The sequence below is a fragment of the Rattus norvegicus genome, chromosome X, assembly GCF_036323735.1.
Source record: "Rattus norvegicus strain BN/NHsdMcwi chromosome X, GRCr8, whole genome shotgun sequence".
NCBI classification, from domain to species: domain Eukaryota; kingdom Metazoa; phylum Chordata; class Mammalia; order Rodentia; family Muridae; genus Rattus; species Rattus norvegicus.
The window spans coordinates 15,308,677-15,452,855 of NC_086039.1; the positions used below are offsets into that span (position 1 = coordinate 15,308,677).

At 40.4% G+C, this 144,179-nt stretch overlaps 1 protein-coding gene and 1 non-coding gene across 3 annotated transcripts; one reads left to right on the forward strand and one right to left on the reverse strand.

Annotated features, from left to right (window-relative positions):
- Positions 1–34,466: 34,466 nt before the first annotated feature.
- Trnaa-cgc4 (transfer RNA alanine (anticodon CGC) 4) lies at positions 34,467–34,544 on the reverse strand. The gene has a single exon. It is a non-coding gene; the product is annotated as a tRNA-Ala (tRNA).
- A 6,277-nt stretch (positions 34,545–40,821) lies between these two features.
- Positions 40,822–111,713, forward strand: Srpx (sushi-repeat-containing protein, X-linked). 2 transcript variants are annotated; one of them, NM_022524.2, is made up of 10 exons: positions 40,928–41,088; positions 83,531–83,590; positions 88,047–88,238; positions 90,215–90,391; positions 99,145–99,271; positions 102,582–102,703; positions 103,334–103,513; positions 105,183–105,316; positions 107,330–107,451; positions 111,161–111,710. In NM_022524.2, exons 1-10 carry the CDS (start codon positions 40,992–40,994, stop codon positions 111,342–111,344), a joined length of 1,395 nt encoding a protein of 464 aa, NP_071969.1. In that variant the 5' UTR covers positions 40,928–40,991; the 3' UTR covers positions 111,345–111,710. The 2 variants fall into 2 exon arrangements, with proteins under 2 accessions (XP_006256745.1, NP_071969.1); XM_006256683.5 differs by lacking the exon at positions 83,531–83,590 and having other exon boundaries at positions 40,822–41,088; positions 111,161–111,713.
- The last annotated feature ends 32,466 nt before the right edge of the window (positions 111,714–144,179 follow it).

Consider the following 144,179-nt stretch of genomic DNA (forward strand, 5'->3'; position numbering starts at 1 on the left):
GATGTGTGGACGTCTTTACTGCAAAAACATTCCTTGTCATTTCTTGATTCCTCTGAAAGAAGAAAAAGAAATTATCTGGCCTTCCTCTCCATCCCATACTTAGCATGATGGTGGCGGTAAACATTGTCCCTACTCAGAAAGGAAAAGGGCATGAAATAGTCACTAGATAAAGCACTTCCAAAATCCCACCCTGCAGAGAAGTGGAAGTACTTTTTTTGTAAGTGAAGAAAATTCTGAACCAGGCCCTAACATCAAGACAAATTCTATTATTCGCTGACCTTTATGGTCCTTAGATCTTCCTTTTGGCAGTTCTTTCTTTTCTACTTTGTTCTTTGTCATGCCTAGGTAAGGTATTGAAGGACATATATGTCCTCCTTCCATATGTGTTAACTTTTCTGCTTTATTTTTGACAATTGGGTAATCAAAGGTAGTGTTAAATGTATATTATATATATAATATATTATATATATTTGAAAGAAAAAACATACAGTTTCAAGATGGTTATTAAGTCTTAAGTAGTCAAAGAATTCTGTTTAATGTTTCATTTGTTTTACTCAGAATCGTGACTACTCTCATGGTGTGCAACTCTTAACTGGCTAGGAGTCGGGTGGGACAAATGGTTCAGCAGTTATGAGCACTAGATGCTCTTCATGAGGACCAGTGTTTGGTCCCCAGTACTTGTATAGCAGCTTATAGCTGTCTGTGACTCCAGTTCCAGGGAATCTGGCACCCTCCTCTTCTGATCTCTGTGAGCACAAGAAATGTACACAGTACACACATATACATATAAACAAAACTCTCATGCACACAAAGTTAAAATAACATTTATGAAGCATATTAGTGAAGAGATGAATAAATAAAAGCCACTGTATCCTTGTAATGGAAGATTATTTGTCCAAAATAGAATGAAATTGTAACACCTGCTACAGAGTGGATGATGCTGAGAAACATTTTGTTAAGTGACAGAAGTCAAATGCCAGTGTTCTAAGATTGTATAGTTCTATTTGTATCAGAATACACAAGCACAGAGAAAATGTACAGTAATGTTTATTTTTTATTATGTCAAATGTGTGTGTGCATGCATGTACACACACACACACACACACACACACACACACACACAAACACACATGAATGCAGGTGCCTTCAAATGCCAGAAATGTCAGATTACTTGGAAGTGCAGGTACATTTTTGTTGTTGTGTTTTTTGTTTGTTTGTTTTTAGATGTCTGATGTCCATGCTAGAAATCAAACCTAGAAAGGTCCTTTGATAAACCAGTATGTGTTCTTAACCATGAGCCATCTCAAGCACCATATATTCTCAAGTACCATATATTGGGTTTGGGGAGGTATGCCAAAGAGAAAATGAGAAATGGCTGCTAATTATTATAGTATTTCCTTTGGGGATGATGAAAGTGTATTGGTTTTACAATTTTTAACATAACTGCTATTTTGTACATGTCAAAATATAAGCATATTAGGGTTGTTGATATAGTTCATTCTGTATTATGCACATACAGTCCTAGCACTGGTGAAGTGAAGACAGGAAGATCCACGAGACTTCCTGGCCAGTCACCCCAGACTAGTAGGTGAGCTCCAAGCAAACCTGTGTTTAAAAAAAAAAGGTGGAGGTTCCTGAGGATGGACATGTGAGCTTGACCTCTGTCCTTCACACACAAATACAAATACACATACACATACACATACACACACACACATACACATACACACACACACACGCGCATGCACGCACACATACACATTCACACCAGAACACATGAACACGAATGCATACATGTTCAAAATTGTGGTAAAATGCAATTACACTTGACTATATTGAATGGCCATGTCTGTGGTTATTTTGGTTATAGTGTGTAGATTTGGCACATGTTTTGTCGGTTTCATTTCTCTCTTTCTTCATATATAATGAGTGGATATAATCCCTCTCATCATAAATATGGATGCACAGCATCCCTCTTTTTATATATGCAATGCTGAAGAAATCCAGAGAGGATAAAGAAGGCCATAATCACATTTATGTTTTTCCCTATCCTGAACTTTACTATATTTAGGAGGGATGATTTATTGGATTGCAATTTGAATAAATATATCAGAAATACTTGAAATACACATTTTACTTACGTTTTTGCATATGTTTATACCTTGTCCATAATTTATCCATCACTCCTCAAAATTTACCTACACCTCTTCACCCCCTCCCCCTAGCAATCACTATAATGGTTTCTGAGTATAGATTCATTTGCAGATTCTAGAATACATGTGTCTTAGGGTTTTACTGCTGTGAACAGACACCATGACCAAGGCAAATCTTAGATAGAACATTTAATTGGGGGTCACTTACACATCCAGAGGTTCAGTCCATTATCATCATGGTGGGAAGCATGGCAATGTGTAGGCAGATGTGCTGGAGGAGCCAAGAGTTCTACATCTTGATCTGAACGCAACGAGGAAGAGACTGACTTCAGCAGGCAGCCATGAAGGTCTGATTCCACACTATGAAGAGCTTGAGCACTAGGATAGCATAAGGCCCACCCAACAGTGATGCACTTCTTCCAACAAGGTCACACCTACACTAACGAGGCCACACCTTCTGATAGTGCCACTTCCCATTTGCCAAGCACATTCAAGCCACCACAACATGTAAATGGGCTCAGACAGTATGTGCACCTTCTGTGCAACTTCATTCACTCAAAATTACAGTGAGTAGAATGACTGGATCCCATGATTAACACAGATGTATTAACTTCTTAGGAAACTGCCTAGCTCTTTTAGCTATGTCGTCCTTAACAGTGTATGAGGATTTCATTTGAGCCATATTTTTTCCAACAGTTAGTACTCCTGATCACTATTTTACATTTTAGTCATTGTAAATAGGAAGAGTCACAGCTTATTGTTCCTCAAAAAGAGAATTCAGATCAGGAACCTGGAGCTAGAAGCTGAGGCAGAGAACATGGGGGAATGCTGCTTACTGACTTGCTCTTCATGGCTTGGTCAGCCTGCTTTCTTATGCATCTGAGGACCAACTGCCTAGGGATAGCATTGCCCACAGTGGCAGTTACATTAATGATTAACCAAGAAAATAACCCACAAACATGCTTATAGACCAATCTGATGGTGACAAATTTCAATGTTTTTTTTCTTCCCAAGTGACTCTAATATGTGTTGAAGTGACAAAAATCTCACCAGTACAAAGGACAATGATTTTTTCTTCAAGTATGGTATTAACTGTCAACCCCTTGAAGGGTCTTTTATCTTTGCTGAATTGATGTTTCATTCTTGGCTTAGCTTGCTGAACTATCTTATCAGAAATATAATAGTCTGCATCTGCTGAGAGCATCGATTTCTTTATTGATCTGTTAATATGGAGAATTATCTTGTTAAGTAATGGATGATAAAATTTATTTCGGTTCCTAGGATAAACCCCAACTAGTTATGATGATTCAATTTTATATTAAATCATTTTATTTAATTTCCAAAAATATAAGAAATTTTATATTTATTTTATGAGGGAAATTGGTCATCGTTTTCTCTTTAGTAATGTCTTTTGCTGTCAAAGTTATTCTGGCCTCATAGAATGAACAGAGACTTACTCTTCCCCTGCTCAATTTTCTCTGAAAGTCGGTGAGAATACAATCTCTTCCTTGAGATGGGTCTGGATTTTTCTTTGTGGAAAGTCCTTTACCATTAGAACTATCTGTGTGATTCCATTTAAATAGAAGAAGGTCCAGGAATATATAGAACACACAGGTTCATAAGTATCTGAGTCAGCAGGTAAGAGTACTTAACGATGCAAGCATGAAGACCTGAATTCAAATCTACATCATCAATGTCAAAAGTCATGCATGTATGGCTGCACATGCCTATAATTCAAACACTGTAGAAGACAGAGACAAGAGTATCATCACTAGGGCTTACTGACCACTAGCCTCACTCCAGAATCAATGAGAGAAATATTGTCTTAAACTATCAAGCCTTGGAGTGATGGAGTTTGATCCCCAATGTCCCCTTCTGTCTTCTTCAGGAGTGTAGATTCAGACAAACCTGTATACATATGTGTGAGTGCACCACACTCATGCATACATGAACAATTTAAGGAATTTTGTAAAGGAACACAAGGTCTTTCTGAAAATGTATAGAAAGTTGTGCATACATTAGAAATTGCTGAAACCTTGCTTTAAGCTCTGGTGGCTTAGCAGTTACATTATTATGATCATCTGTTCCCTTCAGGGCACTGCTTTTATCATGCAAGTCTGAAAATATCTCATTGCCAGGGAGCTATGACTCTGTTCTCTGCTCAATAGAAACTTAATTTTCTTTCTTTCTTTTTTTTTTTTTTTTTGGTTCTTTTTTTCGGAGCTGGGGATCGAACCCAGGGCCTTGCGCTTCCTAGGCAAGCGCTCTACCACTGAGCTAAATCCCCAACCCCCTTAATTTTCTACTCCTATGGCTTCTGCTTGACATTTGTAAAGGACTTCATCCAAGTTTGGCTTGGGCAGGGAAAGTGCTCTAGGGTGGATCCAAGATGAAACTGGCTTCTTCATCTTATGGAAACGCAAACACCATGATTCTTCCTGTCTTCTACTATAAATATTCCAGTGTCTGTGGCAGCTTCTCTTGGCTACAGAACTGTTTAAATGTTTCCTAACCATCAATATTTGACCTCCAAACAGGCCCAAGATGTTTAAATTTTATTAACATTTTATGTTATTCACATTAATTTATCACTCATGCCAGATAACCTTATTTGATCATGACTGAGATTTTTAGTGGAAACTGTCTTCTCGGTTTCCGATACTCAGTTCATGTACTCAGGTATATGGCATGTGCAGCAAACTGGATCCACTGTGTCTTGATTAGGTCTCTGTTGCTGTGATAAACACCATGACAAAAAGCAACTTGGGGGCAGTAGAAATAATGTAAATGGGGAAGTCCCACACCCGCGGATCCCGGCCCGCAGCAGCTCTCTGTTCCCAGACCCCGTGGGAGAGAGACCCGACCGCCTGGTCAGGTGGGCACTCCTGAGGCTGCAGAGCGGAAGAGACCACCAACACTGCTCACCCCTGCCCACATCCCTGGCCCAAGAGGAAACTGTATAAGGCCTCTGGGCTCCCGTGTGGGAGGGCCCAGGAGCGGCAGGACCCCTGCCTGAGACACCGCCGGAACCTGAAAGAAACAGACCGGATAAACAGTTCTCTGCACCCAAATCCCGTGTGAGGGAGAGCTAAACCTTCAGAGAGGCAGACAAGCCTGGGAAACCAGAAGAGACTGCTCTCTATACATAGATCTCGGACGCCAGAGGAAAACACCAAAGGCCATCTGGAACCCTGGTGCACTGAAGCTCCCGGAAGGGGCGGCACAGGTCTTCCTGGTTGCTGCCGCTGCAGAGAGCCCCTGGGCAGCACCCCGCGAGCGAACTTGAGCCTCGGGACCACAGGTAAGACCAACTTGTCTGTTGCAAGAAGGCTGCCTGGTGAAATCGGGACACACAGAGGCAGAATTCCTCTAGGACTGGGCACGTCCTGTGTTTACCGGAAGTCCCACACCCGCGGATCCCGGCCCGCAGCAGCTCTCTGCCCCCAGACCCCGTGGGAAAGAGACCTCTCCGCCTGGTCAGGTGGGCACACCTGAGGCTGCATAAGCTCCCGGAAGGGGCGGCACAGGTCTTCCTGGTTGCTGCCGCCGCAAAGAGCCCGTGGGCAGCACCCCGCGAGCGACCTTGAGCCCCGGGACCACAGGTAACACCAACTTTTCTGCTGCAAGAAAGCTGCCTGGTGAACTCAAGACACAGACCCACAGGAACAGCTGAAGACCTGTAGAGAGGAAAAACTACACGCCCGAAAGCAGAACACACTGTCCCCATAACTGACTGAAAGAGAGGAAAACAGGTCTACAGCACTCCTGACACACAGGCTTATAGGACAATCTAGCCACTGTCAGAAATAGCAGAACAAAGTAACACTAGAGATAATCTGATGGCGAGAGGCAAGCACAGGAACACAAGCAACAGAAACCAAGACTACATGGCATCATCGGAGCCCAATTCTCCCACCAAAACACCCATGGAAGATCCAAACACACCAGAAAAGCAAGATCTAGTTTCAAAATCATATTTGATCATGATGCTGGAGGACTTCAAAAAAGACGTGAAGAACTCCCTTAGGGAAACACAGGAAAACATTAATAAACAAGTAGAAGCCTACAGAGAGGAATTGCAAAAATCCCTGAAAGAATCGCAGAAATCCCTGAAAGAATTCCAGGAAAACACAATCAAACAGTTGAAGGAATTAAAAATGGAAATAGAAGCAATCAAGAAAGAACATATGGAAACAACCCTGGATATAGAAAACCAAAAGAAGAGACAAGGAGCTGTAGATACAAGCTTCACCAACAGAATACAAGAGATGGAAGAGAGAATCTCAGGAGCAGAAGATTCCATAGAAATCATTGACTCAACTGTCAAAGATAATGTAAAGCGGAAAAAGCTACTGGTCCAAAACATACAGGAAATCCAGGACTCAATGAGAAGATCAAACCTAAGGATAATAGGTATAGAAGAGAGTGAAGACTCCCAGCTCAAAGGACCAGTAAATATCTTCAACAAACTCATAGAAGAAAACTTCCCTAACCTAAAAAAAGAGATACCCATAGACATACAAGAAGCCTACAGAACTCCAAATAGATTGGACCAGAAAAGAAACACCTCCCGTCACATAATTGTCAAAACACCAAACGCACAAAACAAAGAAAGAATATTAAAAGCAGTAAGGGAAAAAGGTCAAGTAACATATAAAGGCAGACCTATCAGAATCGCACCAGACTTCTCGCCAGAAACTATGAAGGCCAGAAGATCCTGGACTTATGTCATACAGACCCTAAGAGAACACAAATGCCAGCCCAGGTCACTGTATCCTGCAAAACTCTCAATTAACATAGATGGAGAAACCAAGATATTCCATGACAAAACCAAATTTACACAATATCTTTCTACAAATCCAGCACTACAAAGGATAATAAATGGTAAAGCCCAACATAAGGAGGCAAGCTATACCCTAGAAGAAGCAAGAAACTAATCGTCTTGGCAACAAAACAAAGAGAGTGAAAGCACACAAACATAACCTCACATCCAAATATGAATATAACGGGAAGCAATAATCACTATTCCTTAATATCTCTCAACATCAATGGCCTCAACTCCCCAATAAAAAGAAATAGATTAACAAACTGGATACGCAACGAGGACCCTGCATTCTGCTGCCTACAGGAAACACACCTCAGAGACAAAGACAGACACTACCTCAGAGTGAAAGGCTGGAAAACAACTTTCCAAGCAAATGGTCAGAAGAAGCAAGCTGGAGTAGCCATTCTAATATCAAATAAAATCAATTTCCAACTAAAAGTCATCAAAAGAGATAAGGAAGGACACTTCATATTCATCAAAGGAAAAATCCACCAAGATGAACTCTCAATCCTAAATATCTATGCCCCAAATACAAGAGCACCTACATATGTAAAAGAAACCTTACTAAAGCTCAAAACACACATTGCACCTCACACAATAATAGTGGGAGATTTCAACACCCCACTCTCATCAATGGACAGATCATGGAAACAGAAATTAAACAGTGATGTTGACAGACTAAGAGAAGTCATGAGCCAAATGGACTTAACGGATATTTATAGAACATTCTATCCTAAAGCAAAAGGATATACCTTCTTCTCAGCTCCTCATGGTACTTTCTCCAAAATTGACCATATAATTGGTCAAAAAACGGGCCTCAACAGGTACAGAAAGATAGAAATAATCCCATGCGTGCTATCGGACCACCACGGCCTAAAACTGGTCTTCAATAACAATAAGGGAAGAATGCCCACATATACGTGGAAATTGAACAATGCTCTACTCAATGATAACCTGGTCAAGGAAGAAATAAAGAAAGAAATTAAAGACGTTTTAGAATTTAATGAAAATGAAGGTACGACATACCCAAACTTATGGGACACAATGAAAGCTGTGCTAAGAGGAAAACTCATAGCGCTGAGTGCCTGCAGAAAGAAACAGGAAAGAGCATATGTCAGGAGCTTGACAGCACACCTAAAAGCTCTAGAACAAAAAGAAGCAAATACACCCAGGAGGAGTAGAAGGCAGAAAATAATCAAACTCAGAGCTGAAATCAACCAAGTAGAAACAAAAAGGACCATAGAAAGAATCAACAGAACCAAAAGTTGGTTCTTTGAGAAAATCAACAAGATAGATAAACCCTTAGCCAGACTAACGAGAGGACACAGAGAGTGCGTCCAAATTAACAAAATCAGAAACGAAAAGGGCGACATAACTACAGAATCAGAGGAAATTCAAAAAATCATCAGATCTTACTATAAAAACCTATATTCAACAAAACTTGAAAATCTTCAGGAAATGGACAATTTCCTAGACAGATACCAGGTATCGAAGTTAAATCAGGAACAGATAAACCAGTTAAACAACCCCATAACTCCTAAGGAAATAGAAGCAGTCATTAAAGGTCTCCCAACCAAAAAGAGCCCAGGTCCAGATGGGTTTAGTGCAGAATTCTATCAAACCTTCATAGAAGACCTCATACCAATACTATTCAAACTATTCCACAAAATTGAAACAGATGGATCACTACCGAATACCTTCTACGAAGCCACAATTACTCTTATACCTAAACCACACAAAGACACAACAAAGAAAGAGAACTTCAGACCAATTTCCCTTATGAATATCGACGCAAAAATACTCAACAAAATTCTGGCAAACCGAATTCAAGAGCACATCAAAACAATCATCCACCATGATCAAGTAGGCTTCATCCCAGGCATGCAGGGATGGTTTAATATACGGAAAACCATCAACGTGATCCATTATATAAACAAACTAAAAGAACAGAACCACATGATCATTTCATTAGATGCTGAGAAAGCATTTGACAAAATTCAACACCCCTTCATGATAAAAGTCCTGGAAAGAATAGGAATTCAAGGCCCATACCTAAACATAGTAAAAGCCATATACAGCAAACCAGTTGCTAACATTAAACTAAATGGAGAGAAACTTGAAGCAATCCCACTAAAATCAGGGACTAGACAAGGCTGCCCACTCTCTCCCTACTTATTCAATATAGTTCTTGAAGTTCTAGCCAGAGCAATCAGACAACAAAAGGAGATCAAGGGGATACAGATCGGAAAAGAAGAGGTCAAAATATCACTATTTGCAGATGATATGATAGTATATTTAAGTGATCCCAAAAGTTCCACCAGAGAACTACTAAAGCTGACAAACAACTTCAGCAAAGTGGCTGGGTATAAAATTAACTCAAATAAATCAGTTGCCTTCCTCTATATAAAAGAGAAACAAGCCGAGAAAGAAATTAGGGAAACGACACCCTTCATAATAGACCCAAATAATATAAAGTACCTCGGTGTGACTTTAACCAAGCAAGTAAAAGATCTGTACAATAAGAACTTCAAGGGGCTGGAGAGATGGCTCAGTGGTTAAGAGCACCCGACTACTCTTCCAGAGGTCCTGAGTTCAATTCCAGAAACCACATGGTGGCTCACAACCATCTATAATGAGATCTGCTGCCCTCTTCTGGTGTATCTGAAGACAGCTACAGTGTACTTATATATAATAAATGAATAAATCTTTAAAAAAAAAAAGAACTTCAAGACACTGAGGAAAGAAATTGAAGAAGACCTCAGAAGATGGAAAGATCTCCCATGCTCATGGATTGGCAGGATTAATATAGTAAAAATGGCCATTTTACCAAAAGCAATCTACAGATTCAATGCAATCCCCATCAAAATACCAATCCAATTCTTCAAAGAGTTAGACAGAACAATTTGCAAATTCATCTGGAATAACAAAAAACCAAGGATAGCTAAAGCTATCCTCAACAATAAAAGGACTTCAGGGGGAATCACTACCCCTGAACGCAAGCAGTATTACAGAGCAATAGTGATAAAAACTGTATGGTATTGGTACAGAGACAGACAGATAGACCAATGGAATAGAATTGAAGACCCAAAAATGAACGCACACACCTATGGTCACTTGATTTTTGACAAAGGAGCCAAAACCATCCAATGGAAAAAAGATAGCATTTTCAGCAAATGGTGCTGGTTCAACTGGAGGTCAACATGTAGAAGAATGCAGATCGATCCATGCTTATCACCCTGTACAAAGCTTAAGTCCAAGTGGATCAAGGACCTCCACATCAAACCAGACACACTCAAACTAATAGAAGAAAAACTAGGGAAGCATCTGGAACACATGGGCACTGGAAAAAATTTCCTGAACAAAACACCAATGGCTTACGCTCTAAGATCCAGAATCGACAAATGGGATCTCATAAAACTGCAAAGCTTCTGTAAGGCAAAGGACACGGTGGTTAGGACAAAATGGCAACCAACAGATTGGGAAAAGATCTTTACCAATCCTACAACAGATAGAGGCCTTATATCCAAAATATACAAAGAACTCAAGAAGTTAGACCGCAGGGAAACAAATAACCCTATTAAAAAATGGGGTTCAGAGCTAAACAAAGAATTCACAGCTGAGGAATGCCGAATGGCTGAGAAACACCTAAAGAAATGTTCAACATCTTTAGTCATAAGGGAAATGCAAATCAAAACAACCCTGAGATTTCACCTCACACCAGTGAGAATGGCTAAGATCAAAAACTCAGGTGACAGCAGATGCTGGCGAGGATGTGGAGAAAGAGGAACACTCCTCCATTGTTGGTGGCATTGCAGACTGGTAAAACCATTCTGGAAATCAGTCTGGAGGTTCCTCAGAAAATTGGACATTGAACTGCCTGAGGATCCAGCTATACCTCTCTTGGGCATATACCCAAAAGATGCCTCAACATATAAAAGAAACACGTGCTCCACTATGTTCATTGCAGCCTTATTTATAATAGCCAGAAACTGGAAAGAACCCAGATGCCCTTCAACAGAGGAATGGATACAGAAAATGTGGTACATCTACACAATGGAATATTACTCAGCTATCAAAAACAACGAGTTTATGAAATTCGTAGGCAAATGGTTGGAACTGGAAAATATCATCCTGAGTGAGCTAACCCAATCACAGAAAGACATACATGGTATGCACTCATTGATAAGTGGCTATTAGCCCAAATGCTTGAATTACCCTAGATCCCTAGAACAAACGAAACTCAAGACGGATGATCAAAATGTGAATGCTTCACTCCTTCTTTAAATGAGGAAAAAGAATACCCTTGGCAGGGAAGGGAGAGGCAAAGATTAAAACAGAGACTGAAGGAACACACATTCAGAGCCTGCCCCACATGTGGCCCATACATATACAGCCACCCAATTAGACAAGATGGATGAAGCAAAGAAGTGCAGACTGACAGGAGCCGGATGTAGATCGCTCCTGAGAGTCACAGCCAGAATACAGCAAATACAGAGGCGAATGCCAGCAGCAAAGCACTGAACTGAGAATAGGTCCCCCATTGAAGGAATCAGAGAAAGAACTGGAAGAGCTTGAAGGGGCTCGAGACCCCATATGTACAACAATGTCAAGCAACCAGAGCTTCCAGGGACTAAGCCACTACCTAAAGACTATACATGGACTGACCCTGGACTCTGACCTCATAGGTAGCAATGAATATCCTAGTAAGAGCACCAGTGGAAGGGGAAGCCCTGGGTCCTGCTAAGACTGAACCCCCAGTGAACTAGACTATGGGGGGGAGGGCGGCAATGGGGGGAGGGTTGGGAGGGGAACACCCATAAGGAAGGGGAGGGGGGAGGGGGATGTTTGCCCGGAAACCGGGAAAGGGAATAACACTCGAAATGTATATAAGAAATACTCAAGTTAATAAAAAAAAAGAAAAAGAAAAAAGAAAAGAAAAAAAAAGCAACTTGGGGAGGAAAGCGTTTATTTCATCTTACAACTCCTAGTTCATACTCCATTACTCAGGGAACTCACAACAGGAATTCAAGGCAAGAATCTGGGGGCAGGCACTGGTGCAAAGTTTGTGTAGGAATACTGCTTGCTGGCTTGCTCCCCTTCACTTGATATACACCTCAGGAGCAAGTGCCCAGAGGTCGCACCACCCACAATGAACTGGACTCTTCCACTTCAATCATGAATCAAGAAAATGCCCTACAGGCCTGCCTAAAGCCCAATATTATGGAGGCATTTTTCTCAATTGAAGTTACCTCATCCCAAGTGACTAACTTATGTCAAGTTGACAAAAACTAATCACACACTCTGTTTAGTTGCTTATTGAAGATGCTCTTTTTTCTGTATTAAATCATGCATAAATGTATAAGACTAGTCAACCTACTCTGAGATCCTCAAAGTAGGGCATCTCTTTCTGTTTCCAAAACAACTCTCTATTACCATTGTACTCCAGCCTAGAATAAAGGGAAACTCTCAGAAACACACATGAACTTCCTCTGTGGAGTGATACCTTGGAAGCAGCATATTTTTGCTTACCTGCGTGAGTGAGCAAAGTTTAGTCTCATGAGCACATTAAATTTCAAAGGATTATAAAATATCATCCCGAGTTGAGAAACCTAGTACCTGGCTAAAACAAGGGAGCTAGATATATTACTAAAGAAAGGGAGACTGGATAGTAGTGAAGGGGGTTAGGGTTTCAGAAGAGTACTGTGTTGGCAGGAAAGCAGGGGTGTTGGTATAAGCAAGAAATGGACACTGTGGTGGAAGGGGTATAGGACTGCTATGTAAGCTCTATGAGGATAATTGGGGTGCTGTTGTAAGAGTTAAAGGCATAACCATATGTCATTTCTTGCTTTTGAGTGTAGCGTCTATGTCCTATATCCAAGAAAATGTAGCTGTCTTCCATTGTGTAGAAGAAACGAGGAAAAATCAGATGGGTGCCACCTTTCTGCAAATCCTTGGGGCTACAATTTGGAAAGAAAGAAATTTGAGCTCTCATATTATCCAATACTTTTTTTAATTTGAACAGTTTTCTAAAAAGAGCTGGGACGTGTTTAGAAAAGGCACACAACTAAGACCGAATACATGTCTATCACAGCTGTCACTTAAAATAGTTTTCAGAAGAATGAGTCTATTGTTCGCTTTCTTTGGCAGTTCCAAATACAAGTAAGGTTGGTGCAAAGGCACCACCATTGTCCCCCATATCCTGCCACTAACTAGATTTGGCTGAGGTCACTGCATTCATGTTTGCATTTTCCCTTTCTCCTCCTCCTCAATGTTTGTATGTTTATTTCCTAAGCCAGGTCATATTTGGCTGATGCCCTGGCTAGGCTTTCAAAAGGCAACTAAGAGAATGAAGTCTAACTCAACAGATCTATACAGAAACACAGCTACCTCTGTGAAGGTGCCAGGGCCTTAGTGAGGCTTTCGGGTACAATGTGCATGGCCTCTGCTTCTGTTTGCCTTGCAGCTATTTTTATTCTCCTCTTCATGTGTCTCCTCTCCGTGCTCTAATCTGAGCATGCAGAGAAAAAGCTATAACATTTCAGGTGCCACACTCATACAGATCATCATAGGAGAAAAGCAGTTTTCCTCGACTATATGAGTTATAGGATTATAGTGAGAATACACTATGCAGCATGTAACTATCTTTATGACTGAAGGAGTTATTATCCCTATATGCTGGGAGTATTTTCAATAGAATAGCTGCCGATGTTGATGCTTTATGGAAATTCCCTTTGTGGAAGATACCTGCCCTGTCCAAGATGCTCTTCCCTTCTTGGTAGCAGTGAATGGCTAATAATTCTTTGCCCCCAGTTGTGTCAGTTCAAGTCTCCTCATTGCAACTCGAAACAAATGACTAACTTTACCTTCAGAGTTCCTTACCATGGGGTGTTCACTGAAACCACATCACGGCCTTTACTCTCATCCCACAACTGTCCAAGTGCACTCCTTTGTGAACTTCCTGCATGCTCGTTGCTGCATCAGAGAACCTTATGTGCAATAAGTGAAGAAACCTTTCCCAGATCTTCTCTCCTACTTTGGTGTCCTTCATAACAAATACATACCTGTAACACATCGATTCCTGTTAGGGGGAACAACACTGTCAAAAATGGATTACAAGTGGATTTTCCCTCTAAGCCGGATTGGAATCAATGTATCTTACCTAAGTCTTATAATGAAGACATTAGAACTGACCCAAACTGGGGTTCTGGCAGCAGTGGATGGTATGCAAGGGATGCCATGTTGGCAGCCAACAGTATCTGAAGCATCAGCTTCCTGCTTCTAGGTTTTTCTTATTCATTGTACTCTCTGACATAGCTAAGCCATCAGGCATGGTTTTATTCATGTAATGGATAACAATACGTACACATACTGTTTATATATGTATTATAAATGATATAAACCTTCTAAAAAGCCTTCAGTGGATATTCATAGTTCATGTTATAGATTATTTTAATTTTCTCATTATAGTGCTTAGTATTCTCTAAATGGTGAGTGAACATAAGACCATCACACATTGTGTTTTAAGTCATTAATATTTTTGTGAGAAATGTTGTCTCGAATATGTATTAAAACTTTCATAAGTAGCTATGTTGGAACTGTTATTTCAAGCTTCCTCATGGAAGATTTTCCAAAACTTATATAAACAAAAGAATTAATAAGTAAGTAAGTAAAATAGGTTGAGTACTTGGCATGTTCTCCTTACTGAGTCTGAGTCCAAGGACCATGATGAGTAAATGGAACACTATCTCCATTTGCACCTAAACACTTTCAGCCCGTTGGGAAATGCAATGAGACAAATTATAGCCTGGGTCCAAGTACTTCATACAAATAGATTGATGCTATTAAGCAGGGATTTTCGTTATCTAATGTTGTGTAATGACTCAAGTCAAAATTGAAACAACACTCATCATTTCTTGCCTGTGAGTCACTTTGTCTTACTTGGACAGTTTTCATACATGACCTTTCATGACTCTGCAGTGGACCAGTGATTGGAATTATGGTAATCTTGAGTGTTTCCGTTTCCTTATTTCTATGTCTTAAGACTGAGGAAAAGACTGTAGAAACCCTATATGGTAAGAATGGCAATGTCACATAGTAAGAATAGCATAAGTAACGTTAGAGATGGCTATAGCCATTTTGAAAAATTCATAGCATATGGCATATAAGAATGACTTGCTAGGACCAGGGGTAGTTTTCTGAAGAAGATTAATATAAGGTCTGAAAACAACGACATGTTCTGTCAAAAAAAAAGGAATAGGAAAAATAAGAAGAAAAAATATGAAATAGAACAGAACAGCTCTTGGGACAGAAAAGATGGATGAGGTGAGTTGATGTTGTGTAGTTGGGACACAGGGTTCAGATTAAACAGAACTTTCTTGTCTATATTCAGAGTTTCTTTCTTTAATCCATAAACATGCCAGGGTCTTAAGTAGTCAAGTGGCAGTTGATTCAATTATACTAAATGAAGAGAATAATGAGGTTGCAGAAGGAACAGGAATAGATGCAGAGAATTACTTAGGTGGCCATGGATAGCACTTCAGGTGAGACATGATTGGAGGTAGCACTGGCTAAAAAGAGCTGCAAGGAAGATGGAGAGACATAGCTAGACTCATGCACTCTAAGGAAGAAAAATCAATGAGACTTACAGATTGGTTGGTGAATGGGATGTAGTGGACGTCATGAATCAAGAGTAGATTTTGGTGCCAACCACAGAGATGCAGAAAAAGAAAGATAAATTTGAAAAGTTGAGGTCCAGTATATGTGGAGTTGGAGGTAAACTTAAACAATCAAAATTAATATAATTAGTAGTACACATTAGTTTACTGACACCTTATAGCTGGTCATATTACTAGAAGTAGTAAGTTGTTACCAGTAAATCAGTAGTGAATATTCTCTAGGTGAATATAAGAGTAATAATAAAAATATGTCTACTGGGGTCAACAGTATGCAAGTCATGTCATTACAACAGGAGTTGTTTTTCCTTGGAAGTATGATTCTGGAAGTTATTGTGCTACTTTTCCTCAAGAAATAAACAGATGTATATTCATTTCAGATCAGGCACTAATTTCAAAACAAAGAAATAATTACACTCAAGTCCCGCTTAGTGAACAAATGAATTTAATTGAGATTATTTAAAGAGCATGGATAAGAAGTTATTTGCAAGAGTCTGGTAAATTTGGGAGTGGCTATACCACTTAAAAATTCTGTTCTTTCCCTTTCAACTTGTTAGCTGCTTGAAGACCCTTAGAGAGGGACAAGGCCTTGTATGTCCCTTTCCCCTCCATGAATGCATGTTAATTAATGCAGTTTTATGCAGATATTCAAAGCTGCTGAGAATTCAAGAAAGTAATGGCCATATCATATCTTAGAGACAGCCTTTCACAACTGAAGCAGAAGTTTAGAGAGCTTTTGGGGGAGTTGAAGATAAACTAAGCAATGAGGTCGTGTAATATAACCTACTGAGAATAAGATATATTGAACACTAAATTTCACAGTACTAGATCATATGCCCTAAAGACATCACAGTGTTTCTTTTTAAAAGAAGGGAGTGTGAGGCAAATGGAGAACTTCATATATCTTATGTGATATAGACAAACACAATTTGAAATTACTATTCTGCCCTGGGCAGATGTTGGATGCAGAGCAAATCAGGGAAGCTTTAGACAGCTATATGAAAAATATTCTATAGTTCAAAATCTTTATTTGGCTTGAATAGTGCTCCGCTCTTGTGCAAACCATGCAACACTCCCATGGGTCAATTTTGCTTGGCTATTTGCTAGGGTCAGAGAAAGACTGATCCTTGGAAAACGCTTGGAACAAAAAGTCCTGTCCGATTTGGCTAAATGAAGGATTTGATTAGTTATCATTAACAAGATGATGCAAGCCAGGAAGGACTCATTGTTTTTAAACTTGGCTTTGGTTCTGAGCTTGGCTTCAGCCCTCAGAGCTCTGGCCAAACAGCAGGGTTTCTGTGTGTCCTCTGTTCTCCCTGAGGACCTCCCAATGAGTCAGAAGTATTTCAAATCCAAGCAAAATCTTTAAGAAAAGGGGGAGAAAGGCCATGGGCATAACCAGGAGTGGCAGCCTATAAGCATACGTACAGAGGAAGAAGGAAGGGTGAAGTAAAATGGTAATGTGTGTTGCCTGCTGTTGCAGCTGGAAGCACTTTTCTATATTCTAGAACTAATTTTCCAGCACAAGGCTCAGTAGTGATGCTGACTTTTGGATGGATTACACAAGGGTACATCAGATCTTTCCACCTACTCGCAAACATCTTCCTTTGACTTGAACTATGTCATAAGGCTGTCATTTCCAGCAAATCCTTTCTGGATGAAGCCACGTTCAAAAATGCTACGCCTCCAGGGAGGTACCAAAGCATCACCAGAATTAACAAAGATTAGGAAGAGCAGGGAGAGAGTTGAAAGGATATAACCATCTGCAGGAAGTCAGCTCCACCATTCAGTTGGCAGCCTGGTAGCCTTGTGGTAAATAAAGAATGGCAGGGCCAGAGCTGTAGAAACATAAGCCAATTCTATTAGACCTAGACTCGGGGTGCAGGAGCACCTGTGGTGTGTGTGTGTGTGTGTGTGTGTGTGTGTGTGTGTGTGTGTAGGGCACTGCACACATCAATATATTTGTGTTGAGATATACATCTGATAATATGCCAAAAAAGTCATTTTCACTTGATCTTAGCCAAAAGGCTGAGAAGCGATAAAAAAAGTCATTTTCAAATTCATAGCCAAATTCAAATTCAAATTCACAGTATACAAATTATTTTCTCAACCATATTAAGCTATTATTATTATTATTATTATTATTATTATTATTATTTTGCCTCTGAAGTGTTCTGACCTCCTGTTTCACTACTTGCCTGATAGGAAAGAGTAGTAACTATGCCGTCTTAGAGTTTTACTGCTGTGAACAGTTACCATGACCAAGGTACCCCTTATCAGAACATTTAATTGGGGCTGGCTTTCAGGTTCAGAGGTTCAGTCCAGTATCATTAAGGTGGGAACATGGCAGTACCCAGGCAGGCATAGTGCAGGAGGAGCTGAGAGTGTTACATCTTTATCTGAAGGCTGCTAGCAGAATACTGGCTCCCAGTCAGCTAAGAATAGGGTCTTAAAGCCCACACCCACACTGATATACCTCCTCCAACAAGCCACACCTCCTGATGGTGCCACTCCCTTGGCCAAGCACATTAAAACCACCACATTCCACCCCCTGGCCCCCATAGACTTGTTCAAACATGAGTGTATGGAGGTTATACATAAACACAACATAAGGCAAAATACATTTAGTCCAACTTCAAAAACCCCCATAGTCTATAGCAGTCTCAACAATGTTAAAAGTCCAAAGTTCAAAGTCTTTTCTGAGATTCATCCAATCACTTAACTGTAATCCCAAAAGCAAGACAGTAAACCAGCTGGGCAAACTCCATAATCTGCATCTCCATGGCTGATATCAAAGAAATCTTCAGATTTTTAGCTCCTTTTTCATCTTTGTTGACTGAAACAAACTCCGTTCTCCTGGGCTGGTTCTACTCCCTATTAGCAGCTTTCCTCAGCAGAGAGCCTACAGCTCTGGAATCTCAAATATCTCGGAGTCTCCAAGGCAAGTTTAATGTTACAGCTTCTGTTCCAATGTGTGGGATCCACCCATAATCTTCTGGGCTCCTCCAAAGGGCTCACTTCTACTGCTCTGCCCTCTGTGTCAACGTGGGCTCTGGTTGATTCCACTCCACTGCTGCTGCTGTTCTTGGTGATCATCCCATGCTACTGGCAACTGCAATACACTGGGGTCTTTGCTGCAACTAGGCTTCACTAATACACCCTTATAGGCTCTCTTCATGGTGCCAAACCTCAAAACCTTTGCATGACCCCCTTCGTTGATGGATCATCAACTGCAACTGAGACAGCATTTTCCCCAATGGTCTTCCATGGTCTCTCACAGTGCCAAGCCTTATCTGCTCTTCATGACACCTTCATGCCTTTAAAACCAATACCACCTGGGTGACTCTTGCACATTACCAAGTCCAGCTGCAGCACACGGTGCAACCTTGGCTATGTATTTCTGTAGCACAGCTTCTTTGTGCTCTCAAAAAACACTTCCCAGATTTCACCTCCGTGATGTTGGTCTCTTCTTATCACCATGAATTCTTAGCTCCAGCTTACCAACCCCAGTTGTCCTAGGAGTCCCTTCTATTCTGGACTCTAAAGCCAGAGTTATTGCCTAAAGCTGCTGAGTTCTGCCGCTTGCTGTGACTGGAATGTGACACTTTTATTCTGTCACCAGCTTCCTCTTCTCCAGCTCCCTCACTGCCTAAGCTTGGCTGTCCTGGAACTCGCTCTGTAGATTGACTTTTAACACAAAGATATTCATGGCTCTGTCTCCTATAATGCTGGGATTAAAGGTGTGTATCACTATGTCTAGACTTAAGCTTTGCTTCATCTATAACTTGCTCTTTCCCAGGCTGGCCTTGAACTCAGAGATCTGCTTGCCTTTGCCTCCTGGGATTAAAGGCTTGTACGACCATGCTTGGACTTAAATTTAGCTGGGTGGGATCTTGCCCCAAGGTCACCACTCCCTTAATTCAATTTAATGTCCTTGAACACAGGATTCACCTCCATTTCACTTCCTGGTATCCTTGTATTACTTGAACCATACATTTTATATTTTTCCCTTTTCAGCTTCTTCCTTTTCATTAAAAGGCAGGTCTATCTGGGGAAGGCGGGTATATCTGGGGAAGGCAGGTCTATCTGGGGAAGGCAGGTCTTTCTGAGGAAGGTGGTTCTGCCTGGGGAAGGCAGGTCAGTCTGGGGAAGGTGGGTCTATCTGGGGAAGGCAGGTCTATCTGGGGAAGGCGGGTCTATCTGGGGAAGGCAGGTCTTTCTGAGGAAGGTGGTTCTGCCTGGGGAAGGCAGGTCTATCTGGGGAAGGCAGGTCTATCTGGGGAAGGCAGGTCTTTCTGAGGAAGGTGGTTCTGCCTGGGGAAGGCAGGTCAGTCTGGGGAAGGTGGGTCTATCTGGGGAAGGCAGGTCTTTCTGGGGAAGGCGGGTCTATCTGGGGAAGGCAGGTCTTTCTGAGGAAGGTGGTTCTGCCTGGGGAAGGCAGGTCAGTCTGGGGAAGGTGGGTCTATCTGGGGAAGGCAGGTCTTTCTGGGGAAGGCGGGTCTATCTGGCAAAGGCAGGTCATTGCAAACCCTGTTGTTTCACATCAGTGAGGTGGCTCAGCAAAGCAGCAACATGTGTGTTTAAGAATGTCCATTGCTTCTCTTCCAGTCTCAAAAATCCCCCAAAATCTCCCCCGTGGCTGATCCTAACTGGAAAAAACAAGAGAGTGAATTCTGGGAAATGTGCTTCAGCCTAGGCAAGTTGGTAGGTTAGAAAACCATTAAAGTCCACCCCCATCCAATCTGGAGTCCATAAACATCTCCTAAACATGTACTTAGTCTCTGAATGAAGACATATTAAGGCCATCTGCTGCCAGGTACAATGTTCTTTCCCTAAAAGCAATTACAAAGTTCATTTTTCTTTTTGAGTCATGTTCATTTTCCACCAAGCTGATTCATACTCTTCCTTTGATATCTTGTCCCTTGCATATTTAAATTGTGAGGTCTATTTTTTTGTTTTTCAAGACAAAGTTTCTCTGTGTAACAGAACCCTGGCTGTCTTGGAACTCTCTTTGTAGACTAGTCTGGCTTCAAACTCACAGAGATCTATTTATCTCTGCCTCTTGAGTGCTGTGATTAAAGGCATGCTCCACCACACTTGGCCCAAGTTGTGATGTCTTAAGTAAATGTGCTGATATTTTATTTTGTGCTAGATAATAAGGTGATGAAAAATGAAAAAAAAAGTATCTAGCTAGTGTATAAGTAAATGTTTGCATTAAAATAAGGAAGAAACATAGCATAATGCTCCTCATTTCTACAATGCTGGTATGGTCATAGACGATATCAGTAAGCGCTTTCCCCCAATACTTCCCTTGCTGCTATTCCCTTTTACTTCACCAAGTACCTCAGTTGTTCATTGTTCTTTCTTTGATAGATCAGCACAAAACATCAATCCTAAAAGCTCTGGGCATAGTAAGAGTCTTGTTTGAGTTGAATTATAATTTTCTATTGATTTTATTATATGACATGTGTCTGTTAGGAGACATACTTGAGAATTTCCTATACTCCAGGCATGCTATGTTAGATAACTATTATGTTATAATTGCAATATAATATATTTCTGGTAGCCTTAAACATCCCATCCAGACGGCAACCTTTTCTGCATGTTAATTCAATGATTTGCTGTACCTAAGAGTGTCCAGGCAACAATCTCACTAAATGGAATCTATGTTGGGTCCCTTTGGTACTTTAACCTCTTGATCCATTTTGCTAATGGATCACTAAAGATGTTAGTAAATATTGTTGCTCAACTTCTTTTTCTTTTCCCTCTCCTCCCCTCCCCTTCCCTTCCATTTCCTTCCTTTATCTTCCCTTACATTCCTTCCCGCTTCCCTCCCATCTACTCCCTTCCCTTCCTTTTCTTCTCTTTTCTTGAGAATGTTCCTCTCTGTACCTCAGTCGGGCTTGCAGCTAAAAAGTCTTCTAGCTTCTATCTCTCAAACTCATGGAATGTACCATGAACTGCCATACATAGTATCCTTTCTACTTTCAGCCCTGGACTTCTGGATTTATGAATTTTGGCTGAGGGAGAGACAGCATAGAGTTCTGACTCAAAACATCTAAGAGGACATTGTCCAGGCCTGTAAGTTGATGGCTCCTATCTGATGCCAAAACTGTGTCTGTAGAAGACAAGTCAACATCTATAAATTGAGGATAATGAAGAACAGGATAAAAACCCTTATATGAATAAGGGCACACTGCTGAACCTCATTTGTTGTACTTTGAGTTCAGTATGAAAGTTCTGTTCCGTAGAGGGGGAGGACAGTGGACAAAGACTAAATGGTTGTTTTGGCAGAAGTACTATGGGGAGAGAAGGTTAATCCATATCCAGTTTAAGTGTCCTTTCAAGTGACCAAGCAAGCAGGTACTCGAAACCATGCTTTCTTCTTCTTCCTCTTCCTCTTCCTCTTCCTCTTCTTCTTCTTCTTCATCGTTGTTGTCCTCCTACTCTTCCTCCTCCTCCTCCTCCTCCTCCTCCTCCTCCTTTTTCTTTCTTTGTTGGTCATGTTCAGCTAATTTTGGATTTTTTTAAAAGATTTATTTATTTATTTTGTATATGAGTACATTGTAGCTGTCTTCAGACACACCAGAAGAGGGCATCAGATCCCATTACAGATGGTTGTGAGCCACCATGTGGTTGCTAGGATTTGAACTCAGGATATCTGGAAGAGCAGTCGGTGCTCTTAACCACTGAGCCATCTCTCCAGCCCAATTTTGGATATTTTAAAATTACATTTCAAATGTTATTTCCTTTCTTCAACACAAAATACCAACCCCCTTCCCTCCTCCCTGTGTGTGTGTGGGGAGGGGTGTCCAACCTTGGCAGGACAAAGGGCTTCTCGCTCTAGTCGCCAACAAGGTCACCCTCTGCTGCTTATGCAGCTGGAGCCATAAGTCTCTCCATGTGTACACTTTGGATGGTGGTTTAGTCCCTTGGAGCTCCGGTTGGTTGGTTTTGTTGTTCTTATGGGGTTGCAAAACCCTTCAGCTTCTTCAAATCTTACTCTAACTCTTCCAACGAGAACCCCATTCTCAGTCCAATGGTTGGCTGTGAGCATTCACCTCAGTATTTGTCATGCCGTGGCAGAGCCTCTCAGGAGACAGCTATATCATGCTCCTGTCAGCATGCACTTCTTGGCATCAGCAATATTGTCTGGGTTTGGTGGCTGTATATATATATGGGCTGGATCCACAGGAGGGACAGGCTCTGAATGGCCGTTCCTTCAGTCTCTGCTCCAAACTCTGTCTCCATATCTTCTCCTATGAATATTTTCTTCCCCTTCTAAGAAGGACTTCATGAAGAATCCACACTTTGGTCATCCTTCTTCTTCAACTTTATGTGGTCTGTGGATTTTATCTTGGGTAATTTGAGCTTTTGGGCTAATATCCACTTATCAGTGAATGCATACCATGTGTGTTTATTGTGATTGTGTTACCTCACTCAGGATGATATTTTCTAGTTCCATCCATTTGCCTATGAATTTCATGAAGTCATTGTTTTTAATAGCTGAGTAGTACTCAGTTGTGTAGATGTACCACATTTTCTGTATCCATTCCTCTATTGAAGGACATCTGGGTTCTTTCTAGCTTTTGGCTATCACAAATATGGCCATTATGAACATAGTAGAATATTTGCTGATTCTTGATCTTACAGCCACTGGTGTTCTGTTCAGGAAAATTCCCCCTGTGGCATGGTGGCACATATTTTGGGCATATGCTTAGGAGTGGTATAGTTGGGTCCTCAGGTAGTAATATGTCCAATATTCTAAGGAACCTCTAGACTGATTTCCAGAGTGGTTTTACCAGCTTGCAATCTCACCAACAATGGAGGAGTGTTCTGCTTTCTCCACATCCTCACCAGCATCTGTTGTTGCCTAAGTTTTTGATCTTAGCCATCTGACTGGTGTGCGTTACAATCTCTGCATTGTTTTGATTTGCATTTCCCTGATGGCTAAGGATGTTGAGCATTTCTTTAGGTACTTCTCACCCATTAAATATTTCTCAGTTGAGAATTCTTTGTTCAGCTCTGTACCCCATTTGTAATAGGGTTATTTGATTCTCTGGAGTCTAACTTCTGAGTACTTTGTATATTTTGTATATTAGCCCTCTATCAGTTGTAGGATTGGTAAAGACCTTTTCCCAATCTGTTGGTTGCCATTTTGTCTTAATGACGGTGTTCTTTGCCTTATAGAAACTTTGCAATTTTATGAGGTCCCATTTGTTGATTCTTGATCTTAGAGCATAAACCATTGGAGTTCTGTTCAGGAAAATTTCCCCAGTGTTCATGTGTTCAAGGTTCTTCCCCACCTTTTCTTTTATTAGTTTGAGTGTATCTGGTTTTATCTGCAGGTGCTTGATCCACTTGGACTTGAGCTTTGCACAGGACGAAAAGAATGGATCGATCGATTTGCATTCTTCTACATGATGATCTCCAGTTGAACCAGCAAACTTTGTTGAAAATGCTATCTTTTTTCCATTGGACAGTTTTAGACCTTTGTCAAAGGTCAAGTGACCATAGGTGTGTGGGTTAATTTCTGGGTCTTCAATTCTATTCCACAGTTCTACCTGCCTGTCCCTGTATCAATACCATACAGTTTTTTTATCACTATTGCTTTGTAATAAGATGGACGTTAGGGAAGGTGTTTCCCTCAAAAGTTCTTTCATTGTTGAAGATAGTTTTCGTTATCCTGGGGTTTTTTGTTGTTTCAAATGAATTTGCAAATTGCTCTATCTAACTCTATGGAATTTGGATGGGGATTGCATTGAATCTGCAGATTGATTTTGGCAAGAATGTCATATCTACAATATAAATCCTGCCAGTCCATGAACAAGGGAGATCTTTCCATTTTCTGAGATCTTCAATATCTTTCTTCAGAGACTTGAATTTCTTGTTATACAGATATTTCACTTACTTAGAGTTATACCAAAGTATTTTATATTATTTGTGACTATTGTAAAGGGTGTCACTTCCCTACTTTCTTTCTCAACCTGTTTATCCTGTGGTTAGAGGAAGGCTACTGACTTGTTTGAGTTAATTTATACCCAGCCACGTTGACGAAGTTGTTTATCAGGCTTAGTAGTTCTCTGGAGGAACTTTTGGGGCCACTTAAGTAAACTATCATATCATCTGCAAATAGTGATATTTTGATTTCTTCCTTACCAATTAGTATCCATTTAACATCCTTTCATTGCTCTGGCTAGGATTTTGAGTACTATATTGAATAAGTAGACTGGGCAGCCTTGTCCCTGATTTTAGTGGGATTACTTCAAGTTTCTCTCCATTTAGTTTGATGTTGGCTACTGGTTTGCTGTATATTGCTTTCATTATGATTAGGTATGGGCATTGAATTTCTGATTTTTGCAAGAATTTTAACATGAATGGGTGTGGAATTTTGTCAAATGTTTTCTCAGCATCTAATGAGATGATCATGTGTCTTTTTTCCCTTTGAGTTTGTTTATATAGTGGATTACGTTGACGGATTTCCATATATTGAATCAAACTTGCATCCCTGTGATGAAACCTACTTGATCATGATGGATGATCATTTTGATGTATTCTTGGATTCAGTTTGTGAGAATTTTATTGAGTATTTTTGCGTGAGTAGATTCTTAAGGGAAATTGGTCTGAAGTTCTCTTTCTTTGTTGGGTCTTTGTGTAGTTTAGGTATAAGAATCATTGTGGAAAGGAGACTACTTTCTGCCCACATTTCTGATGCTAGAGGAAAACGCCAAACACCTAGCACCATCTGGGCATCCTGTGCACAGGGTCCCAAGTGAAGGTGGGGCAGGCCCTTCTGGTTGCTGCCCTCACTGAGAGCTGAAACCCGGATCTGAGAAGCGACTCCAGGCCCGAGACCAGAGGCAAGACCAACTTTTCTGGTCCAAGTGACCTTCCTGGTGGACTCAGTACACATGCCCACAGGAACACCTGAAGACCAGTAGACATGAACGACTACACGCCTGAAAGCAGAACACTCTGTTCCCATAACTGCCTGAAAGAGAACAGGAAAACAGGTCTATAGCACTCCTGACACACAGGCCTATAGGACGGTCTAACCACTGTCAGAAATAACAGAAAAAGGTAAAACCAGAGACAACATGATAGCAAGAGGCAAGAACAGGAACCCAAGCAACAGAAACCAAGACTACATGGCATCAGTGGAGCCAAATTCTCTCACCAAAGCAAACACTGATTATCCAAACACACCAGAAAAGCAAGATCTAGATATAAATCACATTTGATCATGATGATGGAGGACTTTGAGAAAGACATAAAGAATTCCCTTAGAGAAATGCAGGAAAACACACATAAACAAGCAGAAGCCTATAGAGAAGAAATGCAAAAATCCCTGATAGAATTACAGGAAAACACAATCAAACAGGTAAAGGAATTAAAAATGGAAATAGAAGCAATCAAGAAAGAACACATGGAAACAACCCTGGATATAGAAAACCAAAGGAAGAGACAAGGAGCCATAGATACAAGCATCGCCAACAGAATACAAGAGATAGAAGAGAGAATCTCAGGAGCAGAAGATTCCATAGAAATCATTGACTCAACTGTCAAAGACAATGTAAAACGGAAAAAGCTACTGGCCCAAAACATACAGGAAATCCAGGACTCAATGAGAAGATCAAACCTAAGGATAATAGGTATAGAAGAGAGTGAAGACTCCCAACTCAAAGGACCAGTAAATATCTTCAACAAAATCATAGAAGAAAACTTCCCTAACCTAAAGAAAGAGATGACCATAAACATACAAGAAGCCTACAGAACTCCAAATAGATTGGACCAGAAAAGAAACTCCTCCCGTCACATGAGAGTCAAAACACCAAATCCACAAAACAAAGAAAGAATATTAAAAGCAGTAAGGGAAAAAGGTCAAGTAACATATAAAGGCAGACCTATCAGAATCGCACCAGACTTCTCGCCAGAAACTATGAAGGCCAGAAGATCCTGGACAGATGTCATACAGACCCTAAGAGAACACAAATTCCAGCCCAGGTTACTGTACCAGCAAAGCTCTCAATTAACATAGATGGAGAAACCAAGATATTCCATGACAAACCAAATTTACACAATATCTTTCTACAAATCCAGCCCTACAAAGGATAATAAATGGTAAAGCCCAACACAAGGAAGCCAGCTACACCCTAGACAAAGCAAGAAACTAATCGTTTTGCAACAAACCAAAGAGAAGACAAGCACACAAACATAATCTCACATCCAAACACGAATATAACAGGAAGCAACACTCACTATTCCTTAATATCTCTCAACATCAATGAACTCAATTCCCCAATAAAAAGACACAGATTAACAAACTCGATATGACGCAGTGAGGACCCAACATTTTGCTACATACAGGAAACACAACTCAGAGACAAAGACAGACACTACCTCAGAGTAAAAGGCTGGAAAACAACTTTCCAAGCAAATGGTCTCATGAAGCAAGCTGGAGTAGCCATTCTAATATCGAATAAAATTGATTTTCAACCAAAAGTCATCAAAAAAGATAAGGAAGGACACTTCATATCTATCAAAGGAAAAATCCACCAAGATGAATTCTCAATCCTAAATATCTATGCTCCAAATACAAGGGCACGTACATATATAAAAGAAACCTTACTAAAGCTCAAAGCACTCATTGCACCTCACACGATAATAGTAGGAGATTTCAACACTCATCAGTGGACAGATCATGGAAACAGAAATTAAACAGAGACATAGACAGACTAAGAGAAGCCATGAACCAAATGGACTTAACAGATATTTATAGAAAATTCTATCCTAAAAGGATATACCTTCTTCTCATCACATCATGATACTTTCTCCAAAATTGACCATATAATTGGTAATAAAACAGGCCTCAACAGATACAGAAAGATAGAAATAATCCCATGCATCCTATTAGACAACCACAGGCTAAAGCTGGTCTTCAATAACAGTAAGGAAAGAATGCCCCCATATACATGGGAGTTGAACAATGCTCTACTCAATGATAACCTGGTCAAGGAAGAAATAAAGAAAGAAATTAAAGACGTTTTAGAATTTAATGAAAATGAAGGTACAACATACCCAAACTTATGGGAAACAACGAAAGCTGTGCTAAGAGGAAAACTCATAGCTCTGAGTGCCTGCAGAAAGAAACAGGAAAGAGCATATGTCAGCAGCTTGACAGCACACCTAAAAGCTCTAGAACAAAAAGAAGCAAATACACCCAGGAGGAGTATAAGGCAGGAAATAATCAAACTCAGAGCTGAAATCAACGGAGTAGAAATAAAATGGAGTATACAAAGAATCAACAAAACCAAAAGCTGGTTCTTTGAGAAAATCAACAAGATTGGTACAGAGAGAGGAAGGTAGATCAGTGGAATAGAATATAACCAGAGGGCAAAGAGTGATTATCCAAATTAACAAAATCAGAAATGAGAAGGGAGACATAACAACAGAATCTGAGGAAATTCAAAAAAATCATCAGATCCTACTACAAAGCCTATATTCAACAAAACTGGAAAATTTGGAGGAAGTGGACAATATTCTAGACAAATACCAGGTACCAAAGTTAAATCAGGAACAAATAAACCATCTAAATCAATATAAGCAGTTATTATAAGTCTCCCAACCAACAAGAGCCCAGGGCCAGATGGGTTTAGTGCAGAATTCTATCAAAGCTTCTTAGAAGACCTCATACCAATAATATCCAAACTATTTCACAAAATAGACGCAGATCGAGCACTACCCAACTCCTTCCATGAAGCCACAATTATGCTTATACCTAAACCACACAAAGACCCAACAATGAATGAGAACTTCAGACCAATTTCCCTTATGGATTCGATGCAAAAATACTCCATAAAATTCTTGCACTCCGAATCCAAGAACACATCAAAATGATCATCTGTCATGATCAAGTAGGCTTCATCCTAGGAATGCAGGGATGGTTTAATATACAGAAATCCATCAGCATAATCCTCTATATAAACAAACTCAAAGAAAAAAACCACATGTACCTTTCATTAGATGCTGAGAAAGCATTTGACAAAATTCAACACCCCTTCATGATAAAAGTCCTGAAGAGATCAGAAATTCAAGGCCTATTTCTAAGCATAGTAAAAGCCATATACAGCAAACCAGTGGCTAACATTAAACTAAATGGAACTTGAAGCAATCCCACTAAAATCAGGGACTAGACAAGGCTGCTCACTCTCTCAATATTGTACTCGAAGTCCTAGCCAGAGCAATCAGACAATGAAAGGAAGTAAAACAGATACAAATTGGAAAGGAAGAAATCAAACTATCACTATTTGCAGATGTTATAATATTTTTCTTAAGTGACCACAAAAGTTCCACCAAAGAACTACTAAGCCTGATAAACAACCTCAGCAAAGCATTGGGGTATAAAATTAACTCAAACAAATCAGTGGCCTTCCTCTACAGGATAAACAGGCTGAGAAAGAAATTAGGGAATTGACACCCTTCACAATAGTCACAAATAACACAAAATACCTTGGTGTGACTATTACCAAGTAAGTGGAAGATCTGTATGGCAAAAACTTCAAGTCTCTGAAGAAAGAAATTGAAGAACATCTCAGAAGATGGAAAGATCTCCCATCCTCATGGATTGGCAGGATTGATAGATTAAAAATGTCCGTTTTGCCAAAAGCAATCTACAGATTCAGTGCAATCCCCAACAAAATTCCAATTCAGTTCTTCATAGATTGGAAAGAGCAATTTCCAAATTCATTTGGAATAACAAAAAACCCAAAATAGCAAAAAATATCCTCAACTATAAAAGAACTTCTAGGGGAATCACCATCCCTGACATCAAGCAGTATTACAGAGCAATAGTCATAAAAACTGCATGGTATTGATACAGAGACAGGCAGGTAGATCAGTGGAATAGAATTGAAGACCCAGAAATGAACCCTCACACCTATGGTCACTTGATCTTTGACAAAGGAGCCAAAACCATCCAATGGAAAAAAATAGCATTTTCAACAAATGGTGCTGGTTCAACTGGAGGTCAGCATGTAGATGAGTGCAAATCAATCCATTCTTATTGCCCTGCGCAAAGCTTAAGGCTGAGTGGACAAAGGACCTCTACATAAAACAAGACCAATAGAAGAAAAATTGGGAAAGAATCTCGATCACATGGGCAAGGGGAAAATTTCCTGAACAGCAAGGCAAAGAGCACTGTCATTCAGACTAAATGGCAATCAAAATAGTGGGAAAAGATCTTTATCAGGTATACATCTGATAGAGGGCTAATATCCAAAATATACAAAGAACTCAAGAAGTTAGACTCCAGAGAGCCAAATAACCCTATTAAAATGGGGTTCAGAGCTAAACAAAGAATTCACAGCTGAGGAATGCCGAATGGCTGAGAAACACCTAAAGAAATGTTCAACATCTTTAGTCATAAGGGAAATGCAAATCAAAACAACCCTGAGATTCCACCTCACACCAGTGAGAATGGCTAAGATCAAAATCTCAGGTGACAACAGATGCTGGCGAGGATGTGGAGAAAGAGGAACACTCCTCCATTATTGGTGGGATTGCAGACTGGTACAACCATTCTGGAAATCAGTCTAGAGGTTCCTCAGAAAATTGGACATTGAACTGCCTGAGGATCCAGCTATACCTCTCTTGGGCATATACCCAAAAGATGCCCCAACATATAAAAAAGACACGTGCTCCACTATGTTCATCGCAGCCTTATTTATAATAGCCAGAAGCTGGAAAGAACCCAGATGCCCTTCAACAGAGGAATGGATACAGAAAATGTGGTACATCTACACAATGGAATATTACTCAGCTATCAAAAACAATGACTTTATGAAATTCGTAGGCAAATGGATGGAACTGGAAAATATCATCCTGAGTGAGGAAATCCAATCACAGAAAAACACATATGGAGTGCACTCACTGATAAGTGAATATTAGTCCAAAATCTCGGATTACCCAAGATATAATCAGATCACATGAAGCTCAAGAAGATAGACGACTGGGGTTGGGGATTTAGCTCAGTGGTAGAACGCTTGCCTAGGAAGCGCAAGGCCCTGGGTTCGGTCCCCAGCTCCGAAAAAAAAAAAGAACCAAAAAAAAAAAAAAAAGAAGACAGACGACCAAAGTGTGGATGCTTCATCCTTCTTAAAAGGGACAACAAAAATATTCATAGGAGGGGATATGGAGGCAGAGTTTAAAGCAGAAACATGTGGCATATATATATACATATATATGTATATATATATATATATATATATATATATATAATCTCTACCAAAACTAGATAAGATTTATGAAGCTAAGTAGTGCATGCTGACAGGAGCCAGATATAGATGTCTCCTGAGAGGCATAGCCAGAACATGTCAAATACAGAGGCGAATGCTAGCAGCAAACCATTCAACTGAGAACAGGACCCCTGTTGGAGGAGTTAGAGAAAGGATTGAAGGAGCTGAAGGGGTTTGCAACCCCATATGAACAACAACGCCAACCAAACAGAGATTCCAGGGACTAAACCACTACCCAAAGACTATACATGGGCAGAACCATGGCTCCAGCTGCATATGTAGCAGGGAATGGCCTTGTTAGGCACCAATGGAAGGAGAAGCCCTTGGTCCTGCCAATGTTGAACCCCCAAGTGCAGTGTAATATGGGGGAAGGGGCAGGAGCGGGAGTGGATTCAGAGGGGAACACCCTTATATATGAAGGGGAGTGGGATGAGAAAGGGGGCTTATGTCCGGGAAACCCAGAAAGGGAAATGTAATTTTACATTTGAAATGTAAAATAAAAAAATCCAATAAAAGAAAAAAGAGAGTCAATAAAGAAGACCCTAAAGCAATAAAATGTATCTAAATGTATCTATTTTGCACATATCAAAAAAAGTGGATATTAACCAAAAAAGTATAGAATACCCAAGATACAGTACACAGAACTCAAAATGATCAACAAGCTGAAGGGCTCAAGTGAGGAAGCCTCAGTCTCGCTTGGGAGGGAGAAGAAAGCAACCACATGGGGGAAGGGAGGGAGATACATAGGAGAGAAAGAGGATGGGGTTGAGGGGAGAGGAGAACATGATCTGGTATTGGGTAGGGGAAAAGGATTGAAGCCCTGAGGGACAGCAGAAAGAATAGAAACAGGTGACTTCAGGAAGAAGGAAATTGGGAAGACCCTCTAGAATGTACCAGAGACCTGGGGAGTGAGAGACTCTCAGGACTCAAGGGGGGGGGATCCTAGATGAAATGCCCTACAGTGGGGAGAGGGAACTTATTGAATCCACCTCCAGTAGAAAGACAGGGCATCAAGTGAGGAACGGGGTTGCTATCCCACAGCCAAAACTCTGACCCGTAATTCTTCCTGTCTGAAAGAAATGCAGAGTTGGAAATGGAGAAGAGTCTAAGGAAAAGAAGGCCCAGCGACAGGCCCAAAGTGGGTTCTAATTCAAGGGGAGGTTCCGAAGACCTGAAACCATTACTGAGGCTATGGGGCACTCACAAAAAGGGACCTATCATGACTGCCCTCCAAAAGATCCAACAAGCAGCTGAAAGAATCAGATGCAGCTATGTGCACCCAACCAATAAACAGAAGCTGCTGATCCCTCTGGTTGAACTAGGGAAAAACTGGAGTAAGTTATGGAGGAGGACAACCCTGTAGGAGGACCAGCGGTCTCAACTAACCTGGACCCCCGAGATCTCTCAGACATTGGACCACCAACCAGGCAGCATACATCAGCTGATATGAGGCTTCCAACACATATACAGCGGAGGACTCCTAGGAGAGGGTTAAGTCAGAGAAGATGCACCTAACCCTCAAGAGACTGGAGGCCCCATGGAGTTTAGAGGTCTGGTGGGGTGGGTGAGGTGAGGACATCCTTGTGGAGACATGGAGGGGGGAGTATGGAGGGGTGGGGAGCAGGTATGGGATGTGGAACTCTCGGGGGATGGACCAGGAGGGGAATAAAATCTGGAGTGTAAAACTAAATAAATGTATAACATTTTAAAACGTCCTCTCCATTGAACTACCTGAGGACCCAGCTATACCTCTATTGGGCATATACCCAAAAGATGCCCCAACATATAACAAACACACGTGCTCCACTAGGTTCATAGAAGCCTTATTTATAATAACCAGAAGCTGGAAAGAATCCAGATGCCCTTCAACAGAGGAATGGATACAGAAAATGTGGTACATCTACACAATGGAGTACTACTCAGCTATCAAAAACAATGACTTTATGAAATTAATAGGCAATTGGAGGGAACTGGAAAATATCATCCTGAGTGAGATAACACAATCACAGAAAAACACACATGGTATGCACTCATTGATAAGTGGCTATTAGCCCAAATGCTTGAATTGCCCTAGATGCACAGAACACACGAAACTCAAGAAGGATGACCAAAATGTGAATGCTTCACTCCTTCTTTAAAAGGGGAACAAGAATACCCTTGGGAGGGAATAGGGAGGCAAAGATTAAAACAGACACAGAAGGAACACCCATTCAGAGCCTGCCCCACATGTGGCCCATACATATACAGCCACCCAATTAGACAAGATGGATGAAGCAAAGAAGTGCAGACCGACAGGAGCCGGATGTAGATCGCTCCTGAGAGACACAGCCAGAATACAGCAAATACAGAGGTGAATGCCAGCAGCAAACCACTGAACTGAGAACAGGACCCCCGTTGAGGGAATCAGAGAAAGGACTGGAAGAACTTGAAGGGGCTCGATACCCCATATGAACAACAATGCCAACCAACCAGAGCTTCCAGGGACTAAGCCACTACCCAAAGACTATACATGGACTGACCCCGGAGTCTAACCTCATAGGTAGCAATGAATATCCTAGTAAGAGCACCAGTGGAAGGGGAAGCCCTTGGTCCTGCCAAAACTGAACCCCCAGTGAACGTGATTGTTGTGGGGAGGGCGGTAATGGGGGGAGGATGGGGAGGAGAACACCCATATAGAAGGGGAGGGGGAGGGGTTAGGGGGATGTTGGCCCAGAAACCGGGAAAGGGAATAACAATCAAAATATAAATAATAAATACTCAAGTTAATAAAGAGAAAAAAATAAAACGTCCTCTCATAGGTAATATAAGATGTGGTTAAGAGACCTGAAAGCAGGTCTATCTAAGGAATAAATCTGTAATTGATTGATTGAGTCTTTCCCCTTTTATATAAAGTTATCTCTGAATATTTCAAACGATCAATCTTCTTTCCCCACCCCTGCCAGAGCTGAAAGGATCTTTCTTAGACCTTCATCATGAAACTTTGGTAGGACTCCTGAAGGTAAAGCCCACTGCAGTGTGAGGGTCAATTGGTATGACTCTGCTAGGAGCCCTTTATTTTCACATTATTCCACACTAAAATTCCAGCAAGTTTCTAATGTGTTATTTAAATTGTAGCCACAGCATGTCTTGTGTTTCAGATCTCAGCTAGGATTCACTGACTTGTCTGTCTTTGCAGATGTTGACAGATGGCAATTTGCCCTGAAAACTCAGTTCTCTTTGGGGTAGAAAGAACGGTGTTCTTTTTCAGGGTATTCAGCCCCCTTTGGTTGTAAGGATAACTACAAAGGCTGCTAAGCAAAAGAGAGAGATCACCACAAGTTATTTTCTTTCTTTAAAGTTCACCTTCTGGCATTTCTGCTTTCTCCTCATGCTTTCCTCTTCAGCCTTTATAAAAAACATTTTTTTTTCCTGAATCTTCACTGCATACATCAAATCAACTGTAGCTGAAATTGTCCTTGCGTTTTTTTTGTTTTTTTGGGTTTTTTTTTTGTTTTTGTTTTTTTTTTTGTTTTTTTTTTGGGGGGGGGGGAGCTGGGGATTGAACCCAGGGCCTTGTGCTTGCGAGGCAAACGCTCTACCACTGAGCTAAATCCCCAACCCCTGTCCTTGCGTTTTGATAGTATAATTTTTATATTACAGATCTGTTTTCCTTTACATATTCACAGTACATGCATTCTCTATTTCTTGTGTTGAATCATTCTAAGTAGCATAGGAAGAGAAGTCTGTAACCCGAAAGGTTGTAAGCACATCTTACTCTTAAACTGTCCTTAGTTACCATGGTCTTAACGTTGGACTTCTCAGAGTTACCTTTTTAAGTAGAAATCAATAAGAAACCTATAACCAACCCCCCCTAATATTGTATTCTTTCATCACCTGTCCAATAAATGCGTACCACATTGCCTTACACTTGATTGTTCGTTCTTGGAATGTCTAATACAGTTTGTAGCTTGTATAATGTTACTCTGAACTGTTTGGTACTAACTCTAATAAGTACAGATACATAGAATAAGACTTTAGAAACTGACAGAGCAGTTTGATAGTCACCTATTATCTGAGAAATCTAATTTAAAAATATTCATTTTAAATTGTATATCAGATCATTTATATATACAACCACTAATATATACCATATATATACATACATATATATTTATACATACATGTATATATACATATATATATATAATAAAACATATTAAAATTAAAAGTTAAAGCCTTCTATTAGTTAACAGGAAACTTCTATGACCTGTGCAGTAAACACTGTCTTAGCCAGAAAGAAATTGGATCTACTATACCCAGCAACATTATTTCTCAGTTAATCATGCTCAATAAATTTCATCAAATATTACTCTAACACATCATGCCAAACTCTGCTTATGGCCTTGTACTTGGTTTTCCATTTCTTTCAATAGGAGTCAATACTTTGAATATATGTATACAAAGAGATGATACAAAAGCAAACCTGGCATCACTTCAGTATAGCCGAATGTGGTGGAAAGCAAGGAGAGGTTCCTGGCTTTTACCATCATGACGACGGATTTTCTAAGGAATGATGGATAAGTCATTTAAAGCTCCCTTCCATCCATGTATCATGAGAAGATGTGGAAAGGGATGAACCAAAGATCTAGTTTAAGAGGATGGGAGAATAAAGAGGTGTGAATGACTGGATAGATTAGAGAGGAGCCCTGAGTCGACAAATTCAAGAAAGAGTGAGCAAGTAAAACTTGGGAATCCATTCCCTTGTTTTTTTCATTGTGGCCCAATCTGCTTTGCTCCAGGGTCAAGACCATTGTTGAATTCTGCATCTGGTATTGCAGATGATTGTCATGTCTGTCAGACTGATGTCTATGATCTTTTCTCACTACCACTTTGCCCAGGGTCAAGGAATTATTCAGAGCACTGGACAGGTGTCTGTATAACCCTGAGGGATCTTGAAATTTTCTTTTGAGCCACTCTGCTCTAGTGGTGCAGGTATGCTGTGAAGTTTCTTTTTCCCTTTCTTCCATGGGGTCCGTATGTAGCCCAGGCTGGCATTATACTCAGAATCCTCTTGCCCCAGCCTCCTGAGTGCCGAGATTTCAAGTGCACACCGTCAGTTAGCTGTGTGTTTTCGAAAACATTTTCAAAGATTTATTTTTGTGATAATAAAAAGAAAATACCACATGCCTAAACATTTCAACAATACAAAGGATTTTCCCATATCAACTCTTTCTACCCTGCCTTCCCCATACTGTAACATTACCCTGCTTTCTCCAAGCACAAAGGGCATTAGGATGCATTGTTTTGCTCCTTGTTATTTCATTGTGTAGGATAACTTGAGTGCATTTTGCATAAGCACATTGGCATCTTGTTCATTCATTTTAAAGGCCACATAGTATTTAATCAGGTATATACAAATATATAATTAATAAAATGATTCTCCTATTAAGGGATATTGATATGTACAGGAACCACTCACCTTTTACTACTATGCATATTGCAAAATACAAACTTTGTGTGACACATCTTTATATGCTTGATGGAGGGAGAAAAACTGTTGGTTTCTAAGGATCCTTGGATTTTTCAAGTATGGTTAATTTCTGAAATCTCAAACTGGGCATCATATTTATCCTTTTATGTTTTGGTGTTTCAAGTCAGTCCAGCATCCCTGCTGTGCAGATATTTGGAAATTATTTGTTGCTTTTCTGGCTTCAGGTTGAAAAACAGAATCCTTGCCCTCATTCACTAATAGTAACACGGGCGAGCAATACAGGGTTAAGATCAGGGTCCGCGTGGCACTCTCTGGGTGACTCCATTTCACTTAACTCATTAAAACTTACTTAACAGATTTATGTACCAACTTAAATATTGTATCGTCTATCAAGATAGAGTAGTATAGGTTTTTAACTTCATTTTCTCACCTTCCTTCTGCTCTGATACCTTCAAAGGTATCAGAGGAATAATCACAGTCATCATTGTCATCACCACCACCACCACCACCACCATCATCATCATCAACAACAACAACAACAGTAAACGAGAATCCAATTACAATGTATAACAATGTGAGAGAGAGAGGGTCTCCCTATGTAGTCTATGCTGGCCTCAAACTTGAAATCTTGCTGCAATTGGAGGTCCGCATTACTACATCTGGATAAACTGAGTGATTTTTTTTTTTAAATTTTGGAGACAAGGTTTCTCTGTAAAGCCCTGGCTATCATGGAGCTCACTCTGTAGACCAGGTTGTCCTCAAACTCATAGAGATCTGCCTGCCTCTGCCTCCTGAGTGCTGGGATTAAATGGGTCCTTGCTTATGGACCAAGAATAATTGTTCTTAACTGGGAGCAACTTTTGATATGTAGGACATTCAGTAATGTCTCAAGACAATTGTTATTTGTCAATACTAGGCATTGGGGTTGCTCCTAGTATCTGGTGTATACGTGCTGATTCTGCTAACTAAACATACTTCATGGTCAATGAAGCCCTTGCCCAGGGAGGACGCCTTCAGCCCCCAAAGTCACCCAGCTTGAGAAAGTCTGGTCATGAACTTGGTATAGAATCTAAAACCAGTACCACTGAGCAGTGAAGAGTAAAAGGTTATTATCAACTCAAGCATTACAGCCATCCCTAAGGATTTTGATTTCATTGGTCCAGGCCTGTATCTTCCTTTAAAAAAATGCAGTTATTCTAAATAATGCCCTATTGCTTTGCATAGCTGTTTTAGTTTTTACTCTTTTAATTTTTTATTAAATCCTTTTGATTAATTAATTAATTAATTTTTACATCCCAACCTCTGTTTCCTTCCCCAGTCACTCTTTCATGTCTCTTCAGATAGGAGCAGGCTTCCCATGAATATCAACCAGTCATGGCACAATAAGGTTATAGTAAGACTAGGCACCTCCTCTTTTATTAATAAAAGAGAATAACCTCGTAGGAGGAAAGGGTCCCAAAGGTAGGTAATAGAGTCAGAGACAGCCCCTCCTCCCACTGTCAGGTATCCCAAGGGAAGATCATGCTATACAACTGTAACAAATGTGCAGAGCGCTTAGGTCAGTCTCATTCAGGCTCCCTGCTTGAAGGTTCAGGCTCTGTGAGCCCCTATGAGCCCAGATTAGTTGATTTCTTTGGGCTTTCTTGTGGTATCCTTGATCCCTCTGGCCCCTTCGAGCTTCCCCATCACCTCCCTCCCCAAACTCCTCATAATGTTTGGCTGTGTGTCTCTGCATCTATTTCTCTCACTTGCTGGGGGAGGCCTCTCTGAAGGCGGTTGTGCTAGGCACCGATCTATGAGTGTGGCTGAATTCCATTAGGAATCATTTCGTTGGCTTTTATTGCCAGTCATGTTTGGTTCTATCCTATGTCTCCAGGCTCTCTAGCCTCTGGATCCTGGCCCTCCAGGAAGTGACAGGAGTTGGCTCTGTTTCATGGCATGGGTCTCAAGCTGGACCAGTCATTGGCCATCCGCACATGTTCTGGGCCACGTTTACCCCAGCCCATCTTATAGGCAGGACAAATTGTAAGCTAAAGGTTTGGTGGCTGGGTAGGTTTCCCAATCCCTCCATTGGAAGTTTTGCCTGGTTAGAGTTGCCCGATTGGTTCAGGCTCCATATCCCCCTTTGCTAGGAGTCTTCAATAGAGTCACCCTCATAAATTCCAGTATGACCCCTTGCCGCCCCGATTCCAGTTGTCTCTCCTAGTACTCTCTCCCTCTGTCTGCCCTACACCTGATCCATCTGTTTCCACTCCCCCCATTGAGACCCCCCCTGTGATGTCTATTCTATTTCCCCTTCACTGTGCGATTCATTCATCCCCCGCTGAGCCCTCCTTATTACTTAGCTTCTCTGAGTCTGCTGATTGTAATATGGATATTTGTGGTTAATATGACTTATAAGTGAGTGCCTACCGTGCTCGTCTTTTCAAGTCTTTTCAAGTGTCTTTACCTCACCCAGGATGATCTTTCCTAGTTCTTTTTCATGAAGTTCCTTTGAAGTCCTGGCCAGTCTGTGACAAAATAGACAATTATTCTCTGAAGAGTCTGATCTGAGGGAGGCCACAGAAGGGCCCAGCCTTCCCCATATTTCACAAGTGGAGGAGTTGGAAAGAATTGGAATGATCTAGAAAATACCATCCTGAGTGAGGTAACAATATCACAGAAAAACACACTTGGCATGCACTCACTGATAAGTGGATATTAGCCCAAAAGCTCAAATTACCCAAGATGCAATCCACAGACCACAGGAAACTCAAGAAGGATGACCAAAATATGGATGTTCCCACTTCCTCTTGAAAGGGGATAAATATCCATAGGAGGAGATATGAAAGCAAAGTTTAGAGCAGTGACTGAAGGAACGGCCATTCAGAGTCTGCCCCACATGTGGCCCATATATATATACAGCTACCAAAACTAGATAAGATTGATGAAGCTTAAAAGTGCATGGTGAAAGGGACTGGATATAGATCTCTCCTGAGAGATGCATCCAGAGCATGTCCAATACAGAGATCAATGCTAGCAGCAAGCCACTGAACTGAGAACAGGACCCCCTTGGGGGGAATTAGAGGAAGTATTGAAAGAGTTGAAGGAGCTTGCAACCCCATAAAAACAACAATGCCAACCAACCAGAGCTTCCAGGGACTAAACCACTACCTAAAGACATGGACTGACCCAGGGCTCCAACTGCATATGTAGCAGAGAATAGCCTTGTTGGGGCACCAGGGGAAGGGGAAGCCCTTGATCCTGCCACGGTTGGACCCCTAGTGCAGGAGAATGTATGGGGGGGCAGTAAGGGAGGTGGAGGGGGGAACACCCATATAGGGGAGGGGTTGGGGATGCGGGCTTATGGAAAGGAAACCGGGTAAAGAAACATATCTAAAAACAATTTAAAAAACAAAAGAATGAAGTTTTCTCAAATGCTGAAAAGGGTCATATGGAAGCCCAAGTTGGGGGTTTAGTTAGAAATTGGAAAGGTCTGTTTGAATGAATGACTTAAAATCTCTGGGTCATTAATATCAAAAACCTTGGCCTATAAGGGACTGCTGTGGCAAAGAGAAAGATGTAGTTCTGCAATGGGCACGATCCTTGTCTAGTCACAGGGTAACTGGCTGGGTTTTGTCTTCCACAAATGCCTCCAAGAAACCAGATCCATCCTGAGGACAGCCTAGAAACCTTCTCCTGGTACTAGAATGTAGCCATGTCAGCCCATAGGGTGGAGACTCTGGGCTGGTCCTGCTGTTCTCAGGGTGGGTGAGAACAACCCAGGAGATGGCTAGATCTGGCTGCAGGAAACTACCACTGAATCTGTGAGTTTGTGGGTAGGCACAGGACCTCCTGTCTTTTGTGTCCCCCATCAGCTGGCCCTTAAGTCTCATTCTAAACCACAGCACAGCAGGTATGCACCAGGCCTAGCCTTTGCAAAAGAGAAACAAACACACAAACACTTGTAGAATGAGTCTTGGTGCTGGTGTAATCTTATATCTCGCTTCCAACCCTAGGTTTGTTCAAATCAAGTTCCTGGCTGTCTTCTTTCCTAGTACAATGAACTAGGAAGTTCATCATAGTAACCAGCTTCGGGCCATGGTACCCAGCTTCAGAGGGAAACTCTGAACTCCTAGGTTGTCTCTGTTTCTATGTGACATGCAAGCTTCTGCCTTGAGCATACACAGATTCCTTCCAAGGGTCCAGGATCCCTGAAGTCCCGGAGTTTGTGGCTTGGGGCTGAGGGGGGTGCAAATGCAGCAAAGCATGCTTTTGGATGTAAAGGGTTTCTAGGCCCTCTAGCTGGAGACCTCCGACGGGGGAACATCCAGGTTTCCAGAAAAAAAGGGGTGGCACAAAAAAGAGGGGGTGGGCAAATGGTGGGGCGGGGAGCCCTGAACTGCTCTGCCTTCCAGGGAGGAGGAAGAAGGAGGGCAGGCCCCTGACTGGAGGGAGGGAAAGAAGGAAGCCGCCAAGGAGGAGTTTTCCAGCCTGGCTTTAGAGGCTCTGGCTCACTACACAACCCCTCGGTCTCTTGGCCTCCTCCAGCCCCTTAGTGCTGCGCAGCCTGCCCGGCGGGGGAAGCGCCGGCTCGCCATGGGGAGCCCGGGACTCCGGCCCACGCTGCTGCTGCCTCAAGTACTGTTGCTGTTGCTGGCGCTGCTGCACGTCCCGCCGAGCCAGGGCTTCCCAGGTAGGATTTAGGGATTGGGGGTGTTTCCCCAGTGAGGCATCTACGAACCGCGGAACCATCTGCTGAAACCCTTCTCTTGGAACAGCAGGAGATGTGGGGGTTTCCCTTTGTTTACTCTGAACTCGGCTTTCACAGTCCCAGGAAGCGGGGTCTGAAGGAGGAGTGTTGCTCCTGATTATGTACAAGGAACTGAGTTCTGCCGTGCAGCGCCTGGAGCCCGAGCCTGAGCACCTTCTGCTCCCAGGGCTCCAAAGTTTAAATCAAACCCTCTTGGCATAGAAGGCTATGAAGAGAAAGTTTGGCCACGGGCTCTTTTGATTCTTTCTCACCACACTGCATAGCTTCTTTTGCTCCCTCCCAGTCACTCACAGGGTTTTGATGGCTGTCAGCGCTCTGGGCCAGGCAGCTTACTTTTGAAAAAAGCCCCAAATCTTGCCCTTGGAGCCGAGCAGCTCCAAAACTCTTGTAGACTTTACTAGCCTAGCGGAAGAGCCTTCACGCACCTCTTGTCCAGTCCGCTCCTCCCGCTCCCCCTCCTGTCCCCGGCCAAACTCTGGGATTCCGAGAAAGTTTGCTTCTCTAAGGGAGAAGTGCCAGCTGAGAGTGGTGACATGTGGCATGCACTTGGTTAGCACCAGGGAAAGCAGGAAAGGCACAGGATTGTACTGGAGGGCGTGGTCTCGAACATCTAAGGGGACCCTGGTATTTACTGGGTTTTCACAGTACAGGGAAAATTCTCTTTGGCAATGCCTCTTTTAAAAATATCTCGTTAACATCCTCACAATGAAATTTTAGGCTAACAGAGAGTGTCAGAGGGGCAGGGCTACATGCTATGTGCCCCCTGTGGCCTTGGAATGAAAAGCCAATCTATGTAGTGTTTTTAGCTTTCTGTTGATAGAAAAGTGGTGGCATGAATTATAACGTATGAAAATAATTGCCTTAGTGTTAGACACCGCTATGGACAGTTTAAATCTGGGGCCTGAGAAGAAATCTCCAGGAAGTACGCTGGGTAGATGTAGGGGTGGCTTTTGGTCTTTGAGTGTTCCAAGTGAGTGGATGGATAGATGGATGGATAGCATGTGAGTGAAAAGGAACATTTGTGTTTTGTGCTGATGCTTACAGGTTTGAAGTTTTGTATGAACTGACTGGGCCGAAGTGCTAGAGAACTGTCATTTTATGATGTTGATGTCCCCACTCACCCTTGGCAATAATTGTGTTAAAGGGAGCTTAGAAGGGAAGGAGAGGTAATCTAAGCTGAAGAATCTCAAGCTCTGGTGGAGCCTGTCCCAGGGAGGCTCCCTTTTCATTTGCTCTCCTCCCCTCTCTCCTCTCTGCTCCTTTCTCTCTGTTTCTACCCTTATATAGTATAGCTTGCTGCCAAGCCTCAGACACCCACAGAATCCTTGATTTGCCAGCTCAGTCACTTACTACTGCTTGTGTTTTGGGACTTGCCCTTGGGGTTCTTGGCTCAGTCTACTAGCCTGTAGGTCCCTCCTCCCGTCAGCCAGACAGCCACCAGGTTCCTCTCTGCCACTTTTCCACTTGATTCCTTGTCTGCCATCTGACGCCACTCTGATAAACTGAAGTTTTGCAGAAGCACTTCCAGTCCCATTTTTCTAATCTATTTCTAGCCTATTTCTTAAAGAAATATTTATTTTACTTTTTGATATTATAATTATACCATTTCCCCTTCCCTTTCTGCCCTCCAAGTCCTCCGTTCTACCCCAACCCCTTGCTCTCTAAACTACAGAATACTCCTCCAGTTGGAGTCCTCTCTTGGCACATATCAATGATGTATCTTGGGAAGTGAGCTCTGCTGCAGCTGCTGAATCCAACAGAGGAAATTTTAGTCTGAGCCAGAGATTGTAAAAGTCTGGGAAGGGAAAATGCTCTAGACTTGTACATCTGGAGGCATATGGCATCAGCTGAGTTCACTGTTAGTTGTGGCGTGACATGTTTTAAAGGTTGTCTCAGAGGCACTCCTTCTAGTATGTGGACATCATGTCTCCAGAGCCCATGAAAGAAGATTTGGATCTGGAAGTTCACAAAGAGAGAGCTAGGGATTTAGGACCCCATCAGTATCTTAATTATGTAAGCTTCCGAGTTCTTAGAGCAACTCTGTCAGTAAAATGTCAAATCTTTCCTAGTCCCACCTGGAGAAGCTCTCTAGAGTTCTAAACCTGAATTTGATGCAGTTTTTCTGGGCTCCTGGTTTATTATTCCCAGCCTGTCAAAGACTGTGTGTCTATAGAAGCCCTCATATGGAGTGCTCCTAGCAAAGTTGCCTGTGTTTATGTTTTGCTCCTTTTAAGAAACGGCCCTGTTTGTTAATTCTGTCCTTAAATGAATTCTTGCAAGCTTCTGTATGTCTGAGACTTTGGAAGTTCACTCTACCCCGTGCAAACAAAGCCGAAGGTGGAGGATGAATGCTGTAGCCATGGACAAAGTCCTTGCATCCTCCTAGTACTGGAGAAAACAGGTAAAGTGATGTGGTTTTGTTTGTTAGGGAAAACGTAAAGCGAAATCAGACCAGAGCTGTCGAGCAGGCTTTGGAACCGCCACAATTGGATTTAAGTATTCGGAGCAGAGCACCTGGCTCAGGCTCTACAATTAAGGTCTCAGCAGAACCTGGCTAGAAATTTCTATTTGTGTTTAAGACATATAATCAGCTGACAAAATTACTCTGCAATATAAAAGAGGATCTGCTAGAGAGAGGAGAGCATTTTTGTCTGGCATTGTCTTTGTTGAGAACACTTCCAGTCAGTAAATTGGTCCCACTTCTCATTTCACAGATTGGTGAGTTGAATACAGTGCTAGAAACCATCAGTAAGGCACCAATTTCAGACCCGCCTGCCTCCTCAGTCCTAGCACCATAATCAAAGTACATTCCTTCCCTTCTAGATGATGACTGTAGCATTAATGTCTCTGAGGCTAGTTCATTGTCTCTCTTTAAAGCCAAATACAAGTCTTTTAAGTAGATGCATGCACACATGTCTGTGTCTCTGTGCATGTGCAGGTATGTACATATGTGTGATCATGCATGTGTGTGTGTGTGTGTGTGTGTGTGTGTGTGTGTGCATGAGCATCCATATGATGTGTTTATGTAGAAGCTGGAAGCCAGTGTAAGGTGTCTTCTTTTGTTTCTTTTTACCTTCATTTCTGAGGCAGGATCTCTCGCTAAATTGGAGGCTCCTTGATTGAGCAACACTAGCTGACTGGAGCATCCCAGAACTCCTCCTGTCTCCTCTTGTTCAGTTCTGGGATTACAAGTGTATGCCACCATACCTGGATCTTCATGTGGATGCTGGAGATCTGAGCTCAAATTCTTATGTGAATGTGGCAAGCACTTTACTGATTGAGCACTCTTCCTATCCTATAAAGTGGACTAATTTGTATTTCTCTATTCAAAAACTTAGAGCAGTCCCCAAATCCACTCTCATGTGGAAGGCTCTCCATTATATTCGGGGACTAGATTGTTCCAGCATAGTTGTTCTCAAGTGCTTCGCTCGTGGCTTCCTCAAACCTAGTCCATGTGCACTCCATGGCTCTTTAGCAATTTAGTTACGTTTTCCTTCTTGGTAGATTTCATTACCTGCACCTTGGAGTGTCCCACTGAGCCATCTGGCTGTTCAAATTTCTCCCCATTATCTAACAATATCCGCACTTTGATAAAATCAACTGACTGATCCTCCCTCCCTTCCTGAACCCCTCCCTTTCTTCCTTCCCAGTTATGGGAATGGGACACATGGCCTTGTGCATGCCCTAGTGGCTGAGCTACACTCTGGCTCTTGAAATTATTTCTGGATCACTGAAAGGGCAACTTCATGTCTTTCTTTAAACAAGCACAGCTCTCTGTGGCTGTTTTGTGGTCTTTATCACACATTTCACACACTCTAAGTTATATACCCCTCTTAGATTCTGAGTCCTTAAAATCTATGGCTGTACCATGTTTTACTCTTATGTGTATTTCTGAGGATGCTCAGCAGAATACCTGGTGCTTATGGAATTTAGTTTACCCTGAAACTCTGATGAACTGTAAGAAAGGTGCATGAGTAAATGGGATCTTGTGCCACCATGAATCTACATGCATAGAAACTATGGCTTGCTGGCCACAGAGGTTCATTTTAAATCCACGAGTACCCCCTGTTTAAGCAATAACTGTCTTTGCTGGGGGCCGTAAGATGAGAGACTGAGTGTAGCCACAAGCTGGAGCTTGCATTTATTTTTGTTGGCCACTTCATTCCATGTCCTTCCAAAGCAGTTGAATGGTTTCCTTAGTGAACATATATATGCACTGTAACAATTCCCCTTTCAGTGAACACGTCTAAAAGTAGCAATTGAAAGTGAAGAGTTTCAATATAGGTTTGCCGTTGCCAAGTTATGACACAGTATGGAGTTTGTGGCAGTCAAGTTATGATTAACATTCAGGTTGAAGATTCTCATACAAAATAACGGTAGTAATAACTGTCTCTCAAGATCTAGTTTGTAGGGAGATCGTGGAGCCAGTTTTTCCGTCTTTAACTGTAAGATTTTGGAACTCACGCCTTTAGTGGACCTTTTGCTTTAAGAGGGGCTGCTCTTTTCCTGGTCTATTTACAGTCTGCTCCAAAATAAATTTGGTTTCTGCCTTCTCTAATGAAATCTGAGCTTTGCCCAGAGACTTACTTTATCAAGTGGCTGTGAATGGTGAAGAGGCTCTGTGCTTAGAAAAGGGGAGCGAGCAAGGTATGCAGTTCCTTCTTTGCAGTAGTTTCCTGTTTCCTGAGGAACTAGGCACAGTCACGTCCAGTGGCCAATACTGGAATGGAAATGTGTGACGGACTCTGTAGACTCTGAGGGAGTCATGCAGGAACTTGACCTGCATGTTGAAGGTTGATGCATGGAGATGCTGCTGTCAAGATGGCGATGCTGAAGATGCAATGTTGCCTTAGAATGTCTTTGCGTTTCCCTAAGGATGTTTAGAACTTGGAACCAGAATTCTGGGCAGCTATTTCCTCCCATGGGGAAAAAAGTCCCTATCACAATCCAAATGTACTATTCACTAGATGGTTTTCCTGTCTTCCTGAACTGTGTGAGAAAAAATGTGGACTTAACAAGCTAAATAAATGAATAAATAAATAAATAAATAAATAAAAGAGAGAAATACACAAAAGACAAAATTGTGAGACTAGAACTTTGATTCAACCAATGAGTAGGTGGAGGTGGCCTCTCTAGTTAACACCAGCTATAGAATTTTCAATTCTCATTTTAAAAGCAACCGTGGGCTCAGTGAAGCTCAGAAAGGTAGACCACATCTTATGCCTTAAGTTCTGCATTCAGTACCCCTCCCATCAAGGTAAAAGTTAGTGATATATAAAGAAAAAATCAAACAAAGTAGATATAAACAGAGATGGAAATTGTTCCTGCTCTTGATTAGCACAAAGGCTGAGATCTGGGGGAGGATATTGAGTCAATCGTCAGGCTAGTCATTGTCTGAAGTAGTTGTGAATAAGACCCAAACTATTCAATTCAAATATCTTTGTAACATGTAACAGAATTTCCAAGATTACTTCCCAGAGACAAAGGAGTGGAAGATAAAATGTCAGTGAATATTTACGATTCTCTGAATAAAAGAGCCAATTGGGCAGAAAACAAGTCTGGGCATACTTAGCTGATGAGACCTTTGGCTATCAAGTTGCCATAGGACATTATTGTAAGTGATTTAGAGACTCTGGGAAGTTCACAGATTCTGAGGGTAAGGTTTGCAGCTAAAGATTTAAAAGGAAGGCTTGCACCAAATGTTCTTAGCAGTACTGCTACGCTGCCAAGTTCCCAAGGTAATAATTGGTTACACCTGAATCTTAGCAGCACATGGAACGATCTGGCTTCAGAAAGCTCCTGAGTGTGCATTCCTTAAAGAATCGATGCACTCACCCATAATTCTTAGCTCATAGTGGATATTTCTCTCTGTGCATTGTTCTTCAGGAAGAACAAATGGATCTAAATGGGTTTAGATCCACTGACTCAGATTATCCCAGAAACTTGAAGTTATACATTGCATATATTTGTTTAAAACCTTTTCAATGAGTTAGATTGGCAGAGTTTTGCTTGGCTTTCAAATATTTTTTGCAATAGTTTTTCTGTCATGCTCTTATAGAGACCTGTAGTGTTATTAGTCCTCACAATGTTCCTCCAGTTGTGTTTGATGAGCACATCTTTAATGCAGTTGCACCCTAGCATTCTCTAATGATTTGTCCTGGTCTGTGCCTTGTGTGGGCTGCTGGGCTAAATAACACCGCCTAGTGCAGGCCTCCAAGAATATTCAAGCACATTAGTTAAATTGGAGCCACGGGGCAAGAATTAAGCCAACAGTTTTTGGGCCCACAGTGGAATGTTGCAGAAGCAGTGGTGGTGTTCATGGCCCCTATTTTCTGGAACTCAGCTCCCACATGGCCATTCCTTATAGGAACTCTCCAGACACATTGTCTCTGACTCATTTGCTGACACAGGTTCCTCTTAATGGTCAGTGGTAAAATGCTGTTTCTAGTTACATTTTCTCTCAGCTTTTTAGCTAGTAGAATCATACTCTTTCAGTCTTAGCTATGCATAGATGTAATTTTCTCACTCATGTGAACCACTTACAGGTATTTTCAATTTATCTATTCCCATAACTTAACAGGGAACCTGACTCCAAGAGGATAATGATATACCAGGAGGGGATGCTTGTAGCCAGCTTCAACCCATCTACCTGGATGGGTGTCTCAGGCTTGCTCTAGATTGCTGTGAGAGTTTCTTTCTTTCATGCTCAGGTTCCCCTGAGCAGGCAGCCTAATTCTGCAGGGGGAATCTCAGACCGTGGGGATGTCTCAGACATGAACTCTTCATGCATTTTAGGATGGAGCCTCTCGTGCCTTGCGGGTTGGGATGTCTGGAGTCACATGTGGAATTAGAAGTTGAGCTACGGCTATACCTTAGCTCCTATAGGCCTGTGTTGGAGTTAAGTTCTTTCCTGGGTTCAAGAGCTAGACAAAGTGGGATAAACTGTTCTACAGCATCACTATCTATATGAATCCTTGGGTGGACTGTCAGTCATCTTAGGTCTAGAATACTTGGGGCATTTTTCAGTGTTTTTGAGAAGCTCCTGACCCAAGGCCAGCTCTTGATCTCTTTTAAGGATGTTAGGGTCCACAAGCTTTGTCTCTGCACTGCTCATTGGGATTTGCACAGCTGATTTGTAGTGACAGTTTACCAGCTTTATGGAGACACCATTCACCCAATCCAGCATTTGCCCATTGAAACTGCATGCTTTAGTGGCTGGAGTATATTCATAGAGTGCTGTATCCATCATTGTAATCAATTTTAGGACATTTTTATTATCCCCCAATGATGCCCTTTGGCTGTCACTGCCCAGTCCCTTTTCACTCTAACTGCTAGGCAACCACTGGCTTATTCTCTGCCTCTATAGATTTGCCTCTTCTTTCCAGTCTCTGTAAGTTAAGTGGTACGAAACTTGTCTTTTTGTGATTCATGCCTCTCATTTAACCCAAGGCTTTCAAGGGTTATCCTTGCTGTCAATTCCATCCTGTAATTATTCCATTCTATAGATGTGTTCCATTATATTTACCTGTTGGTCGGTTATTACACATATGGGTTGCTTCCACTTTAAGTCTCTTAGGAATGAGGCTGCAGTGAACATTCATGCCCAAGGTTTTGTCGGGATATATACTTTTAGTTCTCTTGGCCAGATAACTAAGAATGGAACTTCCAGGTCATTTGCTCGCTCTCGGATGAAATATCTAGGAAACTACCAAACTCTTTTCCCAGAAAGACTACATCTTTTTACATTCCCACAAGTAATATGTCCTAAGATCTGCACAGCTCCAGCATTGCCAACCCTTATACTGATTGTCTTTTCTATTAAGCATCATCACATGCTCCCCACTTACTCATAGTTTACCCTCAAGTACTGAGTGACCGAACTCTGTCTTTTCTGCAAATAATGAGGGCATATGCCAGAGAAACTCAGCGGTATCTGCTCTTTCGTTGTAGGATGGAGGAGTACTGCTACTCCATAATGCACTTCTCAATGAATAAGAGAAAAAAATGCCCAGTCTCCACATGTAGTTACATGGACATAGAACTCTCTCTGGAGACATATTTAGGGCTAATTCAGAAATAATAATAATAATAATAATAATAATCCTGCCTGAGATTCAAGATTAGGAAAGGAAGGGCTGGTTACTGTGGTGAGCCTCGTTGCTCTTTTGGTGGGTGTTCTGGTGTGGGAAACTCCCTGGACAGGCATGTAAGCAATGCTGATTGTGTCTTGATTGTGGCTTAGCCTCAAACAAGACAAAGCTGTGGATCTGGTATTCTTTTAAAGCCTGTGAGTATTTAAAGGGGGGGGGGAAGCTGTGCTTGCATTTCTACATGATCCTTGCACTCTTGGGTCATCTGGAACCAAGTCAAAAATTCAGATGCATAGGCTCCGCCCAAGACTTGCTGAATCAGCATATACATTTTACCAAGATCCTGCTGAGGAATTGTAGATACGGATATTTGTGTAATGGTCTGATGAATGAGTGCAGCCCTTTGCCAAAACAGAGTGGCTTGCCTGTTTAGAATTGCCACATAATGGCTTACTTCCCTTCCCCTCCCTTTTGTGATTAGTTTGGACTTCATCCCTGAATGAATCTTCCGAGTTTTCATTTGTATGTCCCTTAAATTACTGAGATAAACATTTAGGTTCCTAGTCCCTTCTCTAACTCAAAACACAAACACAAACCTTCAGGCCCTCAACTCTTTCTCCTTTTCTTTCTTTCTCCCTTTCTTTCTTTCTCCCTGTCTTTCTTCCTTTCTTTCTTTCTCCCTTTCTCTCTCTCTCTCTCTCTCTCTCTCCCTCCCTCCCTCCCTCCCTCCCTCCCTCCCTCCCTCCCTCCCTCCCTCCCTCAACTATATTTTAAAAATCTGCTGAGCAATAGTACAGTCCGTGTCTGACCTAACTCAGGATAACAGCAAAACATATCTTTAGATTGACTAATAACAAGGGCTTTGAGTAGTTTTTCCTTGCAGTAATAATTTTGGTTGAATAATTTTAGCTAGTTAAAAGAAGGAGGAGGAAAAAGAGGAGAGGTAGAGGAGGAGGAGGAGGAGGAGAAGATCAAGCTGAGTCTAATGGAACAGCCCCGTATCTCCATCTATCTGGGAAGCTAAGGAAAGGGCACTACCTAGTTTAAAACCTGTCTGGGATACACAGTGAATCCAAGAATAGCTTAGTGAGATCCTGGTTCAAACAACAACAACAAAAAATGTTGGAGATATGGCTCAGGGAACGGGTGCTTTCCCATCACATGTGAAGTCCTACGTTTAACTCCTAGGATTGAAAAGGACAAAGACTACCTGGGTTGTGGTAGTGCTTACCTTTGATCCCAGCAGTTGGGAGGCAGAGTCAGGCAGATCTCTGTGAGTTCAAGGCCAGTCTCTCTACAGAGTGAGTTCTAGGACAGTTAGGGTTACATAGAGAAAAAAAAACCCATCTCAAAAAGAAAAAGGAAAAAAAAAGAAAAAAGAAAAGGAATTTTTTAAAAAGGACAAAGAGGAAGAGGAGGAAGAAGAAGGGAGATTATCTGTCTTCATGCTAGAAACCAATATCAAAGAGGTTAGAGAGGAGGTGGGATCTTGGAAAATGGTGAAAATAAGCCAATGGGGAGGTCAGGAAAACAAATCAGTGTCTCACATTAGGCCCTGAAACTTCTACAAATTGGGAAGACTAGGTTGATTGAGTCTTTTAATGGCATCTAAAAGAGATATTTGTGGGTAATGTTGGGGTGGGCATGTGGTTATAAACCAAGAAATGGTCTTTAGGAAGACAGAATTGGCATCATTTGATGAATCTGAGGAATTTTAATTTGATAGATCTGGAGTAGGGAATAGTTAATTTGATTACAGTCAGCAAATTAATCCAGGCATGCTATATTTGGCCCCTTCCTGTTTTCATATTATCAGTCGATCAAACGGTTTAAAGTTTTAAGTGGTAAGAATATTCCAGAGGAGATTAATAATTACTTTCTTATCATTGGAACATGGCTATGTTAATCTATTTAAGTACAATATGTGCCTATGTGGTGATATAAAGATAATATTGATTCGTTTCAATGGAGATCATAGGGCTTAAGAAACTAAAAACAGTTTGCCTAAAATGTCTGCCAATCCCTAATGTAAGGTCTTGCTTCTGAAAGTGTAACTTGAGGCTCTGCTTTTCCTGGTAGCTTTAGAGAAATTTTAGATTTTGACAGCACTTCAGATCTATGAAGTTGCAGCCTGCCTTTTAACAAGAGATGCCCAGGTGTTTGGAATTGCTTCTTCCACATCAGTAAATCCAACTCAGGACTCATCCTGGAGGACTAGGTCAGCATACTGTAACTGATGCTATACTCTCTCCTCTGAATTTATAAGCCACATCGTTGGATATCTAGTTTTCTAGGTTTAGGGACTATAATACCCAGACATCTCAAACTCTCTAGAAACTAGGTTCTCATTTTAGTCTTTCCAGTCCTTAGCTTAAGCTCAGAGTTCTAACCCAAGCTGGACATGGTCTGCCCTTTGCTACTTGCTGACAGATTTTCTTGATATTGCCAGGGCTTGGAGGCTGAAGACTCTGGTTTTTCTAGCTCTGTTGCCCTGCCAGGATCTCACTATTTGATATGGCTCAAAGCCCTCTAATGTCTTCTACACATTTCTTTGAAGCACTGCTTCCCAGAGATGCCCAGATGTCTCCCATTCATATAGGTTGCGTTGTCATTAAGTTGAGACACGCTGGGTACTAAGATCTGAATACAGTTTGCTCCCCGCCACAACAAAACTCAGCATAAAATGTGCTTACCGTTGTGCTGGTGTCAGGAACTAAAACTTGGAAGGAATTACTGGAACCCCAGGAAGGCTTAGTGCTTTTCATAGGATGGTATTAGGTATGGCGATTGTAAAGCAAGGCCACCTCTCTTGTTTGTCATCTATAGACACATACTTGTCCTTCTCTTTTTCACTAGGAGTAATAAGAGGGTGTCGCCATATGTAACTTTTCTACTGTGAACTTCCCAGCCTCCAGAACTGCTAACCAAAATAAGTCTGGTTTCAATCTTGCAGTCATGGGTGTTTGGTTGTAACAACAGAAGGTGGCCCCAAACAGAAGATTGGTTTTTAGTGCAGGGGCTGCTTAGGATGATCAGTATGTAACCCTCTGCTAGAGGACTTCGAAGAATAATCTCAACTCATGATCCCTAGACCAGTACCAATAACAGGATCATGCAAAAATATGCAAGGTCAATAAATTCTCAGAACCCACCCTAGGACTAATGAACCAGAAACGGGGTCCTGACAAAGTCAATCCCAGCAATCTGTGTTATAACAGATACTCCAAGTTCTCACACAGTCATGTATGAGGATCATTCCTGTGGACAATTTCAAATTGAATTTTCAGGACATCTAAGCGAAAGAAACTAGTGTTTCGCATGTTGGTTTTAATAAGAACCATTTACTTGTTTTAAATTTTAGGCCAGGACCTTGGGAAACACCACACCGAACTTACTGAGTAGAAATGAGCACAGCAGACTTCAGGAATAACCTGAGGCGAAATCATCTCTTGGAAACTTGTCTCCTAAAGAAGCAGTTTGTATGCACACTTGGTTTGAGAAGAGTTTCTCCAGGTCAAAAGGCAGCAGCAGCTGGCTGATGCAAAACCCACATTCTTTACAGTGTGTTTCTGTATATTAAAATGTGAGGAAGGCTCAGGAACAGCCCTTGGGCTATTTCTTCTCTTATACATGAGTCATCCTTTCAGAATACTGATGTGTGGGAGACTGCTAGCCTGCAGGCAGTGACTCTCAGTACAGATGCTTGTCCCTGCATTTTTAAAGCTCATGCCATTTCTTCTCATTCCAAAACTTCTCCCTCGGGGTCTTTATGAGGAACAGAAATATTACAGCCTTAGACCTTCATGTAAACCTTCCTTCTTCTTTGCCCCCAGTAGCTTTGTGTCTGCTACATTGTCACTTAGTCTCAGAATTCCAGTGACACTGAGTCATTTGTGAGACAGGGTGAAGTTGAAGGAGCCACTTTAGGTTACTGTTCTTCCTCAGAGCTAACTGCTAGGGGCAAGCAATCAAAAGGAATTCAGGACGAGGAACCTACTTTGACCTTATTTTTAGCAAGAATGAGTGAGACAATTGAGAACTTTGATTTCTATACTTCTCGTGGGAGCGAAAATAAAAAATCCTATGCAGTAGCTTACCTGTGCCCTGCAGTCTGAAAAACTGTGCTCATCTTTAAAATGGGTCACCTGATGCAGATATACACTTAACTCTGCTGACCACACTTTCACGATGCTTTTAAATATGATAAAAAGAAGTCGGGTATAACTAGAGCACTCAGCAGTTGCACGGCCCAGAGTCTAAGCTGCCAGCACAAAACCCCAAAGTCTAAAAGTAAAGCACATTTATTGTGAACGTGCTTAGAGACCTGGAAAGATGGCAGCAGGTTTGCCTCGCATTTTCCTCTACTCTCTGTTGTCGCCCTAAAATCACGGCACTGAACCGTTTGGTATAAACACCTAGCAATTTTCCTCTCTGTGTGAATTTTTATAAAGACACAAGTTGTTGTTAAAAAAATAATGCATTGCCACATGGAGGAACAATAATGGTAAATACATGGAATTATCTCCTTTGTCAGGAAAGAAAGGCCCCTGAGATAGATGGCCTTAGTAGTGAGTGTGGTCCAAGAAATTTCTCTGTGGCTCTCTCCCATGCTCTCTAGTGCCAGCTACCATGCGTCCTCAGACAGTGCCTCAGTCTGTGGCCTTGCTCATAACCTGGCTGTAGCCTCCCTTCCTTTCTTCAATTTTCACTGTGTCCCAGGCAATCTATGTGGACAGTTAACCTTTTTTGGAGGACCATATGATACGCCACAAATTGCTTTTGTTCCATCATCTGGTTTCACTTTAAAGGGTGGCCTTCCTCCCTCTGTCTGTGTTGAGTGGAGACAGATAGGTTTCAGAGCATTGGAAATGGCCCTCAGTGGAAACAGGAGTTGGCATTAGTTAAGGGCCTCTTGCTTTGTGCCGATGCCCTTGATTTTAGGTACCTGTATTTTTCCTGTTCTTCCTGTCTTTAAGATTTAAACAATGTGCTTGATTCTTTGAACTATTAAGCAATAGGAGGCTATCCTGGAAAAAAAAGTATTCTTTTCCTTTGGACCAGAGTGATGCTTTCAGCTTTCTTTTTGTTTAAGCCCTAAAATATGACCATAATTAAAATTTCACAAGCCACATACTGTCTTCATTGTCTTCGCTAATTAAAAGCAGAGTGCTCGGAGACTAAGGGTGCCATGTACTGTGCCTAGAACTTTCCTCTGGGGATTTTTTGCAGAAGGGTTTGAACTGAGGGTGGGATGTTGTCTTAGATGAAGCAGCTAATCCTAAGAGTTCATGCTTTACAAGGTTTACTTTGTCCCTCTCCAGCCACTATTCTGCTATTTACAATGGGCATATAGGAGCGTCCTCGACAGAAAAGAATTAACATAAGGACTGTAGTTGGGTACCAGAGGTAAAATTCCTCAGTAAGACGGAACTCCAGTCACCCACAGTGGTGACCCCTTGCAGTTGCCCAGTAAGCAGGATCATTTCGGCCTCCCCCTTCCTTCTTTGCCTCTCTTTGTCTGCCCATCATTATACTTTTTGGGTTGCCTCCCCCAAATAAACGACTGCACCCTTTCTTAAGACCTTCTTTGGGAGATGACAAACGTTGGCTCTGATGGAATTTAACTCCGAGTTTTAGGTTCCCTCCTGAAGTTATTTATTTTAACTGATAAACTGATACCTGCGAGATAGAGACGTGGAATGAGGGGTTCTGGGATAGGACCTTAGGGGTTGTTTAGGTAGCCATGAAACTACGTAAAATTTGGTGGTTCGAATCAAGAACAACCAATTACTTGCTCGTGATTTTAAAGTTTGCCCAAAGCTCAGTGTAGAAGGCTAATTTCTCATCCTCATGCTGTTGGCTGTGTGCCTTTGTCCAGGGCTGCTGGATCCAAGATGGCTCTACTCACGTATTTGGGTACTTCATCTGCAATGGCTGTACCCCCCACCCCTCTGTCTTTCAGTCCCTTGTTGATCAAACCAGTATCTCTGTCCAGCAGGCTAAATGAACATGTTTATATTTGAGTATCTTCCTGATAGAGTAAAAGCAAAGCCTGCCAGAATGCTGATCAAAAGCCTAGGTCTGGAACTGACACAGCAGCACTTTTGTTGATCTTTATTAGTTAAAGAAAATGATGAGGCAGGCTGAGTTTTAGGCTAGTAGTAATAGCTAATGTCAATAGATTCTAACACTTAAAAGGTTGGAGTAATAGTACAAGTGGAAGGGATTGATGGAAAGAACTCCACTCCAGGACTGGTTTGGGAATGGAAGTTACAGATATGAATTTAATTTTGGGGGTTGTTTTCTGGGTGTGTTCTGATTCAGTGATGGGCCCTAAGTTAGTTATCCAACTGCTGTGGCTTGGGTATGAAATGTCCCTCGAGGGTTGGGGATTTAGCTCAGCGGTAGAGTGCTTGCCTAGCAAGCACAAGGCCCTGGGTTCGGGCCCCAGCTCCGAAAAAAAGAAAAAGAAAAAAAAAAAAAAAAGAAATGTCCCTCGTAGGTCATGAGTTGAGGCTTGATTCTCAGAGCAATGTTCAGAGGTAGGAATTTTGGGAAGTGATTGAACCATGAAGCCTCTGATACAGTCAATGGAATAATTCATTCAAAGTTTATGTGTGATGGCACTATTGAGGGGTGATCTAATCTAGGTGGGGCCTCATTGGAGTAAGTGGACCAATGAAAACACCCTTTTCAATGATACATCTCATTTCTGTATCCTTCCTCATTGGGTCACTCTGTATCCTGACCACCATGAAGTGAGCTCTTTCTGCCAGGATGCTGTGCCTTACCACTGGCATACACTGTGTGGCCAAATAGCCATGGATTGAAACTTCTGGGACCATGAGCCAAAATAAATCTTTATGTTTTTCATCTAACACATTTTGTCACAATGGTATTAGACGTCAACATGGAAAGTGCAAGTAATTGAATCAACTTGCATCTCTGGAAATGTGCAAAACTCATTTCCCATTGGTTACTAGTACCTTCCCTTCAGGTTTTCTCTTTTCTTCTGTCAATGCCAAAACATTATTATGTGGACACTAGCTAAAAATAGACCATAGACCTAAATATGAAGCCTGTAAGAATTCTTGATAACAACATCAGAGAAAGCATTTGTAAGCTTGAATAAAGTAAAAGATATTTTAGATATAACACCTAAAGCATGCTCTACAAAAGGTACAGGGAATGACTTATGCTTAATCCAAATTAAAATTGTTTACCCCTTAGAACATACTGTTAAGGGAATGAAAAGAAAAATCAGAATGGAGAAAATATTTTTAAATGGCATGTCTGATTAAAGGGCTATTATTCTGAATATATAAAGAATACTCTGACCTCAATAACAAGTAAATAAGCACACCCATTATAAAGAAGTTGAAATGTTTGCACACACATAAAAATATGAAAAGATGCTTAACATCCTCATTCACCTACTAACAACTGGATGAACATGGCTGATATAACTGTTGCTTTCATCTGACAAAAAAAATGGGATTAGTCACCTTCTCTTTTTGGAAACTGACTTTCACTGTACAGTGCAAATATAACGTGTCAGTATTCCTATCAAGAAGGGATTTGCACACATTTATGATCCCTGTAGAGAGCTGACTGGCTATTTTATGTTTCTCTTACTAGAATTTATGTGACACACATCCACAAATTGCTAGCCAGGAACTTTAAGAAACCACCGGCCACCAGCAATTTGAAGCAGATCATTTACTGTAAGCTCACAAGGACGTGGGTGTCTTCCATCATTCTTCTCCAAACCCATGGAGGTTGTTAGGGCTCCCTAAATCCTCCCTTCATCTACTTCTGTTCTCAAGTATATAATGTCCTCTAATTGCAAGAACTTGGCATCATTTTGGCCTTGTGACACAGGGCTTTAGTGTCTTTAATACTACTAGTACATAAGAGATGTAAACCACCTTGACTTTTTCCTTTGAATTCATTTTCCTCAGTGTTAAAGTCTAAAATATATTATTTTACTTCTTTCCCTACAAACAAATGCTAAGTTAAATACCCAGTGTTCAGTAAAAACACCGATTTTATGACAAGTAAGAAACAACATTTTTCATCTAGTTTCTAAATTAGGACTAAGAGTCTTGGATGAACAGCTGCAATGTCCCAAACATTTTTTTTCCCCATTTCTGTGAATCCCAAAGGCTCCTCTTCACACACTTAACATTCCAGAAATTCCTAGAATAAAAAAAAGGAGACCATGCAGAGGTTTCTTTCGTTTCAATATGTGTGTTTGTGTGTGTGTGTGTGTGTGTGTGGTGTGCGCGCGCATGCATGTATGTGTGCATATTGTTTCTTTTTAATAAGCATACAGAGTAATAGGTTTCATTTAACTAGGACATTTTTGTCCATTCTTTGTTTTGGTCGATCTTTATCCCTTACTTCTTTTCCAGATCCACCTCTGCCTACCAGTCTCCTGCACCCATTATTCCCCTTGCCACTTCAATGTCATTTTATCACCCTCTTTTACCCCTCTGTTTTAAGCCCTCTACCTCTCCTCTCATGTTCCAGGTTCTGGTTTTTATGACCCATGACCATTCCCCCCATACACATATTCACATAAAAACTTTCAATTAAGGTTTACATATGAGAGATAACATGTAACCTTTATCTGCCTGAGTCTAGGTGACCCCACTAGACAAAGTATTTTCCAGATTTATCCATATGCCTATGAATTTCATGACTGTTTTATCTATTATCTCAGTAACTTTTTCAAAGGATAACTTACAGTTCAGCGCAGCTCTGTGTTCTTTCTCCTGATGTGTTGGTCTGCATGCCTATCCCTGAAGTGATGTCTGTAACATCTTCATTACTGTAGCTTTGCGGGGCAATTCCTCTAAATTGACTCTGATTTCATGAAATCACGTTAGACATACATTCCAACAAAAATCTTGCTGAGATTATTATTGGTATTATTTTAATTCTATTGATGAACTTGGGGAGCAAATTAATGAATGTCTTTATTTTTTTTTTCTACTTGAAATTTCCAACCCACAAGCACAGTTCAACTCTACTTATTTTGGTCTTATTTGACTTTGTTTACTGTTGTTGTTTTGAGTAAGGAGAAAAAAACACATGTTATTGGGTTTGTAAGTATTTCATATTAAATTTGTGTTTTTTCATTTTTCTTTCGTGAATGTCATTTGCTTATTTACTGACAATTTCACATATATCCATCATTTGTCTTTGATCAGATCCACCCCCACTCTCCCCTCTCACTCCTCCTGAGATCTCTGACCAATCTCCCTGCCTCATTCCATGACCTCACTCTCTCTCTCTTTTTACTCCAATTGAGTCCATTTAGTGTTGACTGTTAGGGTACTGACTTATCTTTCTGGCTTGATCCTGTTCAGGTCGGGTGCTGTGCAGGTACTGCAGTTATAGCATGTTAAATAGTGCACCAAGCATTTCGTGTTCAGAAGACAGTATCTCATAGTGCTCCTTCTCACCTCAGACTCTAAGCCTTGGAAGTGTTGCTTTAGACATCTTGTTTAGGGCTCAGCACTCAACTGTCTCTTAGTATCAGCACTTTCAACCAGCTGTGAATCTCTGCATTAACTGCTGCCCACTGCAGAAGAAGCTTCTCTGGTCAGGGTTGAGAGCAGCATTAATCCAAGGGTCTAAGTATAACCTCTAGAAGGAAGTATTTGACAGCATTTCCGCTTAGCAAAACAACAGTAGTAGGTTCCTTACCAGGACTAGTGACCTTCCTAGCAATGGACTTTAGACCAGGTGTCCACTGCCATTCTCGAATCACTGCCTAGGAAAGAGGATTAGCCTTTGGTAAATGACTTCTGTCTTATGTTTCAGATGGCAGAGTCTTTATCTTGAAGTTTAATACATTTTATAATGTACAGAGACGGCTGGAATGCTCATCGTCAGAAAACTCTGCTGTTTAAAGAGATATTAGGGTGAAAGGTGGGAAAAAAAGTTCAAAAAGGGAGAAATAATGGTTTTCTGGAATCACAGTTCCAGAGGATAACATATCTGTCCCTAATATAGATACAAATTATATTTGGTCCTGAAAATAAATATATTTGGGGGGGGCTGGAGAGGGCACTCAGTAGTGAAGAGTCCTTTTACTGCTCTTACAGGGGACACAGATTCAGTAACCAGCACTCACATAAGGCAGGTTCCAGCTTCAGGAGACTCTGTTTCACTTCTGACCTTCCTGGTCACTTTATGGTCATGATGCTCACAATGAAAACACACACACACACACACACACACACACACACACACACACACACACTCATTAAATTAAATGAATGTCTTTGAAAAGTAAACTTAGTTCCAACCAAAACATTTTTTCTCAAAAGACAATGTAATATATCTGAATAATGAAAGAAATACAAAATGATTAATGACTGTTTCGAGAATATACAGCTTCTAATCCATTAGATAGCTCATCTGAGTAGTGGGCAAGCAATCCTACTTGTAGCCTGTGGAAAGGGAAATTAGGGAATTGGGAAAATTCAGTAAGAATTTTTGTAAAACCTTTCATGCCAGTGAGTTTTTTTAAATTAAACTATTCAATTAATTGTTTTGGGGACCCTGTATTGGTATTGTCACATATTAGACAGCTTCTCAAAGCAACCAGAATGCTCTACTTGTTTATGAAAGGGTCATCTGTGAAGAACAAGGCAGCTTCCTTTTGCAGTGCAGCCAAGTAATGGCACTGTGTGCCCTAGCCCATGCAGGTCATGTGCTAAGGGGTGTTGCTTCAAGTGTTTAACTGAACTTCTTATTCAATCTAAGCCACTTTTAATCAGGAATGAATCAGTCTTTTTTTTCTTTAAAATCTATCTATCTGTCTGTCTGTCTGTCTGTCCGTCCGTCCGTCCATCCATCCATCCATCCATCCATCCATCCATCCATCCATCCATCTATCTATCTATCTATCTATCTATCTATCTATCTATCTATCTATCTATCTATCTATGTAGTATGTGTCTAAGTGTTTTGATTCCATATATGTAAGTACACCCCGTGGATGACATAGGCATGGGATCCAGAAAGGAGCCTCTAATACCATGGTCCTGGAATTGCAATGGTTCTATGACACCAAGTGGATGTTGAGCACCAAACCCGCGTCTTTTGCAATAGCAGTAGGAGCTACAAAACCACCTCTCCAGGCCCAGCCTCAGATCTTTTTTGTTAAACTGACAACTATTTGGAAATGGCTTCAGCTGACTTCCAATGATAGTTGTGTTTTAGAAAACAAATTCACATTAATATCCAGGTTTTATTCAAAACATTGGTAAAAGTCATAGCCTCCAATTTCATGGCTCCTTTACAGTCTTTTTCTTTAAACCAATTATGCTGCCATGTGCTCTATCGTTTGCTTGTAAAAACAATTCTTGTGTATAAATTACCTTTGAAGCTTAAAACTGAGTTATGATGCTTCAAGTAGAGTGTCTGTGGTTGTTTGAGTGAGAACAATCCTCATAGGTGAACATCTTTAAGTGCTTGATTTCCAGTTGGTGAACTATTTAGGGAGGATTAGGAGTGGGCTTATTGGAGAAAGTGTGTCATTGGAGGGTGGCCTTTGAGGTTTCCAAAGACCATGCCATTCCCAGTGGGGTCTCTCTCTCTGTCTCTCTGTCTCTCTCTCTGTCTCTCTCTGTCTCTCTGTCTCTCTCTCTGTCTCTCTCTGTCTCTCTGTCTCTCAGTCTCTCTCTGTCTCTTTCTGTCTCCGTCTCTGTCTGTCTCTGTCTCTCTGTCTCTCTGTCTCTCTGTCTCTCTGTCTCTCTGTCTCTCTCTCTCTCTCTCTCTGTCTCTCTCTCTCTCTCTCTCTCTCTCTCTCTGCCTCCTGCCTATGTAAGTAAGGATGTGCCTGCCACCACACTCTTCTCCCCGATAGTGCTTTCTTTTAAATGTTGCCTTGGTCGTAGTGTCTTTCCACAGGAATAGAACTGGAACTAAGACAGCATCTACCCTCATATCTAAGACTTTTTCTCATCTCTCTCCTCATTTGTTTCCTACTTATATTTTACTCCATCGCAATGTCTTTGTCTTAATTGTAAAGATAGTCAATATGATAGATGAAGCCTATATGCTAATCAGTAGAAACTAAGCTTTCTAAAAGCTAGTGGGGTTGGCCAAAGTCATATAGCCAAGTGTTAGGGTAGATTTGTAACATTTCACTCTCCTGATTTTTATAGAAAATATGTGGAATTTTCAGAATCTTACTAAGAGGCTAACACAATGAAGTATTTTTTTCATTACCGTGTGTGTGCATGTGTGTTGTATATGAGTGTGTGTGTTTGTGTGTATGTTGTATATGAGTGTGTGTGTGTTTGTGTGTGTGTGTGTTGTATATGAATGTGAGTGTGTGTGTGTTGTATATGAGTGTGTGTGCATGTGCATATTTTCTACTTTATCATTGATGCCACCTATCGGCTGAGCCCAGAGCTTTCTGATTAGCCTAGTATGGCTAACCAGCCCTCTCCAGAGACAACCCTGTCTCTGCCTCTTGGAATTGCAGGAAGGGTCATCACATCGACCTGAGTTCTGGGGATCTAAACTTTATGCTTCCTGCTCACACAGCAAGTTCTTTAATCACTGAGCCATTTCAGAACTGCTTAACAAACTTTTGTTTCATTCCTAACTTTCTTTCCATACTTTACAAGTGTGTGCAAGAAAACCAATTTGTTATGCTAAAAATCAGGATGGTCATTGGATATGGCCATGTTCTATTTATTGATTTCAGTGATGGTACATGGGTATGTTCAATTTATAGACATTTATTTATAGATTTGTATGCCTGTAAAAAATAGAATATTTAGAACTGTGGGTGTGTTTCAGTTGTAGAGTTCTTGCATAGTGTTATGATACCTTATTTATTGATGCAGCCTATCAATTAGGATCTTATGAGGAACTCTTGCTCCTCAGCTGATAGTATGTTTTTAGGTCAAGGGACCTTTAAGAGCGAGATGGGAGTGGAATGAAATTGTTAGACATTTAGAAATTATACCCCAGCCCTGGTTCCATTTTTATCTCTGCTTCCTAATCAGCTATAATCTGAGAAGCAGCACTAATATGCTTCCAGCACAGTGGAGCCACTGCCACCAAAGATACATTACCTTTACTGCCATAACGGATCGATCCTTGTGGAATTGTGAGTCAAAATATACCTCCCCTTTCTTAAGTTGTCTATCAAGTGTTCTATCACAAGGAGAAAAGTAATGAAAACACACGAATTTTGCAAAGCCCTGGATTCCCTCTCCAACACACCACCAAAAGGTGTTTAAAACTGTATCAAGTGGGCATGGTGGGTCACATCTATAACACCAGCACTCTGGAGGCTGAGGCAGGGGGATTGTAGGTTTGGAGCCAGCCCTTACATAGAAACTTCCATGCTATATTGAAAGACCCTGTGGAGGATGAAGGAGAAAGGAAAAGCATACATAAAATGGGTCATTTCAGCACTGGATGTGTTGGGGAAACTGGGAGATCAGGGCTTTATGATCCTGACCCCTGATTTTTACTCGGACTTCATTAAAGTATTTACTAATGCCCTGTACAGTGCAACATGCAATCTTTCTCCTCCATTATAAAGACTCACTTTCCTCTTGAAGCCATTTATTCTGCTCACCACAACACTATTCCCTCCTGGTGCCTACATGATATTTATGCCATGAGTAGTACATGGTCTTAAGAGGAGGCGTCTGTCTAAGAGCAAAGACACAGCCCTAATCATGTGGTGATTTTGGATACCACCTTAGGATGCTTGCTTTAGCTTGTTTAAGTCACTATTTGTGATTCCACAAGTCAGGGCACATCTGTATCTGTATCATTCCTACATGTCTGTACTCCAGGCTCCCAAATAACATGTACAATGAAGAGCTTGAAGCTAATTTTCCAGATGATATGATAGCTCCCATAACTCTTAGTTCTCTCTCTGTCTCTCTGTCTCTGTCTGTCTGTCTGTCTCTCTCTCTCTCACACACACACACACACGTGTGCACACACACACACACACACACACACACACACAAATTCCATGATACATAGAATTAGCATCCTCTGATGCTTTCTACTCTCTTCTCTCCCTGTCTTCGCAGCACGGAAGGGGCAGGAACCTGTTTATAACCACAAGCAGATTGAAAGCCATGCATTTTCCTCTCTTCCCTCTTCAAGCTGTTCAAAATTAACTTCATTTTGCTTCTATTTTATTCATGGTATGGCCAGCTAGTGGCCAGAACACACTGATTATATTTATCTTTAGTTTGACTTTCTACAAGGTATAAGTTTAAAGTTTCCTCAATATTTAGTAAGGTGACTATTTTCTTACTTATTACAAAATCCAGTCCATAGATTTTTGTTTTGTTTTGTTTTTTTCCAATAATTGTTTCCGTTTACTTGTTGATTTTTGGACAAACTCTTGGTATCCTCGTCTAGGCTATCCCAACCTCCTGGTCATTTTTTTTTTTTACCTCAGCCTTCCAAGTAACTGGGGAGATAAGAGCCTGCTGTGATGCCCGGTACCTTTGCTCTTTGTCATTGTTTGTTCTTGCTTTCTTTACAGCATCTTTCATGGTGTCTCTGTCCTTCTTAAGGCATAGCTCCGAGGACTTGCCTGCATAGTGTCATACTTGGTGTAGTTGATTCTGCTCAGGGACAGTCAGATTTCTGTAGTTTAGCCTCTGTCCTCTTGCAGATCACTGTTTTCTCTGCCCCACCCCCACCCCGAACTGGGAGCTGCTGTAACTTCATGATGTGGTTAGCTTGCCGGTTACTCTTGCCAAGTCTATGAAGGTAACGCTCTCTGTATTAAGCTGTGTGTACAACCATGAGAAGACACAAGGCTTCAGGCTTGTATTTCTATTCACCTCCTTCCTGCATATTTGAAAGGAAGGATATGCATTGATTATTTGTTTGTATGTCACTCTGAGCATCTGTAGCCGGCGCTGAAGATGCCCCCCATGCACTATCTTCCCTCAGCTGAGATGGTCAGTTCCCGCACATGTGCATGGCTCCCCTTCACATGTCTGCAAGTTTGGTCTCTGAGGCTTTATTTCCAGGCTCTACTCAATACCGCAAGACCCCGCACCAAGTTCTGGAATACTAGGTGGTTAATACACCTAAGCCAAGAATGGGAGGGAGTCAGCGGACAGGTCCTTCAACTCCCATGGCTCTGCATGGATTGTCTCCTGCATTTTCTCAGTGGAGAGGAGTCCAGGTTATCTCTGGGAGTATTGTGCTCCCAAGACTACTTTCATGAGCTTCCTCCTTTACTTTTATCCCATCCCATACTATATTATTATGCTTCCAAGAATCATCTCCCAAGGGACTACCAGCATTCTATTTCTTGTCTCATGTAGGGTCTACTTTTGGAGAAATCAAAACCACGGAATTATCCAGTCCAGTTTACTTAACTTGATTTTCCTTTTCTAGTTCTTATTCTTCCATTCATAAAACTACACAAAGATCTACAGAATATCTCCTGAGAGGATAGTTCATGGGTTGTGGGTTTTGTTTAGTCAGTGTTTATCTGTATTTTTCCAAAACAAAGTAGACTAAAATTGACAATATAAAAGTGCATGATAATTCATGTATTGTTCTTTATAACTTAAATCTCAGTTGTATAAACCTATATGTATTTGGGAGTCACACGATAAAACATATTTCTCACTGTGATTTACAATAAAAGCTAAAAATAAATCATTGTTCTTTGCTAATACAATTCAGCAATCGGTCCTTCTTTAAAAGACCAGTCTATGTTTATACACATTGCATATACTGTATCAAGCAATGAAAATACTTTGGTGACATGCGCTCTTTTCTGTTTTTATTTCTTATTTTGAGATTATAATATAATTACATCACCCCTCTAAACCCTCCAATATAGTTTCCTTACCCTCTTTCAAATTCATGGTTTCTTTTTTTATTATTTGTTATACTCATGTATGTTTGTGTATGTATATATTCCTAAATACATAAATGCAGCCTGCTAAGTCTGTGAAATGTTACTTATATGTATATATGTATGTATATCATTCATGTTCTTTTCAAACCAATACAAATTCAAAATCATCGCCATTCTAAAAACATCTTTCACTTTGGGGGCTAGTATATTCTCAGGTTATGTCCAAGGGTACAACTGACACTTTTACGTCTATAGTTTTCATACTCCATGGTTTAACAGTTGTGGGTAGTACCCACTCGAGTCCTTGATGCTTCCTTGAATACCCTTAATTTTTCTGTGATTGTGAGGAGGTATTTTATGGTTCACTCTCCATATGTTAAGGCCTACAGACATAGTTTCCCTGGAACTAGAACTCTGAGCCCATGTAAAGTAAGCATCTGTGGTCTCAGGGCTATTGACTTCCTTATTGGTTCATCTTTCTAGAACATATATTAAAACAAGAAAATTTTGGGATGCATTCTGAGAAAGAACTTTTGATTGCCCCAGAGGAAAACTGCTGATAACAGCTTGTGCATTGTCAGTATTGGCTGTGTTTCCAAACCTTGAGTTTGCATCAGGACACTCTCCATCCTTCATGTTGGTGCCTGTATCAGATGATCCCCCAAAGCATTTCCAGAGCTAAGACTCTAAGTTTATTTGGCAAGCATGACTGCTGGTTGGAAGCCCAACTGTTTCTTCTTAAGAACTTCTGGAAGAAACAAATTCTGTTAATTGCAAACAAATGATAAACAAACGTAATGAACAAGCTCTTTGAAGCAAAGGGATTTTAATGGCTATGGTTTAAGTTTTTAAATTAAATGTGAGGAGAACAGGAGAATATTTATATGATATGGATTTTCTTATTTTGTTTGTGGCACCACAGATTAGAACAAGGACCTCACGCCTGCTAGGCAAGTATACACATTTGACCTATGTTCTTAGATATAGATTATTTATCTAATATGAATAATATGTAAAATACAGCGAACATTGCTAGGTCTATTTGCTAATTTAATAAGAACATAGTCTCCCAAAGAACATAAAGCATGACTTTGTAGTGCTTGCTAGTCCTTGCCAGAAACTATGCTTTTCACCACCTCCTCACATATAAACATCCTAAATTCTACACATATTGTTCTTTCTATTTTCTTTATATTATTACAGAATATATTAGTATTTCTAATGATATGATTAAAACATATTTTTGACCTTAGTATAATGACTCATACTGAGTATATGTTTTTTACAATTTACTTTTATTTTCATTTAATATCATATTCTTGGAATTTGCTCATCTTATTGCATGAGGTTGTTTTGTGACTTAGACCAAAAACTACAGTATTCACTTTACTTGGAGAGATCTCATGGTGTAAATATGTCATAATTCATCTGTGTTACTCCTTCTGTGCATTTGGGTTGTTGTTGGTTTTACAAACTTATAAACCGTGCTAGTGGTAGACTAAAAATCTATAAACCGTGCTAGTGGTAGACTAAAAATCTATAAACCGTGCTAGTGGTAGACTAAAAATCTATTTCTAGAATTAATACCCAGGAGTGATTTCCTGGACCATAGTACATGCCCATCTTTGATTCGTTTCTAGTAATACCAAGTTGTCTACAGAAGAGATTATTATATTAACTTGAACTTGTGCTACTAGTATGCGATTCCTGTGCTTGACACCCTTTGTCAACACTTGGCAAGATTTTAGCATTTTCTGAGTCATTAAGTGTGAAATACTATGGGAATCTGGGGGAGGCCACAGAAGGAGGAATGTCTTCTCTAATATGCTGACTTGAGCGGTCTCTTGAGTTTGTCGTCTATAATCCGTAGCTTACCAGTGCATGAGAACCAAGACCCTGTTTTGGCAGTTGTCATTGTCCTCATAATGAAAGGGAGCCTCAATACTGGCTATCTTGGCCAAATGCCTGCTGCGTTAGAAGCTTTGTGTCTTGTGTGTCTTCTGCATTATTGCAAGCATCTTTTCTCACCCAGGATGCTTAGTGGCTTTCCTGTGAGGATAGGCCAAATGCTTCATTATACTACCTGAAATAGACTTCGAAAGTCTTGATTTTCTTTTTAGCTTACAGTTTTTTTACGTTGTATTTCATAGAATTGGGTGAAAGCACTCTAGTAGTTTGATGTGCATTACCTCCTGTAACTGACTTCCTCTTAGAAATTTATCAGTGGAGCTGGCTAACCCACCATTTCATCAAGAATTTATAATAAAATGCTTCATCTTTGTCCCTGCATTTCTTTTAGACTGAAGCCTCCCCACCTTCCCGGCACATACATAGGAGAGGGCTGTCTCGTCCTGCAGAGACTTGATGTGCCAGGGTGGTAGATACCTAGAGCAGAGCCACCCTCTCAGAGGTGAAGAGGATGGGAAATGGGTGTGGAGACTCTGTGAGCGGGAAACCAGCAGGCAACATCATTTTGGATGCAAACACATAAATTAATTAATTAAAAAATAAATCACAAGTTGCTATTTTATTAATAGTTGAGAATTTTTTGTATTTATGCTCCTCAGTAGAGAAAAGTTGTGCTTTTGATGGTTACCATTCACTGCCTGCTTTAATTTCTGACTCGGAATTCCTCGCTTAGGATTTCACTGAAGTGAGAGTGGGTCTAGGAAACATTGATACTATGAAAATGCCCTGCCAGGGCATTAAAACTTTTCTTAATAACAAAAAGCTCAGATATCCCATTTGACTATGTAAAATTTAAATATGGTTTGACCATTATATACTCTACACTAGAAAATAATTTTACAAGTCATACCTACAAAGCAATCGTTGACAACTTTTGTGAGGAATGAAAACATTCCATGTGCATCTCTTGTCCTTAACAGTCATTGACTACACTGATTAAATTAAATGACTTTGTGAATGGCCTATGTGATCTACCATTGTCATTGCTGTGTTAACATGTTGGAAAGAACAATTTAAAAGGAGGGTGGAATTTCACTAGCTCATAGCTTCAGATGGTTCAGACCATGGTTACTTGGCTACATGTGTTTGGCTGGGCCTGTAGTGAGGCCAACTGTCATGATCATAGGACCCTATGACAGAGGATGTGCACTTTACAGTAGGCAGGAAATAAACAAAAAAAGGAGAAGACTGCAGGCCATGTGTAGCCTTTAAGGCTATGACTCCAGGAATCTCTTTCGTCCAGCAGACCATCCATTCTTTTTTTTTTCTTTTCTTTTCTTTTTTTCGGAGCTGGGGACCGAACCCAGGGCCTTGCGCTTGCTAGGCAAGCGCTCTACCACTGAGCTAAATCCCCAACCCCAGACCATCATTCTTAAGTTTTCACCATTTTCTGAAAGAATATCAGCTGGAGACAATTTGGACTTATTTGTGTGCATTTGTGTTTGTGTGTGCGCACGTTTGCTCGGGTTTAGCAGAACATGGTACTACTATGCAGGTCATGTTGTCCTTCTGTTTTCTGAATGCTGAGGCCATAGATGTAGACCACCATGCCTGTCCAACAAATATGAATCAGGTGGTTCTGCACAAAGCAGCCACTTCTCGGTGAAAGGCTGGAGGAACACCTTCCATTTCACTCCACTTCTTGCTTCTCTCTTACCCTGGCATTGTATCCGCTCACTAGGATATTGGAGCATTATCTCAGAAAGACTCAGTTTTGGAAAAGTCACCTTAAATGTGAATGCTTCCTTTTTCACCGGCTCATGTTTTCTGACAACAGACCACATTCCTGCAAATGAACCCTTCACCAGCCCCAACAGGCTCTTCCGTACATGGAGTCCGATCTTGATTTTGGTGCTCACTGATCATCTAAGGTGCTGGACAAAGGACAAGGTACTTGGCACTGTAGGCCCTTCTCAAGCAAGGGGCTGAGAAAAGGCCAACTGGGCCATGGGGTTTGTGTATTGACAAGTTGCCTTGGGAGCGGTTAAAAACAAAAGTGGTAATTTATGTTTACATCTGGAATTTCTAAACTTTGAACACTTTGCTCATGGGATTCTCAGTAAGGAAAACCAGGACACACATAGAAGCATCCATCTCCTGAGTCAGGTTTTTGCTGAAATCTTTGGAGAATGAAATTGGTAACTGGTGGGATGACATTACTAGAAACAAAATGAGTTTGAATGTTGTGTCCCAAGCCAGGGGCTTACACATGTGGGAGTTAGGAGAGTGTCCTCCATGTTTAAGGGTCACAGAACCACCCAAGGTACATTTGGAGTTCAACTAACTGCATTATGGCTAAAAGTAGCTCTGGTGGAGCATACAGGGGACCTGACCACATTGTTACGGTTTCTAAGGGGCGTCCATCAGTTCTATGCTAGTGTGACAAGTGTCTTAGGTGAAAAACTACTAGAAAGGAAAGCTTGTTTGTACTTGTGGTTTCAGAAGTCAGTATATGCTGACTTGGCCTGTTTCTTTGAGCCTGGGATGGTACAGTACATTATGACAATGGTGATTGGCAGAGGGATGTCTCACTTTATATCATACAGTGGACAAGGAGGAAGGCAAAGAGGGAAAAAGATGTGGAGGCTGAAAGACAGACAGACACTCACACATATGATACACACACATATGTGATCAATGGACAGACAGACAAAAAGATAAATAGGTAGATAGGTAGGTAGGTAGGTAGTTATGTACAGAGAGAGAGAGAGAGAGAGAGAGAGAGAGAGAGAGAGAGAGAGAGAGAGAGAGAATGGGGACCACAATCCTACTCATCGATAAAGCTTCAGGTTGGCAAGCAAGCTCTTAGAAGGATTTCAATTAATAATTAAATTATAGCATGCTGCTGACTGCAGACTTCATCCAGAGTTCAAAGTAAAATATAAAAGTGCTTTTATAGTCTATAAACTGTGGTGTGCGTATCTGTGGGAAACGGAAGTTTTATGAAACAACATGCATGCTCTTTTACTATGTAGAAAGTCTATTGTGAGTTTTACTATTTTCAGGGGGCTCTGAGTACTTAATGTACTTTTCCAATACCAAAATAATGAATTTTATCAAGAATAAGGCTAGTTACTGAGTGTAGTGGTGCATGTCTTTAAACTTAGGAGGCCTAGTCAGGTCAATGGATCTCTGAATTTGCTGCCAGCCTGGTCTATATAGTGAGCTCTAGGGCAGCAAGGCTACGTAGCTACTCTATCTTAAAAGAACCATAATTAATAAATAAATTAATTGTTAAAATGAAAGAAATAAATAAGAAAGCTAGTCCCACTAAATTATGGAACTTACTCTAAGTGTTTTAAATTTGAGCCTCAGTATTGTTAGTTTGAAAATAGAGTATTGGAAGTAACCGCTAAGAATAATTTCTAAACCCAAAGCAGATATTGATGATATTTGATTTTAGATAATTATATCATTAATAGGCTGGTGTTTAAGATATAACTCTTGATGGCACATGATGATGAACTAACTTTGGGAAGTTTTATTGTCCTGTCTGGATAATGTTGACAGAGTCAAGGGTTACTGAAACCAAGGGTTCAAAGATTATGGTTTCTCTTTCTCTCTATCTCTCTTTGTCTCTGTCTCATTCTGTCTCTGTCTCTCCTTCTCCCTCTCTCCTACTTTTTCTGTTTTTCTCTTCTCTGTTTCATTTTCTCAGACTAGTGTTCCCTCTGAGACTTGACCTCGGCCACTAACATTACCATGGTTCACATCTTCCTTATTTTATAGCTCAAGAGACACCTTCTGAAGGATGTGATTGTTTTATCTGGGCTAATGTGATCATTCCTATGGTCAAGGGATTTAGAAAAAAATCTTTTATAAGAGCTATGTGAGTGATATGGGAGTAAAACCAGTTCTCCAAAGAAGAGTCTTGTTCCCTTGGGAAAACACAATAGATACCCATCATACCTAGAAACAGAAGCCCCAGGTGCTGTACACTGTTTTTCCATCTCACTTGACAGATTTTGTAACAAAGTCTAACAGACTGCCAGTGACACTCATCAGGCAGTATGTGACAATCAGTTTGAGAATATGGAATGAAAAACTGGATGCTTTCAAAAGAGAGAAACTTTCCAGAAAAGAAACCATCTTCCTCTCATTACAGCACTTCAAGTGAAGTGTAAGTGCTCTTAGGATCTCTGTTGGGGGACGCAGAAAATATTTCAGAATAAAAAATATCTTAGACGTCCTTTAGCTGAGGAGATTGTAACCTGTTACTTACAGGTATTTCTTAATACTCATTTTAGGGGTTTGGGGAAAACGTCTTTCCCCACAGTCCCTTCTCTTTCTCTGCACCATTTCATCTACTGTATTAAACTATCACCCTGTAGCTGCCAATTAAGGACTGCTGCCTACCACTCTCCACACACAGTGCAATGATTTTATTTTTACTTCTTACTACCTTTCGTCTCTTGAATCCAGTTATTCTCAGTTTTGCCATGATCTGCCAGAATTTTGTAAATTATAGCCCTGATTGACTGCCAAGAACTGTGTACCCATCACAGTTTTATTTGGACAGTGTTTTTGAACCTTAAATACAGTATCTGTTTCTGTAAGTACAACCTTCATGAAAGAGACAACTCTCTCTCTTCTCTCTCTCTCTCTCTCTCTCTCTCTCTCTCTCTCTCTCTCTCTCTCTCAGTTACTGGATTAATGGCTTGAGCAAATTAAGAGTGTGTCCACTAACATCTTAAGAGGAAGAACTGTTTCAAAGGGGTCTTGTAGAGAGGGGCAGTTCATTCTGTAGCACCAGAGAAATGTTAGTGAAGCCCCAAAACAGACAGGAGCCAATCTGGTGCAACTCACAGCAGGATCTTTATTTTACTCGAGCTAGCTCACCCCTCCCCCCACAACACCCCACCACCACACAGGATGGTTTTGGTGGTGGTGAAGCCCTGAATGTCTATCAGGGCAAGGCTTTATAGTAAGCAGCAAGCAGGGAGTATGTGTACAAACATCTAATTGGAAAGTTACTGTGGCCTTTAACATAATTGGCTGGTGCTGGGAGTCATATCATAAACTCAATTTCTGCTCCCTTCTGCATTGGTGGCCATTAGGAAGGGAGTAGGCTTGTAACCTGGGGGCACAGGTTTGTTGAGGGAATAACCTGGAGACACTGGTTTCATTGATGCTGTAACCTGGAAATGCTTGTTGGGGACTAGCTAAGAGACTGGGTTTTGTTGGGGGACAACTTGGAAACTAATGCTAGGTACCAACCTGTTAGTTTACCTGAATTCAAACTTAGGTCAGGTTCTCTAAAATGGAGTGTGAATTTAAGAGATTTGGCATCTCAATTCATTCCAGCAGGGCAGTAAGAGAAAAGAAAAGAGCCCCTTGTCTCATTCCACAAAGTGTTGGATCCTTACCTGTGGAGGCAAAACCTATATACTTTTTAAATGATTTCAGAAAATCCCAAATAAGATAAACTCAGTGCTAATATAAACAGAGACCCTCCAGGGAATGGAAACTCAGGAGAACTGAATTTTAAAGACTGATAAGAACAGAGGGCATGGAGACTTATACCTGTAGACCTAGCACTTGGAAGGCTGTCGCAAGGGGATCATGAATTTTAGGCCAGCCTGCGCTACATAGTAAGTGAAAATATGAGTGAGCATTTAGGGAGTCCATGCTTTGAGGAACTGGGTTTTAAAATATCCTTTACAATAGAGAAGATAGACTTAGAGAAATGGCTCAGGGCTAAGAACACTTGCTCTTGCAGAGGACCCAGATTAGATTCCCAGTACCCACATGATGAGTCACAATGTCCATAATTCTAGTCCCAAAAGATATGATGCCCTCTCTGACTTCTGTTGGCACCAGGCATGCATATGGTTCATACATAAATGCATGCGTACAGGAAAAGCAATCACACATATACAATAGAGAAGAATCTAAAGGGAGGAAGATGGCTTTCATGTGGGTCATACTAAAAGACAAAGAAAGGTCAAGCACTCCTTGATGTGTGATAGCATTGCATAATGATGAGCCTACTTATACTTGAACAAATACCATAAATAAAATAAAATAAGTGCATTTAATTGAAGTTGAGATCGTTCTCTGAACTGAGAATATCTTTATGAACAAAGTAGCCAAGAAGCTTTGCTCTCCCAGGAGGGCATCCAAATCATTGAACGAGGTTGCACTGAAGTCTTAGAGGCAAAAGAAATGAAAGGACATTGTGAATTCGGAAAGTTCACACAATGCCAGTTGGTTTTTGGGTTTTTTTGTCTTTATCAACTTGAGTATTTCTTATTTACATTTCGACTGTTATTCCCCTTCCCGGTTTTTGTGCCAACATCCCCCTAACCCCTCCCCCTCCCCTTCTCTATGGTTGTTCCCCTCCCCACCCTCCCCCCATTGCCGCCCTCCCCCCAACAATCCCGTTCCATGCCGGTCGTTTATTGCATATTGGGAAAGGGGGACTCAAGTTGATTCATTTGACTACAGTTATCCCAAATACAGGGGGAGAATTTAATTTATGGGAGAATTTAATTTGAAATATATACGACACTCTTCCACTCAATGCTTCTTTGCATTATTCCCATTAATTTACATATTCACCTTACATCCGGATTGCACCCACCTCTTCTCCCACTACTTCCTCACACAGCCCTCCCTCCCCTTCTCCTCTGAGAAAGGGGTGGTTCCTCCTGGGTACCCAACTGCCTTGGCACATCAAGTCACTGCAGGACTAGGCACACTCTCTCCCACTGAGGCCAAACAAGGCTGCCCAGTTAGGAGACCAGGATTCACAGGCAGATATCAGAGTCAGGGTAAGCCCCTGCTCCAGTTGTTAGGGGACCTATGTGAAGACCAAGCTGCACATCTGCTATATATCTGTAGGGAGCCTAGGTCCAGCCTGTGTATTGCATTGCATTTCTTTCAGGAGCTCACAAATGGAAAGCATTTTCAATCTGGGACACAAATTCACTCAGGCATAATGACTTAATACCATGGCTCTCAACCATTAATACCATTAATCTCTTAATACCATTGCTTCTTACTTGACAGACTGACCGAGGATAGACAAGAAAGCATAGACTGTATGTTGCTTGGGACATAACGTCTAGGTCCCAACTCAGTCAGGGGAAACAAAGACACCCCCAGCCAACCCTCTGAAGCCCTTCTCAAGTTTTTAGTCTTCCATTCTGAACAAAGAAACAAAGAATTACTTAGACAGATCTGTAGGTTTCAAAAGCTCAGAAATCACCATCTTGGTAGTTCATTCCACCCAGACACAGAGAAAGGAGTAATTGTAATTGTGACTCTTTTTCAGGTTAAATACATTATTAATAGTTCAAATGAGAACAGTTTTGAATGAAAAAAATCGAGTGCCTTTAGTCATGATGCTGAATGGTAAAGACATGGGCTGATGTTAATTAAAATTCTACTGCGTGCACATTTTTACAATATATCCACATTGAATAGATACATTTGTATTGATCTTTACCTTTGGTAAAGCTGGAAAAACTAATGTTGCAACTAAAGGCCTAAGACAGAACTGTGACAGGCATACAGATATATAAGTCAACCCAAAATGCAAGAATCGGTCCTTTTTCCTAGTTATGTGTAACGTACTCTGACATAGTTAATTCTATTTTTGTTCTCCCCAAAGCTACTGTTTTGGAGCGCATACTACTGTGGTTGATGCTATGGCGTGAAAGAAGCTGGGGCTGGTAACAGGTGACAAAGAGGGCACATCACCTTGTTCCACTGGAACAGTCTAGTGAATCTTCTACCCTCAGTGGAAACATTATCAGTGAACACCTTCTTCACCTATGCCTTCTGCCTAGCACAAGGTTCTCTGAATGCCTTTTTTTGGATGCGTTTGTTCTATGCAGAACAAGGATCTTCCTCCGTATGCATCCTTCTGTTTCCTCACCTTTAGGGTTTTATTTGTTACTTGCTATGGATTTTGAAAAACAAGTTGTACAAAGAAGAGTGTCTTCTTTACAGTTTCTGCTGCTGTGAAGACCTGTCCACAGCCTGGTTCTCGAGATTGAAACAAACACTCTGTAAAGCTTGTTTCTTTCACGCACCGCTCCTCCAATGACTTTACTGCCCTTTGTCCACTCCTCTTATAGATTGGCCCTTGATTGATGTACTATCATTATCTTCTGTTAGCACCCCAGGCTCCTTTCACAGGAGAGCCTCAACCACAGTAGTCTGCACTCAAAAGCAGTTTTTTGAAGAGAAGAAAAACAGACCGTAAGTACTGCTCTAGTTCCTGTCCTGTGGGAAAACATTGTCAAAAATGTAACTGAGTGAAGTTCTGCCGTGTGGGACTCAGGGCTCTGATTTCCCAGAATTCCCCCATGTATTAGAAACTCCTGCAGTTTTACCCATGCAGGAAAGAAAGGTTACTGTTCTGCCCTCGGTCCACACAGATTAGAGATTGGACCTAGATTGACGTCACTGCACATGTTTATATGCTCACAGGCATTGTAGATAGCCAGAAGAATTCAAGGAAGTAAGCAACAATACTGTTCCATGGCAAACATTTTCTACTGGCTCCCATTTCATAAGGAATTTTAAGTTATGAAAGCATATAGCAAACTGCTGTCTCAAAACATAAACTATTAAAAATCCCTTGAGCCAGAAAGACATTTCCCCTTAACACAAATTTTATCATTGAATATAGAGACTAAACTTGACAGCAGTTTGTTTCACTAGAAAATATTGACTTTATGGCTATTCCTCGTGGCTCTTAAATTGAGTAAATGCAGATGATTTTTGAATCATAAATCATATAAGATGGATCAGATTGGAATTTGACAGTGTTGATGTTCTTGTGCTATAGTAACACTTCAAATTTCATGACCATAATTTATGATCATCATATTTTCCTATTTTCCCCAGAAGCTCATTTGTGTGCACAAGGCAACAGAAGCCTTTAATATACATTCACTACTTAATTCAAGTAGAAAATGTGAGCGTGAATCATCAAATTAGACGCCGGTAAACAAATCGAAGATAAAATAATTTCTTTGATTTTTAATATAGTATTTTAAGTACATAGTACATAGTACATAGCTGGGGTTTAGACAGACGCCATGTCTATCTTATATGGTTTCTTGGAAGGAAAGATTCAGAGGAAAATGTCACAAAATATGATGTGGTTTTTTTTTAGAGGATTCTGAAGCCTGCCTTTAATCCCCTTAAGGGACTTTTGCATGAGAGAAGAGACACTGTGTTACCTTCTTAGTTTAGTAAAGAAATCCACAGCCACATCCTTGGCCTTATCTTTAGATAATATTTCCTTATCAGCACCCTGTATTTCAACTAAGCAAATCTCTTTTCCCTTAATCAGCAGAGAACATGGTTCCAGGGGTTGCCTGAATCTTTGAATTATACCAAACTCTCTATATACTATTTTTACATGTATACCCATGCCTGTGATTAGTTTTTAATTTATAAATTATGCAAAGAGATTGACGATTTTAGAGTTGAATAATCACAAGTATAATAAGTTATGAAAATAATCACCACTATAAGTTATGAAAATATGGTAACCATATTATAATAAGTTATGAAAATATGATTTCTTGTAAACTCACATTTAATATGGTGTTCCGCCTTCTAGTGAGATGTGAGGTAATACAGTGCCTACAGGATGAGGTGAAGTGATGAATGATCAAGCACTCATGCTACAGTTTGGCTTCTGCATTTGGAGATAGGGCAGGTATTAGGATTTTATAGATAGAAGATTTGAAGTCAGCAACTTCAGCATCTGAACTTTTTCCTTTTCTCCCTTGGGAATTTTGACTTTCTTTTAACTCAAAGACAGGAGCCTGACATAGCTGTCTCTGGAGAGGCTCTGCCAGAGCCTGACAAATACAGATGTGGATGCTTGCAGCCAACATTGAACCAAGCACAGGGACCCCAGTGGAGGAGTTAGAGAAAGGACTCAAGGAGCTGAAGGGGTTTGTAACCCCATAGGAAGAATAACAACATCAACCAACAAGACCCCCCCAGAACTCCCAGGGACTAAACCACCAACCAAAGAATATACTCATGGGGGGACCCATGACTCCAGCTGTATATGTAGCAGATGATGGCCTTATCTGGCATCAATGGGAGGGGAGGCCCTTGGTCCTGTGGAGGCTTGATGGCTTAGTATAGGGGAATGCCAGGGCGGTGAGGTGGAAGTGAATGGGTGGATGAATGGGGGAGCATTCTCATAGAGTCAGGGGGTGGAGGGAAGGGATGGGAGTTTGCAGAAGGGAAACTGGGAAATGGGATAACATTTGAAATGTAAATAAATAAAATATCCAATAAAAATTTAAAACAAAGAGCAAAAAAGAAAAAAAAGCAAAAGAAAAGCCTTACAGTTTTTCTCTGGCATATTCAAGTTGCCAGCTCCTATGCTTTGAAGCCATCTTATGTAAAATAAGGTTATATGAACTCCAATCCTGTGATACCTTAACAATTGATCTTAAAGCGAATAGCTCCCAAATGATGCATGGGTGATCATTATACACAGCTTGCATATTCTGGATAAAGATGATCCAGTTCCCCGGTCAGAATGTGTTATTTCAACATGCTATTTAGAATGATATGTACTGTGAAGCCTGTGGGTTAAAGACTCCTGGAACTTTTCATTTAATGTATTTGAACCTCCGTGATGCATGGCTAACAAACTGCAGAAGGTAAAATGTTCATCTCCTTGGTCATAATGAGCACATTCAAAGTGCTCGGTTTTCACATGAGGATGTTGCTCAGTAGATCGGCAGGTACAGGTCATTTCCCATCACTGTAGACTGTGTCACTGGACGTCACTACTCTAGAGAAAAACCAATTTGATCTAATGTAGACACATATTTCTTTTGCTTTTTTGTTTGTTTGGGTTGCTTGTTCTTGACACATGGTCTCACTGTATTATCCAGGCTGGCCTTGAACTTAGGGCTGCTGTCTTGTCTCAGCCTTCCAGATGCTTGAATTAGAGAGGTCACAATGTCCAGATTCTTGCTTTAAATGTGTTTTCTCTCTTAGCCCACACTAAGCGAAATAGAGTTCAGTATTAAAGGGGGTATTGCGTATTTCTTTACAGAATATGTTAGCCTGGGACGTGGTGAAGAGTGCTATGAAAGCAGAACCTAATGTTTTGTCACAGAGCCTCATTAGAAGCTACTTGATGCTATCATCTTTTCCACCAGGAGTGTGAGTTCATATAGTAAATATGTGTTCAGGTTCATTATGGAGTAGGTTATGGCACTCAGACGAGGCATCCATAATGAGGACTTTAGTATAAAATTGATGCTATGACTTTTAATTAAATATATTGATATCAGATACTGTCAAATTATATTTAGAATAAAGGCCACGAGGAGAAAGGTTCCTGACAAAATATTAAGAATGCATAACTAAGCACAAAATCACTAAAAAAGAAAACAAAACAACAATAACAAAAACAAACAAACAAAACCAACCCAATCCTTGTGTCTGATGACATAACACAGGACCACTACGTCTGCCAGTTCAGATTTTCTATCATGTTGAATGAGTATGTCATTTAGTCAACTGGCTAGGTTTGTCATTGGTCTTGAATCTCTCTGTATTCCCTGCTGAATGCTACAAAAAGTTATGAATTAAAGGACCACTATAGTTATTTTCCAAATTCTAGATTCCTCGTGAAATTTCAGTAGAAATAATGCATATTACTTTGAGGCCTCCATGGTGATTTTATCTACATAGAGATCCCAAGTGAAAGGGAGAGAGCCCAGGAAAACCTTTCTTTGAACCTTGGGGAAGTTGTGAGTGGTTATTTTAAAAACATCTTTTGAATTAGAACTTCCTGCAAGGAAAGCAGAATTACAAATAGAATTGGCCTTAGGTCTAGCTAAGGGACAGAGTCACCCATGGCTTGGAATTCCTGATTTCTGAGCCAACAGAGCATTTGCCTTTGTGTGGAAGAAGCATTCTCTCCAGAGAGTGCTAATCTGAACCAGATGCAGGCTGAAGTGATTGTGTCACATTAAGCCTCAAGTAAGAGACTTCTAACAGGATCACCTTTTATAGAGGAACCTTATGAGAAAAGCCCCCTTTCTCTCTGCCTCCTGCCCTCTTCCCCACACCCCGCTTCTTATTCTGTGGAACACTTTTAGCTGATGTATATGATTCTTCTTTGCTTCACCAAGCCCAACTTCCTGAACACATTGAGTCTGTCTTTTACTTTATTGTCTCCTTTGGGATATCTATTTTATAAACTAGTCACCAGATGTTTTATAGTATATTCAGGTTGAATATAAACTGGAAATATTCTTAGAGTAGCAACTAATACCTATTTATTTTCTTTGAAAGATTTTTTTAAATTAATAACAGATAGGATGTCTCCATGTTTATGTCAGTTTGGATGTATTCCACTTCAAGCAACAAACAGTACTACGCACAGTAGCTTAAACCAAAAGGACATTGATTATTGATAAAATAAGCACAGAGGTAACTGATAGCTAAAGGTTACTTAGCTGCCAAATGTGATTATCAAAGATGCCAGGATTATTTTTAAATTTATCTATTCTCCCATCCTCATCTGAAATAATCAATCCTAAGAACTTGTGCCTCATGCTAACAAAATGAATCTTAATCATTATACATATGCAATATCCTCCGAAGCATGGAGGAGAAAAAGGGAAGAGTCTTGTCCTTCAGAACATGTCTTTTCTCTTAGGGAGCACCTTTACAGTATGATCCTCCACAAACAGGAGTATTTCCATCTGCCTAATACTAATTTCCATGACTCTTCCTGAAGCAATTATTGGAAAGGTCAATCTATTTGAATATGGAGCCATGATTTCTTCATTTTAACAAGGGTAGCTTAGAGCTAACCCATCCTCTGACCTGTTAAAAAATGACTAGTCAGATCTGGTGGTGCCAGCCTCTAACTCCAGCAGCTTAATAAACAGCAGAAGCAGGAAGACTGTAAGTTCAAGGTCTGTGCTATCTAAAGACCAAGTTCAAGGCTAACCTAGGCAATTTAGTAAGACGCTGTCTCAAAATAAAAACGTAAGGCATTGAAGCTATAGCTCACTGCTAGAGTGCTTCCTTGGCATACACACAGTTCCTTGGCTCAGTCTCCAATATTAAAATTAATACATAATGAATGAATGAATGAATGAGTCAACTAGTGAGCAAGGTCTTTGGATTTGGTCCTCAGAACTTCACAAAACAGAAGCAAGGAGACCATGGCTACTGGATATTAGACTAGCAGATTCTGCCACACTGTAGACCCTTCTTCACCTTGGCCATGCATACTTGCTCTAGCACTACTCAAGGGGCCACTTGCCTGTCAGTGATCTCAAAGCCTGTTATCCCATGTGTGGAAACACAGGAGCAGAAGGCAATAAGGCTTAAGGAAAATAGCATGATGGTTTGGAGGTGAGAAGAACTAGACTTGACCCCACACTTTAGCATTCATTAGCTAGAAAACGTCAAAAAGTAGTGTAAGCAAATGCCTGCCGTAGGTTAGCAGCGTATGTTCTTTCCCCTCCCAAGGAAACGTCTTGCTGTTAAGTGAAAGGATCAACTAGTTAGGAAATAGAAGAAAAGTTCAGCTGTAGTGCCCTGTAGGTAAGAGAAAGCTGCTCAATTCTCTCTCACTGTGATGAAATACTTGAGGATAAAAATCAGTTTCAAGAGTGAAAGGATTCTCTTGGCTCACAGTTTCAGTTCATGGCCAGCTGTCATGATTGTTTGGAGACCCGGTGCAACAAGGCAGAGCATGGGCCAGAGAAAGCCGCTCATTTCATGATATCCAAGAATATCCTGGGAGGTGTGGCTGGAGTCCAACAGCCCTATAATCTTCTTCAAGGGCTCACCACCAACGCCCTAAGGACCCTCCCATTCAATGCCATTTCTTAACAGTTTCGCAACTTTCCAATATCGGCTGCCCCAAGGACCAACCAAGTTTTTGACACACAAACCTTGGAGAACATTTCAGAACCCAAACTGTAGCAGCAGAAAACACACACCCATCTCTGAGTTGGTCCACTTAAATCTTTGCTAGGGTTGAAGGTAAGAAACATAACCATCACTAGGCACTTGGGGCAGAAGGAAATTAATGGAAAGAATAACAGACTTACAAAATCAGAGGGAAGTGAGGAGGACTGTATCAGTGGTCATTATCACTCTGCTCCTGTCACCTTGAGGTTATCAAAGTGCTGTTTCTTTGACTACCACCACTACCAATGTCTCGCATTCTGTCTACCCTACAATGTTAGAGAGGGGACATGGCACCTCACTGCTGCCATCACAGCCACTAGAAACAAAGGACTCTATTTAATCAAAAAGGCAGACTACAGAATGGGAGAAAAAAATCTTTACATCTGACAGACGGTTATGGTCTGAGCCCTCCCACACTGATCAGTAATTAAGAAAAATGCCCTAAAGGTTTGCCTACAACCTAATCTTACAGAGGTATTTTCTCAATTGAGGATCCCTCTTCTCTGAAGACTCATTGAAGACTCATGAGGTTTCTTTTCTTAGGACCCACAGAAGAGTAAGACCTGGGAATGTTGGCTTGATTGTTGACATGTTTTATTATAGAAAAGATCAACCCTGAAGGACATATTTGATCATATTTTTGGTTGTTCAGGACAATTGTCAGTTACATGCCAGACACCCATATAGTCTTAGAATTAGTGCAAATGATTGACTTCTTCAGGCTTGGTTCAGAAACTTGGGTATGTAGAATTAAAGGAATTACAACTCATTCTAAGACCAGCAGGATCTGTGCTTTGGGGACTACATTCTCAGTGTGTTTTGGAGCCATACGCACTGTTAAAGTTCTAGCCTTTGAAAGTTGGAGGCTGGAAGTAATGGATTTTTCATAAGCCCAAAGGGACAGTTAAAGTGAGCTACATGAATATGATTGGACTGGGGAAAATCATGGAGAAAAGGATGTAATCTGTAGCTCCAAGAAACAATGTCTAAATGGAGAAGCTGTGCCCAGATCTTGTTCAGAACAGAAAAAACTAAAGAAGCCAGTACAGACTAAAAGTTTATGGAATGGGTGGGTGCCAGTTCATGCTGAATCCTCTGGATCATTTAACTGGGGTGCTAACCAGATTGTGTGTGTGTGTGTGTGTGTGTGTGTGTGTGTGTGTGTGTGTGTGTGTGCTCACTGCTCATGATGTTGCTCTATTTAAAAGTTGCATGACTCAAGGGTCACATGGAAGTTATCATTTCCTTGGGATAGACTTACAGTGCTGGGATACTGCTTGCTGTATCAAGGGATCTGATACACATTTTTGATTTACATTCCTGGGTTGCATTTCTAGGTTCCATGTCCATATGTTTACTATTTGACATGGAGCAATGAAAAGTCTGTAACTTTGCTCAGACTGGGTAGCCAAGGGCTCAGGTACAGGAATCTACTAAGCAGAACACACAGGAATGACTTCCTCTGGTTGGGGAATTTTCTCCAAATGGTCTCATTGCAGCTGCCCTTCTTGCCCTTTTGTTTCTGTGTTCTCCATCTCTCCTGAAGAACACCAGTGAAATGGGGGTCATTAATTATGAGCTCACCCTGATGGAGACTTGAATAAGCAAGCTCCTTGGAGAGCTTTACCTTTTCAGTTTCAGTGGGAAGTAAATCTGTGGCTAAAATGGTGCTGATGTAAGGCTTGGTGATCAGAATAAAATACCTACTTGCTATGTTGAAGCCTGAGACTTGCTGACTGCTTCAAGGGTTAAAGATCCACTCCCCATAGGAATTCATATCTAAGATCCTCAACTGACTTGATTTTAACTTCCAAATGAGTTCATTTCAAATCATACTGTCTCTCCCTCACCCCAGCCTATGGGATTTGAGGACAGTAAGACAGCTTGAGAAATTTCACTCTAGCCTCATCTAGGTGGGCAACTCTGAATCAACCAAGTCTTCAGTTTCAGTACAGAGCTCCCAAGGCAGCTGTATATTTCTATTGTCATTATGATAAGGCATTTGATTTCCCTTCTTGGTCTCCATCCAAATTCATTTCTACAGATAGACTTATTTTAGGTACTACAAACACAAGGCTCTACTTGGTTATCTTTGTCTACTGGAGGAACTGTGGGTTGGGTCTGAGTCACACACATTTTATGGTGTCTGCTCTGGCATGAGCTTCATATACATTGGCATCGTCTCAGAGTGAAGTTGACTTTCTTTCTCTTTCCCGATTCCAGAATTTCATACGGCCCAGTGGTGATTCCAAAAGCAGTATGAGGCTCATTTTGATTGGCTCTAGCCACCACAGCCAAGCCAGGTTCACTCTGAGAGGTCCCTGTCCGTTCATGAATGGCCACAGAAGCTTCTGCTCTTGGCTCTGCAGCCTAATAGCACCCCTTGCATGGACGATGCCAACGCAATGCTTTGAAATGTGCGCCCATACTGTGTGGCTTTTCCTGCTGCAGTCCCTGTTCTTTGTTTTTCTTGTAGGCTCTGGAGACTCACCACTAGAAGACGATGGAGTCTGGTCTTCACACTCTCTCTATAAAGGTGAATGCTTTGCTTATGTGCTGACAAGTACCTGCTGATGCCTGGTTTTCCTTTAAGGCTTCGCAGAGCAGACTGTAATAAAGTGACCAAACAACACATTGGCATTCTAATTGCCTGTCCAGGAAAATAAATATTTAAAATTAAATGTGCTTAGGCACTGGTCCTTCCAATAGGAAAACAAAGGGAAGGAAAAAAAGAAGTCTCAGGAGTGCCGCCTTTCGGCACCCCGTGGTCATTTTATTCTCCTAAATTTCTTTCCTGTCCTCACTTCTGCCAAGGCAAGCTGTAGCTGATGATAGCGAAAATCAAGCCTGATTCATACATTACAGCCAGCACTGTGCAGAGCAAACCACCCAAGGTGGATGCTACGCTCAGTGCTGCTAATGTACTGAGTGCACGGAAGAAGGGGAAACCTTGATTTTCATGAGCTTATCTCATGCTCTTTTCGAGCCCAGTGTGGCTCCTAAAATGATAAGTAAAATGTGCTGTGGCTGAAAGGAATTTTAACTTAACGATAGGAAATCGAACTCTACACAGATCCCCCAATACCCACTCCCAGCAGGTATCTAAAGCCTAAGGAAGACACTCAGGTAAGTCTATCCGCAACTACTTGCTGTTTCCCTGAAGCCTGGGAGCTCGGGGCAGAAATGAAGGTAAAATTAATCGCTTTTTGTCTGGAACAGCTTCTTCTCACTGCTGAGGAAAACTCTCAAGGAAACAATCTGGTAAAGTTTCATTTTGACATTTGGTCCAAGAAATGCATTCACATTCTGTCAGGAAAATACTACCCTAGACTGTTGTGACAATTCTCAGCTATCAGAATTGAAATAGTTCTGGTCAGCCTTTGCCAAAAGACTGTCCTTCAGTTGTTTTCCTCGGAAGGGGGAAGTCTTTCTAAACAATGACTGGCGTCTGTGCCTAGGTGTGTTTCCATATTTGCTTTGATTTCTAATACAGTAGTTCCTACCTTTGGCATGGACATTAAGCAATTAAACCAATCACAAATTTCTAGTCAAATGTTTGGGGTAAGGAGATGCTCTGATTCATAAGACTTCCTGAAAGTATTTTTTAAAGCTCTTTGTGAGTCCCTAGTTTAAAAAGAGTTCTAGCACACATGCAATGTGAGTAGACCCACGTCCAATGTAGTGTATCCTTAGTTCACTGTGCTTGGTGTCCTCTCCTCACATCATAGCCTTGCAAGATAGAAAGTAAATAATATATCCAAAAATATGCCTATCCCAGAGTCTGACCTGAATGTCTAAAAATAAATGTTTTCATGATAAATTATTTGTTGTCAGTTAGATGGCTTGACTGTAGGAATCATCACACTATACATTTTATATGTATATACACACATATCAAAACATGCTATACACCTTAAACTTTTACAATAGAGAGTTAAGGGTTTTATTTTCTTCTTGTTATTGCTGTTATGATAAGATTGAACCTAGGGCCTTATTCATGCAAGAAAGTGCTCTATTCAAGAATAACACCTGAGCTTTTAAGTGTCATTCATTTTAAAAGTTAGGGTCAACCAAGATTAACTGCGACTTTAGCTATGGCATATTAAGCTCCTCCGAGCATCTGGCACAGAGAATATAATCAATAACGGATCAATAATTGATTTGTATTGGGCTGGAGAGATGGCTCAGCGGTTAAGAGCGCCCGACCGCTCTTCCAGAGGTCATGAGTTCAATTCCCAGCAACCACATGGTGGCTCACAACCATCTGTAAAGAGATCTGGTGTATCTGAAGACAGCTACAGTGTACTCATATATAATAAATAAAATAAATATTAAAAAAATAATTGATTTGTATTAAGTCAAATTTAAAAGAAGAAAGATTAAATAGGATACATCAGGTTCCCAGTATGAGGCATCTTATTTGATCGTATCTATTTACTTATTTGAGGGCTGGGGACAGAATAAAGGTTTATGGTTTTGCTTAGGATACCATAGTATATTCACACTACTTGACGGAAGGGGAAGGTGCATAAAGATGTGTCAGAATTACCCAGTGTTTATAGAGTGTTTATAAGAAGAAGGCACCAAGGGTTAGAGAGAGTAGGGAGTAAGTCCCATGTCCCTCCCCTAGGCTGCACTCGAGTCTGAACAGTTGTTTTGGCTCACATCCACAATGCACTAGTAGTTCCTCATTAGCCTGCTGCACCATGCTGCCAGCCCCACGGACTCCATTTAATTAGAGTATTTATCACATTGGCCCCGGGAGATGCAAAGGCTTTCCCGATTAATCAGTTTGGATGTCTACTTGATAAACCTTGTCTTAACTGCAACGGTACAAGCTCTTCCTTCTCTAAGCCTCTATGTTAAACACCGTGTTAATTCACTTTGACTAACCCACGGTGCTTGTCTGCATTTTCAATTCAAACCACGCACACTCACATTCCCATCCTCATTACTACAGAACTGATAAACTGTTCAAATACCTTTCAAAGAGATATTTTGGAAGATAATAAAAAATTAAATACCTTTTGCAAATAAATGAATACAAGAGGTTTTTTCCTCCCTATGGTGAAAACAGCACAGCTTTTGGGTGTGTAGTCAGCACCAACAGAAGAATTTGGAGAGTCCAAATAAGGGAGAAAAATATGCTAATTGCATGCTGCATTCAAACATATGAATTTGTTATATGTGGAAACACACATAGATCTTACTCACATAGGTCATAAATATACACAGTACGTGTAGACTGCATTATAAAATCTTCCAGAAAGGAAGTGTTCCAGGAAGGCCTGTAGGCCTGATGTGTGCTCTGCACATCTGAATCCATGCGGTGGACATGAATAAATAAACTCTAGGGTAAATCCTTATCATCTCTATCCAGGACATCTAGGGAATATTACTTGAGTCTTAAATTCCCAACCCCCTCACCGCTTTCTGAAAACCATTATATGATAGAAGTATTAGCCAAAGGAAACCTGGAAGCATCAGAGTAAAAAAGTGTTCTACTGCCAAAACCCAGACAGGATCCTGTAGCAGGGCTGATGAGCAGTGGGAAGCAAGTCCTTAGGTGAGTATCCTTGGGAAGTGGAAGGAGGCCTGTGTTCCTTTTTGGCCACATGATGGCGAACTTACTCCGTATACTAGTAGTACAGGTGGGGAATGAAGAGCCAACCAGGCAGCTATAGGAAAGTAGCTCTGGTTCAGTGCATTAACTCTACACCCACCCCCAGACTTGAGGGGACTTGTCCCCGACCCCCAGATAGCCCAGAGACACATGGACTGGCTGCTTCAGGAACTCCTTCACAAAGAAGGTAGTCTTGCCCTTCTTTGCATGGAAGGTTCCCTCACTTGGTTCTCAAGAGAGTACGTTCCAAAGACAGGGGAGAGAAGACAGGGGAGAGGTTCAGCTCTATTTACCTAGGTATGCTTTGGGCAGTTGTCCTAGTTTACTTCTCTGTTGCCATGATGAAACACTGAGCAAAGCAACTGGGGGAGGAAAAGGCTCTTTCGGAGAGCTTACAGGTTATAGTCCACCAGCAGGGAAAGCCAAAGCAGGAAGTCAAGCAGAGACTCTACAGGAATTCTGCCAACTGGCTTGTTTTCCATAGCTCAATCCACTTGCTTTCTTATGCATAACGTCCAGGATTACCTGCTCAGAGTTGGCACCACCTGCTCCCATAATTTGGGCCATTAATAGTTAATCTTGAAAGTACCCCATAGACATGCCCATAGGCCAATCCGATGGAGACAATTCCCCAATTAAAGTTTCTTCTTTCTGGGTGACTCCAGTTTGAGTCGAGTTCACAAAAACTAGCCAACATGGCAACTATAAAACCAAAATCAAAGTTTTCATCTGGGGGGTGTCACTCTTACCTAAATAAGGTATAACAGCAGCCATGTGAAAAGGGTGATTGTTTCCTTACTTGGAGCAATTGTTCCATGAGTGTAAGCCAAAATGACACACTGTTATGAACACTGGCACAGTTTAGTTCAAATTAGTACAAGGGTACTGTTTTCTTTACAGAGAAATATGCATATAGCTGGGAGGAAACTATAGTTAATTGACTCTGTGTGTCAAATTCACTGTGGCATCAATTAGACTCAATAGATTCGGATACCATATTAAGGGAACTACTAGAAAGAACAAAAGCTTATTGAACATTTACTTCGTTCTAGCATTGTGCTAGGTGATAGACATACATACAGTCTTTATCCCTAACTTTTGCCTGTTATTGGCATAGGTATCAACTCAGAAAGTTGAGGTAGCTTGCCCACATCCAACAACTATTTAAAGGAATTTGGATTCATATTTCATTATGTCTGGTACTCAGTCTCACAGCTGTATCCTTCTTATCTAGAGATTCCTAATACACAGGACAGCATTACAAGTTCAGAATCTGGCCTGTAGCCAACCTGGGAGTGCAGAGTGAAGGGCTGCATTGTCTAAACCTGTCACTGCTTATCTCTCTCCCTTTGTTTGTTTCTAACTGTAGACACTCCGTGGTGCTCTCCCATCAAGGTGAAATATGGGGATGTGTACTGCAGGGCTCCTCCTGGGGGATATTACAAAACAGCCCTGGGGACCAGGTGTGACATTCGCTGCAGGAAGGGCTACGAGCTTCATGGCTCTTCCCAGCTCGTCTGCCAGTCAAACAGGCGCTGGTCGGATAAGGTCATCTGCAAACGTGAGTAGACTAGACCTGTGCTGAGTCTTCAGGATCAAAACTGCCTTGCTATGAGATGAGCTCTTCACCAAGTTGTGATTTAAAGCCAGTCGATTTCTATAATGTAACAGAGTGGGTGTGTGCTCATTTTTCAAAGAAGGGTATGGTATACTGTTTGGGGGAAGAATAGATAGGTTTTGAAGGCCACCAGTGATATTTGTTCAGGAAATACAAGGTTCTAAAGAGTTGCTGGTTATTTAGTAGTAAAGAAACTTCTAGGGCTTGTACAGGTAACTAGGTAGAGGTAAAAGACAAGGGGTTGGGGATTTAGCTCAGTGGTAGAGCGCTTGCCTAGCAAGCGCAAGGCCCTGAGTTCAGTCCCCAGCTCCGAAAAAAAAAAAAAAGAAAGAAAGAAAAAAGAAAAAAAAAGAAAGACAAGAGATTGGTACAGGAAGGGTTCTAACCTAGGTCCTACTTGGTAGGAGAGTAAAGAAAAAGAAAAATCACACACACACACACACACACACACACACACACACACACACACACAAATGTACTAAAGAGTAGGATTTAGGGATGCAAGGGAGAGTCACACAGTTACCTCTGTGTAATGGAGTGAGCCTGGAAGAAGTTGATGTTGCATTTCAGGAGCAATGTCTCAAAGCTCACCTGTATAGTTCTGTGCTTGCTGGCTAACTCCAGAGGCAGGCAGACTAATGACATGGTCTCCTTCATGACAAGTTCTCCTGTATTAAGACTGTAGATGGTACAGCATTTGTGAAGCCTATTTTGGATGCCTTTATTATATACAAAGTTGCCATGCCTTATTGATCACCCAATGTTTTCCAAGTCTTCAACATACATTCAAGTTTTGCATGGTACATGATACATATGGTTGAGGAAACCACTACTCAGGACTATAGTCAAGTGGTTCAGAATATGACGGGATGTACTAACAGGATCTTCGTAGTATACACTTAGCAATGTTTCACCACATTTCCCTGTGACCTGTTCCTGGCTCCTGGTATCTTCTGAGGGCCTTGTGGTTGGATTTCTTGTTTCCATTTTCCCCTAGAACTGGGATGTGAGCCCAGGGCCTGGCAAATGCTGAGAAAGTCTGTTGTATTCCTAGCTTCAGGGGAAAAAGTAAACAAAGGATGAAACGAAAGCTTTATGTTAAGACAGGGTCTCACCAAGTCAAAAGGCCGATGGAAATGGCCACGTGTAGCCCACGCTAGCTTTGAACTTGCCATCTTCCTGCCTCAGTCTTCTAAGTAGCTGGGATTGCAGGCCAGTGTCACCAGACACAGTCACACTTGCCTTCTTCAGAGAAAGAAGAAAACCTCTTTCCGAAAACGTACCTGCTGCTGCTTCTCTACCCACTTCCGGTTTACTTGTTTGTTTATTGTCAACTGTCTCAGTCTCCTGCATCTTAGAATTACAAGTGTGAATCATCTGCCCAGCTTTAGTTTTTCCATAGACGAGAAAAACTTTCCCACGGGAAGTTCTGTCCAATGAATGGCTGGTAAAGGTTATTTCCGGGTGCGGAGTTTGAATGGGAACCGCCATCTTCCCTCCTGGATACTCTTGAAGGAACAAGCTGAAGCTGACTCTGCTCTCCACCATCTCTTGATGGGGCCCTGATTACCATTCTCCTCTTTCTCCTTTTTCCCACTGGTCTACCTCTGGCAACACTTTCTTCCTTCTCTTGGGGTTTGCTTCTGGGGACTTCAGTCTAGGACAGTGTTGTGTCTGGAATGCCAGCCAAAGCTACCTATTATGATGGGAAGCATCCTGTCTTCTGTGTGGCACATAGGCAGATTCTACATATTTTGCTGATTAGTGGCACAGGTTATATTGATTAATGTCATGTTATACTTTTAATGCCACATATTTTATTGCAGTAAACTGTTCACTGCATGTTTTCTGAGTGTCTGACTTCTGAACTTTTGGACAAAAACTAAGACATACTGGATGTCTGGCTCTATCCTTTACAGAAAAGCGATGTCCTACCCTCACCATGCCAGCAAATGGAGGGTTTAAGTGTGTCGATGGCGCCTACTTTAACTCTCGGTGTGAGTACTATTGCTCACCAGGATATACATTGAAAGGGGAACGGACAGTCACATGTATGGACAACAAGGCCTGGAGTGGCCGACCAGCCTCCTGTGTAGGTAAGAAAATATCACAGACCTCAGGGTCCCCACCTTTGGAAAGAAACAATGGGTTTTTGTTAGTATAACACACACTAAAGGAAACAACAGTGTCCCATGTTCGCAATCTAAACAGACAGCATTGCATTCAGTAACCCCTCGGGTCCTAAGCCCATCAACCTTAGACCTCAGTCTCTATCTTAGCTGACTTCGATCCAACCGGCTTCCAGCTGGCTGTTGTCAGTTTCTAGACCGGCTGCTGCTGCTCCTGGGAACTCACTAGAAGTATGAATTTTCATATTCCCCTGTGCTCCCCGAATTGAAAATCCTGGAAGTGGGGCTGAGGGCATTTTCATAGGCCCTCTGAGGATTTTAAGGTCTACAAATAGTGGGTCACTAACCTCAGGTACTGCTTCTCAATTTTTCTCAAATTCTCTGGGGACCTTGAGTAAAATACAGACTTGAACTCAACAGGTCTTGGGATTGAGGCCTGGGGTTGATCCTGTAAGAGAAGGTTTCTGAACATTGGAACAACCGACTTTTGGGGCCAGACAATTTTCGTTATGGCCCTTTACTCTTTGCAATATTTAACAGTATTCTTGGATTTTACCCTCTAAGTGACACTATCCTCGCACCCTGGCCCCAGCCTAGTTGTAGCTATAAGAAATGTCTTTAGACATCTTTCAGTGGCCCTGGGGAAGTAAATTAACCTCTCTGTTCATGACCACTTACTTCCCTAGGGACAGTGAATCTTCAGCATAGCTATGTGTAATTGCCACCTGGGTACCTTTCAGTAACCTACCTTAGAGATTCGGATTCAGCTAGCCTGAAAAAGAGGCATCTGGAGGAGGCCAACAGGATTCTAAAAGCATCGCACATGATTTTCCTGCTGGAGATCCAGGGTCACTGTCTGGAAGCAGCAAAATTCCAAGTTTCCTGCCCAATCTGAGTCTGGAAAGCTTAGAAACTCCAGAGTTGAGCCCAACAATCTACTTCATAAAAGCCAGTGAAGGTAGTTCTGGAGTGAGCTGAAGACAGAAAAGCTGCTTCAGGAGTTAATGTAGGAAGGAGTTTAGTATCTTTATACTCAAAACCACTGTCCTGCGATCAGAAGCATCAGCACTAGGAGGAAGGCACTTAGAAGGCAGAACCATGAGATCCGGCAGACTTAAAACTAAATTGCACCTTTGGATTCTGCTATCTCTTTTGACATTGGGACACCTAGCGGTAGGGCAGTTTTTCCCGTACTGACTGCCATTGGAGCCTGAATCTCTGAAGTACTGATATTGTTCTGACATTCCTCTGTAAGTGCTTGAACACCACTGTTGCAGAGGATCGTTTACTCTTAAACCGTGAGAGCTCTCGGGCCCTGCTCTCAAGGAACATTAAAACCCAATCCCACTGTTGAAGGAATCAGAGAAAGAACTGGAAGAGCTTGAAGGGGCTCGAGACCCCAAAAGTACAACAATGCCAAGCAACCAGAGCTTCCAGGGACTAAGCCACTACCTAAAGACTATACATGGACTGACCCTGGACTCTGACCCCATAGGTAGCAATGAATATCCTAGTAAGAGCACCAGAGGAAGGGGAAGCCCTGGGTCCTGCTAAGACTGAACCCCCAGTGAACTAGTCTATGGGGGGAGGGCGGCAATGGGGGGAGGGTTGGGAGGGGAACACCCATAAGGAAGGGGAGGGGTAGGGATTAGGGGGATGTTTGCCTGGAAACCGGGAAAGGGAATAACACTCGAAATGTATATAAGAAATACTCAAGTTAATAAAAAAAAAAAAAAAAAAACCGATCCCACATTGTTTTAAAATAGAATTGTACTTGTTCTTTGAAAATTTCCCGCAATGTGTTTTCATCATATTCACCCTTAACTCCTTTCCCTAACTCCTCCCCATTCCCCTTTTCTATGGACGAAAGCAGAGACCTCACTTGACTTGCTTAAGGTTGCACAGAGCCATGCCTGTGATCATGTCCCCACGTTGTCTGTGCTGAAGTTGCTAAATCAAGGGGGTGATTTGGTCATAGGATGCCAAAGGCAGCTGGCTATAGGAACTTGGGTCCTGCCCTGCCTGTGTCTGCCCATTCTGCAGAAAACTGCTTAGTCCAGACTCCTAATGTTTTAACATAGGGATTCCTTGATTGCTCAGTGTTCTGGGAGGCAGAGGTAGTTACTTCAAGATCAAGAGTTGAATCTGGTGCTGTCCTCCAGGGACCGATATGAGATAGCATCCCTGGCCAAGGCTTGGGAGGTTTTCCATGATGGCAGCACTGTCCATTGTCATTACTGGTAACATGTTGTTATCACTCTGATGTTAAGACAAGAAATGAGATGAAGATGTAAAATCCCCTGCTTTAACAGTTATAGCCTATGCCATAGCTTTAGCTTTAATCTGTTTGAAAACAATGGACCCTGACTTTTATTTTTTAATTTTATTGGGCAATGGTCAGGACAAAAATCATTTTAAGTTTTTTTTTTTTAATCACAAGGGAATGTACCAGAGGGACCTGGTTATAAAAGCGTAGGAAAGGTTAGAGAGACACTTCAGCGATTGAGAGTATATATACACTGTTCCTGAAATAGGCTTGAATTTAGTTCCCAGCACCCAAGTTCGTAGGCTTAGCTGTCTGCAACTCTGTTCCAGGGTCATCTGATGTCCTTTTCTGTCCTCTGATGGCAACCACATACACATGGCACACACATAATATACACAGATAAATAAAAGATCATTTAAAAACTCAAAGTAAAAGTACAGGAAAAAGTGAAAGAGTAAAACCACAAATGTATTTTTTTATCAGTTTTTCATTACTTCGATAAAATACTTGACCTTGACAACTCCTAGGAAGATCTATTTTGGCTCATGGTTTCCTTCCGTTCATCTGGGAAGGGCAAAGCGGATTACTTCATGGTGTCCAGGAGAGGGGGCATGTAGGAGAGAGTCTGAGAGAAAGGGGAGTGAGATAAAGAAATGAAGTTGGGATGCTTATGTTGTTAGATTTCTCCTTTTCCACGTTTTACTCCATCTAGGCGCCCTAGAATCAAGTTGTCTCTTTCCTGTAATCGCCATCTGAAATACCCACCTAGACATACTTAGTGGAGTGTCTTGGCCACTCCTTAGTCAGTTCTCAAATTAATCAATTTGGCAACCAACATTGACCATCGCAATGTTATTATTGACAACTCTACAGGCAGAATCCACTATTAAGTACAGGCTAGAAGAGTGACATCAGCATAGATGAGAGGAAAGAGCTCAGGAAATATTCATTGAAGGTCCTTATACAAATACAGTGGCTTCTATTGCCTTTCTGTCCTCTTTCTCACGTCAGTGAGACCACCGTGGCACCCAACTGACAAAGGAATATACACAAATCTCATATTAAGATGTAGTGCTGACCCTAAATGGGATGATATGGCAAAGCTGAGTGCCAAGAAAGGTGGCAAAATCACCTTCCTCTGAATATGCAGTGTCTCCTGAATCGTGTTGTACCTGTCCTGAGAACCGCTGTGTGGACAGATAGAGTGTGCTGAGAGGGTGAGATCTAGACATGCCCATGACTAAGTCTATGTTTTCGGAGTAGCAGGGCACCTCACAGATGCTGCTTCTGGTATCTCCTGGTACTTTTCTGGGTGCAAACTAGCTCTCAAAAACAAACCAAAAGAAACCAATCAAATCTCAGTTCCCTCATATTGGAAGGAGCAGAGATTATGGGGCTGGAGAGAAGAAGCCCAAAAACTCTTTCTGCTAAGCAAGCTTTGGCAGGGCACTCTAGGGACATAGTGTTCACATTTCCAGATTGTGCACAACAATGGAAAGAAAATGCTGATTGTTCTCAAAAAGCAACAAGCATGTCGAAAGCCAGACCAGATGGCCCTGGAACTTGCCCAGAGAGAGAGAGAGGGAAAAAGTAAGAAATGAATCCCAATTTCAGGCAGTTTATCTTCCCATTTGCTGAGACAAGTTTCAAGTATATGGGAGGAATGGGAATTCGGTATAGAACTAGGTAGGAATAGAAAGGGCGTGCAGGGTACCCAAGAGCTTAGAGCTCCACGGTAAATGACAAGAGCAGACAAAATAAGCTGGCAATGTGATTTTGGTGACAGACAAGCTGGAGTTTGTCCCCAGTGAATTTTACTCCAAAGCTATCATTTACTCCTTTGGCTTTATTAATAAGTTTGCTTGAGTGCTGGCAGAAACAAGGCTTCCTTGAGCATAACTTAGAGGCTTGCCTATTTTAGGAGCTGACACATGGGGCTTGAGTTGTTCCCAGGTTTCCACACAACCTTAAACAGCACATTTTGGCCAGAACTGTGCTGAGTACTGAGAAAGTTAACCCAGTTCTCTTCCAAACTGGGAAAGAATGAGGAGACTGGGCTTTCTTTGACTCTGAGATAGTCAGTTCTGAGGTCTGGCTAATTTGTAAGTCCACAAGTCAAATTAATTCTCTTACTCAGACTAAAGTCAAATTCAGCTGTTCGAGAAGTAAGTAAGATCATATGGGTGGAAGGTAAGCTGTAGTTGGGGTGAAGAAATTAAGAAGACCTCCCCCCACACTGACTGGAGCTGGCATTGTATATAAGGCATTTTAATTTCTGTCAAATTTCATTTATTTGGTTCTATAGAACAATGGACAGTAAGAACGAACATAAATCTTAATTTAAAGACTACATTTTAAGTAGACACACCTTTCTACTATGAACCAAAACGTTTTCCTATTCCAAAACAGGAAGAAAAAATTGAAAGACAGTTTTAAAAGCATAGATGAAGAAAATTAGCAAATGCCTTTTGGCATGAAGAGAATATTTATTTTGTTTCCTGAGCAAAGGACAATGTACAAAGCAGCTTAGTTGTTGAAATTCCTCTCTTTTAAAAATATTTTCTGCAGAATAAAGTAGACAGGGATTCAGAACACAAGTTAAATCCAGGAATTAAAAACAAATCTTTGAAAGAGAAGATATGGAAACTTATGGCAGACATTTTGCTGTCTTATGTCTTGGTTTAACCAGTGACTCATGGGGATTTTTGTTGGGCTATGATTCATTTTTTCATTGCTACAAATACTAGCACAGCTCATAATAAATGCACCAATGCATTGTTACAGATGATCTTATATAAAATTTTCCTGGGCTTGCAAATACACATACCAGCAGGGATCTAATTTCAGTTTGAAAACTATTTGGTTGATGGAAATAATGGTCGCATTTCTGCCTCTCATGATTTACCACTCTAACTGAACAGTCAAACTTTTAGTGGCCGACTCTAATATAAATGAGTTTGTGGTTGGGCATCTTTAGTTGTGGTGCTTGCTCATTGCTTTCCCTTCTTGTTTCTTTTGTTGTTTCTGGAAAGTTCCTTGAAGTCCTGTAGTGCCAGAGTAATGGAGCCACTTCCCAGAGCCATCCACAGGGATTGTCCTCTGGCTGGAGAAAGGAAAACAATTAGGCAAGTTTTCAAAAAGAAGTCTTGCTCTATCTATGGCAGCCAGGCACTTCGTGTGGCCCCGGGAGATTGATGGTCCTGGCCTCTATCATCACTCTCAAATCCTTTTTAAAAGTCTATTTCTATTTGAAATGCAATTGCATTATTTTCCTCCCTCCAGCCCCTCTCAGATATCTTCCTCCAACCCTCAAACTCTTGTGTTTGTCTCATTCATCTGTTGCCATGCAACAGACCAGAATTAAGTGGTTTCAAACAGCTAGCTTATTGATCAAAGAGACACTGTGAGGTAGAAATTTACATAGCATTCTGTGGGAGTGGCTGCCCTCTGCTAGCCATAATAATGGCTCGGGAGATAACGATTAAAGTACTTGGGGTTCAGGACAAGCTTCCTGAACATATAAAGCACTTTGACTCAGGAAAGCTAAGTTTTCTAGAGTCTGACTAATTCTCAATCTTTCCCTCTTCTCTCTCAACAACCCCGTTTTCTTATCTCCCACCATGAACTACCAGCATTTGAACTGTTTTTTAAGGCAACTGCCTCCAAATCTGTAAAATCTGAAATCTGATTCTTTTTTTTTTTTTGTTCTTTTTTTCAGAGCTGGGGACCGAACCCAGGGCCTTGCGCTTCCTAGGCAAGCCCTCTACCACTGAGCTAAATCCCCAACCCCTGAAATCTGATTCTTAACAATAACCTAGGTCTGAGGCTGACAGAGAGTCTTTGAGTTTATTGTTAGTTATTGACCAAGATATTGTTTCCACGAAGTTCTCTTCCTTATTGCAAGCACCTGCCTGGTTAAACATGTTAAAGATTCCTGGGTAAATAGTTCTGCTGCCAAAGTTGATACAGTATAATGTATTTGATTACTGTACTTTCTAACTCAAAAAGGAACATAGAATATAGAGAAAGGACATCATTTGTCAAATATCTCCAATGAATGGAGACATAGAATAGAGAGTATGAGTTTCACAGGGGCATCAGGATTTCCACACAATAACTGACTTTGCAGGCATCTGGACTTCAAGGGGAATAGTAATTATGTTTCTATAGTAACTTTCTCCATTTCATGCAAGGAAATCTATCCTAACTTAAAAGAAGCTATGGTGGCCACGGGTAGCTGAGTTTCTGAATAAAGAGCTCAGCTCTCTGGAGCATCAGTGATCCATGGGCTGGTCCTATCAATTGAGAGAGAAGGTAGTTGTTTAAGGAGGCTTTAGAATCCAGTCTTTCTGATGCTGTTTGAGGATTTATAGGAAAGCTGTGGTAAACAATCTCAAAAGAATATGCACATAACGGTTGGATGCAAACCCCAAGTATCATAATCAACAACAGACACACACACACACACACACACACACACACACACACACACACACGGAAAGGACCATATGAGTTCTTAAAATTTGTTTAAGATGTGGAATCGTGCATTTAAACACCAGACCCCAAGGAAATTCCAAAAGAGAAGGTATGCTTTCCAGTGTATAAATGGGAATGCTAATAATAATATTTAGAAGATTACTTAGGACTTAATATTAGGTATGAAAATTCAATGAACCGATGTAAAAAGGGCACTTAGGGTGCATGGATTAGGCACACAGAGTTCGGAAAAAATGCTTTCTCTATGGCGTGGGTTTTATTCATTTTGTGTTTGGAGAAGCTCTCTTCCTGGACAACTAGACTTCTTTTGATGGCTCATTGTTAGACACAAGCTGTCTTTGGACGTCTCTGAGACTCTTTCCCCAGATAACCGACTTTGGAGTGTGTTTGTTTTCACTGTCATTTCGCCTGGTTGACACAAGGAAAACAGACAGTGTGTCAGTCGCATTTACTTTACCTGCTATAGAGGTCAAGAATCTCTCTTCACTCTTCTAAATGCTAACACAATGTAATTTCCCATGGAAATCCGTAAACTGTCCTCAGACCCTCTGTTTTACCTTTTACATAAGCATATTTTCTAGAAAGCAATTGTCAGCTATCTCTGACCAGTGAGCAGCAGACATTCAACACTTGACTTTCTATTTCACCCAACACTTTGGAACACTCACCTGAATTATGAAAGCATGCCTTGTATTGCCTAGCATAGTAAAAAAGAAGGGCTATTTAAAAAAAACCTAGTGACTGCAGATGGATACTATAGATAGATTTCAGCATATCCATAATTATTTGATTAATTTTAAGGCATAGCCTTCACATTTTAATGTCATTGGAGCTGGGATGCTTCTTATCCTTGATCATGACTTAAATTCAATGAAATATGAGAGTTATTCAATGTCAGATCAATGTAATAAGGCTGCAAATTCGCATTTCATTGAAGCATGACATAGGGTGAAATTTGGATAGCTAAAGGTAAAACTGAGAAAATATTCCATATTCATAAGTGTTTTTTACACTATTTAAAATGAGAAATCCTTAGATAAGATACTGGGGACATTTACTTGACGCCTTTAGTCTCTGGGAGAGGTGATTCAGTATCAGAGGGACACTTAACTTTCACCCAGGTTGTAATAGAATTTAGATAATTACTGGCTGAGTGCAAAGCTGACTGCTGCATGCTGTCTTTAAATACATTCCCTACATTCTTGGCATCAAGGACCAGTAAACTTTATAATTTCCTCCTGTGATTTCACTTCAGCTTTGATTACAGGCAACAATGTAGAATTAACATCTCATTCATTTGCAGCCCTCATTCTCAACCCATCTTGTTAGGGAAGGGGTGGGGCAACTCCAATACTGCACCTAACCTCCTTGACCCTCAGTGTGAATATATGTAAACTGAGAGAAGTCGGCTCCAATTAAATATCATTGGCGTTCAAGTTTGCCTTATCCAGAACAGTGCTGTTCTCTGTCTCCAATTATATGTGATTTGTGATTAAATAAGCACCACAATATATTATAAACTCTGATAAAAATGTTTAGTAACAGATTCACTTCCACCTCCAAGGCCGGCATTTGGATAAAGTTGGTATTTATGAAAGATGTTTTGCATCCACTTGAATCTAAGCAGGAGATGATGCCTTTGCTTGGTATTCTACAACAGTGTTGAAAGGCTTCTGGTTTCCACTGAGTAATTGTGCTATCCCCACGTCACTGTGCAGAGTTAGGAAGTGTGCACACAGTACATGTAGAGGATGGCAGACGTGGTTTTTTGCAGGTGAGTCCTAAGTGGTCTTTAACACTCAACAGGCTACAAAGGGCGGGATGGAAGGATGGAAGAGAAATCCAGAGTGAACGGTCTTTTCAAAACGGGCAAGTATGTAGAAGCGTTGGCTTGTCGGACTGGGAGTGTTGGCCAGCAGTTTAACATATTATTTCTTGATTGGGTTATATTTTCAAGATATGGAACCTCCTAGAATCAAGTGCCCAAGTGTGAAAGAACGGATAGCTGAGCCTAATAAGCTGACAGTCCGCGTGTCCTGGGAAACCCCAGAGGGAAGAGATACAGCAGATGGGATTCTTACTGAGTAAGTTAGACATGAGATCCAGCAGCTGGAATGCTCCCTGTCCCTGTCCCTGTCCCTGTCCCTGTCCCTCTCCCTCTCCCTCTCCCTCTCCCTCTCACCCTCTACCTTCCTCTCCCCCTCCTTCTCCCCTTCCCTCTCCATCCCCCTTCTTCTCTGTATCTCCCTCTCCCTCTTCCTCCCCACCCCTGAAGCCTTATGCATTTTAGGTAAGCCCTGGTTCTGATCTACATCACCAGCCTGTGTGGTCTCTTAGGAAATGCCAGAACATTTCCTGAGTATGAAATGCTTACTACCGAGAGTAGGGTATATCTATGTCAATCTATTTATGTTTCAGACCTGTTCCCCTCTGGTCATCATCTAATATACTATAGAGTTTATTTATATGATTTTAATTGTCTGTCTTCATTACAATACATTCAGTACGTCATCCCTAAAGGCAAGAACTTTACCTGGTGCATAACACTCACCTAATATTTATTGATGGAAGACAGGAAGAAAATAAGAAGGGGTAGAGGGAAGGATGAAAGGAAGGGAGCAAATGAGAAAGAAGGTAGCTGGCTAACCCAGCTATCTACTTTCTCCTGTTGCTTATAAAAAGGGATTCTTCTCATGTCCCAAGGCCTTCCTAAGACCTCAAACACATTGGTGAGGCTTCTGTGTATCCCATGCTAAGCCAAAGGCGGTGCCTCTTATTACTCTGTGGTTTGATGCACAACTTTTCCATTTCTTGTCTGTTGTCTATTCCTGCTTCAAAACTTTTCATTTTTGTTTTGAACCCTTTGAGTACATCAAACACTCAGAAAAGCTTGTCATCCAAGTGACGGTGTCATTTGACTTCTTCCCCGTCCCAAGCTTGTTTTCCAGACCCACTGCATTCATAATGTCCAGCTGAGTATTGGGTAGTCACCGTTAGTGAAAGCCAGTCACGTGTTGTTCTAATACACCATTTCGCCCTGTACTCTAACAGTATTTCCCGAGCTCCCAACTTCATATCAGCATGCCCATTTATCAGTGAAAGTTCATGGCACCCTTAGATCTTCTGACACATGTCATATACCTGGAAAATAATGACTTCTGTCATTTTGGGCAGAGTTTCTAAAATCTTGTCAACCCTGCGATACTCAAGACAAAATATTTTTGTATACAGCAGTAGCATAACAATTACTAGTAAGAGAGGTGAAGTCTCTTATTCACGTTTTATTCCCACATTCTAATAATCACCCCAGCATAATAACAGAATTAGAATTTTTTCAGCTATAATTTCTCAAAGATAAATTTTGATCATTAAAAATATTTACTCATTCTACATATACAGATCATAAGTCCCCTAGGAGAAACTTTATGGAATTGAGTTTAAAAGGTAAGCCACATGAATATAGCAACTCATTATACAGACATGAACACTCATATCCAATATATCCAGTATACACACAAACACATATTTATATGTATGTGTATATGCATATGTATATAAATGTAGAAAAATCAAGTCAGAGTTGGCATAATTGGGGGATAGTCACTACTTATCCTCAGCTTGTGATAGTCTTGTACAAAGCCTGACTTAGCCCCCAGAGTATAATCAGTTCTTAGATTTCTGCAACAGTTGAAGTCTCGTATAATAAAATCAAAATATAAAATGTCAGAGTACCATATGGCCCCTTGTTGTCTAAAAGCTTTGCAGTTTTGTAGAGAACCTGTTATTAGGGTTCAAATGCTGACATTTAACAAAAGTACCATAGCAGCCCCCAACGCTCTATTCAGCAGCTTAGATGTAGTCTGGGGTAGCATGTGTTCAGTGAAAGCTGACTTGTTCCCTATTCAGTTCATGCTTGGGCTCCCCGCTTTCCTAGCATATGCCCTGGGACTCTCCTCCCCAGAATCTTGTCCAAGCTACTTTTCTATAGTCTGCTTCCAAGGGGCAGGCTGTACTGGCAAGCTCCGACATGGGTCTTTCTTTTTCATTCCCCTTGGTGGCTTGTGTTATTTTCATAATGAAATGGAGTTCCAGGGAAATTGGCAGCCACTCATATTTGAGTGACTACTCCTTCTGGTTTATCTGAATTTACATTTGCTATTTAAGGATCTTAAGGCAGTAAAAGTCAAAAGTGTGGGACTTCTGAGTTCATATCCCTGGCGATCATGTCACATTTATGTGTATGGTTTTCCTTGATGGTGACAATGATAATTTCACATGCCCATTATTATCAAATATCACCATTCCTAGGAACTGCAACGAGAATGGGAGTTCTTTTATATTTTAAAATTAACCAAAAGCTGTCATTTAATTATGTTATATCTGCTGGGAGTGTTGTCAAATAGCTAAGATAGATGCTATAGTCACTCCTTGTACAATCTTGCCCAAGTCCTTTAGCCTTCTGTTGTCTTGGTTTCCTTACTTGTGAGATGGAGGCTTTTACCTACCCTGTAGGTGTTCCAAGAGGATTAAATTAAATAATAAAAAGTAAAAGCATGTTTCCCATTTGTTTCTCATGGTGACTTGGGTTTCTTCTACTTTACCCTCACAATGTTCATTCAACCTAAGTCATCCCAGCCAGTTATCTACTACCACAGGGATAGAGAGGAAGTTCCCTACAGATGACTTCAGCCTAAAATTAAGAACATATAATGCTATATGGTTCATCATTATAGAGATAATGGATCTGAGTTCAGTGGTAATGTACACTATTTTCAAGGTGCCAACTTGGCACTTTTAATAAATATCTGAGCTTTAATAAAGAATATTTTATTTTCCAGAAAAAAAAAGTAAAAGCATGCCTGATACGTGATTTATACAAAGCAAACAACAGATTTTGCTATTACTATTCCAGTATTAGGATAGTTAGGGGTTCACAGAGACTTTACCGTTTGCTCAGAAAGGTTATTGCTGTCACCGTTGAAATAAAGCAAAGAACACTCTAGTACCTGTTGCAGGCCAAAATTGCTAAATGGCCAACTAAAATGTACTTCAAAATAATTTACCTCATAAAGCATTGTGTTATCTGCCCAGCAGGCAAGACATGCAGGCTCAGCCTGAACTAAGGGCTTCTAGCTCCAGTCATTCAGCAAAAAACAAACGAAAACGTGAATCTCTCCTTAGCTGGGGACTTCTATTTTTCTTGAATCAAATTGTTATTGTGAAACAGAGTGAAGCTCAAAAGGACATTGTTCCTCCCAGAACCTCTGTTCTGGTTAAAGATCCCAGAGGCTGCCTTTAACAGCATTTTCCTCTGTCCTGTATAGACTCAGAACTCAATACCTGCGTTTTAGGTACACAAACATAATCCTGGATATTTCTGCTTTCTTCCTTAAGTGTTATTCTGAGAGGTCTTCCTCCAGGCTCGAATTTTCCAGAAGGAGACCACAAGATTGAGTACACTGTCTATGACAGAGCCGAGAACAAGGGAACTTGCAAGTTCCGAGTTAAAGTAAGAGGTGAGACTGTTGCTTCCTGATGCTTGTCCAGTTCCGGGAGAGTCAAAGAAAGAAGGAGCAGATCCTCAAGCCGGAGCGCTCTGAATGCCCCTGGTAGTAGGATGACTGCCGTCTATGGATTAGCTTTTCATGAAGCTGAACGAAGCATTCATTCCATCTGAATGTCTGCACTTCAATATGAGTAGGTCATGTAGGGAACAGGACTAGTTTCACAGGAGCCCATAGCTACCTATTCAAGAAGAATACTTTTTCTGTCACTGAGCTATTATTATCTTAATTACTGGCAATGACCAGAGTGGGAAGAAGTCCCCTTCTTTAGGCCACTAAAAGGTCATGCTCTTTGTCTTTCAAACCTTTGGTCTACCTGAGAAAAATATTTTTAAAAAAACTTTGTTTTCATGTTTTGGGCAGCTTGTCAGTATCAGTTACTAGTCAGAGCCCAGTCTCCTCATCTACATCATGAGGGGGCCAAAGGCACTCTCAAAGGGCTCATTGGTATGGGTGGCAACCATTATGGGGCATTACTAGTTGATGTATAACTTCAGAACAAAGCTGGGACTTCACCTTCTCTGGTTACTTTATGGAAGTACGCTTGGGGCTAAGGTTACTCTGGGTTTGTGTCTCCTACAGTCAGACGTTGTGGCAAGCTCAATGCCCCAGAGAATGGTTACATGAAGTGTTCCAGCGATGGTGACAATTATGGAGCCACCTGTGAGTTCTCCTGTATCGGTGGCTATGAGCTTCAGGGTAGTCCTGCCCGAGTATGCCAATCCAATCTGGCTTGGTCTGGTACAGAGCCTAGCTGTGCAGGTAGGTGTGCAGTTATTTCTCCAGCTAGCAGAATCTGAAACCCCCTGACTCCCAGGCAGGTAAAAATCAGCTTTAGATGCTGTGTGTCATGAAGTACAGCATCCTCTCTGCTCACCTGAGTGGATGAAGAACGGTGCCAAGTCCCTGCTGCAGCTCAACCCACCTGCTTCCGTGTCTTGCTGCTGTTCTTCAATGTCTTTGAAGAAACAATTGGGAGGCCAGGACTCAGGGCTCACCTATAGAGATATTATAAGCCAACAGACTATTCACCTGCCTTTATGCCTCTATTTTACAGGTGAAGGGTCTAGTTTTCAATGCTAATAAACTGCTGTATTTAGACAGTATAATTTCCATCTGGTGTCATTGACTTGACTGTCACACATATCTTGGGCATTTGGATTCCTTCCTCCTTTGTAAAATGAGGAAACCACACCTCTCCTAACTGGACATCTACTGAATGCTGGACTAGAGCAGTGCCTTGTACAGGCTAAGCCTTGAATGTATGCCAGAAGTTCTTACAGATGGGTAGCAATCAGACTAGGTGTAGCTGAGAGTGTAAAATCTAGACTACCTAGGACACTCTAGACCCCTTTTTTATTTATATGCTTCTTTCTTCCCTGAATCCCAGGTATCTATTCCTTCCCCCACTTTAACTCTACCATTCAGAGCAGGTGAATGAAGCTCTTCAATTTCATATCTTAAAGCAGAGAGGTCACATGACATCTCAGACTCCACAGCTTAATATCCATTTTTGTGGCACTGAGGCTTGGAGTATCTTGTCAAACAAATGTCATGTCTATATGTCCATATGGTAGCTATAAGCCATATATGGCTATGAAGCATTTGAAATGAATCCAAATTCAGGTATATTGTCAGTGTAAAATATGCACCAATTTCAAAGTCTTAGCACAATAAAGAATGAATATGAGGTACTCCTACTTTTTTGCATTGATTTCATGTTGAAATATTTGGATATATTGGGTTGATATATAAAGCTATTGTCACTGGTTGTTTATACAGTTATAATGAAGCTGCAAGAAAAGAAACAAATTATATGGTCATTTAAATTCTATTTATATTGACCAAGTTTGTCCTGGGCTGTTAACCCTAAATGCAACTTTGGGGGAAAGAACTGTCACTCATCCAGAGCAATGGCCCAGAAGTTGGCACATAGCAGTCACTCAGTGTAGCTGACCAAATGAAAATGGAAATGAACAATGATTTTAAAACAACCTAAAGTTTGAAATATTAGCAACAACTTCATAAAACCTACATATCTTGCTCTTGTTTGTTTTCTATTATTTCTTCTTCAGGACTAGACTGATGTTCTGAGTCCTGAGCCAATCATGTGGGGTTCTTTGTCATTTACCATCAGTTTCTATGTCAGTTCTATAACTAAACCACCTTAACTCATGTTTTCCATGGCAACATTGAAAGGACAGTGAATTTATGTTAGGTTAAGCCTAAGTTTAATATAATTTGTTACAGCAGCAAGAGAAAACTAGTGCCCATCATTTGCCCATTACTGGTGCTTCACAAATTAACTTTTCAAGTCAACTACTTACCTTTGAAGTCTCATCTCAGGGTTTACTTGGTTTTGTATGTGACTGGCTAGGTCAAGCCGGAACTTGGAGAGCTTTAGAACTCATGTGACCAATTCTGATTACAGCGATGAATGTCAATGTTGGTGTCAGAACCGCAGCTGCACTTTTGGATCAGTTTTATGAGAAAAGACGACTCCTCATTGTGTCTACACCCACAGCTCGAAACCTCCTCTACAGACTGCAGCTGGGAATGCTACAGGTGAGGCCTTGAGGCAGAGCCAAGGTGGGAGGGAGACCTCTGACAGGAAGACAGGCACTTCACTAAAAGCAAAGGCCAGACTCAATGCCTAATCCATTTAGGGTGAGTTTAAGGGATCGGCACCTTGTGGGCAGTCATTCATTTCTGGTGCTGGCACATAATCTTGTTAATGTTGACTTCCTAGAGCTAACCCAATCATTCTCCAACCAGTGAGCTTTCTCTGTCTTTGCTAATAAGCTTAAATGACATGTGGTCCAGGCCCAGCCAAAGAACAATGGTTTTTGCTGATCCTGTCCAGCACATTCATAGACTGGAGATGATCCATCAGGTATCTTCTCAATAGACTGGCCAAGGAGGTAAAAGGCATCCGAGGGCCTCTAGGCACTATATCCATCCCTGGGAATATCCCCAACTCGAATGGTGGTGACTTTTGTTGCTACTGAAGGAGACATGTTGGGGAAAGATAGAAACTGTAAGCATCACACCAGACATTTCCCGATTTAGATTTGAAGTTGCTTAGCAATGAGCGGTCAATGTTACTGAGTCTGTTACTGAATACTAAAGAAGCAGAATGTCCTACACTTACTACTTTTGTAGAGTCTCTCCTTTATTCCTGTTAGAACCTTCTTGATTTAATCAAGCAACAGTTTGCTACACACATCAGCATAAATACAATGAATAATGAGTCTTTCTCTCACTCTTCTTTGTCATCTGAACAGGTTACCCATTAACTGGGAAGAATCATATGAAATGTATGGGCTACCTTGATAAGAACCAAGTTTACTAAATCTGTTTACTAAATCCCCATCACTCTACCTTCTCTTGTATGTCTTAGTTAGGGATAGCGCATAATCTTATTAACATTGACTGTTGTGATGAAACACCATGACCAAACCAATTTGGAAAGGAAAGGGTTTATTTGGCTCACAACTTCAGATTCAGTCTATTACAGTCAGGACAGGAACTCAAGCAAGGCAGGAACTTGGAGACAGGAGCTGATGCAGAGGCCGTGGGGGATGCTACTTACTGGCTTGCTCCTCATGGCTTGCTCAACCTGCTTCCTTATAGAACCCAGGATTACTAGGTCAGGGATGGCATCACCCACAATGGGCTGTGTACTCCCCACATCAGTCACTAAGTTATAAAAAAATTCCCTACAGCTGGATGCCTCATGGAGGCATTTTCTCAATTGAGGTTCCCTCCTCTCAGGTGACTTTAGCTTGTGTGAAGATGACATAAATCTATCCAGCACAACTCTTTGCTCCTCATAAAATGCAAATGTATATATTTACCTGGTTTTATGGGCCTTAGCATAGCAGCATGACATGGCCACACATTCCTTCAGTTCTTCTTTTCTCTACAAAAATTGGCCCGTTTTTGCTGTGTTCTTCAAGTTCAGTTTTAATAGCCACAGTCACATTTATTCATCTGTACATCTGGTTATGGCTGCTTTTAAATCGTAATGATAGAATTCATTTATTAGGTTAAAAGCCATTGAGTTACTGTGAACATGGCTATTTTCTGCTTCTTTTGGAAAAGTTTTTGTAGCCTTCAGCTTTAGACCATCTCTGTTCCCTCAGGCCCTTGCTAAATTGCAAGGTTGGCTATGGTATTTTGGATCTATATTTTTTTCTTTAAATGTATTTGTTTATTCACTTTACATCCCAATATCACTGTCCCCTCTTCCCCCAGTCCCCTCTCATGCACATCCTTCCCCCATTCCCCCTCCCCTTCTCCTCTGAGAAGGAGGCCTCCCAGGGAATCATCCTTCCCACACACATACACACATCAAGTCACCGCAGGACTCGCTGCATTGTCTCCCATTGCCAGGCAATTTTGTATAAATCCTCTAGGAAGATAGTTAGGTTTTCTAGGCACTCAGTTAGCCTTACTCTCTCAAGTGTTTTCAGAACAATTTGGAGGAGGCAAAGAAGCACCCACAAGAAGCCCATTGCCGGGGCATGCCTTTGCAGTCCTGTAGTTACATTCACATCTGCCCTGTTCTTCCTTCAGCAAGCACAGTGTGGTCTGGATCTCCGACATATCACCGTGGTGGAGCTGGTCGGAGTCTTCCCAACCCTCATCGGCAGGATCAGAGCAAAGATTATGCCCCCAGCCCTAGCTCTGCAGCTCAGGTAGGCACTGCTCTGCCCTTAAATTTCCTTCCCCACAAACTCGCTTGCATCTCGTCATGGGTGCTTTTGTATCAGGTCAGTTTTCCTGAGTTCTTTCTCCATTCAGTATTTAGTTCAGGCAACCTTCAGCACTTAATTGCTTTTATTCGGGGAGTATTCTAATCATGCTAATTGGCTTGTTCCTGCATGTCTGACTCAATTATGCAGTGGGAAATTGCTGGTGTTTGCTTCTTCCCCCTCCAGACAAGTTTACTCTCCTCTCTCTCATGACCTCCCTCTACCTCTCCCTCACCCTCTCCCTCTCCTTTTCCCTTTCTCTCTGGTGCGTGGTATATGTGTGTGTATGTGTGTGGTGGGGTATATGTGAATGTGTGTGACAGTGTGTGTCTGTGTGTGGTATGTGTGTGTGCTTGTATTGTGCATGTGTATGTGTGTATGTATGTGTATATATGTGTGTCTGTGTGTGTGCATATATGTGTATCTGTATGCATGTGCATACTGTGTGATGTGTGGTATGTGTGTGTATTTGTATATATGTGTGTATGTGTGTCTTTGTGTGTGTCTGGTGTAAGGTATGTGTGGTGTGTGTATGTGTGCATGTGTATATGTGTGTTTGTATATGTGCATATGTGCGTGTGCATATGTGTGTGCATGTGTATGTGTCTGTCTGCATGTGTGTATGTGTGTAGTGTGTGGTATGTGTATAAGTGTGTGTGCATATGTATGTGTATGTGTGTGTCTCTGTATGTGTGTGGATGTGTGTATATGTATGTGTTCATATGTGTGTGTGCCTCTGTATGTATATGTGTGTCTGTATCTGTGTATGTGTGTGGTGTGTATGTGGTATGTATCTGTATGTGTTTGTGTAATGTGGTATGTGTGTGTATGTATGTGTATGGTATGTGTGTGGTGTTTGTGTGTATAGTGTGTGTGTGTGTGTGTGTGTGGTGTGTGTGTGTGTGTGTGTAGCTTAGTTAGGAGAAGAGGATCTGAAAATAAAATGACGTACTTAGCATCACTTGCTGCTAGCATCAGGACAGATACTAATCAGCCCTTCAGGGCTTGATGTCTGTTTTCTTCATCCATCCAGAACACTCTCTTTTCTATCATACTTCTAAGGCTAGAGCCCTAATATTCAGACCTTGAATAATGTTGTGTTGAAGGAAGATTCAATAGCTAAAAGGCAATTTCAGAATAACATTTTTCCTTATATTTCTTGACCACTGTGACATGGGTAATTAGAGCAAACTAACACTCCTTAAAATCTTCCTTTCCTGCATAACTTTGTTCTTTTTTTATTTTTTCTTTTATCAGATATTTTTATTTACACTTCAAATGTTAGCCCCTTTCCCATTTTCCCCTCCAGAAACCCGCTATCCCCTCTCCCCTCTCCCTGCCTCTATAAGGATGCTCTTCCACCTACCCACCCACTCCCTCCCACCTCCCTGCCCTGACATTCCTCTACACTGGGGCATTGAGCCTTGATAGGACCAAGGGCCTCTTCTCCCATTGATGCCTGACAAGGCCATCCTCTGCTACATACATGGCTAGAGCTGTGGGTCTGTCCCTGTTTACTCTTGGGATGGTGGTTTAGTGCCTGAAAGCTCTGGGGGGGGTCTGGTTGGTTGATATTGTTGTTCTTATGGGGTTGCAAACCCCTTCAGCTCCTTCAATCCTTACTTTAACTCCTTCAATGGGGACACTGTTCTCAGATCAATGCTTTGCTGCTAGCATTCGCCTCTGTATTTGTCATGCTCTGGCTGAGCCTCTCAGGAGACAGCTATATCAGGCTCCTGTCAGCATGTACTTCTTGGCATCAGCAATATTGTCTGGGTTTGGTGGCTGAATGTATATGGGCTGGATCCCCAGGTGGGGCCGTCTCTAGATGGCCTTTCCTTCAGTATCTGCTCCACACTTTGTCTCCATATTTCCTTCTGTGAGTATTTTCATTCCCCCTTCTAAGAAGGACTGAAGCATGCACACTTTGGTCTTCCTTCTTCTTGAGCTTAATGTGATATGTGAACTGTATCTTGGGTATTCTGAGCTTTTGGACTAATATCCACTTATCTATCAGTGAGTGCATACCGTGTGTGTTCTTCTGTGCTTGAGTTACTTCACTCAGGATGATATTTTCTAAACATAGACACACATACATCACATACACACTTACATATAAAAATAAAACTTGTTTTAGAGTTTGTAAAATTACTTTCTTATGTAATTTCCTTATCATACATTTATGATAAGCAGAAGGGTCAGTGTCTCTGAACCAGTTCTCCTGCATTTTTAACAATCTGTCTTCCTGAGTCAGATCCTGTTGCTGAGTTTTGAGCTAATTTAAAACTCTTTCACTTCCTTCCTTCTTTCCTTCCTTCCTTCCTTCCTTCCTTCCTTCCTTCCTTCCTTCCTTCTGTCCTTCCTTCCTTCCCTCCTTCCTTCCCTCCTTCCATTCTTCCTTCCTTCCTTCCTTCCTTCCTTCCTTCCTTCCTTCCTTCCTTCCTTCCCCTCCCCTCTCTTTTTCTTTCTATCTGTCCCACCATTGTTTTTTGAGATAGGATCTTCTCTATGTATGTAGCTGACCTAGAATTCTCCCTGTATATCAGTCTTGCCTCAAACACGCAGATATCTACCTTCTTTTGTCTCCCAAGTGCTGGGATTAAAGGTATGCACTACCACTGCCCAGCTCACCACCTTTTCTTTATGCAATAAAAAACAAAAGAACGAACAAACAAAACCTCAGAACCATTCATGATAGAAAAATGTACACTTTAAATTCAGACAGCAGCCAATATTCTGCCTATGATTTCACCTGGAGACATTTCAACAGGAACAAAAATCAGGAGAGGAGATTGGGTGGCTTCATTTTTCCCTGGGCTCAGCTGTCTGTTTACTTTCCTTTTGGCTTTCTCATTTAAATATGCTGGTATTGATAGAAAATCTACATAGATTAAACTCGTAATTGAAGTATAGAAAAAACACCACACAGTTGAATCTATATCTGACTATTTTAAAAATTATTTGTGCTACTAATTATAGGCAAATAAGTAAAAATGCCTGGGTGTGAGCCTAGCCCATACAGTTCTAATTGCACTCCTAAAATAGTCACTAAAGAGGTCATCACTATAAAGTTTTGAATCTTAGTTTAATCAAATTTACTTTGTCCAGGCTTCCTCCACCTTGGCTCTTTTGACATCTGGGTCTGGATTTGTTTGGCAACAAGGTTGTCCTTTACATTGTAGGATAAATATATCAACATGACAACCAAGTGTGCGTTTAGACTTGGCCAAATATCCCCTGAGTAATAAACTCTCTGATGATCATCACTGTTATAGTACCCTTGTAGCCACTTTTGGTTTTTAGTACCATAGCTACCCCAAGACCTTCTAGATCATAATAATGTAAAGCAGAGTTACTCAGCCTTTCTTCTGAATACCAATTATCTGGACCTATTGCTAATATTCCACATTCTGATTTGTTATGTAATGAGGTCAGACATGAGCAAGCGTTTTTCTGAGCAAGCCCTTATGTGATGCTTTGGGTCTAAGGTCCACACTTTGAGTAGTTTGAGTAATAAGGGCATAAAAATGATTCAGTCCTTCATGGCATCAAGCATTTCTGTGCATGGTATTTTCAGAGGGCTATGGTTGGTCCCTTAAAGTCTGGGGATTTGGGGTTGAACACAGACAAGTCTTCTTTGTGTTTCTTCCAGGTTGTTGCTTCGAATCCCACTCTACTCCTTCAGCATGGTTTTAGTGGATAAGCATGGCATGGATAAAGAACGTTATGTCTCCTTAGTGACACCCATGGCTCTCTTCAACCTCATTGACACTTTCCCCCTGAGAAAAGAAGAGATGATCCTTCAGGCTGAGATGGGCCAGTCTTGCAACACCTGATGTGCTGTTCCATTTCCTGGTGCTTTCTCACCTCTTATCATAGAGTATATCATGTAGTATACTACAGTGCCTGTGGGAAGGCCTTAAAAATACCTTTGATGTACAGATTTTCATTTGTAATTTTTAAAGTCTATTTTATTATGTGCTTCCTTTGCTCTTAAACATTGGCACAATGCCTTTTAAACTTTGAAATGTTAAAAAAAAGTACGAATATATCTATTCTAACTCTCCCTTTAGTCCATTGTGGCTGATGAAATTAGAAGTGACAGCCACGCCCATGCTTTCAGAATATTATTCAGTGTGAAACACATTTTCCTTTTCTCTTATTGTTTATATAAGTCTTTTGTTAATAAAATATTTTGAAGCAAACTTACTAAAACTCACCTTTAAAAAATAATCAGGCACCAGGCTTATTTGCTTGGCATGATGAGTAGTTTTTAAACCGTGATTCTTTATTCATCTTAAGAAAGGGAAACAATAGTCCTGTCGGGGGATAAACTGAGATGAGAGAGAGCTACATTCTTAACTGGAGAATAACAAATTGAAAATATTCAAACAAAGCTACATGATGTCCATACTGAAATGATGCAGACTTTTTCCCCACATTGTTCCCCAACCAATGCAGTATAAAAACTATTTACAAATCACTTCCCTCATATGAGGTACTGTAAGTAATCCAGAGAGGTTTCAAGTATACAAGGGGATACACATGGATTACAGGTAGGTACTGTACCATTTTATATCACAAGGTGAGTGACTTTTGGGGCCCTGGAACCAATCATTCCTGAGTTTGTAAATGAAAAAGCGTGATGGGCCAGTAGGGCTGAATTCGAGACTGTACCCCACCCAGAGAGGTTGCAATTCCCAGGTTGTCCATCAGATCACTTTTCAGAGAGGTCAGCTTTATTTATGGAGGCTGCATTTGTATTTGTAAATGGTTAAGCATAGAAAACCACACCTTGGCATTTAATGAAGAATTGGATTATACTCATAGGCATACATTTCTAAACATTTCCGGTATCGGATTGGCCCATAATCTATTCTTAAACAAAATAGTGAAATGATAGAAAGTCCAAGTTCCAATACGTAGTGCTTTAAAACAGGAGGTAGGATGAATGGTATTCTTACAAAAGATTAGACAGAGTAAACACCAACCCTTGAATAGATTGACATTCTATGTAGAAAAATTTACTGTTTCCCTCTTTTATAGTAAAAACCACTCTTTAACTACTGCAGCATTCATATGTATCAGATTGAAGGAAAAAGCACAAATGGAGAGGAATGTCAAATGATAATGACCTTTACCAACTACCCTGTGCCTATGGGATAATAGCAGGAAAGGAACTTACCTCATTTATTCAAAGCACTCTTTCTGGTCACTTTGAATTATTGTTGCACTTTGACCCTCCCCCCCAAACAAATACACAGATTACTTGAAAATGAATGAAGGCATGAGTGAATGACCTTTGACGTTTCAAAATTAAAACTCTATTAAAAAAAAACATGGGAGACACTTGAAAATTATCAATTGCTATCTCTAGGATACAGATTTCTCCATGAGCAGTTCACAGGGTTTTTTTTTTAAATACACATTTCAAACTGCTACAAAGAAATAGCTAGAACTAGGGAGTCAGATCAAATCAATTGGTAAAGTGCTTGTTGTATAAACTTGGGAAGAGAGAGAGAGAGAGAGAGAGAGAGAGAGAGAGAGAGAGAGAGAGAGAGAGAGAGAGAGAACTAAAAGACACATGGATACGCTCTTGGGCACATGGATACAGAGAAGAACTAGACAGTTAAATGAGCTGGTCAAATAGAAAACAGCATCTGCTCAGTAGGCGACAGCCGAAATCCCAGTTCAATTTCTTATGGTTAGCAGGCCTGCTTACAACCTGTCAGGACTCCCAGACCACACCTGCCTGACTCAGTGATCAATTAGAAAGGCAAACAGTTTGTTTACAGAATCTGGGTCACCCCATCTGGTTCTTTTTGAGACTTACCTCATCACATTTCGGTTGCTACACTTTTTCTGACGTCTTCATCTTTTAAAGCAAAAAGACTATACATTTTGTATTTTCCTTTAAGCCCCCTCTCAGCTCTAACCCCACACAGGTCTGTATTATAATTTGTCCTTAATTAAAGCCCCCAAATCTGAAGTTTATTTAAGTGATGACTGTTTTCTAGTTTGCTCATCTTTTGACTGTCCTTAATCTTTAAGAAGGTGTTTTCTTTTTAATCCAAATATGGTGATTTTCTATAGGAGATTAGTTAGAAAGAAGTTTCTTTTTTTTTTTTCTTTTTTTTTGGAGCTGGGGACCGAACCCAGGGCCTTGAGCTTGGAACTCTTTACCTCCTTCTGAATTGTTTCCTCTAGCTTTGACATGAGGATTTGTATCTAGTCTTGTCATAACTTATTATGCCATATTCAGTTGATATCCCTGGGAGGTCTTCCCAGTTTTATTGAAAGTAAATGGAGGAGGAATGAGTCTCGGGGAAGGAAGTGGAGGGGAATTTGAGGTAAGAATGCATGATAAAACAATACTAACAATAATAAAAAGAATAGCCCATAGGGTCATATATCTGAATGCTTAGTCACTAGGGAGTGGCACTATTTGTGAAGGATTAGGAGGTGCCCTTCCTTTCAAATGTTAAAGTCTCTTAGTTGAAAGTTAATAGCAAGTCTTTCCCAGTTTTACACCTTCTTTTATAATCTGTAATTCTTTCCTTGCTCATGGAAAGCCTCTCTTGTTTTTGATCACCTGGGTCATTTACCCTAGAAGAAACCACCTGTCATGTTCTAAGACTAATACAGCACTTTGTAATTAAGTCCGTGTGGGCAAGAACAGAGGAACCTTCCAAAAACCAGTCATGTGATAGCCGCCATGAAGTCCATTCCCTAGCCCAGCCAAGTCTTCAGATGACTGCCATAGCAGAAGTGACTGTAGCGTTACCAGAGACCTCAGTACAGACTTGGCAAGCTAAGACTCCCCTAAAACCTCTAGCCCACAGAAATTGTGAGATAATAAAACAATTGCTACTTCAGGCCACTAAGTTTAGGAGTAATGCAATTAATAGTAAAGGACCAATATGGATAGCCATGCCCTGGACTTTGTCCAACAAGCTTTAAACGACTTTACTGCCTTTCTTCTCCATCATCCATGGGAAATCATACAATCATACATGTATACGGAGGACATAGTTTAGACCCATACAGCCCTCATGCTTTTGGCTTCAGTCTCTGTGAAGCCTTATGAGCCCTTCATACTTGATTCTGTGGGCTGTGTTCTCCATGGTGTCTTGGCCCTCTGGCTCCTATAGTCCTTCCTCCTCCTGTATTGCAGGCTTGCCCTGGCTCCCAAAGCAAAGTGCTTTGCTTTGGGTCTCTGCATCTGCTCCCATCAGTTGCTGGATGATGCCTCTCTGATGTCAATTGGGCTAGAAACTGATCTGTGAGTATAGGAGAATATCTTTAGGAATCATTTCATTGACAGCTTTTTCTAATTAGCAATATTTTAATTAAAATAAGCAGATATGTTTGTCTGATGATTTAATACCTTGACTATTCATTTTGTGTGAAAATTGTTCTTTTTTGTTTCCAAGTTCAAATTATGTTTATATTATTTCAGATTTTGGACTATAATGACTAAATATTTTCTCAATTAGCATATTGTTATTTGCATTTTGAAAGTCTATTCTAGCATAATATTGCTATAATGGATTGTCAATATTTTGCCTTTTCCAGTACTGGCCCTTATTTTATGATAACATAAATTTTACATTTACCAATGATTCTCAAATTTTAAGATCACTCAGAGTAATTTATTCATTTACTTTATATCCTGATCACTGATCCCCAACACCAGTTCCTACCTCACACAATTCATCCCTGCAATCCCCATCATCTTCTCTGACAGGGTGGATTCCTGATCCCACTGGGTATCCCCCATCCTGACACATCAAGTCTCTGCAGGCTAGGCAGATCCTCTACCACTGAAGCCAGACAAGGTAGCCCAATTAGGGGAAGATATTCCACAGACAGGCAACAGCTTTATGGACAGCACCCACTCCAGTTGTTGGGGGACCCACATGGAGACTGAGTTGACCAAGCCCATGTAAGCTCTTTGGTTTGCAGTTCATTTTCTGAGAGCCACCATCGGGCCCAGGTTAGTTTACTATGTGTATTTTCCTGTAGAGTTCCTATCCACTTTACGGTCCTCAATCCTTCCCCCAACTTTTCCATAAGAGTCCCTGAGATTCGGCCAATATTTGGCCATGAGTCTCTGCATCTGTTTCAGTCAGGTGCTGGAAGGAGCCTCTCAGAAGACAGTTATGATAATTTTCTATCTCAAAGTATAACAGAGTATCATTAATAGTGTCAGGGATTAATACTTGTCTATGGGATGTGTCTCAAGTTGGGCCAGTTGATGGTTGGACATTCTCTCAGTCTCTGGTCCACCTTTGTCCCTTGCATTTCCTGGAGATAAGATAAATTTTGGGTTGAGAATTTTTGGATAGGTTTCTGTCCTTATCTCTCCAATGGGTTTCCTGCCTGGCTACAGGAGGTGGCCTCTTAGGTTCAATATCCACACTAAAATGAGTCTCAGTTGTGGTTACCGCTATTGACTGCTGGGAGCCACCCCCATCCTATATTTCTGGTACATTCTCAAGATGCACCCCATAAACCCCCAACCTAGCAAGCTACAGATTTCCATTCATTCTTCTGGCCCTATGTTCCTCTCTCTTGTCTCTCCCAAAACATGATCCTGATCTCCCTGTCCCATCTCCCACCCAGTACCCTGCCTCACATGAGTATTTTATTCCCCCTTCTAAGTGAGATGAATAGTAACCTGGAATTGTAGGCCACGTAAACCTTTTTCTGCTACTTTTTGTTCAGATAACTGCAACAGCAAAAGAAATGAAACCAGAACCAAGGGGTAGCACTGGGAACATGTCAGAAAAGGACAGACCTACATACAAGAGATGGAGTACTTATGCTCCTTCACTCATTGATATTTGATTAAAGGATCTGCATCAGTCCCAGGAAACTACCCCTCTTTTATTATTGTTTTCTATTTTCACAGAAAAAGCTTTCTCCATTAGTATGAGGGTTCTCTATCTGTAAGACTGGAGGTCATGGAAAATGGGTATGAAAACTATATGAACCCATATTTACTAGGAAATAAAGGTATGGCATGCTCAGTTGCAATCAAAGCAGGGGGCATATGAAGGAAACAATTTAATGCCAGGAAAAGAGGCAATGTTGATTAAAAGTATACACCAAACAGTAGAAAATGATTGAAACCTTCAGTACAGGTGTGGGAAAGAAGATGACACCATCTTCTGCTGTCTGAAAAGACAGGTCTACTCTCTATGAAGAAAAAGACCAAAAACAAAACCAAATTCCCAAGGAATTTGCAGGTGTATCTTAAGGAAATTACATACAGTATCAATACTGTCAAGTAAAAAGTAAACATAGAAAGGGTATCTTGACTTGGCTAAATATAAGTGCTTTGATAGGCTTAAAAACAAGCCTACATTTTCATAGCAGATTTGATATTATCTAGTACAAAACATTCTTTGGATTGGTCCATTAATTTGAATAAATGCCTATGCCATCAGCAAAAGTAAACAATGTGTTGACTGGTGAAAATATGATCCTTCGTTTGCATAGGAGGCATTTTGTGATTGGTACAAATGAATAGTAATATTGGTCCAAACACAAGGATTCATTTGTTTAAAATACTTATTTCAGTCAATGATATAATGGAGATTGGCTTCATTGGTGAAAATTTAGTCCTTCATTTGCAAATTAGGCTATTCTGACAAGTTTACAGGTAAGTGCTGGGATTGGTCCAAATATAAGTCTTTGTTTACATAAATTGCTGACATTTGTCAGGGATCAAATGGAGAATGCAGTGAGTTATGCAAACAGAGTCCTTCATTGGCATGGTAACTCGTGACTTGTTGAAAGTGGTATGTATAATTGGTCCAAATACAAGCCTTCATTTGCATAAAATGCTTACTTCTGACAGTAATCAAATACAGAATACTCTGGTGCATACACAGTACTTCATTTCCTACTAAAGATATTGTGACTTGGATAAAAATAAATGCTGTGATTGGCTTAACCACTAGCCTTCATTTGCATAAGAGTATTGATTTAAACTGGTACAAAACACTCTTTGCATTGGTCTAAAGAAAAATTTTCATTTGAACATGATGCCTATGTCATAGTAACTGGATATATAGCTGTGACTGATGAAAACATGATCCTTCATTTGCAAATTAAGGCTATTGTGAATCATTGAAAAATGAGTGCTATGATTGGTCCAAATACAAGCCTTCATTGAAATAAAATGCTTATTTCTGTCTTTGACTGAAGGTAGAATATTATGATTTGTGCATACACAGTGTGTCATCCATAGTAAAGTTAAATGGCCTTGATTTGTTAACCATATTTTGGGGTAAATAATATGACCTCAATATCATAGGAAACCAAAAGCCGAAACAGACATATGGGGTCATATCTTATAACCTGGGATCATAAAAATATCAATACACTATACAGCACAGGAAAAATAGTAAGGAGACAATGTAGGTGATGGGAAAAAATATCTTCATCTAATAGGTAAAATAACCAAGTTACAAAGGGAACTCAACTCAATAGTAAAGCAGAAAACTTTGGTAATCACTAGCAAAATTTTCCAAAGAAGACATGCAAATGGTTCACAGGCTTATGAATAGTGCTCAAAGTTATCAATTTTTAGGTAAGAACAAATTAAATTCACATGATGTTCATCCTCAGAACTTTTGGAGTAGCTCCTACTACAAAAATGACATGTACAGATGTTAGAGGACATATTCAGAAAAGGGAATAATTGCTGGTTGTTTGAAGGAATGCAAATTAATACAGCTGTCATGCAAAGTAACATGAATGCTTATCAAAAATACAAAAAAATTAGAACTATTGTATGATTCAACAATGCTCTTATTGGTTGTAGAACAAAAGGAAATAAAGTCACCATATCAAACAGCCATTTGTACGCTCATATTAATTACAAAGCTCTCTAAAAAAACTAAATAAAATCTAATCAGCCCATGTGTATATCAATGGGCAAATGTGCAGTGGATATGGATTCCATATAAATAAAGAAAACTTTTTTATTTATGTCTAAATGGATTAAGAAAGCAGTGTAAACAAAATATGACAGGAACTGTGTAGAATGTGCTTAGCCAGCTATGACCATGACTCTATAGGGAAGTGATAACAGGGAGTATGTAAATACATTATCTTTTCTAGATCCACTCAAAGGACTTTTAAACACAGAAATCCATGCCTATATCTCCATAAGTATATGGAAGAGAAAATAAAATGTTTAAACTGTATAACAAGTTCAATGTGGGGGGAAAACATTTGCTCAGTCCCAGAGTGATAATTGGTTTTCACTGTCAATTTGATGCAGTCTAGAATCACCTGGGAAGAGTTTCAAACGAAGAATTATCTAGATTGGGCTAGGCACGTTTGTGGAAAAGTGTTTTGATTGTTGTCCTAGTTTGCTTTCTGTTGCTGTTTTGCAGACACAAAAGCCAAAGGAAAGGGTTCATTTTCCCTTGTAGCTCACAGTACAGCATGAAGGGAAGCAGGGAAGGAATTGAAGCAGACAGAATGGAGGACACTGCTTCCCACTTGAACCCATCTCTTACTCAGCTTGTTGTGCCATCAACCACAGTGGAATGGACCTGTCCACACCAAGCATCAATCAAGCGAGTGCCTCATAGATTTGTTTACATGTCAAAGTGATGGCAGTGTTTTCTTAAGATTCCCTCTACCAAGATCCCAGCTTGTGTTACCTTGACAACAAAACAAAACAAACACCAAAAAAGGCTAACAGAAAATAAGATAAAACAAAATGAGCTCACTGGTTGGTTTATATAGAAAGACCTAATCTGCAATAGCCAGCTGCATTATCTAAGCACTGGATCCAGAATCATGGAAAAATTGAGGAAGTTAGATGAAAGCAAGCAGTCAAAGTTCCAGAATGCATTCTTTCTCCCTTTGCTCTTGACTGTGAATGTGACATTCCTAAAGTGGGTTGCTGCCTTGACTCCCCTGAAATGATGGATTGCAACCTGGAATAATAGACCAAATAAACCTCTTTCTGTTGCTTTTTGTTGGAATAATTGCAACAGCAACAGAAACTAAACCAGTACCCTGGGGTCACACTGGGAACATGCCAGAAAAGACTGCCCTAAGTATGAGTACAAGAGTGGGCGTGTTGATGTGCCTTCATTCATCAATAACTGATTAAAGGATCTGCATCAGCCCCAGGAAACTGTAGTATTATTGTTTTCTATGTTCACAGACAAAGCTTTCTCCATTAGTATGCGGGTTCTCCATCTATAACACTGGAGGTCATAGAAAGTCGGTGTGAAAAGCATAAGAAGCCATGTTTACTTGGAAATAGAATTTTGTCATGCTTAGCCAAATTTGGGGCATATGAAAGGAGCAATTAATTACCAGGAAACCACCAAAACTAGGAAATGGTTGAAACTCTCAGTACAGGTGTGTGAAAGATGACACCATCTTCTGCTATCTGAAAAGACAAGTCCACTCTCCATGGAGGGAAAACACAGAAAAAGAAAACGGATTTCCCATTGCATTTGCAGGTTTAACATAGGGAAATAAATTACAGACAAAAGTGTCAATACTGCCAAGTAAAGAATAAGTGTAGCAAGGCTTTAGTGACTTGGCTATAAGTAAGTGCTTTGAGAGGATTAAACAGAAGACATCATCTGCATAAGAAGCATGGTTTTAACTCTTACAAATGACTCCATTGATTGTTCCTAACACAAGTGTTCATTGCAATAATATGCCTAAGTCTTCCCTAAGGTTAGCAATGTTTTGATTAGTGAAATCATGGTTTTTCATTTGTTTAGGATATACTTTGTGATTGATATAAACACGAGTAATGAGACTGGTCCAAATACAAGCTTCATTTGCATAAAATGCTTACTTGATTCAATGCTAAAATGGAGAATGCAGGGATTCAAGCAAGCATGATCTTCATTTGCGTAGTATGGGTATTGTGACTTGACTAAAAATAACTGCTTTGGTTGACTTAAATGTAAGCAATCATTTGCAAGGTTGTATGTAACCACTAGAAAACACTCTTTGTCTTGGTTCAAATGCACCCTTCATTTGAATAAGATGCCTTCGTCATTAGCAAAATAAATGATTTTGTTTTTATGCAAATCATTTCCATCATTGTGTAGCAAGGCTATTGTGACTGGTTTAAAAGTGAGTGCTGTGATTGATCCAAATGCAAGCCTTAATTTGCACAAAATGCTTAATTTTGACATTGATCTAATGGAGAATGCTTGAATTGGTGCAAACACAGTCCTTCATTTACATGGTAAATCAATTGTGACATGGTTAAAATTAAGTGCATGTCTTGGTCTAACTATAAGCCTTCACTTTCATAAGAGGCTTGGTTTTAAATGATACAAAACATGATTTGTTTGGGTGAAACACAAACATTATTGTGCAGAAGATGCTTATGTTATCAGTAAAAATAAACAATGTTATATTTGGTGAAAACACGGTTATTCATTTGCATAGGACTCATTTTTGATTGGTAGAAAGATGGGTACTATGATTGGTCCAAACATAAGCCTTCAGTTGCATAAAAGTCCTACTTAAATCAGTGAAAAATTGGAGAATGGTATGATTTGTTTTGTGCACAATTCCTATAACTACCAGACCCTTCACCTATACATCATCTCAATACCTTGACTTGAGACAATTGAAAAACTACTGATGCCAAGGGATGTTAATATCATATGCTTAGGTCAGATAGTACATGGATCTCAAAAGCTTCCAAGGGAATGTTCATGTGTAGCCTCTGCTGGGAACTAATGTCTGGGGTGAAGTGTGAAGGTTGCAGGGTAGGACTGCTGATAGGAACACCCGTTTTTCTTTTGGAGAAACACTGGTGCTTTTCTGTGTTGAACAATGTTTAATGTCTATACATACAACATTAAAATTATGCTCACCTCATTTGAATTGCAGCAGCTATTTCTCCTTTGGACAAAGGCTCAGAAATGTGGGAATCTAGCTTTTGCAGTCATTGTTGTTTGAAATAGGATCTCACCTAATTCATGTTGGCCAGGGATTGAGTACCTCCCGAATGCTGGAATTACAGGAATGCACATTATGCCTTGTTTATACAGTGCTGAGTACTGAACTCGGGGGTTTGTGTATGTTAAACAGGAACTATACAAAATGAGCTACATCCCGAAACCCTAGCTTCTTTAATCAGAATCAGTTTTACTGGTGGGTATATACTGTGCTGATCTATTTCCATGAAATGGTGTCATTGTAAAGGCGTGCAACAGCTGATGAATCTGCTTGACCCAGAAGAGTTTAATTTCACTACCTAGCATTTGGGATTTTGTGTTATCTCCCAACTTCTCTCTCCATTCTCTTCCCCAGAAAGGAGAAACTGCAGAAATTATATATTTCTCCGCAGAAGTGTGTTGAAAGGGTTTACTTTCTGGACATAAATAAAATCTTAATTTTTCTCAGAAATACCTTCCAGTGTATGGAAGTGTGTTTGACCCTTAAGCAGGCTATTAAATTATTTGAACCAAGGATTGGTGTCATGGAAATCAAGTGAGTTCTCTACAGCTATATATATTATATATAGCCATCCTACTTTTCTGGTTCACTTTAAGACATTGTCTCACCAAATTCTTCAGGGTGTCCTTGAACTCAGTCTGTAGCAAATGTTGCCCTTGAACTTTTAATGCTTGTGCCCCACTCTCTCCAGTAGCAGTGAACATAGGCTTATACCCTAGTACAAAGCATGAACTGCTAGGAACAACCTGAAGAGTTTTTTTTAGAATACCAGAAAGAGCGAAAATGTTAGGCGGCAGCAATGTAGACTTCTGAAAGCACTGAGTTCCAACACTCGCAATAAAACGTTTCTTGCAGTTTAATCATCCAATTTTTGTTGGCCCTGAACCATTTGTTACAGGTAATCAAAATAAGTTGTGTCTGCAAGATGTGTGCGCAGATAAAGGAGCACTTCACCAAGCCCAATAACCTGAACGTTTACTCATGTATTCTTACAGGTTGAAAGAAGAGAATTGATTCCTGGGAGTTTCCTTTTGACCTACACAGTTATGCCTTGGCATGTTGGTGAGCCCCCTGCCCCAGGAAATAAGTAAATGTAATAAAAATAATCTGGTAAAGGAAGCCATGGAGCTTGCCCCAGAACACACATTTGAAATGTCAATAAATATTACATTATTCCGCAAGTAGTATGGATAGAAAAGCATTCTTAAAGAATTACATTTAAATTCTGATGAAAGCACCTCAGCTTGCTGCGTATCAGCACTCAGAGATACACTGAGGAGGGCTAAATGTGAGACACACATTTCTTTGTCTTTATAGGAACAATTAGGAAGCTGTAATTCGGGAGGAAATTCAATAGACTTTTTTCAAACTGGTAGCCACTCTTGTTTTGGACTAGGCAGCCCTCATCACTACTGTTATTCTTAATGTAATATGTGCAATTCTAATAAGTAGTTTTGCTAATGGGTTTACAAACGTTATGACTGGCGAAAATATGGTTCTTCATTGCATAGAAGTCATTTTGTAATTGGTAATAATAGTGCTGTGACTGGACATAACACAAGCCTTCATTTGCATAAAATACTTCAGTCAATGACCACATGGAAAACAGTGTGATTGTGGCAAACACAGTCATTCATTTGCATACTAGGTTTATTGTGACACTTGTGAAATGAGTGCTGTGATTGGTTCAAACTCAAGCCTTCATTTGCATGAGAAGAGAAGTTGTAATTGATATAAAACATACATTCTTCTGATTGGTATGAACAGAAACATTTATTTGCATATGATGCCTATGTCAGTGGTAAATGTATACAAATGCTGTGATTGGTGAAAACATGATCATTCTCTTAGGAGTCTTTTTGTGTTTGTTATAAACATGAGTACTGTGATTGGTCTAAACAAAAGCCTTCATTGACATGGTAGGGATTTTGTGGCTGGAAAAAAAAAGTGCCTTCTATTATTGTTTCAAACATGAGCCTTCATTAGCATGACAGACTTGTAGTAGTAGGTGTAAAATTTAGATTTTTTTCAAATTGGTCCAATCACAAATCTTAATTTGTCTATGTCCTTGTTAAATTCGAACAGTGCTGTGATTGGTGGAAACATGATCCTTCATTTTTATAGCAAGTTTTTGGTGAATGATTCAGAAGAGTGATCTGATTTGTTCAAATACAAAATTTTTTCACAAATCTTCATGTGAATAAGATGCCTATGTCATCGGTAAATGTAAACAATGTGATTGGTGAAAACATGCTTCTTCCTCTACATAGGAAGCATTTTGTGATTGGTATAAACATAGCAAGGTCCATACTTAAGCCCTCATTTACATAAAATGCTTATCTCAGTCAACGGTAAAAATGAGAATGCAATAATCACTGAAAAACAACTCCTTCATTTGCATAGTAGGACTCTCATGAGTCATAAACAAGGGATTCCTGTGATTGGTCCAAATATAAACCTTTATTTGCATAAATTCTCATTTCTGTCAATGGGCTAACAGAGAATGTTTGCTTGGTGCTGAATCATTCATTGTCATAGTAAGGCTACTGTGACTTGGCTGTTGCTTTGATGGACTTAAATGTAAGCCTTTATTTACATAAATTGTTTTTTTAACTGGTACTCCTTAGATAGGTACAAACATCAACTTCCATTTGAATAAGAATCCTATGTCCTAAGTAAAATAAAGTTGTGATTGTTAAAAACATGGTCGTTCATTTTCATAGGAGGAATTTTGTGATTAGTATAAACATGAGTACTGTGATTGGTCCAAAGTACTTGTCCTTAACTGATTTTCAATGAAGGCCCTCACTATGGAAATCAACAAGGCAGTTCCTCTGAAAATTGGGAAATAACCTACCTCAAGACCCAGCTATACAACTCTTGGGCATATAGCCAAAGGGAACTCCATCTTACCATAAGGCCATTTGCTCAACTATGTTCATGTTCAACTATATTCATAATAGAACTATTTCCAGTTTTCTGAGAAACAACCAAATTCAACTCCAAATTTGGCATCTCCAACCACAATGGAGGAACGTTCCCCTTGCCTTGCTCTAATTTCTCACCGACATGTGCTATCACTGAAGGTATTTTTTTATCTTAGTGATTTGCATTTCCCTTATTACTAAGGATGTTGAACATTTCTTAAAGTACACCTTAGGCCATTTGAGATTCCTCTGCCAAGAATTCTCTGTTTATCTCTTTATCACATATTTTCATCGGGTTGTTTGAATTGTTGGTATCTAATTCCTTGAATTCTTTATAAACTTTGGATATTAGCCCTCTTGTGGATGTAATGTTAGTCAAGATCCTTTCCCAATCCATAGGTCACCATTTTGTTTTAAAGAGAATGTTCTTCGCCTTACAGAAGTTTTTCCATTTCATTAGGTCTCATTTATCAATTGTTGATTTTAAAGTCTGAGCTATTGGTATTCTGTTCAGGAAGTTGTCTCCTGTATCAAAGAGTTCAAGGCTATTCCCCACTATCTCTTCTATTAGATTTACTGTATCTGGTTTTACACTGAGGTCTTTGCTCCACTTGGACTTGAGTTTTGTGCAAGGTGATAGATATAGAACTATTTGCATTCTTCTACATGCAGATACCCAGTTAGACCAGGAGCGTTTGTTGGAGATGCTTTCTTCTTTACATTGCATGGGTTTGCATTCTTTGTCAAAAATTAAGTTTTGTTAGGCATGTGAGTTTATTTCAAGGTCTTCGATTCAATTCCATTGATCAACCTGTCTGTGCCTCTACCAATCCAATGCAGTTTTTTTCACTATTGCTCTGTAGTACAGCTTTGAGTCAGAGATGGTGATACCTCTGAAAGTTCTATTATTGTTCAGGATTGATTTAGCTATTCTGAGTTTTCTGTTTTTCCATATGAATTTGAGAATTGTTCTTTCAAGGTCTGTAAAGAATTGTCTTGGAATTTTGATGGGTGCTGCATTGAATGTGTAGATTGCTTTTGGTAAGATGGCCATTTTCATTAACTTTAGATCCTACTGATCCATGAGCATGAGAGATCTTTCTATCTTCTGATATCTCCCTCAACTTATTTCTTCAGAGACTTTAAGTTCTCCTCATACAGGTCTTTCACTTGCTTGGTTAGAATTACAACAAGGTATTACTTGTGAATATTATAAGAGATGTTATTTTCCCAATTCTTCGTAGTCCATTTATTATTTGTATAAAGGAGGGCCACTGATTTCTTTTTTGTGTGTTAATTTTTTATCCACCCACCTGGCTGAATGTGCTTATCTGTAGGAGTTCTCTGGTAGAATTTTTAGGTCACTTAAGTATACTATCATATTGTCTGTGAATAGAAATACCTTGACTTCTTTTTTTTTTTAAAGATTTATTTATTTATTATATATAAGTACACTGTAGCTGTCTTCAGATACACCAGAAGAGGGCATCGGATCTCTTTATAGATGGTTGTGAGCCACCATGTGGTTGCTGGGAATTGAACTCATGACCTCTGGAAGTGCAGTCGGGTGCTCTTAACTGCTGAGCCATCTCTCCAGCCCATATACCTTGACTTCTTATTTTCCAATTTGTATCACCTTGATCTCCTTTAGTTGTCTTATTGCTCTAGCTATTATATTGAATAGATACTTCAAGCATTATATTGAATAGATAGGAAGAGAGTTGGCAGCCTTGTCTTGTTCCTGATTTTAGTGGAATTGCTTTAAGTTTCTCTCCATTTAATTTGATGTTGGTTATTGGCTTGCTGTATATTACTTTATTATGTTAAGTATGCACCTCATATCCCTGATCTCTCTCTAAGACTTATAACATTATGGAGTGTTGTATTTTGTCAGACACTTTTTAAGCATCTAATGATATGCCTGTCATCTGAATAAAAGATGAAGAAAATGTTTATTCCAACTACACAATGAAATACTATTACAGTTATTAAAAACAAAGACATCATGACCTTTGCAGGGAAATGGTTGGAACCTGAATATATCATCCTGAGGGAGGTAACCCAGGTGAACATTAGCCATAAAGTCCAGAATACCTACCCTCCACTACATAGGCTCAAAGATGGTAAAAAAAAAAAGGAGGAAATTTCAAGTGAGGATGCCTGAATCTCACTTAGAACAGGGAATAAAATAGTCACAGGAGGAAGATAGAGGAAAGGAACTGGATGGAAGATGGGAGAGGTATAGGGTGGGGATTTGAGATCAGAAGAAAGCCTAGAGAGAAGTCCAGAAGGCCAGAAGAATGAATGGTAATCTGTAGTTGGTTGGAACAATGGATAGGGGCATCTTGAGGTTGTACCAGTGATCTGGGATGAGAGAGGCTCAATGGGTGTGATCTTAGCTAAGGCTCAATTCAATGGTGATATCAAACCTGAAGAGGCCACCTACTGTAGAAGGCAGGAAGCCCAGTGGAGGGATAAGGCCAATAACCCACCCATAAAACTTTTGTCTCAAAATTTATCTTTTCTTCAAGAAATGCAGGGACAAAGATGGACATGAGACTGACAACCAACAACCAGCCCAACTTGAGACCCATCCCATAACCAAGTATCAATCCCCGATACTATTGATGATACTCTGTTATGCTCACAGACAGGAATCTGGTATAACTGTCCTCTGAGAGGCTCCAACCAGCAGCTGACTGAAACAGATGCAGAGACTCATAGCCAAACATTGGAGGAATCTCTGCTACTCTTATGGAAGAGTTGGGGGAATGATTGAGGACCCTGAACTGGACAGGATCTCCACAGGAAGATAAACAGAGTCAACAAACTTGGGGCCATGAGTGCTCTTGGGGGTGAACTGCCAAACAAATAGCTTACATGTGCTGGACCAAGGCTTTTTGCAGTTCAGTCTCCATCACTGTCCCTAACAACTGGAATGGGCTGTTCATGAAGCTTTTGCTTATCTGTGGAACATATTTCCACAATTACACTGCCTTGTCTGGCCTCAGTGTGAAAGGATGTGCCTAGTCCTTCAGAGACTAATGTGCCTGGGTAGGGGATATTTCAGGGGACACCATCCTCTCAGAGGAAAAATGGATAGGGAAATGCAGGGGCAGACTTGTGAGAGGAGTACTGGGGGCAGCAATCAGGGTATAAAGTGAATAAAAAATAATCCCTTTTGTGATTCCAATTATAAAAATAATTTGAGAAACCTTGGAAAACATAAAATATGTAATATCATAAAAATGAGCACCAATACTAGAAATGGTAAAATATTGACAATACAGTATAGTAATATTATGCAAGAAGAGAATTATAAAATGCAAATCACTCTATACTAGTTGAGAAAATTAGTTTACAATCATTATAGTCCAAAGCTGAAATTATATAAGTATAGTTTAAACTTGTGAGAAAAAAAGCACAATATTTACATAAATTGAACAGTCAAGGCAGTACAACATCAGACAAATGTATCTGCTTATTTTAATTAAAATACTACTACTTAGAAAAAGCAGTCAATGAAATGATTCTTAATGATATTCTTCTATATTCATAGATCGGTGTCCATCCCAATTGTTCTCAGAGAGGTATCATCCAGCAACTGATGGGAACAGATGCAGAGACCCACAGCTAAGCAGTAGGTGAAGCCAGGAGCCCTTCATAAGAGGAGGAGGAAAAAGTGTAGGAGCCAAAGGGTTACAAGATACCATGGAGAACACAGAACACAAATCAACTGTGAAGGGCTCACAAGGCTTCACAGACATTGAAGCCACAGCATGAAGCCTGTATACTCTGACCTAGGTCCTCTGTGCATATGTGTGTGTGTGTGTGTGTGTGTGTGTGTGTGTGTGTGTGTGTGTGTAACTTACTGTTCATGTGGGACTACCAACAATGTGAATGTCAGATGATAACAATCTGACTCTTGCCTGAGCTTGGGACTCTTTTCCTCCTATTGTTTAATTCTTAAGTTATATGCATGGCATGAAGTTGGCATCACTTCTTAAAAGCTATCTTAAATCATTGTTCATTTTCATTACCCCTTGTCTTACTGTGACCAAATGTCTGATAGAAACAAATTAGGGGAGAAATGGCTCATTTCAGCCATTCTCATTGAGGGAGAAGCCTGAGGCTGCCTGCTTATATCTCCTTGTGTCAGGAATCAGGGAGAGAATTCTGATTGAACTGAGATGAGACTGTAGCCCTCATGGATCTACCCCACCACAACCCATTTTCTAGCTAAGTCCTACCCTCAAGTTTCATAATCCCCCACCAGTTGAAGACCAAGTGGAGAACATTCAAACCATACCAAGAGTTGACCAGGTATCCTTATGTTAGTTCCTGCTTAAAGTCTAAGAGATTTGGAGCTCAGCCTTCACTGCACATTAGGAAACCTTCTAAAACATGGAACAGTTAAAATGTGTCAGAAGACCGCTTTTTTAAATGTTCAAATTTATAAAATAATGCAGAAGTGAGAATCATTATGAAATTGTTTATCTTAGTAATAAGACACTTGTTACTACTCATGCATCTTATACTTGTGGCTTGCCATGCCATGCAGTTTGAATGACAGTAGAGGACTCCACAATATATGTGACTTAGTTACCAACCACTCACCTTGCATTAAATCATTCTTACAACAGAACCTAGATATACTGTTCTAGCCATCACAGAATGCTCTCAGCAATAGCAGCAAGGGAAGGACCAGACTGCAGCAAACCCCCCAGCACCACCCTACCCTGATTTACAGGGTTAAATGGGTGACAAAGACCTCATTTTTTATTCTCCCTATCAAACCCCTTCCCAGCCCATGCAGGACCCTATCAAGAAAAAGGAACTGTACCAGAATCCCTGGCCCTGTCCAAAGAGCTTACCCCCTAAGAGCCAGGATTCACACCAGGAACTTTAAGTAGAAAGGATGGCACCCCAGAAAACAAACAGTTCTGTCCAACTCTACAACCCTCCCCATGATGAAAGCTGTTGTTCCCAACCCCAGGACCAAGGCAACTAGCCTCATCTCTATTGGCCATTTTCTATTAGTGACTTATATAATTGGGAATCTCAGAATGCCCCTTTTCAGATATTCCCCCATGCCTTGATAGCCCTGCTAGAGTCTGTCCTTTTTACCCACCAACCCACTTGGGATGACTGTCAACAGCTATTACAGGTCCTTTTTACAACAGAAAAGAAAGAGAAAATCCAGATAGAGGCCAGGAAATTGGTTCCTGGTGACACTGGAACTTACCACCCACCGGCCTGGTTTGAATCAATGAGGGGCTCCCCACCACTCATCCTGATTGGGATTATAATACTGCTGAAGGGAAGGGGAGACTCCTTGTTTACTGCCAGATGGGTTTCCCAAGGCTATAGCTCGCAAGCTAACCAATATGGCCAAGGTATATTAGTCAAGGACTGAAAGAGAATCCTGCTGCCTTCTTCGAGAACATCATGGAAGCATTTAGGCAATATACTCCTATGTATCCTGAGTCCAAGGAAACAAAGGCAGCAGTGGTCATGGCTTTCACTAACCAGTCTGCTCCAGATATTCACAGAAAGCTTCAGAGACTTGAGAAAGTTGGAGAAAAATGTCTCCAGGATTTAGTGGTGGTGGTAGAAAAGGTTTTGGGTTTTTTTTCTTTGTTTTTTTTTTGTTTGTTTTTTACAATAAAGAAAGTGCTGAGAAAAATGGTGAGGGCTAAGACACAGCAGAATCAGAATTTTAGCAGCAATGACAGAACCTGAGGATCAGGGGAGATACCTCAAACAGCTGACTAAATATAAAAGTAAGAGAGGACCTAGAAAGTGGGACATCTGTCCTATTGTAAAGATGCCAATTGGGCTAGATCATCCTAAGAAGGAAAGGTTGAGAGAGGCAGTGCCAACTATGACAGTCAAAGAAGACAGTGACAAGGAACAAGGCTCAGTTTCCCTCTTGAGCTCAGGGTAATCCTAATGGTGAAGGGGAAACCCACCGAATTTATGGTGGACACGGGAGCCGAGCAATCAGTTCTTCTACAAGCAACTGGATCCTTATCTACCAAGACATCTTGGGTATAGGGAGCTACTTGAATGAAAAAATAAAAATAGACTACTGAAGAAAAAGTAGACCTTGATGTAGACTGAGTATCCCACTCTTTTCTAGTAATCCCTAACTGTCTAAACCTACTGTTGGGTATGACTTAACTATCCAAGATGTGGGCACAGATACATTTCACCACTGAAGGATCCAAAGTATCAAGTTGAACAGGGCATTCCATTCCAGTGCAGGGGCTGAGAGGCTGATAAATACAGGTTGATTGAGACTCCCAGAGAAGCAAGCCATGACATCGAGGCCTGGCATGGACTGAAACAGGCAGGATGGGACTAGGTAAACACTGCCCTCCTCTGTTCCTTAAGTACAAGCCGGGGGCAGATCAAATGTGGGTCTGGCAGTACAAATGGATCGCCTCAGATAAGCTATTAGACCTGGGGAGTCTTTGACTTTGCCGGTCGGAATATACCCCTGTTATTGGTCTGCTAGCCTAATTCCAATGACTACTGTCCAGAGCAAGATCTGAGAAAAGTTAACAAATGAAACCTAAGGCCTCACACCTGAACTGTCATCCAAATATATAATACCTCCTGAACTTAGATGGTGGACCTGTTCAGTTGGCCTGGCCCCAGGCATACATAGACAGATTATCAATCACACCAAAGAGTTTTGTGTGCTGGCACGGCTAGTACCAAAAAGGACTTATCAGGCATAAAATAGAGCCTCTCACAATTACTTCAGCTACCACGATGAAGCTGGATCTTTCTGGAGTAGGGACTGGCATATCCTAGGTAACCCTTCAGATTTCCAGCTATGCCAACTTAAAAACAACCATTTTTAATGAGGACATTAAAGAATTGAAAACAAATAGCCCACTTAAAAAGATTGATGAACTCCCTGGCAGAAGTTTTGTTACAGAATAGAAGAGGGTTAGACTTGTTCTTAAAGCAAGGAGGAGGGGGCTATGTGCTACTCTAAAAGAAGAATACTGTTTGTACATAAATCATTGTGAGGTGATCAGAGCCTCCACTGGGGAGAATTTTTAAAAATTAGATAAAGGACAGGAAAAAAGAGATATGCAGAGAAAAGACAGTTCATGTCATGGTTTATTAGATTCCCCCTGGTTTACTACCCTGATTTCTAACCTACTTGTTCCATTACTCATACTACTCTTACTTACTATTAACTTTTGATTCCTTCATATTAAGCAGAGTAATATAGTTTATAAAAGAAAAAATAAGGGCAATAGAGCTCATGGTACTTAAATCCCAATTTATAGAACACATAAAGGATGGGAGGAACAGCTTGAAAATATTCCCCTGACACCACGGGGAGCCCTATAATCGGGCCTTCTAAGGAACTAGAAGATAAGGAAAATTGTAAAGCCCAACCAACTCTGTTTTTAATTGCAAGCACCATTTTGTGCCAAGGGGCTAAACTCCAATTCCAGGAAGGAAACCAAAGCCCGCTAGAGCAAAGCAGCCTATGGAAATCCCCCACCCCTTAGTAACAACCAGTCAGGCTACAAAGGGTCAAGGTACATATATATATAACCTAAGAAATACTGCAGAAAATAGATAACCTAACCATCACGTTTGTCAGGTGGTTCTGTCCCTATGTTTGGGTCCTGCAGATTATGCCAGAAATGCAGCTTTTAAAATTTTAACTTACAGACCCAAATGGAAATTTCCCAAGCTTATTTTAACCACAGTAAATACCCTTTACCACTAGACTCTAGCCTTTCTTCTGATCTGCTACAAAGGTAAATATGAGAGTACTTTATTGAGAACTTATAATAAAGATACTTTAATGTTCTTAAGTAATCCTATGAGTAATGCAAATAGAGTCCTTCATTTGCATAGTAATGCTATTGTGACTGCTTTTAAGTGAGTGCACTGATTAGTGAAAACACAGTCCTTCATTTGCATAGATTCTTGGCTAAATATCAGAGCTTTGATTGGTTTAAACATAAGTCTTCATTTTCATGAAATGCACACTTCCAACCATAGATATAAATTCTTTACTTGCATAATAGAGCTCTTATGAGTGGTTTAAATTGAGGGCTGTAATAGAACCAAATATAAGACTTTTCAAAAAATTGCTCACTTTTGTCAGTGATTAGATGCCATGATTGATAAAAATACATTATTTCATTTGCATAGTAAAGCTATGGAGACTTGGAGGAAAATAAACGATTTGATTGGTTTAACCATAAGCAACCATTGGTTTAAGAGGCTTAGTTTCAACTCGTATAAAATACTCTTTGATTGGTCCAAACAGAAACCTGTATATGAATAAGATGCCAATGTCATTAGTAAAAGTGAACAATGCTGTGATTGGTGAAAACAGGGTCCTTTATTTGCATACAATCTATCTATGATTTGTGATTGTATAATGGTAGTTTGATTTTAGATAATAATATGACGAATGCTGTGATTGGTGAAAACACAGTCCTTCATTTGCATAGTATGTTTATTGTGACTGGTTTAAATGTGAGTGCTGTGATTGGGTCAGATATAAGCTTTTGTTTTCATGAATTGCTCACTTCTTTTAGTGATCAGCTGGATAATATTGTAATTGCAAACACTGTCAATCATTTGCATAGTAATGTTTTTATTACTGGTTTAAAATTGGGTGCTGTGATTAGTCCAAATAATACCCTTAATTTAAATAAATGCTTACTTCTGACAGTGATAAATTGAGAATACTGTCATGGTATCTGTTCACAGCATTAAAACCCTAAGACAGAACTTAAAGGCAAATAATTACAATTAATTAACAGTCAGACTTGACAACTAAGACACTGATCATTTTTATTTCAGTTGCCTGTGATGGAGATGACCACATTAAGCTCATTGTCTCCGAAAAGTCCACACAGTATCTTCAGCAGGCAGAACCAAAGGAAGTTGATTTTAAGGAACTGCTCTGTCCATCCAGCTTGAGCCAGCTACTCCAGTCTTGTTGTGCTCAGATGGTGGTCATGCAGCCCAGTCAGTACAGGAATCTGTGATATCGTAAGCTTTGGAAAACTCTAGGTAAGCTTAGAGTACTTCTACTTCGATAATACAGGGAGAATACATCTGTGTGCTTAGAGAAGGAACTCTCTTGACTGACAAAAAAAGGAAAATGCCATAGATGGTATAAACACAAATGTTCTATTACATGAATGCTTTGCTATGACTAACTCAAAAAGGATAATTCAGGTAGTTGTGCAAAAAAGATAGCCTTCACTTACATAAAAGGACTTCTGTGACTGATAGAAAAGAGAAACTATTGTGATTGGTGCAAGTACAAATCTTCATTTGCATAAGAAGTTTATATTAATGGTGCAAAACAGATAATTCAAAGCTGACAATGTTGTGCTTTGTTCAAATACAAATTTTCATTTGCAAGAGATATTTATGTCCATTGTAAAATGAATAATGGTATAATTGGTATAGATACAGTACTTTTTATGCATAGGAGAGCTGTTGTGACTGCTACAATAACAATTGATATTGTTCATTAGAATGGAAACTTTTGTTTACATAAGATTTTTGCAAAATTTGTAGAAAATTTACTGGTAAAAAAATCATAGTGCTGTAAGTGGTTTTAATACAAACCTTCATTTACACCAAAAAAAAAAAAAGACTGCTAAAATGATACAGGGCTGTGAGTGATCCAAACAAAATCTAAAATTTGGCAATCAGACAACAAAAGGCGGTCAAGGGGATACAGATTGGAAAAGAAGAAGTCAAAATATCACTATTTGCAGATGATATGACAATATATTTAAGTGATCCCAAAAGTTCCACCAGAGAACTACTAAAGCTGATAAACAATTTCAGCAAAGTGGCTGGGTATAAAATTAACTCAAATAAATCAGTAGCCTTCCTCTACACAAAAGAGAAACAAGCTGAGAAAGAAATTAGGGAAACGTCACCCTTCATAATAGACCCAAATAATATAAAGTACCTCGGTGTGACTTAACCAAGCAAGTAAAAGATTTGTACAATAAGAACTTCAAGACACTGAAGAAAGAAATTGAAGAAGACCTCAGAAGATGGAAAGATCTCCCATGCTCATGGATTGGCAGGATTAATATAGTAAAAATGGCCATTCTACCAAAAGCGATCTACAGATTCAATGCAATCCCCATCAAAATACCAATCCAATTCTTCAGAGAGTTAGACAGAACAATTTGCAAATTCATCTGGAATAACAAAAAACCCAGGATAGCTAAAACTATCCTCAACAATAAAAGGACTTCAGGGGGAATCACTATCCCTGAACTCAAGCAGTATTACAGAGCAATAGTGATAAAAACTGCATGGTATTGGTACAGAGACAGACAGATAGAACAATGGAACAGAACTGAACACCCAGAAATGAACCCACACACCTATGGTCACTTGATTTTTGACAAAGGAGCCAAAACCATCAAATGGCAAAAGATAGCATTTTCAGCAAATGATGCTGGTTCAACTGGAGGTCAACATGTAGAAGAATGCAAATCGATCCATGCTTATCACCCTGTACAAAGCTTAAGTCCAAGTGGATCAAGGACCTCCACATCAAAACAGATACACTCAAACTAATAGAAGAAAAATTAGGGAAGCATCTGGAACACATGGGGACTGGAAAAAAATTTCTGAACAAAACACCAATGGCTTATGCTCTAAGATCAAGAATCGACAAATGGGATCTCATAAAACTGCAAAGCTTCTGTAAGGCAAAGGACACTGTGGTTAGGACAAAATGGCAACCAACAGATTGGGAAAAGATCTTTACCAATCCTACAACAGATAGAGGCCTTATATCCAAAATATACAAAGAACTCAAGAAGTTAGACCGCAGGGAGACAAATAATCCTATTAAAAAATGGGGTTCAGAGCTAAACAAAGAATTCAGAGCTGAGGAATGCCGAATGGCTGAGAAACACCTAAAGAAATGTTCAACATCTTTAGTCATAAGGGAAATGCAAATCAAAACAACCTTGAGATTTCACCTCACACCAGTGAGAATGGCTAAGATCAAAAACTTAGGTGACAGCAAATGTTGGCGAGGATGCGGAGAAAGAGGAACACTCCTCCATTGTTGGTGGGATTGCAGACTGGTACAACCATTCTGGAAATCAGTCTGGAGGTTCCTCAGAAAATTGGACATTGAACTGCCTGAGGATCCAGCTATACCTCTCTTGGGCATATACCCAAAAGATGCCCCAACATATAAAAAAGACACGTGCTCCACTATGTTCATAGCAGCCTTATTTATAATAGCCAGAAGCTGGAAAGAACCCAGATGCCCTTCAACAGAGGAATGGATACAGAAAATGTGGTACATCTACACAATGGAATATTACTCAGCTATCAAAAACAATGACTTTATGAAATTCGTAGGCAAATGGTTGGAACTGGAAAATATCATCCTGAGTGAGGCAACCCAGTCACAGAAAAACACACATGGTATGCACTCATTGATAAGTGGCTATTAGCCCAAATGCTTGAATTACCCTAGATGCCTAGAACAAATGAAATTCAAGACGGATGATCAAAATGTGAATGCTTCACTCCTTCTTTAAAAGGGGAACAAGAATTCCCTTGGCAGGGAATAGAGAGGCAAAGATTAAAACAGACACAGAAGGAACACCCATTGAGAGCCTGCCCCACATGTGGCTCATACATATACAGCCACCCAATTAGACAAGATGGATGAAGCAAAGAAGTGCAGACCGACAGGAGCCGGATGTAGATCGCTCCTGAGAGACACAGCTAGAATACAGCAAATACAGAGGCGAATGCCAGCAGCAAACCACTGAACTGAGAACCGGACCCCCGTTGAAGGAATCAGAGAAAGAACTGGAAGAGCTTGAAGGAGCTTGAGACCCCATATGTACAACAATGCCAAGCAACCAGAGCTTCCAGGGACTAAGCCACTTCCTAAAGACTATAAATGGACTGACCCTGGACTCTGAAGTCATAGGTAGCAATGAATATTCTAGTAAGATCACCAGTGGAAGGGGAAGCCCTTGGTCCTGCTAAGACTGAACCTCCACTGAACGTGATTGTTGGGGGGAGGGCGGTAATGGGGGGAGGATGGGGAGGGTAACACCCATAAAGAAGGGGAGGGGGAGGGATTAGGGGGATGTTTGCACGGAAACCAGGAAAGGGAATGACACTCGAAATGTAAATAAGAAATACTCAAGTTAATAAAAAAAATCTAAAATTTGCATAAAGTACACGTGTGAGGTATAAAATTTGTAATGCTTTGTTTGGTACAAACAGTTATTTTTTCGCATAAAATGTCTATTGTTTAATAGGAGTTTGTTGTAACTGATTCAAAACTTACATTGTTCTGATTGGTACAAACAGAAACCTTTATTTGCATTTGATGTCTATGTCAGCAGTAAAAAATGAATAATGTAATGATTGGTGAAAACAAGGTCCTTCATTTCATGGATGTTCTTTTGTGACTGGTAATAATAGTGAGTGTAGTGATTGGACCAAACTCATTTGCATACAATGCTCATACCACATAGAAAATGTTGTGATTGTTACAAATATATTTCTTTGCTTTATTGTGACTGCTGTAAAAGTCAGTGCCTGAATTGGTTCAAACAAAATCCTTCATTTTCATAAGAAGTTCAGTTGTAACTGGTATGAATTTTATACTCTTCCCCTTGGTCTGAAAAGAAACCTCATTTGGATAAGACTCCATGTCAGCGCTAAACACAGTCCTTCATTTGCAAAATAGTGCTCATATGAGTGGTTTAAAAGTGAAAAATATAATTGGTCCTCATATAAGCCTTCATTTGCATAAAACATCTAATCATGGCAATGATTACATGGAAAATACTAAGATTGTCCATACACAGTCCTTCATTTGCATAGTACCACTATTGTTAGGTAGCTAAAAATATTTGCTTTGATTTTAACATAAGCCTACATTTGAATAAAAAGCTTGGTTTTAACTGGTACAAAACCCTCTTTGTATTGGTCCAAATACAAACTTTGATTTGAATAAGAGGTCTATGTCATCTTTTAATGTAAAAAATCTCAGTGCTTCATTTGTATTGTAATGAAATTGTGGCAGTATTATAGTAGGTGTTGTGATTTTTTCAACCACAAGCCTTCATTAGCAAGAGAGCCTTATTTTAGTAGGTATATAATTTACACTCTTTTAACTGGTCCAATCACATAATTAATTTGCATAATTTCTGTGATTGTTGGAAACAAGATCCTTCATTTGCATAAGAGAGGTTTAGATAGTTTAAAAATGTGGAATGACTTTTCTAAATATAAACCTTCATTGTGTAAAATTATTACTTTTGACTATGAATAAATGGACAATATTGTGATTGATACATACAAGGTTCTTTTTGCATAGTATGTGCATTGCGAGTTGGCTAAAAATAAGTCCTTTGATTGGTTTAAGCATAATACCTTATTTGTATGATAGGTTTTACTTTAACTGGTACAAAACACTCTTTTTATTAGTCCAAAGACAAGTTTTCCTGTGAATATGATGCCTTTGTTGTCAGTAAAAGTATACAATGTTGTGATTGGTGAAAACATGGTACTTCATTTACACAGGAGGCATTTTGTGATTGTTATAAACTTGAAGCTTACCACTATTATGACTGGTTTAAACCTGAGTGCTCTGATTGGTTAAATACAAGCCTTCATTTCATAAAATGCTTACTTCTGACAGTGATAAAATGGAGAATTCTCTGAATGGTACACCCAGAGTCCTGCATTTTCATAGTCAGGTTATTGTGACTTGGTAAAAGAAGTGCTTTAATTGGTTTAAATATAATCTTTCACATTCGTAATAGGCTTGGTCCTAAGTGGGAAAAAACACTTTGGACTGGTGCAAACACAAACTTTAGAGTGAATAAGATGCCTATGTAACCAGTAAAAGAAAATCAATGTTATGATTGGTGAAAACATCGTTCTTTATTTGCACAGTAGGCATTTTATGATTGGTAAAAACATGAGTAATGTGAGTGGTTCAAATACAAGCCTCATTTGCATAAAACTCATTCTTCAGATAATGCTAAAATAGAGAATCATGCAAACTCAGCCCTCCATTTGCATATTATAATATTTATGAGTTGTTTAAAAGTGAGTGGTATGATTGGTCCAAACCCAAGCCTTGATTTGCATAAAATGCTTTTCACAATGATAAAAATGGAAACTGTTTTGATTGGTACATACATAGTCCTTTATTTGCTTAGCTAGACTTGGCTAAAATTAAGTGCTTTGATTGGTTTAAGCATAAGCCTTCATTTGCTTAAGAGGCTTGGTTTTAACTGGTGGAAAATATTCTTTGGATTGGTCTAAATACAAACCCTCATTTGAATAAGATGACATAGGTCATCAGTAAAAATAAATAACGAAATGATTGTGCACAAGAATGGGGACATGCTATAATTACATATAATGTTTCTGCTTCTGGTATAAAAATGGCTAGTAGTTCTGTAATCTTTTTTGTTAGATCCCAGAAACAAGGCAAAAAAATTATATATATGATCCCTAGTTGTACATTTTAAGAATCTTTGTATATGATTTTGATATATACTTCCCTGTTCACTACTGTAGTCCTAGCTATTTTGGATGGAATTTCAGAGGCTGCCAGCTTTTTCCTTGGCCTCCCCTTTGTCCCTCTGTTGTGCTGTCCCCTGACCTCCTTTCATGCACTGTCAGTAATGCATCCTAAGGCCATATGTGATTTCATGAGCAGTTTTTTTCACTGTCCTTGGTGTTTGGAACTAGAAAAATAGTTCTCATCAATGGTTGTTATTACCATTAAATAAAAACCTTGAATACTGAGAAAAAATGTGAGAGGAGCAGTATTGATTCTGAATTTTCAGGTATATTCTATACAACACATAAAATGATAACATCGCACTGTCTTACTGACTGCTAATAGCTCATTGATCATTCATTCATTCATCAGCATGTATTGCAAACCACCATAGTTCATTGATTCCAAGGTACATATTTCTTTTTAGATTTTAACATCTCTGAAGTAACAATATCTTCAAAACAATAACGTTGTTCTCAGTCAAGGTCCCGGTGGGAAACATAACAGACTCAAATGGAAATTAAAGAGGGCATCATGAAAGTAGTATTTTGTAATGGTGTGGGCATGGGGTAAAAGAACTCAATGGGAGATTTTGAGGCATTCAAATGTGACTGCAGTAAGAAACATCTATCCTAGGCTTGAACACGGCATGCCTATGGGAACCTAGAAAGAACAATATGTATAGTTTTGTTAGAAGTCACAGAGGGGAGCAATAGTAGAGGAACACAACTTTGGGATCAGTCAGAAGAAAGTACTCTAAATAAAACCCAACGACTTTTTCCTCCTGTTCTCTGAGCTCTTGCTGTTGGCTGAAGCTCTTTCAAACCAACCAAAATCCGCAGTGTAAAGGAGCAAAACGGAAAATTTTGGAGAGTTTTAGAGAGTACATGTGGGAGAACAAACCAAACTACCCAGTACAGTTCATCCACTTGGGCCCTTACCATTTATACTTCTTTGGGTGTTTAGCGTTTATAACTGTTTATCTGTTATCAGCTGAGAAGGAAGACATTCCTATATACTGTTTCCACAGCAGGGTGATGACAGATAACAATAATGAATTTTACATTTCAAAATGTTGGAAGAAAGTTCAGTAAATGTTTGTGGCTCCTATCAGCTTCTTTTGTCCAAATAAAATCTTACCCCACAGTACAGGGATCACACAAAGTTTGCCAGTTATATGCTCCAAAAGTCATCAGACTATAGCCCACAGGCTGGCCATTTGGTTTTGCTAGCTAAGTTCTAGTTGGGACACAGCCACATACATTCTTTTTTTTTTTTTTCCGGGGCTGGGGACCGAACCCAGGACCTTGCGCTTCCTAGGCAAGTGCTCTACCACTGAGCCAATCCCCAACCCCAGCCACATACATTCTTTCACATACTGTTTATGGCTGTTTTAGTACTAGAACAGCAGAGAGGAGTCATCGTGATTAGGACCATATGGCCCATAAAGTTCAATTTATCATCTTTCACTTTAAGAAAATGGCTTGTCCCATGACTACTGTCAAGGTAGGGCAAAATCAGTTTTGTCAGAATCCTATATGAAGTCTAAAAACTTAGCAACCACCCTTTCTCACTATACAATATAGCCAGAAAACAATGCATCTGGAAGAAAAAGCTAACTAGTCTAATATTTATGGTCGCAGTCCTGCTTCTGTCTAGTCCTGAGATCTGAGTTGATAATGTCACTCGTGTTCTTTTCAAATATTTCTCAGCACTTCAACTTCATTGGCCGCTTCCTCCAGATGAGTAATCCAAACTTCAACTTTTGGAAGGTGTGCTTCCTTAGCGGTCCTATTTAAATTGTTTGGTTGTAGTTTCCACTTGTTAGGATTAATATAGCGCTAAGAAGAGTAATTCACGGGAAACTCCTTGGTATGAAGACCTGCTTCTCTTGTAACCCCATGTGTGAGCAACCCAATTTTCTTTTGAAAATCATCCTACCTGCTTCTCAACCCAAATAAGTTGAGTGGTGTGAGGAATTCATGAATCACCAAGAGGCCTTAAGTTTCAAAGGTGATAATATACTAATGATTCCTATGCCAGCCCCCCTTCTTTAGGTACCAGAACACATAAAACACATTGAAGTAAACATTATGGAAATAGTAAAGGACATTTCATTAGTGGACAATTGGGTTTAAAAATAAGAAGAGATAGTCACAGCTCTAGATCATAATTCCTTTACCCATGCCTTTTAACATTTTGAGGGACAACCTCTCTCTCTCTCTCTCTCTCTCTCTCTCTCTCTCTCTCTCTCACACACACACACACACACACACACACACACACACACACACTCACTTTGAGTCACACACTGTGTTATGAAGGTATTTCTTCATCCTTACTAAATATTATTAGCTGATTCTGCAACTGAACTTTGAGTAAAACATCAAACCAACTATTTTGAGTGATTCATGAGATGTGATAGAAGTAATCAATTTCATTGCATGAACCCAGAGGTACATATTCCTCACTGTGAAATAAGTTCCTCCATCAGATGTATGTAAGTTATCCTTTGAGTGTAAGTGCATGGCATATTCACTTATAGGGAAAAGAACATGTCTTTCCAACCTTAGGGCTACATCACCCATTTTACTTTTATTTTTTATTTAGTTTATTTTTTGACTTTTTATATACAGATTGAATTTTCATTCATTAAGGGGAGGCCAAAGTGAATGCCAGTGCCAGAGTCCAGATGTGGGAGACAAGTGAGCAAAAAGCAAAGTAAGGGACAGATGCAATAGCTAAGAGCAAAGAGGAATCTTCCTGCACCACTTTGACCGTTCAAATGGAAACTACACATTCATCTGGTCCGTGTCAGCTCAGCAAATGCCCGTGTCTTCAGAGACAAAGAAGTGTAAAAACAGTAAGACTAGAGGTCACATAATCAATCTTCAAGGACATACAATCCATCTTCCAGAGTTCAGAAGAACAGGGAAGACAACGTGGTACAGAGATTGGGAAAGTGAATTTAATGACACCACAGTTTGCATCAGGTGCAGGATGGCAGACAGTTTTAGTCTCACGGAAATATTCCATTCAGAAGCTTAGAAGCAAACATGTTAAACATTTAAATATTATTACTAATTTTGTACTAAACGTGTTAATGTAAGCAAATAGGAACAACAAAATAGCCAAATGAATGGAGACTACTTATCATCTCTTGAGATCAAAACACTGATTTCTCAGAGTTCTATACACACATACATACATACACACATCACTGAAAATTTTGTGAAGAGGACTGGTATCATATTAAGTGCACTTACTACAGGAAACACTGAAGTATCAAATTAAAAAAGACATGAAAGGACCTTAAATGCAAATTGCTAAGCAAAAGCAGCAAATCTGTAAAGAGTCTTCATTATGTTTCTGTATTTATCAAAACAAGCAGTATAAAGTATCACCTTAAGTTAAAAATAATGTCCATATATTCTATCGTCAGTTCTAAAGTAAATGTGCGCCAATGCTTCAAGGGGTTAATTAGGAGGAACTGTGGAGATAAATAGTATCAAAACCCTCTGTAGCTTCTGTTCAGCTTCTGTTGTAGTTTTCTGTTCAGGTTCTGTTCTATAAACCCAGATTTTCTCTAAGCAATAAAATCGATTCACTAGAAACAAGCAAAATAAGCCAACTTCTTACAAGAAAAATAAGTTAGGAGACTATGTTGGCAAGTGAATGACCATGTGTATAAGATGATTCAATAACAGAATTTTGGGTAAATTGCCCCTTTTGTCTTTCCCAAATAAGCCTCACTCAATAACACAATGATTCATACATGTTCATGAGACATTGAAAATGTGCCATCCTTGTGTAATTCAACAAACCCCTAGACTCATCTATAGGTCCCAGAAAACCTTGACTTTCTCATCAATACAATGCTTACCCAAGGAATTGGAGACCTGGACCCAGTACAGTCACAGAGCTGGGCCAATACCTGAGCTGAGGATATATTTCTCAGATCAATTTAATTCCATTTAATTTTGATGCTGAAGACTGAATTTAGGGTCTCACACATGTGAGGCCAGTGCTCTAACATTGAGCCCCAGCTCAAGTCTTTTAAAAAAGTTTTATTTTGGAGACCAGACCTTCCTAACTTGCCCAGGCTAGCCCCAAACTTGTGATCCTCCTGCCTTAGCATCCCAAGTAGATAGGATTAATTACAGCTGTGCTCCACCACTTTATGGTTTTGATATTAAATATTTGTATGGCATTTATATTGAGGCATACTTCATTGATGGGAAATATACAAAGGAAGTGCTAGGGAAAGGCAACTTTTATTGCCCCTTTGTTCTTAGTAATTTATGTCTAGCCCAAACTGACATACCCTATGCAGCAAAACCACCTCCTTGTCTCATAGGAAACTGTCCCTTAGAAAGCTATTTACCCGCTCAGAATTTGCTCTTCAGGGACAGGATCTCTGTCGCATCCATACACTCAAGCAGCCCCCCCACCCCCCGTTAATAACGTATTCTTCCTGAGAGCAGTTCCTCACCTCATTTTATTGCCAAAGAATGCCTCTGAGACCTTGGGAAGGTGCCAAGGTAACTTGCCTGCTCATCTAGCTGTTTTGCAAGTAAATAATGTTAGCATGGTTTCTGAGGTGACAGGGAAGAGTTTAAATTAAATAATGATATTTCCAGAAACCCTCATGAAAAGAAAATCAATGAAAGTGTCTCTTAAACCCCTTGTGTATACTCCACCAATCTGAAGAGCATCAGAGAGAGTTTAAAAAAGAGTTTAAATGTCCCTTTCTCCAAGCAACTGACAACCAATAATCTCTATTGAATATCTGTTTATGAAAAGAAAAGATATTTACAATTCTCGATGATACTTCCAACTCTGAGTGATGCCAGATTAAATATTCTAGCACTCCATCACTTTGTGCTAGAGTGGCTCCCCTCCTTCCTTGTTCCTAAAAGACATGAAAATAAAGCCTCTCTTTGGGCCTTGTCAAATCCTATGCATTCTGACAAACAAGTTTGAAGTTTATAATGTCAAAATCAATGATTGTTAAGTAAAGTATTTTTGGGGTACAATCAGATTCCCTTTTTAGCCGAAGTATATTTAACATAGAGATAAGAATGTATTCTTCTGATTTAAATACATATCTAGTTCTCTGACCTGCTACCAGATTCCAGTGATTGAAACTTTGCTTTAATTATGTGCATTAATTCTGA

What these genes read in the sequence shown, in the direction of transcription:
- Srpx (NM_022524.2), top strand. Translation starts at nt 40,992, where the DNA reads ATGGGGAGCCCGGGACTCCGGCCCACGCTGCTGCTGCCTCAAGTACTG. An exon ending in GCCGAGCCAGGGCTTCCCAG is followed by an intron (nt 41,089 to 83,530) that starts GTAGGATTTAGG and finishes TTTTTCTTGTAG; the next exon opens with GCTCTGGAGACTCACCACTA. An exon ending in TTCACACTCTCTCTATAAAG is followed by an intron (nt 83,591 to 88,046) that starts GTGAATGCTTTG and finishes TTCTAACTGTAG; the next exon opens with ACACTCCGTGGTGCTCTCCC.